This window comes from Felis catus, chromosome C2 (assembly GCF_018350175.1).
Source record: "Felis catus isolate Fca126 chromosome C2, F.catus_Fca126_mat1.0, whole genome shotgun sequence".
Taxonomy (NCBI): Eukaryota; Metazoa; Chordata; class Mammalia; order Carnivora; family Felidae; genus Felis; species Felis catus.
Window position 1 is genome coordinate 5,827,639 of NC_058376.1, and position 139,774 is coordinate 5,967,412.

At 46.6% G+C, this 139,774-nt stretch overlaps 1 protein-coding gene across 1 annotated transcript; it reads right to left on the reverse strand.

The window, feature by feature from the left end:
* Nucleotides 1-58,075: 58,075 nt before the first annotated feature.
* PCP4 (Purkinje cell protein 4) lies at nucleotides 58,076-119,095 on the reverse strand. Its single transcript, XM_006935852.5, has 3 exons — nucleotides 118,944-119,095; nucleotides 91,899-91,950; nucleotides 58,076-58,478 (listed from the first exon to the last, which is right to left on the reverse strand). Exons 1-3 carry the CDS (start codon nucleotides 118,950-118,952, stop codon nucleotides 58,351-58,353), a joined length of 189 nt encoding a protein of 62 aa, XP_006935914.1. The 5' UTR covers nucleotides 118,953-119,095; the 3' UTR covers nucleotides 58,076-58,350.
* Nucleotides 119,096-139,774: the final 20,679 nt, after the last annotated feature.

The window sequence follows — 139,774 nt, forward strand, 5'->3', positions numbered from 1 at the left end:
TTAAGGTAAATGAGGCCATCAGGTGACCCTAACCCAACATGGCCTTGTCCTTGTAGGAGGGAACACATGAACACAGGGACTCAGAAGAAAGAGGATGTGAAAAAAAACATGGCGAAGACAGCCGCCGGGAACAGATCCCCCCCTCTCAGCCTTCTGGCCTCCAGAACTGTGAGACAGAAAAGTCTTGTTGTGTGTTTGCCACAGTGGCCCCGGGAAACTGATGTAAATGTCATCTCCAAAGCCCTCCTCAATTATTTCCATTAATCAGAATGAGTTTTCCGTCCTACGTTTTTAGGGTAAAAATGTATACGAAATCACATCAGCACCCTTGATGTACTCTTTTCTTTTTACCCATAGGGATTATTCTACCAGGCACTGTTCTAAACAATGAAAATGAAGCCATACATTCCCCAGGACACCTCTCTGAGGCAGGATTATTGTCATCACTCGTAGTGTGTGGATGAGGAAACCAAGGCCAAGGGGGGGAAGGAGTGTGTCAATGTCCTTGACCACTGGGTGACCCTGCTTGTCTTAAAACTACTCCCCCCCTCCTCCAACTTCTGGCCTATCAGTTCACCATGGTCTGACAGCTCCAGTCCTGCCCCACACAGATCCCAACATTCAGTTTGGGGGTTTGGGGAGATATAAGACCCTGTCTCACTCAAACCAAAGACCCCCCAGGGGAAGAGCGTGTAATCCAATCAAATTGTGCAATTAAGTTGACAGCACCTGGGTTTCAAACTGAAAATAACACCATCAACACCAATGTTGGGCAGGCCTGGTCTTTGACCTTCTTCCCCAGCAGAGTGAACAGGCAACGTCACAGCCTGAGACCCCAGCTCGGCTCCCTTCCCACTCAGTGAATTACAGAATGGGCTGAGATTTAGGAGAAGCTTCTGCTGGGAGGTAGAACAGAGCCGTGGCCCCCACCCCACATTCAACCCTCTTGTCCTGCCCGCCAACCCACACCTGGTCAGGTGATCTGGGGATGCCCACTCGACCGTAGCTGGTGACTCAGCTCACAGGCTGGGGAAGCTATTCCTCATGTGACAAAACAGAATATGCATGTCTAAGTTGTTTTCCCCTCCCTCCAGATAATTGCTGAAAGGGATGTGTTCAGCATCCATGGGAGTCAGGTGTTTAGAACCTGGGGTTTCTGGATTAACTGCAAAATGTTAACCAACTCACCGTAAGCATTCCTACCTGACGCTCCTCTGGGAACATGAACGCACATATAACAAGGCGTTCGGGGGTTTCCATTCATTAAAATTAATTTCACTGCTAAAATTAAAATGCGGTTGCAGATGGAAAGTGAAAATGTTTGTAGAATAGGCAGGCTGTAAGAATGACTAGGGAAGCAGGAGCTACATGGGAAGTGAGACAACAGAGCAGAAAGAGGTTGGCTGGGGTGTGGGGCCCGAAGCTCGGGGCTGCCCCTCCCCAGGAGTGTCTGTGGCCGCTGGGCAGAACAGGCCTTCTCTCCTCAAGGTGAAGTCCGTCCCAAAGACCTGATTCCTCTCAATCAACACTCAGTAGAGGGTTTGTAAACCTGGTGGTTTAGTTCAGTGCTTCTCAGACTTAGTGCATCAGAATCACCTGAAAGGCTTGGACAAAAACACAGGTTTCCGGCCCAGAGTGTCTGCTTCAGAATGTCTGGGGCGGGGCCCGGGCCTCTGCATTGCTGACGAGGGCCTGGGTGATACTGACATTGTGAGCCAGCCCAACCCTCTTTGAGAACCACTGCTTTGGGTAGTAGAGGCAGAGAGAGGAAGTGGGAACAGTGTTACCTCGGGAGCAGGTCCAGGACACCTGAGAGGGCCCTTGAGGGCAGGTGTGCAAGCGTGCGGGGCATGAAGGCAGAGTCCATTTGTCACTTGTCTGTGAGCAGCCCCTCCCCACACATGCTGAGCCTGGTCTTCCCATAAACCGCCTCCTGGTGCTGCTCAGCTGATGCCCAGTGCATTTACCAGCTGCGCACCTCGGGCACGCGTCCTGACCTCTCTGAGCCTTGCTTTCTTCATTTAACGCAAATGAAATAACCCATGTAAAATACTCAGCCTGGCACATAGGGAACTGTAATAAATGTTAGCATCAATATTATATCACTTATTACTATTTAAAAAAAACTTTTGATGTTTATTTTTGAGAGTGAGTTTGCATGCCAGTGGGGGGAGGGGCAGAGAGAGCAAGAGAGAGAGAGACACAGAATCCGAAGCAGCTCCAGGCTCTGAGTTCAGCACAGAGCCTGACCTGGGGCTGGAACTCTGACCAGTAAGATCATGACCTGAGGTGAAGTCGGACACTTAACTGACTGAGCCCCCCAGGCACTCCTATCGCTTTTTACTGTTAATGAAGAATTGACAAAATGTACCAGCTGCAGCAGCCACAGGTGCCCTTTGACCTCCAGGCCATCACATGCTCCATCAAAAAAGCAGACATACTTCAAGGGACCAAGGGACCAATCTCTGTCTGCCTCAGAGAGCTCTGCCCTTTGAAGAGGTTTTCAGGACTCGCTTCATTATAGAAGCTGGAAACCCCATGTTGGCCCAGGGACCATTAGGCCACCACCAGAAATCCTAACCTTCTGACATTGCTTGTATCAAGGGCCAGGTGGGAGTCTAAGGCTTACTGGAACAGGAGGTAAAAGAAAATACATAAAATTGTAGGGACAATATCTACCATCAATTTTTCCCCTCCGTATTTGTTACGGGTTGAATCGTGTTCCTATATTGAAGTCCTAACACCCAGGACCTTGCAACGTGACCTTATTTGGAAATAAGGTCATTGCAGATATAATTAGTTAAAATGAGGTCATACCAGAGTAGAATGGCCCCAGTGCAATATGACGGGATATCTGGACACAGACATGTACGTACACAGACAGAACGCCATTTGAAGATGAAGGTAGAGGTCCAGGTGATGCTTCTACAAGCCAAGGAACGCCAAAGACTGCCAGCAGCCCCCCAGAAGCTCAGGGAGAGGCTTGAAGAAGATGCCCCTCCATAGCCCTCAGCAGAAGTCAACCCTTGCAGGCACTCTGATTTCAGACTTCAGCCTCCAGGACTGAGAGATGGCACTTCTGTGAGCCTCTGTTACAGCCGCCCCTGGAAACTGATGCATCTACTCAAGAGGAGCAGCCCTTGGCTTTGCTCAGCTCATACTGTCACTGAAGGAAGTGACAGGCAGAGGAGAAACACAGAAAAGACCAGATGTCTCTGCTTGGCAAAGGTGGAAAACATCCAACAGAAAGGTCTGAAAGGAGGAGGAGATGGATGATGCGACGTGCATCCTTCCTGTCCCTCCAAGAAGCTTCAGCAAAACCACTGATCTTCAATGTCTGCAGCATCAGAACTGAGTGAAAATGAGAGAGGGTGTGAGCTGGTGAGGGTCCGTGTGTGGGTGTGTGAATGTCACAGTGTGAGGCTGGTCCTACAGCCATTCCTGGGCACAGCTACACAAGGGCTCTGCTCTTCCCTCATGTGCGTCTGTACAGCTCCCTGTGGGCCTGGCCCTTGTCTGGATACACAAGCGACACAAGTCGATGCCTTAGGTAAGAACTCTGAGCAAAGGGATGGCAAGGAGTTTTAGCAGTGGAATGTTTGTGTTTGGACATGTTGAAGACCCCGTGTACGTCTAGATCCAGGAGGCAGTGGTGTCCCACAGGGTTTGGAGCTAAGAAGTCCAGGCTGGAGATGGGAGTTTGAGACTCTACACCGTAGAGACAACATTGCAAGCCATAGGAGTGGACGGGAGCCTCCTGGAGAAGAAAATGAAGTGATAAGGGAAGAGGTAATGCCTTAGTAGGTGACCGGAAAAGAAGGATCAGAGAGCAAAAGAGAGAATGGTAAATGGAGTGTGAGGAGAACCAGAGCCCTATTCCAATAGGCAAGGGAGAGCTTCCAAATGAAGGAGCAAGAAGAGAGTGAAAACCAGTTTATAAGCTGAGAGGAAACGGAATATCCATTGGAGACAGCAACCCCCACACCACTGGCGAACTTGACTTTCAGTCCAGTGGAGATTGAGAAGCCAGATGACAGTGAGTTGAAATGCAGGTATGGTGTGACTACAATATCTGTGAGGCCCAAATCCTGGGGCTGGGCTGGGCTCACTCTTCCTATCTAAATGAAAAGTGTATCCTTTTTTGAATGATAACATGAAATTGGATCCTAATCAATGGTTCAAAATCTCCACAGATGATTTGAACAGCTTGTTATGGTTTCACCAAGTTTCTACTGTGATCTTCTGTGTTTGGGGCAAAAACACTTCCCACCCTCCTGTTCTTTTTGTCCTATGGCTCTTACTGTGGTTGAGGAAAAAGTCCATATTGAAGCGAAGTCAAGAAACACAAGTTACTATTGCAGGAAGTTTGGATGTGATGGGAGGGGTAGAAATTGACTACAGAGTGATGGATGTCAAGGAAGGGATTTTTTAAAGGTGCTGGAGTCTTCACCTTACACATGGACCCTTAGAAAATATGTAAGTGAATGAGGGAAAGATTGAGGGTGGGCTGAGAGCAGAGGCAGCCCCAGACATCTACAGAACAGGCTGCCCCACAACTCTTGACATGGGCTGGGAATATCAGTCTTCTGTCTGATGGCTGTGGGTACCATGCTGTGTCTATCTGCCATATCTAGATAGATTTACCAACTACAGAATGCAGATGACACTGAATGTGCCCCCCATTCTCCCTTGAGGACCAGAGCCATAGCTCACAGCTGAGATCTTTTCCAAGACTGGCCTTCGTTGGGGAGGGAACTGTCCTGTCCATGGCACCACCCCCTCCCTCATCAGCCAGCCTCCAAGGACTGGTCAGTGCTGGGTACAGACTTAGTGTTGACTTGGGAGGACTCTGATGGAGCCCAGTTCTGGAGTCCCTTGTAAGTCTGGCCGGGCCTTTTGCAATTACATCATCTCCCTCTGCCCAGGTCTTCTTCCCTCCTCCCTTCTGGGTGCTGCTTTCCAGAGCACACCCCTAAAAATTTTCCATCAGACCCACCTGCCGGTGAACTCCTCAGATGCTAAATCATAATATCCCCAACAGGAGGACAACATATTGGCAAATTGGAGTAGAAAGGGATCCTAACATTCATTTGAGAGCCTGTTTTCAAAAGTTTAGGTATAGATAGGAATTGAGAGGATAATGCTAATTTCTTAGGGAATTTTAGAGAAGGAAAACCTGTGTTAGCAATTTGGATGAGCAAGTTATCCATTGTGAAGTAGCTTATTGGTTCAGAGAGTCGGTCATGTGCCAGCTATGTGCTGGGTGCTGGGTGCAGGGTGCCCATGATGAGGCCATGGGATCTTGTCCTCCAGGACTTCACACACCATTGGGCATCACTGACAGAGAAGGTTGGTGGGGGAGTCCAAAATCCTAGTGTCTTCTTCTGTTTGCTTATCCTGCAGACACTTCTGGCCTGTGGTGACACTTCATGAAGGGACACTCTGTGGTCTTTCCTGCAGCTCCCTGTGCAGAGATTTAGCAAGGAACTTGCAAGTTTACTGCTTATGGTTAGTCAATGCAAACATACCACCCATCAACCAGAAGCAACTTAGGTGTCCATTCTGGGGTGGGATGTTCACTGTTACACATAGAAAGGGTGCCAGACCCACAAGCCCACAAGTGGATGCAGTGGGTTCCAGTCTTAGCTCAGCCACAGAGGAGTTATGTCACCAATAGGCTTGGGTAGACGGTTTGCCTCTCTTTGAACTTCTTGTTTCTGACATACAACATGAAGTGCTTGGACTAGAGAATCTCTCCTTTCCTTACTGGTTCTGTGAGATTCTTGTATTGGGGGTTTTAAAGGGTCTTAATTATAAAGGTGTGTCAAATGACTTATGGGTCACCCAGAACTCCCATCAGGACAGAGGTATTCATTCCTCAGCTGCTGGGATTGTTGGTGGCTGAAGGTCTCAGAAGCATCCATGTGATGAGTGCCCTCTCACAGGAAGTCCTGTCCTTCCCCGGGGACAGTTCGCACCCAATGATAGATCAGTGTAGGGTGTCTTGAAGTCCTGGGTCCCTTGCCTCAGGGGGTCAACTAAAGTACTACCCCAGGCCTGAGGCTCCCTGAAGATCACAGAGGTCCAGCCCTTCCCTCTGCCCCATACCTCTCTTTCCCTGGAGCCCACCCAGGGGAAATACCTCTCAGAAACAAAAAGCAGTGTTGAGCAAGCAACAGAAGAGGGAATTGACATAAAGTGGGGTGCAAGATGGCAGGAGCCATGGAGTAGCAAAGGGACACAGCCAGGTGGTGTGCAGGAGCAAGAGAGGCAAAGTCTTGCCCACTGTCACCAAAAAGCAAGACCAGGTGGTGCAAGGTGACGCTGTCCTGCTTGTCTGTGAGAATCTCAGGTGTGATGAGAGCCAACACAGGTGGCCAAGTCACCACCTCATGCTCCCTGGGCTTGCATTCAAGGAATGGAAAGCCAGTCACTTGCCTGACCTTGGAGATAGTAAATATGGGGCCGCCATGTTCCACATGGGTGGCCTGTGCACAGGACTGCCCAGGCCCTCCCCACCCCTTTCTGCTCCTTCCTCTCCCTCATAGGTAATTTCCTCCCTCAGTGAACCCCACAGGAGTTGCAGAGTTTCTGCTTTCTTAGACTGAATTCCCAAACTTCCTATCAGCACAAGCCCCTCTCAGTATTCCTTTCCCACCCACCCATCCCACCAATTATGTGGCCACCACTTAAAAGATTTGGCCAGCTAAAAAGGAGGTTACATTCCAAGGGCTCATGTCAGATATAGCATGTATGTTGTGTGTGCCGGTGTGGTCTGGGGTGCATGTCTGTGTGTGTGTGTCTATATGGTATGATGTGTGTTGTGTGTATCTGTGTGTGATGTGTATTGTGATGTGTGTGTCTGCATTGTGTGGTGTATGTGTATATGTGTGTGGTGGGGGGGGCTTGTGTCTGTGATGTATGTGTGATGTGTGTATCTACATGTGGGATACATGTGTCTGTGTGTGCTGTGTCTATCTCTGTGTGTGATGTATGGATCTGTGTGGTGTGGTGTGTGTGTCTGGGTGTGCGTGTGCATGTGCGTGTGTGTGTGTGTGTGTGTGTGTGTGTGTGATGTGTGTATCTGCATGGGATATGTGGGTACATTTGTGTAGGAGCCAGTCAGGGCTGAGACTGGAAAGGTCAGAGTGACCTTGACCATACAATGTCATGACTTCTTGCTAAAAGTCAGGATTATACCTTCTGGGGCCACAAACGTGTCTGAGCAGAGGAATGTGATCCAATCAATCCAATCAATGCTCCTGAGAACAGCGAGGGCACCAGATGGCAGACGGATGGAAGGGAGAGAAGAGAAGGCCAATGGGATGATGATCCCATCTGAGGTGGGGAGAGCCTGAGCCCAGACATCATATCTGGGATCTGATTGGAGGAGAGGCTATGAGAGACATGTGGGAGGCACATTACAAATAACGAAAACACAACAAAATCCAGGCCTGGGCAGAAGAGGGAAAGAGAGGAGTCTGGAGCATTAGGTAAGTGATACTGATATGAAGCCATGTCCAGTAGAGAACATGGTTTTGTGGTTAGGGTCCTTAACTTTGGTGGACAATGCGGTCAAAGTTTGGACCTTACCTCTAACATCCATTAGATATAAGCTTGGTTACTTACCAATCTCACTGTTTTTTCAGTGATTATCATCACCCACAAAAATGGGAGACACTAACACATCCTATCTCAGGAGACCACTGCAATGATGCACAGTAACTCAAGCAAAGCATGTGGAACAATGCCAGGCACAGGGTAAGCACTCATTACACATTAGCTATGGTAGAGGAAGGGGGCACCAGGGGTCACTTTGAAAATCTGATAAAATCTACATACCCTTTACCCAAAATATGCAAGTAGACATCCTGTGGCCATTCCTGGACTCCAAAAGTACTCATGGATCCAAGCTAAAAATTTCCAATCTCCATGGGGTGCCTGGGTGGCCCAGTCAGTTAAGTGTCTGACTCCAACTCAGGTCATGGTCTCACAGTTTGTGGGATCGAGCCCCGTGTCAGTCTCTGTGCTGGCAGCTCAGAACCTGGAGCCTGCTTTGGATTCTGTGTCTCCCTCTCTCTACGCACCTTCCTGGTTCATGCGTGCTCTCTCTCTCGCTCTCGCTCTCTCTCTCTCTCTCTCTCAAAAATAAAAATTTAAAAAAATTTAAAAATGTTAAAAACAAAGTTCCAACTCCATGCAGATATGGGTCTGAAATTCCAGAGGCAAGTCAAGACCAGAGAAGGGCACTTGAGAACCCCCAACATATTTTACACTAATTTGCGAGCACTGGAGACATCCCCCAGGAAGGAGATGGAACAACGGGCTGCAGTGGAAACTTGGAAGGAAGTGTGCCCTCCACGGGCAAGGGGGGCCTCAGTCAAGGGGTCAGCAAAGTGCAGAAGAAGTGCCCAGTAGCAGAGCTCTGCATACAGTAAATTTTAACCTGGGCCATGACTCAGGAATACAAACCAACATGATGAAAGCTCATATGCAATCATTTCAACTTTCACTGAACTATACTTTGCCATCAAACCTTTCCATCTTATTTAGAGACTGAATTTTTTTCTAGCTTGTTTCCCCAGCTGTTCAATTTAAATTTGTTCCTTTGTGTCATCTCTAAAAATTGTATTTCCCCAACCAAAATCATGGTACACATTTAGAAACGAGATTTTTTATGATTTATGAATTTATTTATGAGAAGTTTTACAAGCATACAAAAATAGCATTTAGTTCTGTATTTTCAGAAAATTGACTTTATTGAAATGAACAAAATTACATAAAACCATAAGGACTCTGGAAAACATCATGCATGTTTGCGGAGGTTTGGGGAGATTCCAGTGTGTACCCCTGGTGGGCAGAGTGTAGCAGCCTGATGCCTATCAGTTTCTTTTCTTTCTTTTTGGCCTCAGTTTCAAAGAACAAAGCAGAGAGAAGGAAGGAAGGAAGGAAGGAAGGAAGGAAGGAAGGAAGGAAGGAAAAGAAGGAAGGAAGGAAGGAAGGAAGGAAGGAAGGAAGGAAGGAAAAGAAGGAAGGAAGGAAGGAAGGAAGGAAGGAAGGAAGGAAGGAAGGAAAGAAGGAAGGAAGGAAAAGAAGGAAGGAAGGAAGGAAGGAAGGAAGGAAGGAAGGAAGGAAAAGAAGGAAGGAAGGAAGGAAAGAAGGAAAGAAAGAACGAAGGAAGGGAAGGAAGGAAGGAAGGAAAAGAAGGAAGGAAGGAAGGAAGGAAGGAAGGAAGGAAAGAAGGAAAGAAAGAACGAAGGAAGGGAAGGAAGGAAGGAAGAGAAGGGGAGGGAAGGAGGGCAAGAGGGAGGACAGGGATACAAAAGGAATACAAAAATGGTGGCAAGTCTTGAAGCACACATGATGCAGAAGGAGTGGGGTAACTGCATCTGTTGACGTGGACCTCTGACTCACTTAGATGTTGAAATTTGTGGGGTTATCTTGCCACCAAAGTTCACGGTAGTTGGTGCCCATGGGTTTTTAGTTTTGTTACCCTAGTTGCTTTGTGTGTTCTTATGGGGAAACCAGGGGGCTTCCAAAGTCATGCCCCCTTCTTTCTCTTTGATGTTTTATTCAATGAACTTGGTAAGGATCATCTGATGATGGAAGTAAGTACCACTGTTAATTAGAAATTTTTCCTGTGACCCTGGTAAGCATCACATTCAAATTTGCAGAAAATCTGGAGTCAGTTGCTGATCACTCTTGGCACAGAGGGGACTGTTAAAAAAAAATCACAGACATTGATGACTGAGGCCCCAGTTTCAATCTAAAGTTAAGAATCAACCCCCACAGTGGAGCCTGTATGTTTGTGTCATGATGTTTCAAACAATGGTAACAGGTGGCCTCCTCCCACCTCAAAAACAGGAACCCTATCATAATCATGTTTTCATCCCCAGAATACAATGTAGTCCCTGACACGAAGATTTTTTTTTAATCTACTAAGTGGAAAAATGATACTTAAGTTCTGAGTCTCATCAACTGAATCTTGTGAAATGCTTTTCTTTACTGCATAAAATCCAGGCTGCCTATATTACTAGGAAATAGGAAAGATGTGTGGAAACAAAGCCCTCTGATGGAATGATTTCTATAATTTATTTCCAGGCACCACTGGCATTGGTGGCACTGGAGGGGATTCTGTAAAGATTCTTCACTTGAAATAGTTACTTCTAGGATATAAGATGGAAATGGGTGTATTTCTGTGTTACAACATCAAAACCATCCTATTTCCCTCCCCCATAATGGCAAATCATGGCTTTACTCTTAAATATTTCATGCCTGACAGCACACAGCTTACATAAAAAACATATTCATTCATTTACTTAGACATTCAATAAATATCTTTTCACCACCTGCCACATACAGGCAGTGAGAATACAGCAGTGAATGATGGTAATACACACCACACAAATATTTTAAAGAGAAGTTATATTCATGAAATAGAACCCAAATGTGACTAATTATCTCACTGATCATGATCTATGCAATATGAAGAGGTCTTCTCATAAATAATATGACAGCATTGTGATGTAATAAAATGTAAATATTTGGCCTTTGGCCCCAGTTCTAGGCACATGGCTCCTGAAACCCTTGGAATCTCCAAGGTGATAAGAGTATCTTTTATGTGTCACAGAGATGACTGTGGCTGGAGGTCCCCCAGTAGCCTAGGGTCCATACAGCAGAAAGACCAAGACATGATTAGAAGGTTGTAACTTTCAGCCCCATCCCACTCCTACCTTAAGAGAAGGGAAAGTATATGGAGGGTGAATTCAATCACCATGGCCAATGAGGTAATCAATCATGCTTATGTAAGAAAGCCTTCATTAAAACCCCTAAATAATGATTCAGAGATCTTCCAAGTGGAGGTGCTAGAAAGGTAAGATGCCCAGAGAGGACACGGCAGCTACAGGTACCCTGCCCCCATACCTTGCTCTTCCATTTGGCTATTTCTGAGTGATATTCTTTATAATAAACTGGTAATGGTAAGAAAGGTGTTTTCCTGAGTTCTGTGAGTCATTCTAGCAAATGATTAAACCTGAAAGGGACAGAGGGTTGTAGGAACCCTGAACTTAGTAGCCAAGAAGTGTAGGTATGGTGTAATAAGAAATAAATTTGGTCTCTTTGCCTCCATTGTTGGCACAGGGTTTCCCAAACCCTTGGAATTTCCTGAGTGATAAAAATATCTTTTTTTTTTAATTCATAACAAGTGCATTTTGATCACACCAGAGTTTATGCTAAAGAGGTGACTTAGTGTGGGGCCCCTTGCTAGCCTATGATGGGCTGGTCTGCAGAAAGACCAAGTGATTTGAGGGTTGGAACTTTCCAACCCACACAGACTTCTGGGAAAGGGGGCTGGGCATTAAACTCTATAAGAACTCTTGAACAACAAGATGATGGGCTGTGGGAAATCAAATAGCTATGTCCTGGGTTAGGGGATTATAGGGAATGCATTGCAAAGCAGAAAACTGCTTTCTGGCCTTGCTGAAAACAGAGGGCCATGCTTCACTTATCTAGTTAATGTATATCTAGGGGTTGAGTCCTGCCTGTGCTCATGAATTCCTAAGACCAAGTTATCTATGGAATATCTTATCTTGTTTTCCACCCTGCTTTCTGTATCTCCTCTTTTGTAGCCTTGGGAACGCCTTAGCTTGTTTTTCTGCATGCTTTCTAGACATTATTACTGGCACATAGCCCACTGACGTTGTACAATGTTTCCTTAAATGTATGCTTAATAAATACAGGAGCTTGGGAGCAACTTAGGGAGAATTCCCTTAGCCTTCCTCTCACCTCTCTTGACTTGCATAAGGTCTTGAGTAATCCTTTGTGCCGTCCTCAGCTTTGTGGGACAAAGCCAAAAGCCAAAGCCACAATGAGTTCCTGGGTGGGTAAGCACATCCACATTGAGGTGCTCGGGGAACAGAAAGGAATGGCAAAACTGGACAGGGCTTCAATCTTCACACAAGCCTCCCATACTTGGCCTGCACATCTCTTCTATTTGGCTGGGCCTGAGTTGCATCCTTTATAATAAACTAATGAATAGAAATAAAGTGGTTTCCTGAGTTCTGTGAGCCCTTCTAGCAAATAACAGACCTAAGTTGGGGGTCATAGGAACCCCCGATTTACAGCTGGTCAGTCAGAAGTGCAGGTGGCTTGGGCTTGGGCTTGATGTCTGAAATGGGGGCAGTCTTGTGGGACTGAACCCTTAACTATGGGGTATGGTCATAACTCTGCACAGTTTAGTGTCAGAACTGAATTGAATTTAGAACACCTGGGTGTTTTTCTCAGAAAACTGACGAATTGCTTGGTATGGAAAAATCCAGAGATCTGGTGTCAGAAGTGCAGTGAGTAAAAATAGTTCAAACATTTTGGACAAATTTGTGTGTACTTATCCCAAGGTTGTGCATTTATAGGCAAAGGAAGAGAAGGTGGCTCTCCATATAACTGAACCTTACATAGGGAATACTACTAGGGGAAATTCTCTGTGCTGAAGTGTATATACTTTAGTGTCTAGGATATTCCAATTCCCCATTAAGATCCTAGAACCTTGCTTTTCTCTGTTTTTCTTTTACTAGGGTACTTAAAGTGTCTTTTTGAGGTTGGTATGCTATGACTTTTCACTAATGGGGAGTACCATTATCTAAGTGAGAATTAAGTAGAAACAGACCCTCAAAACAATATGGTCTAATGTCTATACTTCAGATATGAGGACACTGAGGTTCAGAGTAACTGGGGACTGTCAGCAGTTTACCAAACTAGTTAGTGGCATAACCAGATCTAAGACTCAGGTAGTCTGATTCTCAGTCCAGATGGTCTTATTCAAGACTGTAAGTCTTGGTTAAAAAGAAAAACAGAAAGTAGAGAACCCTCAAGGAATGACTCTCAAAAAAATCGCTATCTTCAGATAAGCTCTATAAGCAGAGTCTAAGACGTCTATCATGTTGATTTTGAGACAAGGCCGGTAGGTCGAGACATGATTCTCATGGTCCAGACTGAAGACTGGAAAATAAATAGGCTATCCTTTTCTTTCTTCAAAACCTTTTCTTTTCGACTTGTCTGATTATACAAAAGAGAACATCTAAGCTCCCCACCCAATCAGTTCTATACAGTTGGAAATCTACTCACCTCATGACAGCCATAATAGTTCTGATCCGCTCAACTGTGACCTAAGAGATTTACCCGCCATCTGTAGGACCTCATTCTTACTTGAAGGACCTAGGAAAGCACTATAAATGTTCAGCTCTTAAACCTAATCTAGGTTTTCATATGGGGTTCCTCTATTGTTAACCAAATAGCAGTAAATGGAAAACAGAGCACTTAACGGTTGGAATAAAACTGGTAAACACCTTTGAGAGACATTTGGATGCTCAGCATATGTAGAGTGCCTTCTGGCTGGTGCAGGTGAAAGAAATAGGAATGGCTTTCTTTAATTTCCTTAATGGATGTGGCAATTTGCTTCTTCTAGTCAAGAATCAGCATAAATTAGCTGCCTTTAACAAGTGCCAGCCGTTGAAATTAATTCTTGGTTACTCTACTTATTTCCTAAATGGAAAATACCTATTAGCATGAATATTCAAACGGCACTGCAGGTCATTAAAACTTCATTTGTTCTACAAACAGAGCACTTGATGACTTTGGAGCCAACTTCTTTTAAGTGGCATCAACAATAGAAACTTCTAGACCTCCAAAGTTAGTCTTTTGAGCTCACAATAAGAGACAGGGTTGTATCCATTTACTGGAGTAGTTATGGTGAGGGGCTGGGAATTCACTATGTCTTTCCTCCCTCGTTTCCCAGAATCACTAGACTTCTGAACTGTCTAATAAATCCCAACTCTGTGATAGCAGTCAGTGGAGCTTGGACCAAATTGTTTGTTTCCTGCGATGTAGTAGAGTGATCACAGAGAGATGCGCTGGGACCGCCAGTGAGTTTCTTGGATTCTGTCGAGATCTTTATAGCTCTAAAAGATGACTTCTGCCAACAGAGGCTCTGTGTTGCCGCAGTCTGGAAGGAAAGTCACTGCCTGCCAGCAAGTACAGAATGTAAAAAGATTAAGAAACATTAAATCCAGAAACCCCTGGAGAAAAGGCACAGATTTCCCAAGTGAGCTGTCAGGCCATAACCACTGATATCTTTTCATATTCCCTTTGACTGATGCCATCTGGCCACCTTGTTCTGGGAGGAGCCTGGCCATGGAAGGTGGGGAGAAAGAGCAAGGGAAGGGGTCTCTGAGGCAGAGAACAAGCATGAGTTAACCACAGTGTACTTTCCCCTCCAACTCAGTAAGAATTTGCCCCATCTTTTATGGCCAATGTATGGACTAATAAAATGCATGTGACTCTATGTGGCCATAGAGGCAGAACCTAGATGTACATGGTCACAAGCCAAGGAGCACCTGAGGCCAGCAGGAACTGAAGGAGGCATAGAAGGACCTTCCCCTAGAGCCTCAAAGGGAGCAGGGCTCTGCTGACACCTTGACTTTGGACTTCTTCTCTGGAACTGACAGGATACATTCCTGCAGTTGTAAGCCACCCAGTTTGAGATAATTTGTCATGGCATCCCCAGGAAACTAGCAGGTGGAGTGAGGAGAAGATGCATTTGATCACAATTGTCTTTCCATAAACTCTTCAGGAAACCTACATACCAGTATTTGACATGAATCCTTGTGAGTCTTGAAAGGTTTTCAGTTTTCAGAAGCTGCATATTAAAATGTGTTCATTTATTTTTTTAATGTTTATTTATTATTTTGAGAGCAAGCGAGCAGGGGAGGGGCAGAGAGAGAGGGAGAGAGAGAGAGTCCCAGGCAGGGTCTGCACTGTCAGCGCAGAACTGACACGGGGCTCAAGCCCACGGGTCATGACCTGAGCAGAAATCAAGAGTCAGACGCTTAACTGACTGAGCCACCCAGACGCCCCTAAAATGTGTTCATTGAAAATACGAAAAAGCTTAGTAGATATTAGCTTTCCAAACATGACAGCCAGCAAAATAACAACAATCCATAGGCATGAAATCCCATGTAAGTGCATGTAGGGGAGACACAGAGTACAGGAGAGAGGCCTGAGGCCTGAGGCCTGGTGGAAACGAAGACAGGAGGCACATGAAACAAAGGTCACCCATTAGCCACTTTTGCATCACACACACACACACACACACACACACACACACTTAATAAAGACAAATTTTTAAATCCATAATAGTGCCTTCTCTTTTCCCCAAGAGCTGAATGTGCCTTATGATTGTTACATAGTTTTTAATGACTCACAAAATCTATGAATCTTTAATAGGCAGTTGATGCACTAAGCCCAGATGCCAGCTCCCTGGGAGACATTTACTGAGGCTGTTGTTGGGTTTTCCTAATTAGATGCTCTGGAGCACAGATCTCCTACTTAGGACATGCCTCTTTTATGTGAAACCAACTACCCCACAAATTCAGTGCAACTGGCACTTTTGTTTATCCACAGACCATCGATGGAAGTTAGCTGAAGTAATTTAAAGAGGCAGTTATGTGCTGCTGGCAAAAAATGAAAAATAAATCAGCATTCCATGGCTCTTAGCTACCCTGGGCCAAAAGTACGTTGGGCTGCAGCAATTTCCTTCAGTTTGAAGTTGATTGTGCATGCTTTTAAATGGCGGCAGGATCCTAGGGAATGGCCTTCTGGTCAAGAGCACTTTGGGGGGAGATTCAGGAGCCCCAAGGGATTTGTGTATCCTGACTCAATGAGTCAGCCTGAGGGAAGGGAGATACAGGGCTGAAGAGAAACTGACCCTCTCGTAGGAAAGGTGGTTTGTGGCCTGGCATTTATTACAGATGTGGCTCCAGGTTATAGGTGTCCCTGAATGGCAAAGATTTTAGGATTTATGCCTTTGGACAGACATGGAACTGCTGGCCAAACGTCGGGCCATCTATACTTATGACCTTGGTGTATTTGAGACAAACCAGGACTCCCAGAACGTGGGAATAGACAACAACCTCATGAGCAAATGGAACATTCTAGAAACCCACACAGCCAAACATTCTGTTGGAATTTTTTTAACACGTGCTACATAACTAAGCAAATCTGAACCTTTGTAAAGATATTGGCCACTGAAAGGAATAGAAATTACCTCATCAGAAGAGATACTTGGGAATAAGCTCACAGACAAGGCTGCAGAAGAACCTGGGGAATCCCGGAACCGGAAGAGTATCTGCAACATAAAAGAATGTCAAGTTGAAAGGGGTGGCTTGATCAAGTAATGTAAGGGAATTAAAGACTATTTCAAGACCGAGGAAGTACCTTTAGACACACTCGTCCTAAATGATTCACCCGTTTGCTTTGGCAAGATCAAGGGGCAAGCATTCCCGCCAACGGCCACAACTTACCGTCTGTTCCATGAAGACTCAGCAAGGGGAATTCGGCAGAGATTCTCAATAGCACCATAACTCCAAAGCGAATTTTCAGTGACCTGCACCATCAGATCCAACATTTGTCCTTCTACTTCTTTGGGAATTCTTTGTCAGCCTTCATGAGTCTTGGAGGCTACTCTGTTTCCCCAAGTTATCTCAACAGAGGCCCTGACCCGCAGAGAATTAGCTTCTCTGTCAAAACACTAGAGATGCTGGGGGATAGGAATGGATGTTAAAAGAGGGAGCAAATGGGACACCTGGGTGGCTCAGTTGATTAAGCGTCCCACTCTTGATTTCAGCTCAGGTCATAATCTCACAGTTTGTGAGTTCCAGCCCCTCATTGGACTCTGTGCTAACAACATGGAACCTGCTTGGGACTCTCTCTCTCTCTCTCTCTCTCAATCAAAATAAAAAAAAGAGGGAGGAAATATTTAACTAAAAAAGTAAAACCGCTTTGTTGTCATTAGAAAGAGGTCATGGTTTCCAACTCTTTAAAGAAACAATGTTTGACAAATTAACTTTGAACTTGACTTTTGAGAGTTAGCACACCATCAATTCAAATGTCATCTACTCTGGTTATGCCAGTCTTCAACAAATGTCTCCACTTAAAGCTTTCTCGGCATTTCAAATATTTTGTTTGCCCCATATAAAAGCTGCTTTAGAACACAAAGGTCATATTTTCAGTGATTTATCTTTTAAAAGAAGGCATGCTGCGTATTTTTTAAATGAAGCGATCCAGAAGAGTCTGTGAGAAAATCTTTAAATGACCAGTTGATGGATGCTGGCTTGGGGAGGACCTCTCCCTAAACTGCCTTGAGGACAACCAGTAGAAAGCTGCCATCTTTGATCACTGCCCGCAGAATTGATTTCGTTTTGCTCCTGTCTTATGATAACCGGACCCCACTTATCATGGGCCCACTATGTGCCTGGAGCTTCCTCTGCCCTCTCTCCAATCTTCACAGAAGCACCAGGAAGTAGATATTGTCTTCTCCTATCAGCAGATTTGGAGACCTTGAATCACATGCTTATTTGTAGATACAAAGCTTGAAATCAGGCTCTTCTGGCTCCTACACCCTGGGCTTGCTGGCCATGGGATCCCTCACGAACTAGAGCCCCTGGGATTGTCTCCACACACTGAAATGACGGTCTGGTAAAGATTTATTCAATTCAGCTCACCTAGCTGGTTGCTGAATATTAACAAATAACAAAAAACTTCAAAAAAGAGCAAAAATTAATTCTTGGCCTTAGGAAAGTGAAAACAGTATAGAAAATTAAGACTTGTGATGGTTAATTTTATGTGTCAACTTGACTGGGGTGCGAGTGCCCAGCATTTAGTCAAACGTTATTCTGGATGTGTCTGTGAGGTTGCATTTGGATGGGATTAACATTTGAATTGGTAAACCTAGTATAGCATTGTCCTTCCCCATGTTGGGGGGGGGGGGGTCTGGTCCAACCAGTTAAAGGACTGGATGGAACAAAAAGACTACATAAATGGGAACTTCTCTCTCTGCCTGACTGCAGCTGGGACACCAACCTCCTGCCTTCAGGCCTGTACCCAGAATAGAACCACACCATCAGCTGTCATGGGTCCCCAGCCTGCCAACTGGAGATCCTGGCCTTGTCAGCCTCCGGAATGACATGAACCAATAGATAGATAGATAGATAGATAGATAGATAGATAGATAATAGATAGATGATAGATAGATAGATAGATAGATAGATAGATGATGGATATACAGATAGATCATAGATGATAGATATATAGACAGATATAGATATATAGGTATAGATATAGATGATACAGACAGCTCTTACTGGTTCTGTTTCCCTGGAGAACCCCAACTCCTATGGGCCTCCTCGATGCCCCTCATGTTGTTTTCTTTATCAGCGGAGTGGGCAGCAATGTCAAGAATCAGCACTGGGAGAATGTGAAAGTAGGCAGAAGGTGGGGTAGTTTGATCTATGAGCTGTGGATTGGTCAAAAGTGGGTTCAAGCCTTGACTCTAGGCTTTGGTTTTCCCATCTGAAAATCCAGGCAATAACAATCATAATAATGATCTCAAAAAACGTAAAAATTAAGTTCGTTTACACCAAGGAGATAACACGTTCAAGGCATTTCATTCCATGCCCAACATGTGTGCACTCAGCATGTGCGTACTTATGGAATGCTAGTTATTTCTGTGGCAGTGAGTGTCAAAGACTCATTCACTGAGCCTCGCAAACTTGAAGATCTTTGCAAGCTTATCGTATAAATACAAATAGCTCTGCAGCGCTGGTGTTTAAGCCATTCTCAGCATAAACTACTCTAACAAACACTAGTTGAGCACCAGAGCAAGGTCCTGTGGCATGGGAAACAGAGTAACAGGCAATGTGGAAAGGAAGTGGATGGGAGAGAGTCAGAATGCAGGGAGGCGGATGTCTGAGACATCCCGCTGCACAATTGCATGCCAGCCAGCCCGTGGACGATTAGTTATTACCTACTATTTTAAAAATCTGGCCAAATCCGTACTCTTAATAATGATGATAATAAAATAACCATAATAACCAATGTTCATCACAAACTCAACACGGTGCTAAGTGGCTCCATATAAACATAATGCTGCTTTGCTTGGGGATATGCTGATTTCTTTCTTGTAAAACTACATTGGCTCATGAGTCAGTCTCGACACAGCGGTGAACATCATTGGGAGTTTTGCTCAAACGGGTTCTGAACAGTCATTTTGGGGAGGAATCCCTGCATTGTATAAATTTTGGTGGATGACAATGCTGGGCGTGCCACACTGACTGCTGCTGAGTGGGCTTCTGACTTCCACTCAACCAACAAGAAGCTCCTGCTTGAACTTCTGCATCTGGGAGGGTGACCCAAAGATGCTGGGATGATGGAGAAAATTGATCATGGTGACTGCCACACAGAGCAGATGTCCTCTGTGGCCTCTGCCCCTAAGGCATCTCAGTACTGGCATTAGGTGTCCAGAAGTGGCCAACAACATCAACATTGACCTCCAGACTGCAGGCCTCTGGACTCTAGCCTGTGGTTGAGTGTACCGTGGTCCCTGCCCTTCTCTGAGCCAGATTCTCCAACCTTCTCTTCAGTCCTGGAAGCTTCCAGTGAATTCCTCTCTGGTTCACCCTAGAGATCTTGACACTTACTGACAAAGTGGCCCTCAACATGGGACATGGACATGGTAATATCTGTGCCAACAATGCCAGAGAGTTTAAACCACATGGACGAGTGTCCCTCCAGTGGCTCAGTGACTAGTCTCCATTTTATATGAGCACCTATATTGTTAACATGTGTTTGTTCATTCCACAGATAATACTCAGAGCCTCCTCTATGCTGGTTGTATAAGGTAGTGTGTCTTTTAACAAAGAAATAAAGGCTTAGATTTATGCAGGTCTTAATCAGTAATTAAAAGATATGCCATATTTCACAGAGCCAGCTTTTTTTCCAAGACAAATTAGAAACTCATTCAAGGACACGGAGGGCTAACTATTAATGATGCAGTTAGATCTTCATTCTAGGTCTTACTTTCCAAAATGTAATTATAATAATTGATCTGAGTGACAAAATAGATGGGTTTGGCTTTACAAGCTAACCATAGGAAAGGGCTTTATCAAGATAAGGGATAATTCATGAAGCCCTGGGTCTCAGTGGTTGTGAAAACATTCAACTACCTTAAAGAACAGTGCTAGCCAGAGAGTATAAAGAAATCCCTGTTCTTTTTAAAGAAATTTATACTTGCTGTGTTTCCCGGCCTGTGTCAGATAGTCATCGGGTATAAGGAAACACTGGAAGCTTCCTTCCATTCCATTCCACTTCTTTTCAGTGAAATTGAGCTGTGGAGTAGACACAGGGCGAATGATATGCAGAGGTGGCCACAGAGAAGGTTCTGGTCCAAGTGCACAAAACACACACGTCATCTTATCAACACACAGCGGCCTTCAGGCTGATGTGGTAGAAATGCAGTCACCCACGTGGTGATAGCCTGGCTCCAGTGTTCTTACTCCCAGAGACTCCCCTTGTGCCCCATGTTGCTCCCCCAGGCCAGACAGCAGCTGGAACATTCACAGAGTCCTTTCTGTGATCCCCACCTGCTGCAATGACACAGCAGAACTAGGGCGTCAACTCTGTCTTGGGGTCTAAAAATAGCCTTTGCAGCTCACCGAAGGAACTATAATTTAATCAAAAAGCCATTTGAGTGACAGAAAGCACAATCCTGAAGGGCCCAAGGAAACACATTTTACACCATAAACAACAGATTTGGAAGAACATAGAATAAAGTAAGAGCCAGTTTTTTCCACCCCTATGGGAGACTTTTTAAATGTCCCCAGACTGGAGAGAAGGAGCACAAGAAAGGGTGCCTGATGTCAGTGGGTGTCCTGAGAAGAGGCTCCATACCCAGACTGGTCTGTCCTATGGAGCCAACTGATGAGGGGAGGGTGTGACAGTTAATGTTATGTGTGAACTTGGCTGAGCCATTGTGCCCAGTTCTGTGGTCAAACATCAGCCTAGAGGCTGCTGTGAAAATATTTTGTAGATATGAACAACACTTAAATAGTAGGCATTGAATAAAACAGATTATAATGTGAGTGAGCCTCTACTAATCAGTTGAAAGCCTTCAGAGTACATATTGGGCTTTTCCAGAGAGGAAGGAAATCAAATCTAAGAGCGGAACATAGAAATCCTGCCTGAGATTTCAGCCTGCTGGGCTTGTGCGACCTGAACTTAGGACTGCAACATCAACTCACCTGAGCTGATGGGCTTTTTGCCCATCTTCAGTAGTTTGTTGCAGGAGAAGAGATAGCTTGGGTAGGCCTAAAAATCTCTGCACAAGACAGAGAGTATGCCTCAGTAATAGCAGGGTCCCCCAGAAAAACAGAATCAATAGGATAAATCGAGATACATAGAAGAAGAGATGTATTATAGGAATTGGCTCATGCAGTTATGGAGGCTAAAACGTCCCACCATCTGCTGTCTGCAAGCTGGGGCACTAGGAAAGTAGGTGGCATAATTCAGTCCAAGGCTGAACCAGATGGGATGGGGGTCACTGGTGTGAGTCCCCAAGTCCAAAGGCCACAGAGCCAGGGAAGTTGATGTACGAGAGCAAGAGAAGATAAGTGTCCCAAGAAAAGACAGAATTTGTCCTTTCTTCCACCCATTTGCTCTATTTGGGCCCTCAGTGGATGGTGTGGTACCCCACCTTAGGGACGGCAGATCTTCTTTACTCAGTCTACTGACTCCAATGCTAATCTCCTTCAGAAACACCCTCACAGACACACCCAGAAATAATGTTTGACCAGCTCTCTGAGCATCCCCTAGCCCAGTCAAGTTGACACAAAACTAACCATCATACCTTCCTTGATGAGAATCAGTCAATCGATGCCAAAGGGGAGGACTAAAACACCTGCCAATGGTTCCGTGTAGAGAGATATTAGCCTTAAAAGGTGTGAGCACACTCCCAAAGCCTGGGTGTTCATGCTTGCCTCTGAATGTATGATGATATAGGCCAGGTGATCGCCAAAACGGAAGTGTTTCACTCGTGTGTTTCTCATAAGAAGGCTTTTCTTGTACAAGTATTTTACAGGGGTCTGTCCAGTACTTCAGTTTGAGAAGCACTCTTGTAATGGAGAAGGTGAAGACCTGAGTCAAAGACAGGTTTTTCAAGCCCAGCCTGGTCAACTGTCTCTTCTCTGGCGAGTTACCTCCCCTCTAGTGATTGTTTTGGAAATCAAACAAACTAAACACAAAATGTGTGCTGCAAATTATGAGTCCATATAGACCTGCAATGTCCACTGTAATCCAATCCCAGCACTGTAGAATTAAATTGTTCTAGAATTTTCCATTGCAATTTGCTGTGAATGTGTGTGTGCGTGTGTATTTTAAAAAGGAGGATGAAACTAAATGTCCAACATTAAAGTCCATCAGTTTGTACAACCTGGTATTACTGTTTTGGAAAAGACAATTCATCAATTTTGGAATCCCAGTGAAGAGTTCAAAACGGTTGCGATGGAGGGCGTGGAGCAGAGAATCTATTATCTTTCTTTTCTCGGTTAAAGAGCTTGATGACTTTCTTATATGGGATCTAGATTCTGGCTGGTGGCCTAGGGCACTGAGCGTGTCATAGCCACTCGGGAGCAAGATGATTACTCTATTAAATTGAGTGCAAAGTCAATCAACTATATATCATCAAAATAAAAATGCAGCTTCTAAATGTAATATAGTTCCCCAATGATATGCTTGTGTTAGAAGCACAGAAAAACCTAATCTAAAATGCCTGGAAGTTTCCTAGCTGGAGGCAGAAAAGAAACACCATGATTTAAGGTAATAAAAGTATTTCAAGGAGTCATTCACAAGAAGGATGTTGAATGTTCTTTCTTCCCCAATCTTCTGAATATTCTAGTCGTTTCTATTAGAGTAGGAACCACGGTCTCTTCACAAGGTCTTTAAACACACTTTCAAAACAAGCTTTGATTAACAGATAATGAGACCATGACAGAATGTGTGTGTGTGTGTGTGTGTGTGTGTGTGTGTGTGTGTGATCATGAGTTTGACCCTCTCGGGAGCCACCTGGAGTCTCTGGAAGATGTTGATGATGCTGGAGCACATAAAGAATGTTGGAATGGCTTACTGAACTTGTTTATAAGTGATTCCAGAAACACAGGTTTCAATGCTTTAACTTGTTTCTAACTTGCGGAGAGAGTGCAGGGCTACCCCTCTTTGCTCTCCGTTCTCAGCTCTGAATGATTCTAGACATTTCAGAAATTCAATCCTACCATCAAAGAGCAAGAATTTGACAACACCGAGAAGGATGTGTCTGCATCTGAAAGAGTGTGTCACTCAATGCTCCATGCCTAGTGCCGGCCTGTAGGGCTTGTTAAATAAAAGGCCGTACTTCTAAACTTGTCCATCATGGTCTGGAGTTGCCATAGGGGTGCCTTTTCCTCTTAGGTTCCTTGGCTGGAACTCTGTAAATTAGACCGACAAAAGACAGATTAACAGGAGAAAAACAGGTAGAAGCTTATTAACACATGTGTACACATGGGGGTACCCAGTGATGAGTAACTCCAAGGGATCATTAAAACTTGGGTGTATATAGGGGCACCTGGGTGGCTCGGTGAAATGTCCAACTCTTGGTTTTGGCTTAGGTCATGGTCTCACAGTTTATGAGTTCAAGCCTCACATCAGGTTCCTCACTGACAGTGTGAGCCTCCTTGGGAATCTCTCTCCCTCTCTCTCTGCCCCTCCCCAGTGCTCTCTCTCTCTCTCGCTCTCTCTCCCTCTCTCTCAAAATAAATAAATAAACTTAAAAGAAAAGAACTTGGGCATATATAGCATGTGCACAAAAGAACAACATATTCTCAGAGAAGTGATAAGACACAGGAGAAAGACTTTGAGCTTCTAAGTGTGGCAAATTCTGGGACAATAAATACATGGAGGAACCAATTGAAAATAGAGCTAGCTAGTAAAGGTCACTGTTGCTATGTAGATTCCTCTGGGGTCATCTCAGGGCTGACAAAGGTCCAGAGTTTTCTCCAGGGATTAACATCCGTCTTTCCTGGTAGTGAGTGGAGCAGGAGACGTCTCTACAAACATGCCCTGTTTTTAGGCAACAGGAGAAGAGCAGGAAGCTTTTCTTATATCTGTTTCTGTCTTCAGTTCAAAATAATCCTTTATGCCAAAGTGTCATATTTGGTGGTGGCAATATTCTGCTGCCTTTCAGTGCTGCATGCCAGGTGTGACTGTTTAGTGACATGCTTGATTTTTTTTTGTAAATATGCTGGCATTTATGTACTAAAATTAAAATCATCCATCATTACAGAAAGATATGTATTAATTCCAAATGATGGTGTTATTGAACAAGGTGCTTTTGGAAGTCCTTTGGTTGGAATTTCTATGATCAATACTATAGGGTGTCACCAGCCTACCAGAAGTTTTCAATGAAGCACCAATCAGGATGTTCAAAGAATCCATTGGTTTCTGCATCATTTGAAGGAGTGCAGCACGGTACACAGGAAGGACTCTGGATTGGGAGAGACTGAAGGCCATTTGGCAGCATAAGTTAATTCATTCACGATGAAACACAGCTCCAGTATCCTGAGGCACTGCACAGGGCCCCAGGAACATTCTAGAAAGAGCAGTTAACGAATCTTGCTCCCAGGGCACTTAGGAATCACTAAGGGAGGTGATGACAAAAGCAAATAAACATGCTTCTCCAGAAGAGGGGATAAATGTTGCAGGCAAATTGCTGTGGGTGCACACGGGAGACAGAGGGGCTCTGGAAGGGCAGTGATGGACCTTAAGGAGAGCTCCTAGTGTTTGATCTGAATCCTGTATATGATTTTAGTCAACAAAGAAAAGAATAAGATATTACAGAATCTAGAGAAGAAGATAATGAAGCAGGGGAACTTGGATGGCTTAGTATGTTAAGCATTGGACTCTTGATTTCAGCTCAGGTCATGATCTCACAGTTTGTGGACTCGAGCCCCAAGTTGGGCTCTGCACTGACAGTGCGGAGCCTGCTTGGGATTTTCTCTCTCTCCCTCTGTCTCTGCCCCTCCCCCTCTCTCAAAATAAATAAATCAATCTAAAAAAAAAGAAGATAAGGCAGCACAGTATAATTGATGAGTTTCTCTTTTTGTTTTGGATATTTAATAGACATTTATTGAGCGCACATAGTGAGTCAAGCACTGTGGGTTCACAAACAGGAAAACATGTTACTGTTGTTTGAAAGGCTCAGTCTCGTGCAGCTTCTTAGCACCAGACATGGGATTTCTTTGCTGTGGGGCTGGCCTGTGCCCTACGAGATCCTCAGCAGCACCCCTGGCCTCTACTCATTAGATGACAGTAGCAGTCTCTGAATAGTCACAACATAAAACATCTCCAGACATCGTCAAATTTCTCTGGGGGCCGGGGGAGAAGCACGAACTTCCCGGTTGAGAACCACTGCTCTGGAGAGGCAAGAGAGACAGCTAGCAGGCGATGCGGTGCCGAGTACGGACGCCCTGATGGGGACCTGAAGGGAGCACAGAGAACACCCCCTCCCATGCCACACAGCCTGCAGGACCACAGCTGGGTGCAGGCAGAAGGACAGCATTATCTGAGTCTTGAAGAGTAGAGATTATGAGAATAAAATTACAAGTCAAAATACTGTTTTCAGGGTACTAATGGTCCAATCATTTGGAGATGTCTGACAGGCACTTGAAATCTGGTCTGTTGCCCACGGGAAAGGTCAGAGACTACAAGGTGAAACCTGGGGAGCACTCGAATAGAAATGAAAGGTGAAGCCCTGGGTTTTAGTGAAATTAGGAGGGAACACCCAGTAACAAGAAAAGAGCATAGTAAGTGGCAAAAGGTATGCTGAGAAAGGACGCCTGGAGGGAAACACCAAAGAAAAGCAGAGAAGGGGCAGTTTTCAACAGTAAAAGCTGCTGTGTGTTTGGGTGCAGGCAAACTGAGGACAAGCCTCTGGGCTGTGTCGCGAGGTCACTAGAGGGGTCTCTGCAGGACCTTACAGGGAGATTTCAGAAACCAGAGCATATGGACCCTAGTGGGAGATGAGGCAGATGTGACCCCTAGCATTGGAGTGGAAGAGGAGGGGGATGGTGGTTTCCAAGAGACATCAGGGCTGAAAACACTAGAGAACTCTAGGAGAGCAGAGACATAAAGCTGTTTGTCGGGTAAAGAGCAGGAGCAAAGAGAGATTCCAGGGAAAGAACGTGCACTTTATGGAGCAGGACCGCAGAGGACTCAGAAACAAGAAAACAAATGGGGACACTTTCTTTTGAAGGAAGACAGCTGGGTTTCTGCCTCAGGGTAAGATGTAGTGGTCACGGCAGGCCAATGCTTCTACTGCAACAACCACAGAAAAGTGAATAAATGACAAAATTATGTTTTTAAAGCATCAGAGAACTGTGGAAGCAAAACGGTGGACATAAGATTCCCACACGACAGAGACACTCTGGGATGGCATGATGATGCCTGCCCACCAGTCCCCCAGGGGGGACTTCCTGTTCTGGGTGGGTGCTGAGGGTCACAGAGAAAGAGAAACAGCAGAGCTCTCAGCAGCACAGGAAGCTTCTGTGACAAACAGGAAGGGAGAGGGGCCTCGGGACATTCTCTCAGTTCCGGAGCCATGCGGGAGACTGGGGAGGCAGGCCACAAACTCTAGACAACAAAGTGAATTCTCCTGAATTCTCTTGATGCTTAAAAAGCAAGGGGTTGGGGCGCCTGGGTGGCTCAGTCGGTTGAGCGTCCGACTTCGGCTCAGGTCATGATCTCATGGTCCGTGAGTTCCAGCCCCGCATCGGGCTCTGTGCTGATGGCTCAGAGCCTGGAGCCTGTTTCAGATTCTGTGTCTCCCTCTCTATCTTGCCCCTCCCCTGTTCATGCTCTGTCTCTCTCTGTCTCAAAAATAAATAAACGTTAAAAAAAATTAAAAAAAAAAAAAAGCAAGGGGTTGCAGGGAGTCTACCTCAAACACAAGGCAGATCTTCCCTCAAGACCTCCGCCAGATGTTGAAAGACATAGGTGGAGGTGCGGTGGTTTAAAATATGTTCACAGATGCTTTGATACCCTTTCCTTTAGTGGAGCTAATTCCCTCTCCTTGAGTGACTAACTCACTTCTAAGCAATAGATGTGGTAGATGTTATGGAGAATGGTTTTTGAGTCCAGGTCTTAAAGACATGTGACCTCCCCCTTCCTCTTTCCATTGAATCACTCATTCTGGTGCAAACCACCTTCCATGTCATAACAACACACAAGTGCCCTCTAGACAGGCCATTGTGGGGAAAATGAGGCCTCTGGTCAACAGCCAGTGAGAAGAAAAGGGTACAGCAGCCAAGTGACTAAGCTTGCAGAAAAATCCTCCAGCCCTGTCCAGTCTTTATCTTGATGGCAGCCCCAGCCAACACCGTTACTGCAATTTCATGAGAGACCCTCAGCCAAATTGCCCAGCTAAGCTGTTCCCAAATTCTTGCCTCATAGAAGCTGAGATAACAATGTTTGTTGTTTTAAGTCTCTACATTCGCAGAAACATGTTTTGCAGAAAGAGATAACTAACACCTATATGAAGTTAAGGAGGTAAATCGAAAACCCCTAAAGGGCAGAATTGAACTTTCTGGTCTTTCAAGGCTGAGATAAAGACTTCTAGGCTCTCAGTCAAAGCCCGAAACAGCAGTGAACCAGATGTAAACCAAGTCTTACTAAAATTGCCACCCAGTGGCCAACTCACTCAATCTTGACTTTATTGAGGTGATCGGTCTCTCATCCTCTCTGCCCAACAAAAGAAAAAACAAGTCTTCTTGGCAGAAGATAACATCAACTGTAGTATCTCCTATTTTTTGTATACAATGTGAATTTAAAAATCAGATATGCAAAGGGGAGGTCGAATGACCAATAATCAGTAGAAAAAACATTCAAAAGAAATAGAAACACAGATAAGCTGCATACTAGAGACAGAAAACAAGGATTTAACCTGATTAATATATTTCTTTAAATGAAGAAAATAGTCATAATATGGACCAAAAGATGGAGAATTTTGCCAAAGAACTTAAGTTCCTCAATAACCAAATTGAACACCTATAATTGAAAGAAGTTGAAGAGAATAGTGGATAAGTTTAAAAGCATACTACTGGACACACAGCGCACAATATTACCACATTGGAAGAAAAGCTAATAGAACCCACCCAAATTGCAGAAAGAAAAAAAAAGTAGTGGGAAAAACAATAACATAGATGACATATGGGATACTCTCACCAAGTCCACCATAACTGTGCTGTGTTCCAAAGAGGAGAAGGAAGAGGGGAAATTGAGCAGAGGACATAGTCAAGGAAATAATGCCTGAGAATTTTCCAGTAGTGAAAAAGGAAGAGACTTACTTCATCTTCTGGAATATTAGCCAAAGATAAGGGAATAGAAGATGAAGCGTAATTCCAATATCCAGGTGTGAGAAGCCGAGAGTGAGGGAGAGCTTATACAACCCTATCTTCTCCTCAGGGCAGGACACAGTTCACCATCAGAGAATGAAGTTTAAGGAGTAAGTTTGAGACTTGAAGAGAATAGATAGATCAGCCACTGTGAGCAATTCTCTGGGGAATTAACTAGAATAAATGGTAAGAAATATCAAGCGGCCAGGGAGCCTCAGCTGTGGTGAGACTAATGAACATTATTGAGCATCCTTCTCCAGTAGCATCTGAAAGTTCAACATCAAGGCTACAAAAACACATGCATGTTCACAGACACACACACACACACACACACACACACTCATATACTTACACACATACACACACATGTGCACACACAAGCATTTGACCAATGTTAAGCAAAATCCACATGAGTGATGAGGAAATTCGAGCAGATCCTGAAACTTACAACATTAGCGAAAGAACAGTTGGAATGGCTGGTCATCTGACCCAGACCAACTGGAGACACTAGGTGAGAGATGGTTGGTTATCTGACCCAGATCAAGTGGGGAAACTAGGTGAGAGATGGCCGGTAGAGTGGGAGAAGCTGGTTTACTAGTTATAGGACTACTGGTTTAATAGAGAGTAAAAGGTCATTCTGAGGGAGACGGTGGGATAGACCAAAGGTCATAGCCATGGTGAAGAATCTGCCCTCCTTAAAGTTGGAAGATCCAGAAAAAGACCCATGAATGACAGTTTATGAAATAAAATGAAAATAAAGATTGTTGATGTCAAAAGGTTGAAAAACGGAAGCCAAAAATTACCTTATTTCTCTTGCTATGAGGAAAGAACGCAGGCCAGCCCCATATACTCTCCCATGTACTTGATCTCCACTCCTGAGTTTGCTGCCTGATGTGGAAATGCAGTGTTTTTTTCTGGGATTTTGAGGAAAGTTCTGATTTTTAAGAAAAGTTTTTTTCTGTAAGCTTCCTTGCTGACATGAAACAGTCTTTTTAAATGTCTGCTCAAACTGTTAAAAATAAAAGTATAGAAATAACATTCTTTGAAAAGTCTCTCTTTTATAAGTGCTTTCCTATTTTCTTTGTGAGCCCCAGCTAAAGATCACCTACACGCTTACAGAATTTGAACTTCTAAAAAAAAAAAATCCACCTGGCTCTTGAAATTCAAGATGGAAAACGTCAGGTCAGCACGTTTCAAAAAAAGAAGCAAGTAAGAACGTCCAACACAACTCGACAGCTCAACTTATCCATTAAACATCATTACTGACAGAAGAAACTTCTGGGGACAACTTGAAAAATGCAACACGGATACTTGAGTAGTGCCCATGGCGCCACAGTCTCCCCTTGACCCACACTTGACAGTTAAACATGCTGCGTGTTTGCCTGATGGCGGTCTATACCTGTGGAGTCAGGGGTGACAATCTGTGCAAACTCAGTGGAGAAGTATTCTGTGGATGCTTGGAAATGTCCAAGTTGGTTGGATGGCACTTGGGGAGTCAGACAATGGAAGGCATGACAGACACCTCTGCAAATGGGGCTTTCTCATTTAATCACACATTCACAGAAACGTCTTCCTCCTCAGAGGAACTTCACTCTGAGACACTCAGAAGTGCCATTTTTTTTTGATGAAACTTAGTTTCTTACCAGCAAGTTTCTTTATTTTTTTAAGAAGGAAAAAATAAACCCTTATTATTCTTAGATGACATGATCATCTATGTGGAAATCCGAAAAGAATCGACAAAAAAAAAATCCTGAGATTATTACATAATTAATTACAGCAAAGTTGCAGGATGCCCATTTAATATATATTAGTCCAGTGATTTCCTGTGAACTAGCATTGAACAAGTGGGATTTGAAATAAATGACCCAATATCGATGCAAGATCGATATAAGGAAAACTACAAAACTCTGATAAATGAAGTCAAAGAAGAACTAAATAAACTGAGAAATAGTCCATGTTCATGGATAAGACCCACTGTCGTCAAGATGCCACTTATTTTTAATTCAACCTATAGATTGAATGAGATGCTCAAGTTGCAGCAAGTTATTTTGTAGACACTGGCAAACCAATTCTTGTGTGTGTGTGTGTGTGTGTGTGTGTGTGTGTGTGTGTAACTTTACTTTTTATTGCTTGATTTGTTAATATTTTGATTTCAGGACTAGAATTTAGTATTCATCACTTACATATAACACCCAATGCTCATCCCAACCAGTACCCTCCTTAATGCCCATTACTCATTTAGCCCACCCCTCCACCCATCTCCCCTAGAGCAACCCTCAGTTTGTTCTCTGTATTTAAGAGTCTCTTATGGTTTGCCTCCCTCTCTTTTTTATCTTATTTTCCAGAAAGTTTCTTTAAAGTGAGTGCATAGAAAGAAGACATCCAGATGGCCAACAGGCACATGAAAAGATGTTCAACGTCGCACCTCATCAGGGAAATACAAATCAAAACCACACTCAGATATCACCTCACGCCAGTCAGAGTGGCCAAAATGAACAAATCAGGAGACTATAGATGCTGGCGAGGATATGGAGAAACAGGAACCCTCTTGCACGCTGGTGGGAATGCAAACTTGTGCAGCTGCTCTGGAAACCAGTGTGGAGGTTCCTCAAAAAATTAACAATAGATCTACCCTATAACCCAGCAAGAGCACTGCTAGGAATGTATCCAAGGGATACAGGAGTGCTGATGCGTAGGGGCACTTGGACCCCAATGTTTATAGCAGCACTCTCAACAATAGCCAAATTATGGAAAAAGCCTAAATATCCATCAACTGATGAATGGATAAAGAAATTGTGGTTTATATACACAATGAAATACTATGTGGCAATGAGAAAGAACAAAATCTGGCCTTTTGTAGCAACGTGGATGGAACTGGAGAGTGTGATGCTAAGTGAAATAAGCCATACAGAGAAAGACAGATACCATATGTTTTCACTCTTATGTGGATCCTGAGAAACTTAACAGAAACCCATGGGGGAGGGGAAGGAAAAAAAAAGGTTAGAGAGGGAGGGAGCCAAAATATCAGAGACTCTTAAAAACTGAGAACAAACTGAGGGTTGATGGGGATGGGAGGGAGGGGGAGGGTGGGTGATGGGTATCGAGGAGGGCACCTGCTGGGATGAGCACTGGGTGTTGTATGGAAACCAATTTGACAATAAATTTCATATTTAAAAAAAGATTTAAAGAGAAAAAATAAAAAAGAAAGTGAGTGCATAGAAGCCCACAGGCACTTTTAAAACCAAGGACAGAGTCTGCAGGCTTACGTAATTTTTAGATACTATTTCTATTTAGTTTTATCCCACCACATGCCATCATGACTCCTCAAGGTCGGAACTTATTTTTTTAAATCTGTTTTTCAGTGTTTATTGAGAGCGCTAAAACCAGGATGAAACTTTTTCCTGAGCTTCATTTCATTTACATGACGCTGGCTTATGCATCCAAGTTTCAAAGACATTCCGCAAGCTTACAGAAGTAGCTCAGAAGTAGAAGTAGAACAATAACTAAGAGAATGCGGCCAGCATTTATCAGCAGGAAGCCTGGCTACCCTTGGATACACTTCTTTTTTAGCACAAGAAGTTCATTTTACAAAATTCACCTTGGATTTGGGACTTGGTGATAAAATGCCTAACAATTCCATTCAACATTTACAAGGAACCACCATACGAGTTTTTCTAACATTTTGCCAAAGTGACTGACACAGGATTATTAGTATTTCAAATAATCGTCTTCCCCTTGATGGGAGATAATTTGTTCTATTTTGTTTTGCCAGTTTAGAGCCTTTGTGTCGAATGACTTCCACAACATTCAAAAGCGGTCATCCTCTCTTTCCCATATTGCAAACTCTCGATGAAATGTGCAAATAAATCCCAAAGAAAACATCATCTAAATTACTGAGACTTTTGCAAGCCACACATTTTTTTTATGTTAGCCTTCCCAAATTAAAAACTTCAATAGCAAACCTGTGAATTAAAACCCAGAGCACAGTAGCTTACTAACAATTCTTTTTTGTTTAAAAAAAAAAAAAAAAAAAAAGGAGGAAAAGGCTGCAAAGCCTGTCACACTACCCTATTGTATCTGGACAAATTGCTTCTATTTTTAGCGATAAGCACTTTACAGTTTCTGTAAGTTCATGCTGCAAAACTAGCTGTGGAGTTAGCTGGGAGAACGGAGTATTGGACCTTACATCTTTACACAGTACAAACTATGTTAATCACATCCTCTTTAAAATCACTATTTCAACGCAATCGCTTACAGTTATGCTCTGGGCCAATCATGTTTGAGGGCTCTGCAGGAGGAAGTTGAACCCCAGGATTCAGGAGGAATTGGAAATAAAGTAGTGAAATACCAATGACATGTCTCCCGTAAAGATTGGTTACATTCCTTGGTGGGCAATTTACAATGCAAACACTGGAGAATAGAATGGACATCCATGTGAATTTTTAGGCGAGCACACCAGCTTTCAAACACACTTTGGACCTTTGGGCTGGTCGTGTCTTGGGCTGAACATGACATTAAGTGTAACTTAGAATTTCTCCTCTGCAGTCTCAGAAACGAAGTCAGACCCATAAAAACAGCCATCGCAGAGTTTCAAAACAGATTCTCTCTGGATGCAAGAAACACCCACAAAGTATTCTGCTGTTACAATGTGTTAGACGCTGCTAATTCCCTTAGGCAGAGTTCATTCAGCAAACTGTCACTGAATGTTTGCAAAGAAGCAAAGTATTGAGCTGTGCTGGTGGCCCCTTCACCCTCTCCCAGGCCTGCTGTGTTGATCCCTTCTCTTTGCATTCTAGAATATTCAGCCACCTTTTGAGGCCCATGCAGGCAGCTCCATTCAAATCACGACTGAGCCAGATTAAGTAATAGTAAAAAAAAAAAAAAATGGCAAGGAACTGTGAATACATCTCTACCAGACGAGATACGACTGTTCCCTGGTGCCGAATCTGGGTGTTTTGACAGCGAGAAAACGCGGATGGCCTGATTGTTGTCCTTAAATAATCAGTAATCTCAGAGTGGACATGAGACAACTGATGAACATCTTTAGAAAAATAGACAAAAGAAGAAGTGTAACACATCACAGTACATGCAACCCGGACAAGGCAGTTCATACAGTGGTAAGTTCACAGCGTAGTACAGAAGTTGATTATCAGGAAAACCATGACTCAGACCTCAGCAAGGATGTAGGAGCCAGAGACCCCTCAGAGGCAGCCAGTGGAACAGCCAGAAGAAATGGAGAAAACAGTACGCCAGCCAGAGGGCCCCACACAGATCCACGCCTGGTTTTCCAGGGCAGGGCCGGCCCAAGGCATGGCATCCAAAGACCATTGCAAGAAGACCTGCCATTCGTGGAGCTTTCTATATGCATCTTAACCTTCCTCTTCCAAGTATTTTGGACAAAGGCCCTAGAAGTGACGCGAGGTGACAGGGAGTGGCCCAGATCCCTCACCTGGGCTCTGCTGTCTCCGTATAGTCTAATGGTGGAAAGGTACCAATACCTTCCCAGATCACAAAAAAGCATCCATCTCTGACTCCAGGGCTGAAGTCCTTTCCCACTGGTCAAGCACGTGCTAGCACTCTCCAGGTTTCTCCACGTGCTCTGTTTTTTGCTCCCAGAGCACAAATGCTCCAGAACGTTTCTGACAGGACGCCCACAACTGTTGGGCTGCCGTATCTTGCATAACAAAGTGGCACATTTAATATTAATAGATTTTCTATTTACATCATTTACTGCTTAATGGCCTACTATAGATAATCTTCAGAACTTTTTAATATATCAGATTAGCTGCAATCCATTGGCTTCTAGCCTGTTCTTTCTGGGAAGCATTTTACAGACTCATTAGTCAATCCGCCAGTCTTTGTGGATACAATGTATTTTCAGAATAGCTCACTTTTCATAAGCAGAAGAAACAAGAAACACCCCCAATAGAAGAGCAGTGCTTAGGGAGACTCTATTCATTCCTGTGACAACTGTAATAAAGGACCACAAACTTTACACAAAGCTGATACACAAGAGAAATGTATTCTCTCACAGTTCTGGAGAAGTCCAAAATCAAGGAGCCAACAGGTCCACACTCCCTCCTGCTGGAGAAGGCTCCAAGGGAGAACCTGTTCCTTGCCTCTTCCAGCTTCTGGTAGTTCCAGACGTTCCTCGGCTTGTGGCTGATTGCTCCACTCTCTGCCTCTGTGGCCACATGGCCTTCTCCTCTTCTGTCTGCAATCTCCCTGCACCTCATTATTTTAAGACACTTGTCATGGGCTTTGGGGCCTAGGCAGATAATCCAATATGATCTCCTCATCTCAAGATTATTCTTACTTACACCTACAAAGACCCCCCTTTCTCTCCCCAAGATCACTTTCACAGGCTCTGTAGATTAGGATTGGGCACATATCTTTTTGGTGACCAACTGTCTCAGTTTTCTTGAGACTGAGGGCTTTCCCAAGATGTGGGACTTTTAATGCCAACATGGAGACCACTCTAACTCTGAGAAGCAGTCTCCAAAAGACTAATCTCTTAGGTGGAGTAAGGCAGTGGTCCTTAAAGTGCCATCCCCAGACCAGCAGCAGCATCACCTGGGAATTTGTTAGAAATGCAAATTCTTGGACCCCACCAAGATGTACTGAATCAGAAACTCCAAGGGTGAGGCTCAGAACTCTGGATTAATAAATGCTCCAGGTGATTCTACATACACTAACATTTGAAAGCCTCTACAGTAATATTTGAGTGCCAGCCAAAAGAGAAATAAAAGATGGGCAAAGAAGAAAAAACCCAACCAAAAGTACTGATGCCCAAGGCCTATAATTGGTCTGGGGTGGAGCTTGAACAATGGTGTTCCTCACAAGCTCCCCAAGTGATTGGAGGACGAGTCAGAGCCAAGAACCTGAGCCACAAGAATCAAAACCAGGGTGAACATAATGAGTGTGTGCGCGAGTGTGGGTTTCAGAGAAGGTTTGCCTCGCTCCTTTGTGCTCCAAGTCACGGAATAAACAAAATTATGCTTTCACTTTGAACTTAAAAAGCATGAAACACTGTATTTCTTTTGTCTAGCTACAGATGGACAACAAAAAGTAATTTCAGGGTAATTTGGGAAACAGAAGTATGTGAATAGTTTAGGTGTAAAAAAAAGGTCCCAAATTAAGACAAAGTAGGATTGAACGTAGAAGAAGAGCAGAGATGCTGGCTTTTCAGCTGAGGTGGGAGGCTGCTTCCCACACTTGATGGCCTGGTGTTCTCCGCCCATATGTATTGAGCCATTACAGCAATATTTTGGCCACCATGTTTCCTGCCTCCACATAATCTAAAACCAAAGGGTTATTTCTCTTACATGTGCCTTGCATGGAACCGGAGCATTTATTTTCGTTAAGTTTATTTATTTAGACAGAGATTGAGATAGCACAAGCAGTGGAGGGGCAGAGAGAGAGAGAGAGAGAGAGAGAGAAAAGGAAAGAGAGAATCCCAAGGAGGTGCCATGTTGCCGGCACAGAGCCCGACATGGGGCTTGAACTCACGGAACCACAAGATCATGACCTGAGCTGAAACCAAGAGTCAGACACTTAACCAACTGAGCTATCCAGGAACCCCAAGCCTGAGCACTTAAAGCCAGGAAGCCGGTGATGGACATTTGAAAGCCAACTGAGAGAAGCCATGGGTATAAATAAGATTATCCTGGAGTCAATGATAGTGTTAGTGTAGCTGTTAGTGCTAATGCATGAGGAAGACCCAGTAGAGAGGACAGAAGAGATCATCAAAAGAAGGGGCAGTGGCAAGAGGGGGAAGCATGGGGTCATCTTCCAAGGTGCAGGGCGAGACTATCACCAGTGATGTGGAAGGACAGAAGTGAGGGCCAGTCCACACATGCCAGTTGGCAAAATGCTTTCGAGAGGTGTAGATAACTTGTAAAAAGAAATTTGGCCATGAGAGGAAAGATAGGAGTCTTAGGAAATATTGGGGTCATGGGATGATTTTGTTTTTAAAGACCTAACCATATCATCTCAGGGAAAAGGGAGACTACGATGAGGGAGAAATTAAGGATTCAAGAAAAGAGGAAAAGGGTGGGCTCCTTTCCTAAGAGACCTGAACGGGTTGATCCCGCACAGGGGCAATGGTGCACCTTTCCAAGGGAATAGGTATGTCTTCGTATATAGGAGAGAGAGGCGAGGTGCAGCTAAGAAATGTTGCCCATGAGGGGAGTGGAGTCAGGGGTTTACGTCGGAATGGCTTCTGTCTGAGAAGTCAGGTGGGAGGCGGGGTCATCTGCTAAGAATTTAAGGAATGGTTGGCAGTTAAGGTGGGTGTTTAAGCAGAGCTCACAGGGTGCACGGCAGCTGCTGTGGGGAAGCAGTGGGGTCAACTATGAAAGAGCAGGTGAGCCCCAGGGAAGATGGGCTGAGGTGAGAGCTCAAGACGGGAGTCTCTGGGTATCACCAAAATCAAGATACAGATTGAAAGTCTATGAAGGGACATAATAACCTGAGTTATACTCCTGGACCTAAAGGAAGGTTATGGTTTATTCTCTGGAGAGACTGAGACAGAGGCAACAAGGCAGCGTACACAGAGCTGAGGTCAAGGAATGGACCGAAGCATGAGAATGAAATAAGTTTACACACTCATTGGGGAGACCCCTGGCCCCTCTCCCTCCTCAGCTGGGAGCACACGGGCTGTAATGCCTGTTGTCTTCTTCCTACACATTCATACTGGGGAGAGTTAAGGATTTCTCTTCAGCTCTGACAATGACCTACACACAGTAATGAAAAGACGCAGCCACATTTCTCTATGTTAGATCCATCAGTCAACAAGCTCTGCCAAGAGATACTTTTTACTGCGCTGCACTTTAAATATGAACTGACAGCCAAGGACCAGCAGACATCTGACAAAAGCATCCAGCAACACAGGAGTTCTCAACCTCTGCACCATTGACATTTGGGGCTGAATAATTCTCTTTTTTTAATGTTTATTTTATTTTTGACAGAGAGAGCACAGGCAGGAGAGGGGCAGAGACAGAGGGGGACAGTTGGCTCTCTGCTGACAGCAGGTAGTCCCATTCGGGGCTCAAACTCACAAATTGTGTGAACATGACCTGAACCAAAGTTGGACGCTTAATCAACTGAGCCACCAAGGCACCCCAGAGGCTGGATAATTCTTTGTCATGGGGTAGGGGGTGGGCATCCTGTGCACTGTAAAATGCTTAGCAACATCCCTGGCTTCTACTCACTAGAGGGGGTAGCACCCTCTCTCCAGCTGTGACAACCGAAAATATCTCCAGATATTGTCAAATATGTCCTGAGAGTAAAATCCTCCTCCTCCTTCTCCTCCTTCTTCTCCTCCTCCTCCCCCTTCTCCTCTTCTTTCTCCTCCTTCCCCTCCTCCTCCTTCTCTGCTCACACCTGCCCTGTTGAGAATCCCTGAGCTAGTATGAAAGGAAAAACAAATTCCAAAACAAATAGGGAAAAAGAAACAAAAATGATGCAAGAGGAATAATCTATCTTGGGGGTGTGGGGTGAGGAAAACTACAATTAATATTCTGATAAATATGGGTAGATACTGTAATAATAAATCAACAGTATAATGTGATTTAAAAAACAATTACATTCAAGAAACAAACAAATAGATCTTGGAAATTGAAAATGTGAGATCAAAATGGAAAGCACAATAGAAGTATTGAAGACAAAATTGAAAGCAAATCTCCCAACTAGTAAGACAAAATGATAAGGAGATGGAAAATAGGAAAGAAAAGTAAAAACAATGAAAGGATTGGTGTAGAAAGCCAACATCCAAACAATAGAGGTTTTAAAAAAAATGAGTTCAGGGAAAAATAGAAGGGAATAAATTTTTTTTTCAATACCCATCACCCATCCTCCCCTCCCTCCCACCCCCCATCAACCCTCAATTTGTTCTGTTTTTTTTTTCAATATATGAAATTTATTGTCAAATTGGTTTCCATACAACACCCAGTGCTCATCCCAACAGGTGCCCTCCTCAATGCCCATCACCCACCCTCCCCTCTCTCCCACCCCCCCTCAACCCTCAGTTTGTTCTCAGTTTTTAAGAGTCTCATGCTTTGGCTCTCTCCCACTCTAACCTCCTTTTTTTTTTTCCTTCCCCTCCCCCACGGGTTTCTGTTAAGTTTCTCAGGATCCACATAAGAGTGAAAACCTATGGTATCTGTCTTTCTCTGTATGGCTTATTTCACTTAGCATCACACTCTCCAGTTCCATCCACGTTGCTACAAAGGGCCATATTTCATTCTTTCTCATTGCCACGTAGTACTCCATTGTGTATATAAACCACAATTTCTTTATCCATTCATCAGTTGATGGACATTTATGCTCTTTCCATAATTTGGCTATTGTTGAGAGTGCTGCTATAAACATTGGGGTACAAGTGCCCCTATGCATCAGCACTCCTGTATCCCTTGGGTAAATTCCTAGCAGTGCTCTAGCTGGGTCATAGAGTAGGTCTATTTTTAATTTTTTGAGGAACCTCCACACTGTTTTCCAGAGCGGCTGCACCAATTTGCATTCCCACCAACAGTGCAAGAGGGTTCCCGTGTCTCCACATCCTCGCCAGCATCTACAGTCTCCTGATTTGTTCATTTTGGCCACTCTGACTGGCGTGAGGTGGTATCTGAGTGTGGTTTTGATTTGTATTTCCCTGATGAGGAGCCACATTGAGTATCTTTTCATGTGCCTGTTGGCCATCCAGATGTCTTCTTTAGAGAAGTGTCTATTCATGTTTTCTGCCCATTTCTTCACTGGGTTATTTGTTTTTTGGGTGTGGAGTTTGGTGAGCTCTTTATAGAGTTTGGATACTAGCCCTTTGTCTGATATGTCATTTGCAAATATCTTTTCCCATTCCGTTGGTTGACTTTTAGTTTTGTTGGTTGTTTCCTTTGCTGTGCAGAAGCTTTTTATCTTCATAAGGTCCCAGTAGTTCATTTTTGCTTTTAATTCCCTTGCCTTTGGGGATATGTCAAGTAAGAAATTGCTACGGCTGAGGACAGAGAGGTCTTTTCCTGCTTTCTCCTCTAGGGTTTTGATGGTTTCCTGTCTCACATTCAGGTCCTTTATCTATTTTGAGTTTATTTTTGTGAATGGTGTGAGAAAGTGGTCTAGTTTCAGTCTTCTACATGTTGCTGTCCACTTCTCCCAGCACCATTTGTTAAAGAGACTGTCTTTTTTCCATTGGATGTTCTTTCCTGCTTTGTCAAAGATTAGTTGGCCATACGTTTGTGGGTCTAGTTCTGGGGTTTCTATTCTATTCCATTGGTCTATGTGTCTGTTTTTGTGCCAGGGAATAAATTATTTTTAAAAAATAATAATTTAGGAAAATTTCCAGAAACTAAAGGAAATGAGGCTTCAGTTGGAAAGTCTGTTTTAAACAACCAGTACAAAAGGATGAAAGGCACTTGTCTCAAAGCACATCACTGTAAATTTTCAGAAAACTGGGATACAGAGAAGAACCTCAAAGCTTCTGGGGCAAATCTTGCCATTTGCAATGACATAGATGGAGCTAGAGTGTATTATGCGAAGCAAAATAAGCCAGTCAGGGAAAGACAAATACCATATGATTTCACTGATGTCTGGAATTTAAGAAACAAAACAAGTGAGCAAAGGAAAAAAAGAGAGAGAAACCAAGAAATAGACACTTAACTACTGAGAACAAACTGAGGGTTACTAGAGGGGAGGGCGATGGGGAAGAGGCATGAAATAAAGGGGATGAAGGAGTGCACTTGTTGTGATGAGCCCTGGGTGTTGTATGGAAGTGATGAATCACACACTGTACACCTGAAACTAATATAACACTTGTACGTTTCCTATACTGGAATTAAAATAAAAGCTTAATAAATAACAAAAAAATTAAGACACAGATAAAAATAGGAAATCAGAATGGTATGTGATTTCTCTTTAGGAACAGTGGAGATGGTAACATAATAAAGAACATCTTTAGAAACCTTAAGAAGCAATACCAAGTGTTGACAAAGATATGAAATTAGCCAAATAGCCCAACACTGCTGGTGGGAATGTGAAACAGCACAGCCTCTTTGGAAAACAGTTTGTCTATTTCTCATCAATCTAACCACAAACCTGCCATGTAACCCAGAAATTCCACACACTCACAGAGAAAGAAATGAAATAGAAACATATGTGCACACAAAGGCTTGTATGCAAATGTTTGTTGCAGAATGACGAATAAAATCCTAAAACTGATACAAACCAAATGTCCATCAACTAGTGAAGAGACAAATTGGAGTACATTTACACTATGGGATACTTTTCAGGCATAAAAGGAATAAAATATCAATACATATAACAATATAGTCTCAAAAACAAGCTAAGTGAAAAAGGACAAACACAGAAGTCTATAAACTGTAGGATTCCATTTATATGAAATTTTGGAAAAGATAAAACTATAGTGACACAAACCAGAGCAGTAGTTGCCTGAGGACTGGCTATAGATGAGTAACTTTTTAGAGTGATAGAACTATTCTATATATTTTTTTTTTAAGTAAGCCTCACACCCAGCACGGATCCCAGTGTGGAGCTTAAACTCACTAACTGTGAGATCAAGACCTGTGCTAAGATCAAGAGTCAGACGCTTCACTGAGACAGCCAGGTACCCTGCTCTACATCTTGATTGTACTTGTGGTTACACAATTACATATAATTACCAAAATCATAAAAATATATACTTTTGAGAAATAAATGTTATTATCTATAAATTATGCATCAGTAAAGCTGGGGGGGGGATGCAATATAAGAAATCAGAAGATAATTATTCACTACCTAAATTTTTATACCTAGCCAAACTGCCATTCAATTGTAAAAGTTAAGAAAAACATATCTTCAAAAATTCAGGATCTCAAAAAAATATACCTTCCAGGTACTCTTTGTTAGTAGGAACCCAAAGATCTGTCCCATCAACATGAAGCAGTTAACCAAGAGAGGGACCTGGGTGGCTCAGGCAGTTAAATGATGGACTCTTGGTTTCAGCGCAGGTCATGATCTCACGGGTCGTGAACTCAAGCCCCATGTCGGGCTCTGCACTGACAGCATGGAGCCTGGTTGGGATTCTGTCTCTCCCTCTCTTTCTGCCCTGCCCCCCAGTTCTCTCTCTTCCTCAAAATAAATAAATAAACATTTAAAAAAAGAAGTTAACCAAGAAAGAGGAACATATGAGAACCAGAAGATGAGAACTTTAATTCAGAAGACAGGTTAAGTGACTGCCTGCAGGATAGATAGACACTCCAGGATGAAAGCTGTGCTGCAGTCCTAATGAAGAAGAGGATGGGGGAAATATGTCAGAAGGAAATGAAGGAAAATCCAGACTATTTGAAGTATTTGAAGATATTGAGGACAGATAAAATTGGGTGGAAAATTTGAGCTTGAAATAGTGGTAAGTACATAAAACCTAAGCAAAAAAAAAGATAATTTTTAACTCTGAGGAAAGCGAATGCAATGGACGGCACATTAAATGACTCAGTTAAGACTGTATTAACACAGACATAATAATGACAATATCAAACCTGGTTAAAACATAATTATATTGAGAAAATAGAAGGGGAAGATTGAGAGGGAGGTAAATGCTTACATTCAATTTAGGAAGTCCATGAAACATCTGAAACTGAAATATTAAGAGTTATGTAAGCATGTTTTAGAAATAGAGAGGTAATGCTCAAAGAAATATCTGAAAACACTCAAAGAGTTTCCTCTGGGAAACAGGACACGGGGATGGAAAGGGTAAGTCAGAGCATTGTTGTTTTTGTTATAAGCCTAGTAGAGCTATGTAACATTTTTGAAAGTGAAATTTAACTAAAAACTACAGACAATGAATCAAGAGAGTGAGGGAATGTGTATCATGAGAAGTGACTGAGATAGGGACGGAAGCTGAAAAGAAAGTGAAGATGAAATGGAGGCAGCTGGAAGGAAAGTAGAGATTAGAGACACGGGTCATGGCATGGATGAAGATCAAAGTCAGTAAATGATGGTAGTCGTAGAGAGGTGGAAGGAATTAATGGAGGTAGCAGAGGGATTCAGCACTCAGATCAGAACATTTTGTTTCAAAAATCATCTCCATAAATTTTCTCTTCCACCATAGGTTAAGTTTCTAAACAGCTAATTTTATTTCTCAAACAAAATGTCCATTTTGTTCTGTCCTATATAATTTCATCAACAGAGCAAGAGTCATAATAGTGAAAGACAGTTATCAAGGCAATGGCTGTTACTGCTCGCGTTTTAAAAAGTCACATGACACTAAACATTTATATGCTGAAGCACTTTTCTGGGAAACCCTTCTATCTGCAGCTGAATGTGCTTATCTTTGAAAACCCTGGTATACTATTCAAAATTAACTAAAAGACTCATGGCAAACATGATTAGGAAAACAAAGCCTAGGGGTGCCTGGGTGGCTCAGTCGGTTAAGCATCCAACTTCTGCCCAGGTCATGATCTCACAGCTCGTTGGTTTGAGCCCTGCATCGGGCTCTGTGCTGACAGCTCAGAGCCTGGAGCCTGCTTTGGATTCTGTGTCTCCCTCTCTATTTCTGCCCCTTCCCTGCTCTCACTCTGTCTCTTTCTCTTAAAAATAAATAAACATTAATTTAAAAAAAAAAGGAAAATAAAGCCTAAAACATGACCTAAATACTGTGATTTAAGAACTAACTTCACAAAAAATCCAAAACCATAAATGCACTAAAATCCCTGAAATCTAGAACACAACCAGTGGTTTTAAAGATGTCTTCAAAATTGAGTTTATCATAGTACATGTCACAGGGTCCATGGCAGGGTTAATGAGACATATAAGATGTAAGAATACTTCGAATAACACCTGGCATGGCATGTGCACTATGGCAGTAGTAATGGCATCAGGATAGTAGTGAAGGTAACTGTGAGTCTGACAGTGTTGGGGATGATGAGGATGGAGATGACGGTAATGGCGATGGTGGTGGCAACCGGCATGATGAGAGGTAGAGGTGCAGTTGCCCAGGCTCACCCTCCACCCACCATGGTGTCTACTCTTTTCTGGCAGATGCCTTCTGCCCCTGTTTCTTTGGTTGGGATTCTCATGTCACATGGTCACATACAATTGTGAGGAAAGCTGGGAAGTGTAAACTGACTGTGTTTCCAGGCCAAGGAGAAGACAGGCTGGTGAGTTACTTGCTGTCTACGCCACGATGGCTGTCTGTAATCTGGCCTGGCCTTAACCTACCTCTCCAGGCTTTCATTCTACCACATCAGTCAAAGCTCCCTGCACTTTCCCCGAATAATAAGAGCTACTATTCTGCCAAACAGGCTTTCCTGCCGCTGTATCATCCCCTCCAAGAATGCCCTTTTCCCTATCCCCACATGTTTAAGTTCTATGCTATCTTCAAGACTCACGCTTCCCCTGACGTAATCTCTTGTTGACATTGACCTCACCCCCTTCCATTCTTCCTCTGTCTGTCTGCCAAAGAACTTGACATTTTATCTTATTTGTGGGCATGTCTATCACCTCCATCAAAAATCAAGCTCCTTGCAGACAGATGGTCATGCCTGAACATTGCGCCTAACCAAAGCAAACCTGCAAGAATGATTTGTGCCTAATTGCATCATTCGCTCTGTGCCCCTGTGGAATTGGTACAGTGCTTCTTACACAGCAGGTGCAAAGTGAACTCGTGCCAACTCACACCCTCAGGTGCCCCACACATTCATGGGCTGGCCTTAAGTCTCCAGCTCCTATAATGAAATCTACTGCCTCTGCAAACACTGAGAGAGAATTCACAGAACTTTTAGCAGCCATGGATATCTCCTGACTCTGCACCAGCCAAGGGCTTGGTGAGAAACATTTTCTCTGACCGCAAAACCAAGCTAGAGAGAAATCTTTCCTCCTGCTTATTTGTTCTTTTCTTTCTTCCCTTCTTGCCTCTCTCCCTTTCTTTGGTTCCCTTCTTCCTTCTCCTTACCCTTCCTCCAGCCTCACTCTTCTCCTAGACTTCATTTTCTTCACAAAACTATTGTTTTCTGCTCTCTATACAAGACAGATCTGGATCAATAACCAGTAATGAAATCCAAAATTGCACAAGCATCTTTTCCCTCTTAGACTTCTGCAAGCCAACAGAAAATTTTCCAGAACAGAAGGGGCAGCAGGGAAAGGAAAGTAGCCCTGATCCCTTCCTCCCCACACGCGGTGAATCCAAGGCCTTCTTGCTTACAAATATGCTGTGTTCTCTATTCAGACGAGGTAGTTTGGATCCACTTCAAACAAGCGGCCAATTGATGTTTTGCAGCTTGATGTAGGTTATGCTAAGCTGCCGACATGCAGTCCTGTGGGCGGCCAAAGCAGAAATAAATGTTCAGTATCCTCTAGCTCAAAAGTCAATCATTGTGCTTGCGGGCCACTCACCAGGCTACACTTGCCAGCTCTTCTTTGGCAAATGAACTTGTCAGCATTTACTTCAATCAACTTGGGACATCTGCATTGTCCTTCCTGCCAGTAGGTTCCATCCAGTTACTGGGCTGGCAGGTAACGACTTTGGCTGCTTCATCGTGTCCATTGAAGTGTCCTTGAACAAGTCACTGTGGAGGAAAGAAGGCTGAGAGACTTTCCAGAGTGAAGGGAAAAGCATTTCTGAGGAAAGGCAGCACCTGAAAAGCATTTGGCTCCAGCCGGGTCAGTCCCCAGGCTTGGGGACATGCAGGGAAGGGTAACAATTGTGTCCCCCAAGGACAAACAGCCAGAGGTCAGTGTAGTAGAGGACATGTCATACAGAGGCAAAGGGACAGGCTTTAAAACTGTCAGTTTAGATGAAAACAGTGCTTCCATCACCAACAAATAACCTTGGGAAATCATTCAAAGGACTCTGTGCCTCTGTTTACTGATCTGAAAGTTGGAGAACTGAGGAAATGCCCCTTGAGTGTTAGCTGCTGTCAGAGACTGGCCAGGTGCCCACTACCTCCATTTCTTTTCTCTCGACAAACTGGAACACCATCTTTCCCAGGCCCCCCCACAGCTAAGGCTGTGCTGTAGTGATTAGCGCTGACCAGTAGAAAGTGGGTAGATTTGTGTGCGCCTCCAGGATCGACAATAAAACAAACTGTGTGTGCTAGGTTGAGTAGTGGTCCCCCAAAAGATATATCCAAGTTCTAGCCCCTGGAACCTGGGAAGGTGACCTCATCTGGGGGAAAAAAAAGGTCTTTACAGGTGCAATTAAGTCAAAGGTCTTGGGTAGGCCCTAAATCAAATGACAGATGTCCTTTTTTTAAATTTGTTTAATGTTTATTTACTTTTTTGAGAGAGAGTGTGTGAGCATGAATGAGGGAGGGACGGAGAGAGAGGGAGACACAGAATCTGAAGCAGACTCCAGACTCTGAGCTGACAGCACAGAGCCCGACACAGGACTCAAACCCACAAACTGCGATATAATGATCTAAGCTGAAGTCAGACAACCAACTGAGCCAGCCAGGCACCCTGACAGGTGCCCCTATAAGAGAAAACAGAGAGAGAGAGAGAGAGAGAGGACACACAGATGCATATAAGAGAGGTCTAAGTGAAGGCAGAGATTGAAGTTGTGTGTCTACAAGCCAAGGAAACTCAAGGATTTCCAGAAGCACAAGACACTAGGAGAGAAGCATGCAACAGATTTTCCTTCAGTGTCTCCAGAAAGAACCATGACTGCCAACACGTTGATTTCTGACTCCAGCTTCCAGAACTGAGAGACAATAAACTTCTGTTGCTTCCAGCCCCCATTTTGTGGCAATTTGCTATGGAAAACCAGCACATGGTGTAATCCCTCAAGCTCTTTCTCTCAGAAGCAAATGAACCAAGACAGCAGAGTCACCCAAGGGATGGACCCTGAGTCCCTGAGTCCCTGAGTCCCTGATCCCAGGGATGGATCCTGGGTGGAGAGCTGCCCAGGGGAGCTACACAATGCTCATCAGACTTCATAGAAGTGAGATACTTCTTGTGCAGTAAACCATTGAGATGTGGGGATGTGTGTTACAGCAGCTAGCATTAACTATCCTGAACGACAGCTATTATTATTATTATAGGATCTAAATTGGGAATCTAGATGAGACAGGAAAGGAAAAGCAACCTGAATAGTAGGAAAGACAGGAAGAAGAGGAGGGAGGCAGTCCACCTCCTCATCTTCAATGGCAAATCAAGTTCTGGATCTTTCTTGTGAATATGGGCCCAGGATAGAATGACTCACACAATAGAAACTCACACAACACCCTGCTAGTCCTACCTTATCCCTAAAACCTACTGGAGTCACTTTCCATTCAGAGACCAAGTCAGACCACTTATTGCAAAGCCAAGTTTTAAAGTCCACATACCCCATGGAGAGACACTGACATGATTTCCTGGGGAGAACTCACAATGAAGATGAGTGTGGCCCCAGACCAGAGGAAGCCAAGAGGCACACCCAGGATTGGTTCAATCCAGGTCAGGCATCTAGTTTAAAGCAAGATAAATATGATGTAATCTGTCTGAAAGAGAACTCCGTTTGTTAGGTTGCCCATTAAGAAAATTGGAAGCTCACAGCCTGGGGCTTAGAAACCACAGGAAAAAGTGGAGGATTGGAACTCAGAAAATCTTGAAGGAACATAGTACAAATGGCCTCATCCCAAACTGAACTGATTTTTTTAAGTTTATTTATTTATTTTGAGAGAGAGCATGAGTGGGAGAGGAACAGAGACAGAGGGAGAATCCCAAGCAGCTTCCACACTGCCAGCACAGAGCCCAATGTCGGCCTCGAACTCATGAACCTGCGAGATCATGACCTGAGCCAAAATCCAGAGTCAGATGTTTAATCTGCTGAGTCCCCCAGGTAACCCCCAAACTGAACTTATTTTAACTGTAATAGTTCTTCATGGTTCTAGAATAGCATAGGTGCTGGGAAAGAGGCTCAGCTCTGCGCAGGCTGTCAACTCAAGCTTCTCTGCAGCCAGGACCACTGAGAGTTTGTGTCCACCAGAGAAGTGCTGTCATGAAGCATCAGAGAGCTTCCTGGGAAGCAATTACCCCTCAGGCAGAGAATCTTGAGATTAGTAAGACTGGACCAAACACAAGGAGTTGCTCTTGAGAAGCAAGTCCCTTCTTGAAAATGGTCTGGAGGGTAAGGGACTTCGACAAAGAACAAGAGAGAGGAACAGAGAGTAAGCAGTGACAAACATCACTGGGGGGAGGGACAGGGGTACACATGTGGAGAACACCATCCCTGTTTAACCTGAGGTGCAGAAGCAGATCCAAAATGTCAGTATATCCCAGAGACCTGAGCACCAAGTCATAACAAATCAATGAAGAAAGTGGCATCCCTGAAGTGACCTGGAGTGCACGTTCAGCTAAGCTGAGGGAGAGTGGATGTGCAATCCCCAAGGAGCCAGAGGGAGGTTTGCATGGCTCAGTTTCCTGTGACCAAGTAGTTGAAGCTGATGCAAGAATGCGTGGGCTTGTTACAGACATGTAACTCCCATTTTAGACTGTCCTCTCTCCCTTTTCCAACTCTCCAATCCAAGAAGCTTCTTCCCACCCAACCCTGCTACAGAGACCCTTTCATTTCTCAAGGCCATGCTCGCTCTCTCATACACATGAGCTCCACATGACATGTTTGTGGGCTGCTCATCCAAAAAGGATGATCTCTTGGCCAGTGTGGCTTTATTTTTTCCTCCTCATCTACTTACATCTTCAATCTCCCGCTGGAAGGGGGCCTTCTGGGGGAAGTAGAGGCCGAGTCTCTCATTTCTGCATCTACGAGACTTGTCCAGAGCCCAACACAAAGCAGACTGGTTACACCATCTCCCTCCATTGTCCTTCTCCCTGGCAGAAAAGTTTTTCCTTCAAGGAAAGGGACAAAACAACTCTTGATGGATGAAAACTAAATCAATTCTTGCCCGTTTTAATCTTAAGAAGCTGATTTCTTAATAAAAAGAGGTTGTGAAAAATAGGATGTAAACAAAACATATGGTCCAGATGCCTTGGAACCTGGAGTGTTAGCTAAAAATGCCCACATGTCTCCCTCACCATATGTCTGGGACTGGCTTCTCCCAGAAGTAAACTTTGAGGCAAAGATTGAAGTGTAAGTGGTTTACTGTGGAGGTTATCTGAGGGCATGGGGAGGGAAGTGAGGACATGACACAGGAAAACACAAAGCCAACAAAGATGCATCGTTGGGCATGTTGCTTGTGTGTGGGGAACAGCCTGGGAGCGATCTCACCCGAGGAGCGAGGGAGCTGGAACAGTTGTCCTCCAACCACCATCAGTCATCGACTGGGGGCTACAATGAGTGGCAGTGACATCTTATCACCTCCAGCTGCCCTGCACGCAGGCTGAGAGAAGTGCCAGTGGAGTCACAGAGGCTGGAAAGAGGAGGCCATTGCGTTAACTGAAATGACCAGTGCTGGGCGAGAACAGATGGGTCTCATGCTCCCAGGCCACCCTGGCCAAGAGAAGTGGACAGATGTCCACTGTCTGAAGAACTTGGGCCATAAACGTGCCCATCTCCATAGGTCAGGCCACAGGATGACTCACGTGGTGTAGACTGTGTGCTGACCCTCTGTATCCATCCTCCCAGGCGGCTATCCCCATGTGCCCTTCCTGGAACTGGAATGTGGACCCACAGTGACCAGAAGGGAAAGGGCAGGGCCTGAGGACGATGGAACGACCAGGTAAGAACACTGTTCCTGACACCAGGAGGGGCCCTGGAATGCTTCGTGCGGACTGTCCCAGGTGAGACACCCTCCTGTTGGAGCCACTATTATTCGGGGTGTTGGTGAAAGTAGCTGGGCTTAACCTGAGGGCCACGCTTCCTCCTCTCCACTCTTCTGAGATCTGGACTAAAATAGCTAGGGAGCAGCCCATATTTATTTCTGATCTTTCTTCCACTGCCACTCCCAGGGAACATGAGCAGGAAGTTGTACAAGCTGGCCAGCAAGGGGTCCCTAGGATGTGGGACAGTGCACTTTCCTGTGTCTGATGGCAAGGCCAGATGGGCTGTATCAGCCCTGTCTGTGGGCTAACCTTGTCTGGAGACAAACCATCCCTGAAGGGCTCTGGGCCGGGGCCTGGCCAGGTGGCCACAGACAAGCCATTCCATTTCTCCGAGCTTTGCTTTGTTTATAAAATTCAGGGGGTGGTTGAGATCCCTACAGCGGTTTGCGGGACTGAACGCTCTTTGATTTATGAGCACAGAGGCACAGAAGGAGCTATAACAAGTGAGTAAGGGCTAGATTGAGAGCCCGCCCATTCACCAGGGAGCTGGAGAACGCCTTTGTCCATTTAGACCCAATCATAAGAGCCAAGCCCAGCCACCCCACAAGCAGCTCCATGGAGGTCCCGCACCTCTGAACGCCCACCTAGGAGGTCATCAAACTAAGCAAGTTGTCTGCCTCACCTACTGTTAATCTACACCGGGATGATGACAGAGATACGCATCTTCCTTTGCTCAGCGCTTGGGGCTGGGAGGATGGGTGCACCGGAGGAACATTCCAGGTGGTACAGGGCCTGCACCTGCTCCGTCTCCGCTCACGGCACTGCAGCGGCAAAACCATTCTTGCGGCCGCTGTGTTCATCAGCTTGGCTCAGGGCCTGGTGCTGCAGAGCCTGCTGGCTTGGGTTGCAAACGAATCACGCGAAAGAGCCTGGGCTATACCTGAACCACGAGGTAATCTGTGGTGACAGCCGATGCTGGCCGCCCCCAAGGCCTGACACCGCTGTGTTGAGTCCAGCTGCAATAGTCTGGCCCCACCAACTGCGGACCCCATAATGCTGCCAGCTCTCTCCCAGCATCAACACCTCCCTGTCTGAGGGGGTCCCACCAAGGAGGCTGCAGTGTGAAGTTGTGCAGCTTCTATCCCCAGAGCCAGGGCCAGTGACACGGTGATCTGCTGCCCATCTCAATGGCCTCACCACTAGGCCATGGTTTTGGACCCGACAGATTTTTTTTCTCAACCCCTCTTAGGTGTCTGCAGTGTCCTTATGGAGAGGGATAAACCGTGGTCTCCCCCGCCCTAGCTGCTCCACAGCTAGGGCGGTAATAGTCAACACACCGGTCACAGCGAAGTGACGAGACCACACCAAGTGTTAAGGCACAGGAAAACACCACCGTATTAGTGTCCCGTTCCTGCTACGAGTTACTGAAAGCAAGTAGCTTAAAACAACACAAATTTACTGTAACAGTTGTAGAGGTCAGAAGTCCAAAATGAGTCTTATGGAGTAAAGTCAAGGATTTGGCTGGGCTGAGTTCCTTCCGGAGGCCCCGGGGAAGCTCTGCTTCCTCACCTTTTCCAGCTTCTGGAGGCTGCCCATACTTCTTGGTTTTCAGCCCTTCCACCGCCTTCCAAGGGCATCTCTCCAACCCCCGTAGCCTTATCTTTTCTGACACGTCCTTCCCATCTTCCTGTGATAAGGACTCCGTGATGACACCGGGCCAGCCAAACCACCAGGGTAACCTCCCCATCTCAAGACCCTTGACTCCATCACATCTGCAAGGTCCATTTTGCCCCGTAATGGAACATAACCACAGGTCTTGGGGACTAGACCGTGGGCATCTTTGGAGGCCATTGTTCTACCTGCCACCAACACTGTCATAATTCAAAGTCAAGAAGACCCCCTAAGGACTTGAGTGGATGAGGGAGGCACCATGGATGTCACTGGAGACTATAGAACCTGAACGGAGCCCTATGCGGATAAGAAATATCATTAGCTATAGGTGCATTGGTATTTAGTGCCTCAAACTGGGTGATGTAGGTGTCAAAGACCACAGGCTTTTAAGTCAGACCTGGGTAAGAATTCCATCTCTTCCCTCACTGGCTGCATAACCTTAGCATTTCTTTATCCTCTTTCAGACTTAGTACATTAACATCTTCATCTGAAAGATGGGTATAATCTTTCTAAGATTGCTAAGATTAAATGAATACGCATGAAGTGCTCAGCATCTTGCTTCAGGCTGACATATGGAAAAGATTTCGTTTCCTCCCTTCCTTGCTGGGAACTTACTATACCCACTTTACAGAGGGGAAGACTGAGGCAGGAAGAAGTTATAGTTCCCACAGGATAACACGGATAGTAGTCACTGAGTTGAGGCCAAATCCTGGCTCCGCTGATCATAGTCCAGGGAGGTCTCCTCTCCCCAGAAGGGTGAGTGGAAAGGAGGGGCTCCATTCTGTATGGAAGGAATGACGTGAGAAAAAGTATAATAGCCAGGATCCTGGATCTGCAGTGTTGAGAACCCTCTTGTCCTTGAAGCCACCACAAGCTTGGGGATTTGTTTGCTTTTTTCAGGAGAGAGGTGGCCTACGAACATGCCTTTGCCTCAGTGCCCATCTGTCCTGAACTCTTTGTATGTCTGTCGCCGTAAAGTGGGATGACAAGAAAATCCATAACAGGCTGGCTTTCTAAGGCCCTCTTCTGAAAGGGAAACGGAAAACCAAAGACTACAGGCTGACTTTGAACTCTGACCAAATCACAATCTTTCTTGGCTGCTCACTGAATGAAAGCACAGGGTTTCTCTACGTCCCTCCGCCCTCGACTGTGTCGGGGGAGACATTTTCTGTACCACACATGCAAAACACTTGGGCTCGGATGTATTCATTAATTCTCAAGGTGAGTATTTACCAAGCAACTAAACTACCCATAAAATGAGTGTTCCTGACCTCACGGAGCTGAGGGGAAGAGGCCAGCCTTGATCAAAGAATCACATAAACAACGTGAGAGATTAAAGCTGCAAAAAGGGCCATTTAGTAACAGGACCTCATGCGTGGGGTGGGGATGGGACAGGAAGGCTTGTGGCGGACACTACAGGACGTCCCCCCAAGCCTGTTTCCTCCACCTCCTGGGCACACGGGTAGACTACGTTCCTGGCTTCCCTAAAACAGGTGTGGCCACGTGCCTGCATCCTGGCCAGTGGAACTGACGTGAGTCACCTGTGGGTCTGGCCCATTACAAACCTTGGCTGCCATCTCCCACGTGGAGAACAGCCGTGACTCAGAACACCTGCATCAGACTCTGCCGTGAGTGAGGAATAAAACTCTATGGGCTGCAGCCTCCAGGATTTGGGGATTCATCTGTCACGGTAGTTAGTTGTATCTCAGCTGTTCCAGGAAGTAGCATGTCAGCTCAGAACTAGATGAGCAGACTCAAAGGAGCTGATGTGGGAGGAGTGCCCCTGCGGAACAGAAACCCCCGGAAAGGGAGGGGACAGGGCGCCATGCGGGGCTTCACAGGTCATGTCAAGGAAATTGGCTTTATCCTGAGAGCACAGTGCAGCCCTGAAAGATTTTAAGTTTGGGGGTGGGAAGGCACGGAAAAGATTACATGATTCAATCTGCGTTCTTAAATGACGGGCTGACACAAAGGAATGCATTAGAAAGAGGAACAAGGGTACAGAGTGGAGAAATCAGAAGGGTGACTGCTGAAATTACCCGGGTGTGGAAAGGCATTGGCTCTCTCCCCACCATGAGTTCTTTCTACCAGTCAACACTTAACCAGTCAGCCAAAGCCGTCCTGTCTGGGGCTGGACACACGCCGTGTGATTGCTTTAAACTCAGGGATTGGTTAAAGGTCCGGGACATGGGTGGCTGTGGCTGCACCAGAGGGGGACGTGCAGTCATGCAGAACCCAGCAGGGAAGGTGCAGACCCCTCCCGGTCTCATCAAACACTGCACTGTGTGGTCTCATCTGTATCTAGGTGTTTCTGCGCTGGAATCCGTTCCACGAGTCAAGGACTCAGGACAAGTGAAGCTTCTAACTGAAGCTCTGCCATTCATTTTATAGGTGGGCTACGAAGTGAGTCTTGAGTTTTGTGGGCTAGAAGAAAGACTCCCAACCAAAGCTCAAAAACCTCTATCAGAGAAGCACTTCTTCATCCTTTGTGAGCAATCGTGACTCATGGGATGGCATCTTTGAAAGCGCTCAAGTGGCCAAGACCCTGCAGAACAGGCACACAGAAATAGCGAGAATGGTTGGCTTCAGGACGGGGTGTGGGTTAAAATCTTCATATTCAGATCAGCTTTACAGGGCAAGGGGCAGAGAGAGAACAAGGTTAGTGGCTCCAGTTTTCACAGTCCCTGGTTGTTTTATTCAGGAAGCCTGATAGGGCCCTGCCAAACCCATCATTATCCCTGCCTCCCAGGGAGGTCACAGAAAGCATAGCAATGTCTCACTCACCCTTAATTCTTATTCAATTAAGCATCTGTTAGCAAAGAACACACTACTTCCAAAAGGGCAATGTGGCACCGAATGGAGTCCACTGCCACGGCCATGAGGGAAGGAGAGCCAACCTCAAAGCAGCAACTGAGAGGAAATAGTGTCAGGCAGTGGCTACAAATTCTAGCCCTGCAGTTAATCAGCAGGGTCGTGAATAAAATCCAATGCGCTATTCAGTCTGATCACATTACAGTCCCTGACGTCTAGGAGAACTGCCCATCCCTGCTTCTGCAAAGGTGGATGTCACGGGCTGAATGCTTGTGTGCCCCCCCCCCCCCACCGAATTCATATGGTGAAGTCCTAGCTCTCAACGTGATGGTATTAGGAGGTGGGACCTTTGGGAGGTAATTGGGTTTAGGTGAGGTCATGACAGTGGGGTCCCCATGGTGGGACCGGTGCCCTTATAAGAAGAAAAGACACCAGAGGTCTCTTTCTCTCCACCATATGAAGACTCAGCAAAAAGGAGGCCATCTGCAAACCGGGAAAAGGGCTCTCACCAGGAACTGAATTAGCTGATACCTTGATCTTGGACTTACTGCCTCCAGGACTGTGAGAATAAATGTCTGCTATTTAAGCTCCCCAGTCTGTGGTATTTAGTTATAGCAGCCTGAGCTAAGACAGTGGACGTTGTAGACTGACCAAGGGACCCCACCTCAATGATCTATGCTTTGAGTTGAATCAAGTGAAATCTCCTAAGCGTGCAATCCATGTGAATCCTCACCTGAAACACAAACCCTAAATAAGCTCCAATCCTAACCTCTTTCCCCTCGCCAATCTTCCCCTTACAATTCTATGTGTCCATGCAGGCTAATCATCAGGGTATACAAAATGTGTTTATTCAAAGGTATGACAAAAAGACTGCAGGACTCGAGACTACATGTCCCAAGAAGATACAATCAGTGGACCCAAAACAGATGACCTGGGAGAACCACACCTCATGAGATGGTCTGTCACTGTCACTGGAGGCTAACCGAACCCCCCAGCCTCCCTCAAAATACAAGAATCAAGTATAAGGAAGACAAGAAAAAAGAAAGAAGCTAAAAACTGGGGGAAAGAAGGCACGAATTATCATTCTTTGCAGATGATAGGACTGCCTACCAGGGAATCCCAAAGAATCCACTGAAAAACCATCAATAAGATGAATAGTTACAGAGTTAAATACACAATGTCAGTAGTTTTCCTAGATAACAGTAAAATCAACTAGAAAATACTTTGGGCAAAGATACTATCTAGAAGGACAACAAAAACCATGAAATATCTGGAAATAGAACAAAAAGACCCATATGAAAAAAACTGTAAAAGTCTCCTGAAAGTCATAAATGCTATGAAGATAATAATATAAAGATGTCAATTCTTTCCCCCACTGTGCCCAGTTTATTTATAAATTTAATGTCATTCCTCTGCCCATGGCATTCTCTTCTTTTCTTGGACATCTTGGATGCTCTATTCTTGGACGTCTGTGACACCTGAATTGTTCTCTGTTTTTAGCTCGTGTGAATGGGTTTCCGCTATTGCTACCAAGTAAGTAACTCAACCTAAGCTACCCTTTGTCTCTCGCGGGCCCATATTTCTTGGCTCTCAAATTCCTCTTGGTGCCCTCCTGTGTCTCTCTCCAAATGGGCTTTTTTGCTACTTCTTGAAAAAAGGGGGGGTGCTTTTTTGTGGAAAGCTTTCTTGCAGACTTACCTGCCACAATACTAGCTTTGACCCCAACTCAACATCTGTTTCTCATTAATTAGCTCAGTACCATGACCATTAGCTCAAACTCACAAGAGAAGGATTCTGATCGGCTGATCCCACTTCTTGGGTCTGGTGCCCATCACTGACCCAACTGGCTGTCACCAAGAGTAGTGGAGTCCTGTGGAACTCTGCATTGGGTTGAGCTAGGAAAAAGGTTGTTGCTGCTGGAAGCAATGATGAACTCTTTACCACATGGCTCTGTCATTATTGACTTTCATATGTTGGACACCTACATTGAGCCAGACACTCAAGTATTTTATTTCTAACATTTTCCCATCCACCTTTCCAAGTACACTTTATCATCACCTTGATGGTCAGGAAAAACGCTGCTTAAATAGGTAACTTGTCTGCAGTCGCTTGGCCAATCTGAAATAGAAGATGAATCCAGTTCCAAGACTCGAGGGTTGGGTCCTGCCTTCTAACCTGCCCAGGTGTGGGTGACATAACCACCTGCCCTGGGCTGGGATGTGGTAATCCAGTAAGCCTCTGCAAAGCTGACCATCCCCTTCTCCTGGGCCTTGCCCAGACCCCTTCCCCACCAGCCAACCCCAACCACCCACCTTATTTAGTGACTCCCATAATCTTTCCCATCATTGCTGGGGTGGCAGCTCGTCGAGGAGACTTGGGTGATTTTCCAAGCCTGGATAAGCTGCCCCTACCTATGCTCTGCCACAGCACAAATCTCTCCGTTTTATCATCTGTTTACCTGGGCTTCCTCCCCACCAGCCTGCCAGCACCTTGACAAGGCACGGCCACAGCCCTGGTGCATACATGTACTAGGAGTCCACTAAATATGTGTGGAATGAAGTTGAATTAATGATGTCCCAGCTTGCTGATACCCTATGTACCCCTGCTTGGACACACCCTGAGGAAGTTCCCTCCTCCCTTCTGGGATGAACACTGCAGCCCATGGGAAGAGAAGGTTCCTCCAAGCCTGGAGCCATAAACCACATCCTCCCCCTGCTCCAGGAAGCCATCGGCTGCACGTACCCAATTCCCATGCAGAGGGGGGCACATTTGGAATCTTCCCCTTGCTGTTAGTTGGAGTTTGACACTTTTATGAATCTACCTGGGAAGTGAAAAATTAACTTCATTCCCATGGCTCAAAGGAACCCAGATGTACCCTATGTATCGGGACCATTTAGGGGTCTCTCCATACATGAGAGCTCTCGCCTCCCCTCTCCTCTTTCTTCACCAATGGGCCATTATTCCTGAGGAGTGCCTCCCATCCCTTTGGAACGTTGGGGAAGAACACTCCTTAGATTCTCCAGCTTCCCATGGAGAGTGCCCTCTAGGGGGAGCATCCTAACTGTACAACCAGACTTGCTTTGAGGTGAATCAGAGCTGGAGGAGACCCGTGCCGGCCATCAGGGCTAGACACGCTTGGTAAGGCGGCCACTCCCTTTATGTGATAATATTCAGAGAACAAGGGGACAGTGGGAGCACAGAAGGACATAAAAGAAATTCAACTGAATTATGTTCCCAACTTTCTTTACCTCCATAAAGAGTACACAGCAGCCCCTAGGACTTCTGTGGCATTTTCCCCTGCTGTCTCGGGAAGCTTGTTCTCAGTCGTCCCCCCCCCCCCCCCGCCCGACCTGCTGTCCTGTTTTCAGTGAGTCCCCGGCTGCCGGGAGCCCCGGGAAGCCCCGGCTGGTTGCCGGCACTGACGTGATCCGATTGGGTACTCATCTAATCAGAAACCTGTTAGAGGAACTCCAGAGCCCAGCCCTGTCTTGTCCCCAACAGCCACAGAGAATTGTCCAGGAGGAGGGATCTCCCCACCAAACACAATAGACACACTTTCGGGTGCATTTTGTGAAGCAGTGCATCTTCCCAAGGATGCCCGTCTTTCTCGGTCCGGACACCCGTGGCAACAAGTGAGCCCTGCCAGAGGCACAGCATGGGCCCCACCCCCAGCCGTCACCATGCCTGCTCCCACCATACTTCACACCCACGCTCCCAGGCACAAGTGTGAGCACATGCAGGCACACAGAGCCCTGTCTCTCCTCTTTCCACCGTTCTGCGTGCTCCAACTCGATCCTTGGTTAAGGAGCTGGCGCAGGGAGACGGGGTGGCCCTCGGTGGTACATCGTGCCTTCCCCGAGCACCCCAGGACGCTGAACATGAGATTCGGCTTCTGTACCAGCTTCCCACCTGGCAAAGCTCCAACGACAGCAAGATTCAGTAGCTCAGGGCTCCTGCCATCTGGGGCCCCAAGGCAAGCATCCAACCCCCTGCTCTTGACCCTGTGGACCATCCTCTCCTCCCCGGCCGGGGAGCCCCTTCAGGGCGTGTGAAACCATTTACTTGCAAGGTCCTCGGGGGAAGATATGTGATAGGAGAGAAGCCAGACAGCTTCTCCAAATTGCAGGTCTTGGGAATGATCCTAGCAAGTAGCACATCACAGGGTGAGGAGCTCCGGGAGGAGGGGGAGACCAGAGGGCCACCTTTCCCCACGGAGCCACACGGGTGCAGAGAGAACGGCCGCAGCGGGGGCGGAAGTGGGGAGCGTCCCCTTTGGAGTTGTGAAACGCACCTGCTGAGCACACCTGAGTGACACACGCCAAATGCTGATGCACCACCCACCCCCTTCTCGTTCTCCCAGGTGAGTCATAATTCCCCTGGGAAGCTGCTGACTCTTTGACACTCCCATCAGAAGAGGAAAACGCACTCTTCAGATGACACAGGTATGGCAAAGAGCGGACGTCTCATTCCCACAGAAAGCCTCCTCACAGAAGCACCGTGTTTCAGCTCCAACTCTTAAGGGATGGAGAACACAGCTGCCCTGCAGTCACCTCTAGCTCTGGGTAACTTCCCAGGTTAATCTAAGGGGAGAGAGGAAGCAGACACTTTAATCACGCTTCGTAACTCCATTTTATTACAACATCAAGGAGAACAGGTGCAGGAGGAACGATACTAGAGATCAACAGAGATGAAGCCACTCACAGCTGCATTGTCTACACCTTCCTATCAGGGAATAAATATCACGGGTCTCTGTACATGCATTGCAGGTCGGGTGTGCATGTGTGTTTCGTGTGCAGATGAATTCTCTCTAGGGTGTTGTTCTTTTAGTTTCTTAGATGATGGTTGAATTCGCTGTCTTCTGGAAGACTAGGAGGGGGCACTCCCGCTAGGACTGGGACCCAGCCTTTTTCTTCTGGAATTTTCTGAACTGAGACTGAATGGCCACCGCCGCGCGTTCTGTCTCTGGCGCATCCATGTCAATGTCAAATTCTTCTTGAACTTTCTTCTGCCCGTCTGTAACAACAGAAAACACAAGCATCAGGCGGTCACCGAGCTGAGAGCCGGAAGGCGGACAGCCGTCCGTCCACCGTGAAGCACACACCCACCACCCCGCCCCCCCCCCCACGCGCGCGACCCCTGGTTTGCAAGGGCTCCTGATCCCCATCAGAGCCCAGAACGGGCTGTTGTCTGGCTGCCCCAACTCTACACCTGCCAGAGACCACAAAACTCAAGAACACAGTCCCAACCTCTCCGACATTTTCTGTACCTGCTCTTCTGCGTCTTGTGGCCGTGTTTTACATAGTGTTAAAAATATTAGCTGTGTTTTTACTGTTTCCTGGTGCCTCACGGAGATACAGTTTTAATAGTGCCACAGATATTGACGCAGTGGACGACTGACGTTCACAAGAGCTCCGGGTGAAAGTCACTGGGTTTCTGTGTGTACTTGCATTGTCAGTGACATTGCTGATTGGATTAGGACTTCTGTCTTCATCATGGCCGCCAACGGATGACCCCATCTGACCTTCACAATTTGGCCAAACTTCCACAGGTTTTACGTTTTGTTCCAAGGAGGTACACTTAGCGGTGTGTTTGCTATGCCAGAAGGCTTTAACTAATTCACACCGTAATGATCACAGAAAATAGGATAGAAGCCAAAGCAAAGTGAACACACAGGCTTTTGTGCTGAACATCAGCTGACTTCTAGCCAAATATAAAAATGAATAAATAAATAAAATCCTCCAGTCATAAAAGGGAAGAATCTTTACAACTCCTTCAATCTGATGAAAGTTAATCATCCCAATTGCCAAGGTAATTTTTAAATCTTTTTTTAATATTTATTTATTTTTGAGAGAGAGAGAAAGAGAGAGAGAGCACAAGTTGGGGAGGGGCAGATAGGAGGACAGAGGATATGAAGCGGGCTCCACACTGACAGCACAGAGCCCGACGTGGGGCTCGAACTCACCAACTGTGAGATCATGACCTGAGCCGAAGTCGGACGCTCAACCGACCAGGTGCCCCAAGGCGTCTTTTTAAAAAATATACAGGCCTAGGGGCGCCTGGTTGGCCCAGTCGATTAAGCGTCCGACTTCGGCTCAGGTCATGATCTCGAGGTCCATGAGTCCAAGCCCCGCGTCGGGCTCTGTGCTGACAGCTCGGAGCCTGGAGCCTGCTTCGGATTCTGTATCTCCCTCTCTCTCTCTGCCCCTCCCCTGCACATGCTCTGTCTCTGTCTCAAAAATAAATAAAACATTATTATATATATATATATAAACAGGCCCTGGGCCCCACTCCAGACTCGGGGTTGCACTAGGAAGAGACCCTGGTGGCAAAACCAAGTCAAGGGAGTCAGTAGCCCTGGGGGAGGACCAGACAGCCCTACTTTATAAAAGGCTCTCAGGTGGTTCTAAGGTGCAGGCAAAGTTGAGACTCAACCACTCTGTCCACAGATGAAGTGCAGAATAAAGCCCTAGAGTTGGCCCGAGGCGGAAATGGGGACACGACCTACCCCACCACACCTCACTGCCACCTGCACTCGTACCTGGAGCCCAGCAGTGTGCTGGGCTCATCCAGCTTGGAACGGGAATGTCAGGGGGTTTGAGGAAGGAGAGAAAGCCCCAGCCAGGTAGCAGGGACAGGGTTCTATTCCTGACTTTGTCACCAGGCAGCCTGAGTTCCTCCATTCACTCACTTCCTCTCTCCGCGACTTTGGATAATAATGTTCAGGCAGCACCCTGACAAAGTGGAGGATATGAGATTCCTTTCAAGTGAACCAGGTTTGTTCCCCCCTGCCTGCTTGTTCTCTCTCTTAGGTGGATGACAGACGGATAGATAGATAGATAGGTAGATAATAGATAGATAATAGATATAGATAGATGATAGATAGATAGATAGATAGATAGATAGATAGATAGATAGATATAGTAGGTAGGTAGGTAGATAGATGATAGATAATACATAGATAAGAATATAAATATACATGAGTTGCCCCTTATTTCAAGTGCATCTGGTTATGTGACATTTCCTTTGCAGACCCTTCAGCAGGTTCCTGTCAATTTTACCAGAGACTAAGCAGTTTCTGCTTAGATCCCTCCAATCTCAACTCTATCTGGGAGGAGAGGCCACTGGCTTTGCAAGCCTTGCCAGACTGATTGGTCTGTGACCTCAATCGGTACAACTGTTTTCCTCGATCCCAGATTGGCTGCCGATGTCCACGACAGCAGGGAATGTGAAGAGCCCCAGTGTCCAGGGAATATTTGGGGGCCATCTTTTTCTAACCCACAAGAGCCTAGATGATACGGAGGCACACATGGGTTTGTCTTGTGCTGCATCGAGTAGCCATTCACATCTCAAAGGGCGTGGTAGGAAATCTACTAAGATTAGGGCCTCTGGGCGGGGCAGGAGTTCCCTGAGGCTCCTGTCAGGACCTTAAACGTGTTCCATTAACATTATCGCATGAGCCGGGGATGGGATAGTGTCTGGCAAACCTGAGCTGTGACCCGCTGCAGCTGACGTGCTCCCAGAAATGGACCCTCTGCACCAACCAGAGCGGTGATAAGACCTTCAGCCCTAGGACTTGTCATAAGACGGCTCAGGTCCCCACATCCTCTTTCTCCTCGAGGATCCCCAGCATCTGGTGTGTGGTGATCACAAAGTGGGAGACCAGCTCTCCTTCAAGGGGACGCGGAAGGCCTTTCGGTCTTAAAACACTGCAACCTGAAGCCTTTGAACGGCCTGACTCATCCGTCCCCTTAACAATAATGAAAACAGCACTATTATTTTTTGGCAAACGACAAAGGAAGGTGTGGAAAATGATGTATATTTAGGAGCTGCACGAGACTGTGGAGATGGGCCATAAAAATAAATTTCACAATCTCATCTGAAACTAATATCTTCAGCCAAAAGTGATTTATACATTCCTCCCTAGTTGGGAAAATATTATAATGTTTAAAGAAGAAAGCATGACTATTTCAGGAATGGTTACTTGGTCGAGTCAAGCATCCCCTGGGGAAGGTCTGATACTCTTACTCCTTCCACCGAGATTTGTAAAGCGGGGGAGGGGGGCCCAGAACGCCGTGGGGAAGGAATAATTAGTTACATTTGGTGCCACAGGGTTCACTGCAAATGATGCAAATGATGCAAATGATCCGTGTGATCCTAAGACTAGGAAGGCCCAGCTCTGAGCGCCCCAGATTCAGCAGGAGCCGAGGGATGGTGGGGGGAGGGCGTCCGGAGGCACCACAGCCCTCAGGGCCACTCCGGGTCTGCAAGCCTCAAGCCCTGGAGAAACCGAGTCACGGAGCTGCTCCAGAAGGTCTCCTTCCCACCCTCCAGATGATGGGGACAGCAACAGGGTACAGGTGGCTGTGTGAGCGCCTCCCTTCCCCATCGCTCGGGGGCGGCACCAGGATCCTATTCTGCTGCTCGAGAGAGGATTTGGTCCACGTCTGCGGGGGAGGTGGAGTCGGGGGGGGGGACAGGAAGTGCCGACACACCCCAGCCCTGCACCCCACATTATGGCTCCTCACACGCAATCACTACCTTGTTCTTTCTCTCCCCCCTGCTCTGTGGTCCCTCGTCCCACGATAGCCTGAGCTCCATGAGGTCAGGGGCTTCATCTGCCTTGTTCCAGAAGCTCACAAGGGCCAGCACATAGTAGGTGTTCAGTTAGTGACCGCTGATTGCAAGTGAGTCTGGTAATGAAGAGGACAGGCCGCTGTCCGGTGCTGCCTCTATCTCAGGACTACACAAGTCGGTCGCCTTCAGCGGTAACCGTCTCCTCTCCACTTCTACCTGAACTCGAAAGGGGGGAGGCTGGGAGGCGCTACGGCAAAGCCTCCAGGGGGCCAGCCTCCAGGGGGCCATCCGTCCACGGATGACTTGTGCACAAGTTGGAAAATGGGGCCACGTTGGAGTGACATGAGGAAGCATCGTTTGTGGGGGGTGGGGGGGCTTGCCGCAGGGAATGGTCGGGGCCTGGGCAGACAGAAGGACTCACAGGCATTCAGGGGTGAGCTCTGGGTGGGCTCTGTGCCTAGAACAGGGCCTGGCATCAGCACCTGGCCAAAGAATAAAGGAAAAGCAGCCTCAGGCAGGCAGTGCCCTCCAGCCTTCTCTGGGCTAAGGCTGACTCCCTCCCAACCCTCAGGTCCTCCTGGTCCCGTGAGGCAGCTGCCGGAAGCAGGGGTCGTGGGTCCAGGTAGAGTGACTTGGGGGTATGTCCCACTGCTCTGTGACTCTCATGAAGCTTCATCGCCTCACTGGGCCTCGGTTTGCCCATCTCCGAAATGGGAGAGGTAAAGTCATCTTTAAAAGCCACTTGCACCCAGCCACCGGTGTTCTGTGCAGGTCAAGGCCACGTTGCAAACTGGCCCAGTGAGTGGTGTTGAGCAGGCCACGCCAGAGCTACAAAGCAGGTGGAGGGGGGTGTGGGCGGTCACACGGCTTTCCAGCCACCAGGCCCTGCACCCGCTCAGACCTTCAGTTGTTGGGACCTCATGAGGAGGCGAAGGGAATGAATGCCTTCCAGCAGGGCCGGCCACGCGGCCATCACGTGCGTCTGAGCGGCGGCGCCGACGCGTCAGGCCCTCCCCAGCCTCTTGGATGGCCGGAGGCGTTTGCTGGGCTTGTCGCCTCACATCCTCGCTCGGCAGCGTAAGGCCCAGAGGCTGTACCGAAAGACAGGTGCAGCCCACACTCAGCTGATTAAACGTAAACCTGCAGTCCCCAGTCTCCGTCGCTAGGGGGCACTGCGGGCGCCCGCCCCGTCTGCTCGGCTTCTCTCTCGGGAGGGACAGTAGATCTAAACGGCAGCTGGCAAACGTGTGCCGTTCTCATCTCCAGGCCACCCTGCAGCCGTTCCCCGGATTCTTCCACGTGTCCCTTCACAAAGACGTGCGCCTGCTCCCCGCTGGGCCGGGTGGGCTCCCTGACATGTTTCTCTAGGATCCCACTGCAGGGAGCAGACCAAAAGGCATGGTGACACCCCACCCCCACCCCCGTCCCTGACAGCGGCTTTCCACCAGCCGGAGTGAGCAGTGTTTCCCCAGAACACTCTGTAACCTGCCCGCTGCTGCATGGTCGTTGTTATTCCCGTGCGTCTGGGGTTCTGGAATCTTATCGTTTCTGTGTGTCCCTCCGTGAAGAAGTTCTGAGGCCGGCCGGGAGAACGGTCAAGAGGTTATTCATACCAATTAGCTGGTTTCATATAAAAAGCTAGTGGTGAGCGAGCAACTCCCCTGGGGAAGGGGAAGGAACCCAACTTTCTGACCGTGTAGCTCACGAGCTCCCCCATAACTGCAACGTCCTGTGAGCCCAGGGGGCCAGGAGCCCCCCGAGCCCTCTGCCAGCTCATTACCCAGCAGCCTTAGTCTCAAAGGTCAGGGTCCTGGGCCACTACTGTCCACTCTGTTATCCACCTCCTCTTCCATCTACCCCCTCTCCAATCCGTGCGTCCACCCGTCTTCTCTCCCCCACTTCCCTCTCAGAGCAAGGAACACAGCGCCAAACAGTCCCAAACAACTGGACTTCTCTCCCTGGGCAGAAACCTCATCACACACCAAGACACGACACGGAGCCCAGCCGACGGCCAGCAACGTGAGCGACCACGCTCCCCCAGGCTCAGGAGCCTCGTGTTTCAGTGCTGCCGTGACCTCCCCTCCCCAGGAAACAACCCAGTGCTATTCAGGTAGACTCTGCACTGCCGCGGATATCTCTTACGCTATTTTCCCGGAATATTGCCTTTTCCCTGCCGACACCGAGATAGGAAGTAGGCCTGCTGTTTTGGATTTTATTATGCCATAAGAGAGACGGTCAGGTAGCCGTTCTTAAGACGTCATTGTAATAAGAGCCACTCTTCAGTGAGCATTAAACGGGTCCTCCCTCATAGATTTAAGTGGGTTTTCTTTTACAGATCATTTGATGGCAAATGTAAAATAGAGAATCATAAATATAAAGGGAAGGAGCTATACCAGTTCAAGACAATCCCGAATGAATATCGCCAAGTCTCTGCTGTTGCCATGAAAGTCTGTTGAAGGGGAAAATGGGTTGACATACTACGATCCCGCTTTTGCGTGCATCTAACTTTTTTTTAAATGTTCATTTGTTTTTGAGACACAGAGAGACAGAGCATGAGCAGGGGAGGGGCAGAGAGAGAGGGAGACACAGAATCCGAAGCAGGCTCCGGGCTCCGAGCCGTCAGCACAGAGCCCGACGTGGGGCTCGAACTCACGCACCGTGAGATCGTGACCCGAGCCGAAGTCGGACGCTTAACCGACTGAGCCCTCCAGGCGGCCCACGTGCATCTATTCTAGTAAATGCAGAACTATCGCTAGCGTAAGTGGTCATCAAGTCAGGGCGACGGCCCATCAGCAGGTGCTTACCCAGCACCTGTGTTAGTCTGCAGGGTTGCTACAAAGTAGCCCAGACCACACAGCTGAGATGAGAGACGTTTGTTCTCGCTCAGTTCTGGAAGCTGGAAGTCCAAGATGAACATGTCAGCAGGCTTGGTTTTTCCTGAGACATCTCTCCTTGGCTGCCTACCGTGTCCTCACATGGTCTGGCGTCTCTTCGCCTTCTTAGAAGGACATGGGTCAGGCAGGGTAAAAAACCGTGTTTTAAAGTAATCACCGTGTTAACGTCCCCATCTCCAAATACAGCGTCATTCTGAGGCACTGGGGGTCAGGGCTTCTGCATATGAATCTGGGGGGACACAACTCAATCTATAACACCAAACCTAACTTTGGGGTCTATAGGTTCTAAAGTAGCTTTGTATTCTTTCCCTTGTCTGGCTTCTGTCTTCTCAAGAGCTGCAGGAAATGTCCACTGTCCCCATTTCACGAAGGGGCAGTGACTATAACGTGCCTCTCCCGAGATCACCTTGTGAGTGCTGGCGAAGGGCTGATTCAGAAGCCCAGTCTCGCTCCACATCTTGTTTTTAATCTGCAGTGTTGGTTACTTTCAGATTCTTAGAGGCCAAGATGACAGCCGTTTGTACCGACCAGTTCATTTTGCTTAGGGGGAAAGAAAATCTTAAATGGTCCAAGTTAAACACATGATGCAGTCAACCAGTTTGCAAAATCTGCTTGTTTAATGGGCAGTCCAGGAGGAATTTACACCGAATATCATCATTCAGCAAAGGGTCTCAAATGCCTAGTGTGGGTCCATCACTGTTCCAGAGGCCGAGAGAAAGAGCAAAGAACCAGCCCCAAACCCTGCCGTCTTGGGGGAAGACAGAAAATAAAAAGGTAAATGCACAAATAAGTAATGGAATTTTATAAATTCCAAGAATACAATGTGTGTGTGTGCATGTGTGTGTGTGTGTGTTACAAGGTCAGGTAAGGCGTCTGGGAAAGACACAGGGTTGGGGGAGGAGGCCTGTCCCCAAAAATAGCCTAAGACCCATCTGCCCGGGAGGGAGGGGCGGCAGGGGCCCTCGGCTGCCAAGAAACAACTCGTTTTGAAGAATTATTCCCCATCCGTGCATTTGCAATCTAAGTCGCAGACGTCAAATAATTAGCATAAATTCTTTAGAAATTATCAGACACGTAGTCATCCAGAGCATAACAGATCTATTCCTGGATCCTGTGACAGCCCAGGATCTGATTAAAAGTTTGAAATTCAGCATCGTTCAAAAATATATCACACTAACCCCCATGCTGGATCAAAAGAACTCTCAAATACATTTGTTCCTGAGTTTATGATGATGTACAGTCATTGCCTAGAGGTACTAGCAATAAGTCGTGAACACAGGGGCTTGCACACGCACACACGCACACTCATTTACGTAGATATAACTCCCCATACTTGAAGGGCTATTTTACAGAAACAAATTACCTCCTAAGTCCTAATCCTGTAGGTCAGAAATTTGCGCATAAGCAGTAAATTGGGATGTAAGTGTCCTGAGTAGGAGTTTGCCTTGATTAAGGAGATGCAGCTCAGAGCCTACTATAAAAGGACCTAGGTTTTAGCACACCATAAAGAAATAACAACCACTTAGCCTAAGTATGCCTTGCAAATGGCGTATTTAATACTAAGGTTTTTAGAATGCCCTACCTTCTTTCAAAATATAATAATAACTTGGAAAGAATTAACATCTGTCCATTGTGTTACCCTTGATGTACTTAAGCTAACTGATCCAGGGCGACTGTGGGCTCCCAGGGCCTCTCAGCGGGCTCTCTGCCCTCTCCCGCACGGGGGCCACCTACCTATTGGTCACGGACAGCCAGGGTGGCTTCCTTCCTAAGGACACAAACCCAGGCCTTCGAGGCAGGGAGAGCAAAGAGACAAGCCAGAAAACCAAGCAAAGATTAGAAACTGTATCCCTCAAGCTTCAAGCTGAATCAAACTCCTACCCAGAGAACAAAGCACCTGGCGTTAGGGAAGGGTAACGTACTCCCCTCCCAAAAATGATAAAGATAAATTTGTACCCCTAGTTCAAACAAATGCTAGCATCAAACATCCATCTTATGAAATAACAATTAAAAAGAAAAAAAAAACAATGACAGCATGTTCTTTCAAAAGCTGGGGGGAAAGCCAGTTCGTCCCGAGTTAGAGCAGCTCCCCCCACGCCGTGGCTGGGCGGGAGCATGGAACCCCAGCAAGCCGGGGCCGGAGCTCTGAGCTCCAAGCCGTTTCTCGTTCCTGCCCACTGGCTCAGGATTTATTGAACAGGGGCCACTGGTGCGGAGAATTGCAATTTTCCAGGTCTTGGCTAAGCAGCGGAGATTAATGAGCAAGGGCAAGGTCAGGCATTAGCAGCAGCCGGAGAGGGGGCTTTCTGCATCTGTTGTGTTCTCACGCGGGATAAACCCCCATTTCCCGCTTCTTCCAACTTTCCACACTACATTAGCACCTTTTTGGTACTTACAGCTTTTTCTCCAAGACCGGGAAATTCTCTCTTGTCCTAAAATAGAGGCATTCGGAAACCCACAGTCTCCATTATTCAAAATGGGCTGTTGTTAATGCAAAGCCTAATTTGGCCGGCTGAAAATGACGGCTTGCTTCTAGATTCTGAGCCCTCGGCTTCAGTTACGCGGCTGCCCCGGCCCCTACCTCCATGCACCCTGCTTATGTAAGATGACTACCCGGCCGGGGCATTTAAGTAATCACATGGGTGCCCGTATGTGCTGCTGAGATCAAATTTTCCCCAAAACCCATTAAGCCTAGGAGGAGCACAAACAAGAAGATATAAATATCATTGAAAACACTAACTTTTCTACTGGAAAGGCAAAATTGTTCCTCGTTGTATTAGTCAGCTGGGCGCGTAACAAAGTAATACAGGCTGGAAGCCTAAACGATACAAATGCATTTGCTCACAACCTGGAGGCTGGAGGTCCGAGACTGAGGTGCCTGCAAGGTTTTGTTCCTCTAAAGCCCCTTTCCTGGGCATGCCGACCGCACCTACTCCCCCTGTCCTCACATGGTCACCCCTCTATGTGGGTCTGTGTCCTGATCTCTTCTTGTAAGAACACCAGTCGTGTTCTTAATCAGTTGTGACCTTAATTCTCTCTTTAAAGATGCTATCTCCAAATACAGTCACGTTCTGAAGTACCAGGGGTCAGGGCTTCATCATATGAATTTGGGGGGTGGGGTGCACCATTTGGGGCATGGGGGGCACCAGCCCATAGCACTAGACAAAATGCCTACATTTTCTAGGGGGGAAAAAATGAAGACAGGCTGATGAGGTGTGATGAGAGAGCTATACCGGGGAGAGCTCAAATTCCAATTCCAACTGATTGAAGAATGTGGTCAGATTGGCCTTGCTGAGGTTCAAATGCTCCCCCCGTGTTTGAAATGGGGACGACGAGGAATTGAGACTTGGTGGCCTCTCAAGATGTTTAGAGGGACAAGGAGAAAGTGTGCACGGGCCTGCTTGGTGATGTATAAAGAACAATTACAAGTGCAAGGCTCCTGCACGCAGACTGGCTCCCCCAATACCCTCTCCTCCCACCCGCTCCCTCCAGCACAGATGCTGAGAAGCTGGAAGAAATCCATTCCCAGATGGCCCGGAAGTAGGATTCCGCCCTCCGCCCCCTCCCCAGGCTTAGGGCCAGGAGGCAGGTGCAATGTGTCAGGATCTGAGAAGGCAGAAGTGAGCCCTGGGGGGGTTGGCAAACAAACACAGAAAGCCCCCCACAGCTGGTAAGCACAGAGGCAGAGGCATCGGGTTTCTCCCGGGCAGCCATAGGGACATCGACTGGCCTGTGTCTACGCCCCAGTGGGGCTTCTGCCGGAAAAACTTGCATGCGGTTGGGTGTTTCTGGACGCACTGTTCTGGCTGTGCATGGGACGGGCTGGGGTCTCTGCCGCTCAGAAATGCTGTAAGGCGCTGATACCCTGTAATAAGCCCCTTCTACTGAATCTACACGAGTGTATTCTATTCTCTGTGCCATCATCTGCTGTGGGCACACCTAGTTCACATGGGGGCAGGGGAAGGATGGGGCGTTCTGTAAGGAAAGGGAGTCACCCCCTGTGTGTTTAGGGATCGGAGAGCAGGCTTTCATTTCATTCGCGTAGGAAACTTTTTAGTGCTTACCAGAGAATCGCCTGAATAAAGTGGGCAAATGAGAGCCCTTTAGGATAACACACGAAGTGTCTCTTTCCTCTCCTGAGCACGTGCGAAGAATGACAATTCCTTCCCAGGAAACAGCAGCTAACTTCCCTAACAGCAACCCCCTCAGAAAAGCCACAGTTTGCCTTCCTTCACATGCTGACAAAGAAAAATGACTTCAGGCAGGTTGGGAGGACGGAGAACAAACGAGCCATCCATCACCTTAGACCAGCCCTCCAAGCAAGCCAGCCAGATAGGTAAGTGCTCGAGAAACTCCGTGAGCAGAAATGTATCGTGGCCGAGTCTGCTCCTGGCCTCCACCTATCCCCTTTTCCTTAGTTCTCAACCCCTGATTTAAAGCTGAGTACATAATTACCCAGAACTAGGTTTCCAGCCTCCTTGCTGTTGGGTGTTAGGTTCTGGCTAATGTGACATGGGTAGGAAAACAGAAATCTCCTTTAGAGAAAGCTGACAGTCTTTGCCCTTTTCTCTTATTCCTATCTGCTTTCTGCTAGCTGGAATGCAGATGCAATGGCTAGTGCTGAAGCAGCCACTTGGGGTCCTGAATTAAGAGTCTTCTGCTGAGAATGGCAAAAAGTAATACAAATGTTTGATGCTCCTTGAAACTGCACTGACTGCCCTCAAGTACATACCTTTTATATGAGATCGAAATAAACTTTATTACTTAAGCTGTTGCTATTTTAGGATTTCAGCTTCTTGTAGATGAACCTTATCTACTTACACATATATTATAAAAGCACATAATCATTTTAATTCATTTCAGGCTGATAACATAAACTCAAATATATATCACCATGCATGGTATGGCTATATTTCCCCTTAACTATATGCTTTTTCTTCTGATGTGTACATCTGTCCAATTTCTGATATGGATAGCCATTCCTTTACAGCACTTAATACTTTTAAAACCTCAGGATTCGGGGGCGCCTGGGTGGCTCAGTCGGTGAAGTGTCCAACTTCAGCTCAGGTCATAATCTCATGGTTCATGAGCTGAAGCCCTGCATCAGGCTCTGCGCTGACAGTGCAGAGCCTGCTTGGAATTCTCTCCCCCTCCCCCACTCATGCTTTCTCTCTCTCTCTCAAAATAAATAAATAAACTTGAAAAACCAAATAAACAAATAAAACCTCAGGATTTTTATAGAAATATGTCTCTATTCGGCAACTTTTGCCAACCATTACTCACAGTCTTTCTTACTTTATGGTTTGTGCCTTCCCCTTCCAGCTTGTGAAAGTATGCAACTTGAAATGCTTGAACACATAGGAAAGTAACGTGAGTTTTCCTTACTCAGGGTTTAGCCGACACCCTTCATTCTGCTCCGGGCCCATTTTTTCGTCTTCCGGAGCTTTGGAATATTAGTGGTTTTTCCTTTCCTTTATATTACCTGGTTTTACCATTTCAGAAGGGTGGGATCTTGTTGGGATCGTTTGCCCCTAGCTGCTACCCTTCCAAGTTTTAAAGGATTAAATTCTGAAGATGTCAGCACCATGGAGAATTTTACAAAGGTCTCCAGGCTTAAAACGAAAGAAAATGCAATCATAATTACAGGACATCTTCAAGAAGCCTCAGAGAAGCAGCTCACCTCATTAATTTAGAAACCTGACTTGAGCGCATTGAGTGTGCTGACTCCCCTCGCCCGTCATTCCAGAGGAGTTGCCCTCGGAGAGAAAGAAGGGGCTAAGCCAGATGGATTGCCTTCCAGACTCAGTGAGGCTCAAAGAGGTCTATGGACCAGACGAGCCCCAGGCTTACGGAGCAGCAGTGAGGACAGAAAGAACATTCCATGCACACCGGAAAGAGACCGACATTGCATTCAGACTTTGGACTGTGGGTCTCTTTTCCTCCCCTTTGCACCACCAGGTGCTGCCTGGTGAGGGATGCCTTCCTCCAGCCGTATGCCAACAGCTGGCTTCAGCCCTGGCAGACGTAGCTCTGTTCTTCCTGGACCCCCACGGGCTGCACTATCTCACTGGACACCTTCCCATCCTGGCTCTCGGCCCTGCGTCTCTAATCTGGGTGGACAGGCGTTCTCCTGCGTGGATTTTCAGGGATTGCAAGCTTCCTTAGATGCACAGGACTCTTGGGCAGATGCGTCCGCTGTGTGTCCAGAATTTGACTTTGGGGGTGACATTCCAGACGGCAGCTCGGAAGGGGGTCTGGGAAGCACAGCCAGAGTCAGGTCCAGTCAAGCCACTTCCCACCGCCACTGCTTAAAGTCTCAAACTTGAGGCTGCCGCCAACCTTGACTCCCCATCTGGTCACACATCATGCACCTCACTTCACTCTGCACCTCTCGTTCACGGCGAGAAGGGGAAAAGCGGGATTAGATGCGACTACTCGTGTCCCCGACTTCCCGTATTTTAAATACCCTTCACACGTCCTGAATGTGACCACGCGTTCCACGTAGGAATACCCTACGCACAGGGATGGCATTTGCACTGGGGTGTGACCCTCTTTTGTAAGTGTGCGTAAACGAAGACGGGCGCTGGGTTCCAGGAAACACCCGTTGTGGATTTAAACTCCTTGCACGCTGGTGTCCTGCCCCCACAAGCCTGTTCTTCCACATTCCTCTATGTATGTTTGACACGTCGCTTCTATTTGCTTTTTTTTAATGACACTTGTCTTAAGAGTTCATGGCCGAGTACTTGCTGATTTGGTGGAAACAGCTTTTCAGAGGTGAGTCACTTTAAGCTTTGGATTTGTTATTCTCCTTACCGGGAAGATGGGTTCACATATTGGTAAAAAGAGAATAAAATCAAATATCCAAGAAGGAATGAGGTTGTGCGGTCTGGACCAAGCAGGTGAACCACATGTGGTACCCAGACTCGGAAGGACTAGCCAACAGGAGAGCTTCGGTTTGAGTTTTAAGCATTGTTTAATAATAATGTTCTGACAACTCATCTCAAGAAGAAATGGAATTAGAAGTGCGTCCCCCGGTAGTGGTGAAGTTCTGAGGCTCCAGGCGTCTCCCCTACTGGTTGAGGTGGGCAAGCGCCTGGGAAAAATTCAGACGTGCACTGTGCTTTGGTCCAACAAGCCATCACCACTGTTTAATCAAGGCTTTTTTTTTTTAATGTTTACTTTTGACAGAGAGAGAGAGAGACAGAGCATGAGCGGGGGAGGGGCAGAGAGAGGGGGAGACACAGAATCCGAAGCAGGCTCGAGGCTCTGAGCTGTCGCACGGAGCCCGATGCGGGGCTCGAACTCACAGACTGTGAAGTCATGACCTGAGCCGAAGTCGGATGTTCAACCAACTGAGCCACCCAGGCACCCCTACTCAAGGCTTTTTATGTGACATTGGGACAGAACAGTCATCAAAGTCCCCTCCCCCCCCCCAAACAGAAGTCCTTTCGGACCAAAAGTAAAGCAGAGTATTTTTATTTCAAGATTTCCAGAAACAGAGAAATTTCCAGTGTCAGGCAACATGATCCAAAGTTACTCAGTTTCTAAAGAGCTTTAAAAAAATAAAAAATAAAAAATAAAAAATAATAAAAAATGAAATTAAAAAAAATCATTTTTCAAAGGACCGGCATTAAAATGACATCCCTTGAAGTACTCTGATTATCGACAGAGGTAATAGAAGCATTTCTGTCTAGATCAAAAATTTAAGCAGTGATAAAATCTCCATTTTTAGTTCCAGTAGCTCAAGGGAACGTTAATGCAGGCTGATATCACGGAACTGATACGGGAAACCAATTTAGGCAGAACATTAGGGGAAAATGCCTAACATCAGTCTGGCCGAGGACGGGAGTGTTCCCCGGAGCTGTGGCATCTGATCTCTCGCTAAAGTCATTGTCAGCTGAGCTGAGGAAATAACACACCAGGGATATATTTTGCCAGCTGTGGACGGCCAGGGTGACCTAACAGGCTGCTCCCATCCCAGATATGGAATTGGCAAGGTTTTATGGTTTTGTTCAACTTTGAGGTCTGTGAACAGAATGAGACTGCACACTTTATCGGCAGGTGGCTGGCCACGTCTTTTGAGACACTATTCTAACCTTCCACCGGCTAATCTCGCTCATAATTTCTAGATCATAGCTCCACTCCTCCACGCATTGCTGTCCTTTAAGGTGTCAGTGGGGGGCACCCTGGGGGGCTCAGTCAGTTGAGTGTCCGACTTCGGCTCACGTCATGATCTCGCAGTCCGTGGGTTCGAGCCCCGCGTCAGGCTCTGTGCTGACAGCTCAGAGCCTGGAGCCCGCTTCGGATCCTGTGTCCCCCCTCTCTCTCTGCCCCACCCCTGCTTGTGCTCTGTCTCTCTCTGTCTTTCAAAAATGAATAAACATTAAAAAAATTTTTTTAAATAAAGTGTCAGTGGGCTGGGTTTATGGAAAATGCCAGTGAGACATTCTTCAACACGTAGCTGCAACTCCATATCCAAGTTGCCAGGATCTGGGGGAATACTCGTCGGCAAGCCCGTGCACGATTCCAGTAATGCGTGGCACTGGGCGGCATTGCCTAAACCCACAAGTGAAATGGTTACAAAGGTTCAAGAGAAAACTGGCATACTTTCTGGCTGCAACACCGCGTACACAATTTAATTTCAGGGGTAGCAGGAAGGCTGACAGCAACTGCTTTATGTGCCCAGGCGTGCCCATCTAGCCCTAGGAAGCCACCCACTTCCTTTGTATTCCTGCGATGAGCGCACTCTTGCTGTCTACACCTGCCCGCACCAGGAGGCTAGTCACTGGTCATGCAGCCTAACTACAAACCCGAACGCACGCCGTGGAAATGTCCCAGGAAACAAGCCCTCTTTGTGTGTTCTGCAGGCAGCCATGTGGAACGGCGGTCGTCCAAATCAAAGAACAAATTCTCCCATTTTGTGCAAATGGTTACATAGTTGCTATCACATGTTCACAGCTGGCGAAAACCCTATTCAGATTCTGCTAGTTGTACTTGCTTTCCCCTCTACTGCCTCTACCAAGAAATAGCATCAGATTTCTCCTTGGGACTCGCAGGCAACATTCCCTCGATGGGTGCAGAAAATAAAATCCAAAGGAGTCAAGCAGCCTCTCGGGTCCCAGAAAGGGACAGCCGTAGGATCATAAAGCGTTAAAACTAGGCAAGAGGCTAGACACGACGACGCTGTCCCACTGTGAGGAATGGGACCCGAAAGGCGTGAAGCCATTCGCCACAGACGAACCACCAGCCAATGGCCGAGCCACAAAGGGCAGGGACAAGAAACGGATCCACTCTTCGCCCGTTCCTTCCCGAGCAAACGGAGACTTGAACGTGGTTTTCTTGCCAGACCGTGCGGCCAAGCAGGTTCACCAGCACTGCAATCGGGGCAACAGCCAAAAAGCAAAGAAAACCCTAAAAACGAGCCGACTAAAACATCAAAATTCTGCGGAGATGGTGGCACGGTCATGGCCAATTCACGGATGAACCCAGCAACACTTCGGTGCTAAACGTGTCTCTATTTTCTCCTGAAGCTCCTATGAAATCATTGAATGCCACTACCTGGCAGGAACATTTAGGGAACTCTTTGTGGCCAGAAAATCAATTATGATCTACAGCGCACATCTTCATGGGCTGTTTCTGATGCCCCAGACCGTTGGCAAAGCGTACCGTAGGGACGCTTGCTTTATGGACTGGTGAGAAATTGCATTTGGGGGAGTGCACCTGAGTTCAAACTGCCTAAAGGTTTATGTTTGCCTTGAAACTCCAAAGCTCTAAAATCTCAGAAAGATCAGAGCCCAGAAGACTCATCGACGCCATTCTGATCAGCACAACTAGCGATTCTGTGCCATGGGTAATGAGTTCTGCCGTGTTCAAAGGTCAATCTTGTTGCACTTAGGTCTGTGAGCTTATTAGGATGGGAGGAGTCTAAAGGGGAAATTACTTTGCTCACATCAGCACCTACCCAGGAAAGCCTCTCTCTGACACCCAAGGACACTTCGCTTTCTAAACGAATGCTGGAGCACAGTTCAATTTTCAATTATCTTCAGGGTCTAGGACAGTGGAATGGTAGAGAGAGAAGAATGTGTTTTAGAAATATTGAAGAGGCCGCTTGCCAAGCACAAAAATGGCATCAAGCTTCCATTTCGCGTTATCGTAAATTACTGGAAGGAGTATCCTCATAAACGTTGTGAAGGAGGCTGTATCTCCGTCTTCTCATTTCCTACTCCTCACCCCCCTTCTGGGTCTGTGGAATCAATGCATCTTTCAGCCAAGTGTTGGTCTACTCAGTTCCACATCCCAACAGGAAAAAGGAAAGTAGCCCCTGGCACAGGATGGCAAGAACTGTTAGGAATCCCAGATTAGGAGCATCAACTACTCAGTTATTTTTTTTTCTGGGGGAGGAAGGGAAATATAATTTTTTTTTTAATTTTACTTGAGAGAGAGAGAGAAACAGCGAGGAAGGGGCAGAGAGAGAGGGAGACAGAGAATCCCAAGAAGGCTCCGAGCTGTCAGCACAGAGCCCGATGTGGGATTGAACTCACAAACTGGGAGATCATGACCCGAGCTGAAGTTGGTCACTTCATTGACTGAGCCATCCAGGTGCCCCGGAAATATATATTTTTTTAATATCTCATTAAATTAAATCTAGTGATATGCAAATAGCCTTCTCAATCACAAGCAACAATCTCTGTTAAAAATAATAATAATAAAGGGGCGTCTGGAGGGCTCAGTTGGTTAAGCGTCCAACTTTGGCTCAGGTCACGATCTCGCGGTTGGTGAGTTCGAGCCCCACGTCAGGCTCTGTGCTAACGGCTCAGAGCCTGGATCCTGCTTCGGATTCTGTGTCTCCCTCTCTCTCTGTCCCTCCCCCACTCACACTCTATATGCCTCTCTCTCTCTCTCAAAAATAAATAAACATTAAAAATTTTTAATAAAACATAATAATAATAAATATGACTTCAAATTAATATTGGAAAAAGCAAAGTTTACAGATAATTACATTTTATTTTATTTTATTTTATTTTATTTTATTTTATTTTATTTTATTTTTAAGTAGACTCCAATGCAGGGCTTGAATTCATGACCCTGAGATCAAGACCTGAGCTGAGGTCAAGAGTCGGATGCTTAACCAACTGAGCCACCCCGGCGCCTCAAATAATTACATTTTAAATTCAACGATCCCATAATATTGGTCACCTTTTTTTCTCTTGAACATTCAAAGGATGGTTTACATTATGAGGCTCAAATCCTCATATCTGTGGGAAATGGCCTTCCCCGACATGCCTGAAGGAACAATCCTCCTGGCCACGTGGGGGAAGAGAAGGAGGAATATCTTGGTTCTGGTTGGCACTTAATTAAAAGGAGGAGATGGTGTTTCTCATATTTCCATATTTCTTAAGCAACTGATCTTGCAGTCACAAGTTTGAAGTTTAATTCAAGGTTCCGAAACTCAGGACTGCAAGAGGGACTAAATGAAAGCGACCTGCAGCCGATCCCTCTCCAGGACAGTGAAAGCACACCTCAGCATTTCCCGTCTGGAATGTTCCCAGGCCAGACCTCCTGGGCAACACCTGGGGTCACTGGCAGCCCCCCTTCTCCCCACTCTGCCTGTGGCTCAGGGCAGCTGGGTGCAGTGGGAGGCAGCTTTTCTGGAAGCCTTCGGTTTGTGGCTTCCAGCCCCAGATCCCTGGAGGTGCCTGACCACGCCCCACCCCTGTTTGGTCTCTGGGGGCTCCAAATCCCAAGAGGCTGAAACCGCGGTCCCTCCCTCCTGCCCTGATAAACCTGACTTTGGGAGGGGGTGACGGTGCCCCCTCTGCGCGTGCACACGCACACACACACACACCAGCCTGGCTGCATTCCTGTTAAGTTCTCCTCCCCAGACTTTGGCCACCTCCCTTTGCTCCTGAATGACACCTGCAGGGGTCTGTGGTATCTTCAACTGACTCCCTGGAAAACACTAAACTTTACAGGACAGCCTAACTGATCTTTCAAAATAGATCTGACATCTTTCCTTCCTTTAAAACTACTAAGCCAACCAATGACACCATACAGTTAAAAGGATAGCATCAATAGCCGGTCTTTCTTGCTTGCTTGTTTTTTGGTTTTTTGCTTTTTCTGAAACCAATCCAGAGTTCGTATGCAAAAGTCCTGCCTGTGTTGTCTGTGTAAAGCTTCGACCACTTACCTTTCCAACTGGGGAAGACTGAAAGGCGAGCAGATGACCCGGCCCCAAGGTTCGGTGAGGAGAGTGCATGGGCAAAGACATAATTTGCTCTCCCTGCTTCCCTGCTTTTCCTGACCATCGTTCTGTGGCTTTGGTTGGGTTCCTCCGACGGGTGGTAGTACAGGCCATCAGAAGACAGAAAGAGAGAGAGCTGGGCATTGATCTCCTTGCCTCCTTCTCTGCCAGGGTTGCCAGATAAAATACTGACTGTCCGGTTAAATTCGGACTTCAGATAAACGATGAAAAAATGTTCAGTCTAACTATGCCCCAAATACTGTGTGGGGCATACTTACACTAAAAAAAAATTTTTTTTTTCTGCTTATCTGACACTGAACTTTAACCGAGCATCTTGTATTTTTATTTTTAAATCTGGCAACCCTACACGTCTGCAAAGTTGTTGCAGCTCAGGTACATCCACCAACAGAAGAACACAGCCCCCATCAGACTGCCTCTTCGGACAGCATCTTCTCTGGATCCCGGTGCCTCCCGTCAGGCTCTGCCACTGCTCGTCTGAGGTTCTAAGTAAACTATTCTGTGTGGCTTTCCCTGAACCCCGCACACATCTTTGCAAACAGCCCCTTCCTAGTTGATGCTCCTCAAGTTACTCAGGGGCGGGGTGCACCCCCCCATTCCCTCCCAGGACCATGGCCCGCGTATTTGTCACTAAGGACTTCTGGCCCCATTGTCCCAGCATTGCTGTTTCAAAATACGCCTTCACCCGTTCTGATCCCAACATACAGCACATGGCAGGTGCTGAGCAACTACTCTGAATGCGCCAAAGAAGCTAGAGTTGACACTGTTTCGCGACATCCCTTTTCTGGTTTGTAAGAACCTCGAGGTCTGCATCCAGAAGAGACTACATTCCTACCAGCGAGAACGGAACACAATCCAGAACTGTGTCTGAAGAAGCAGGGGAGAGGAGAAGCAGCCAACGGGTTAGCGAAGACGAGAGGTTTAGGCATGTGACAGTTAACTACCGTCCCCAAGTTTAACAGCGTAAACACAGGAAGTGTTTATTCTGCCCACCGGGTCCATGGACTCAGCTGGGCACTTCTTGCGTGGAGTCGTCCATGGGGCTGCCGCCAGATGGCCCTGGGGCTGGAGTCCCCTGGAGGACCCTCACTGCACATCTGGCAGTGGGGCTGGGAGAACCCGCACCGTCACTGGCTGGTTGGGCATGTCACCAGGCCACTGCTCCACGTGCCTAGCTCAGGCTTCCTCACGACATGATGCTTTCAGGATACGGGACATCTCACACGCCAACGGGCTTCTCCCACAGCAAGTGTTCCCAGAGAGAAAAAGTGGAAGCTGCCAGTTTCTTAGGGCCTGGGTTCAAACCCCCCCCCCCCATGCATCCCGTCTGCTGCCTGCTGCTGGTCGGAGAGGCCACACGGGCCCGGATGTGAGAGAAGGGGGCTCAGAACTCCCACTCCCTGAGCTAAGACTTCATAGCCATCCTGTACAAAGTACCATGCAAAATCAGAAATCATCCATAATTACAGCCAGTGTACAAAGTGATCCAGGAGTATTCACCAAGTGCATTAAAAAGTAAGGAAAATAGGGGCGCCTGGGTGGCACAGTCGGTTAAGCGTCCGACTTCAGCCAGGTCACGATCTCACGGTCCGGGAGTTCGAGCCCCGCGTCGGGCTCTGGGCTGATGGCTCGGAGCCTGGAGCCTGTTTCCGATTCTGTGTCTCCCTCTCTCTCTCTGCCCCTCCCCCGTTCATGCTCTGTCTCTCTCTGTCCCAAAAATAAATAAACGTTGAAAAAAAAAATTAAAAAAAAATAAAAAGTAAGGAAAATAGGGGTGCCTGGGTGGCTCAGTCGGTTAAGCGTCCAACTTCAGCTCAGGTCGTGATCTCGCGGTCCATGAGTTCGAGCCCCACATCGGGCTCTGTGCTGACGGCTCAGAGCCTGGAGCCTGTTTCCAATTCTGTGCATCCCTCTCTCTCTCTCTGCCCCTCTCCTGCTTGCTCTTTGTATCTGTCTCAAGAAGTAAATAAAAATCAAACTTAATAGATAGATAGATAGATAGATAGATAGATAGATAGATAGAGCCAGAGGGGCCCCCGGGGGGGGTCTCAGTCAGTTAAGCGTCCGACTTCGGCTCAGGTCATGATCTCACAGTTCATGAGTTCGAGCCCCGTGTCGGGCTCTGTGCTGACAGCTCGGACCCTGGATCCTGCTTTGGATTCTGTGTTTCCCTCTCTCTCTGCTCCTCCCCCGCACATGCTCTCTCTCTCTCTCTCCTTCAAAAATAAATAAAAACATTTTTTTAAAGTTTAAAAAAAAAAGAAAGTGCCAGAGAGAAAATGTATTATAAAATGAATGATACATATTTACCGGTTTCAAAGAAAACAGTCTGTATGCCCCCACCCCCCCGAGGCCAGCCTCACAGCCAGGCAACGTGTGTAGGGCCCCTGCGCTCAGCAGGGTGATTTAATGCTCAGCTTGGTAATTTCTGAACAAGGGGCCATGTTTTCATTTTTTTTTTAATTTTTTTTTCAACGTTTTTATTTATTTTTTTGGGACAGAGAGAGACAGAGCATGAACGGGGGAGGGGCAGAGAGAGAGGGAGACACAGAATCGGAAACAGGCTCCAGGCTCTGAGCCATCAGCCCAGAGCCGACGCGGGGCTCGAACTCACGGACCGCGAGATCGTGACCTGGCTGAAGTCGGACGCTTAACGGACTGCGCCACCCAGGCGCCCCGGCCATGTTTTCATTTTTCCCTACACCCTGATGTTGGCGGGTCTCTCCTTCGCCGAGAGTGAGAAAGGAAAGGAGGTAGCAATCCACGAACAACCAGGAATGAGTTCGCTAGGTCTGGTGGTCCAGAGCACAGGGCTGGGTGAGCTGGTGACCAGGACAGCGTTTGCTCTCCCGACTCCTCCAAAAAAGCCAGGGCAAAGCCTCTGCCCTCTGCCACAGTGACTCTGCCCGTCTGCTCCACTAGGTTTTAGCAAAGGGGGAAAAAAAAACACAAAAAAACGTTATCACATTTTTGAAGTAACTTTTAAAAAGAGGATTCAGAGCCAAATCTGTTCTCAGCTTGCCTAAGTTAATGAAAATTGGTTGCTTCCTGAAAACACGGAGGAGCTCGCTAAGGAGGCATAAAAATGGTACTTGGAACAAAATAATGCTGTCTCTTGATTGAACGGTCCAAATGCGGCCAAATTGTCACAATTAATTAGTATTGATCAGAAACGCAGACTCGTTACTGATGCAGAATGCTGGGAGAAACCAATCAATGGCTTGAGTGGAATTTACATAAGTTCACAACAGGCCCCGGGGGCTCTCCCCAAAGCTGTGTTCTAGAATGTTGCAGAGAGCTTTCTTGGGAGGCCCGGGGCAACTTCTGCCCTAGGGTCTGAAGCGACATCTGTGGTGGCCGTAAGGATGCGCAGGGAGGCATGATTAGAAACCCCAAGACTTCCTCTTCCTATGAATGGGAGAGTCAGTCCAGCCTGAGAGGGAATTCAGCTTCTGAAGACACTTCAGCCCACTATCTACCGAGAACACCCTTTCTCAAGAAGGAACATTAGCATTTACACATGCTTCCGTAATCGCAGATGAACTCACAAATACGAAACCTACAAATTTAAACCATCTTATCAGAGAGCGCAGGCTGAGATGCCAGTCGGTTTTCTCTTCTGAAAAGCTGCTCGCTGTGCAAATTAATTCTAGAAGTAAAATTGTGAGGGTTTCACGTGCTTAAAAGAGCAAAATGTTTTCAAGCACTTGAGAAATATTATTTCCATACGAATAATTGATTAGCAGAATATGAAATGTTCCTGTGTCCTAGTTAAGGAGGGGTTCCAAAGAAAGGAAGGATCGCCATCTTCCTGCTTACAAGCTGCTTTGTGGGCTTAAAAAGACCTTAAACAGCAATTCTTTGGGCATAATTTCTACCTTCAGCTTTTCACCAAGGCATATGGGCCTTCTCCGTATGATAGGAAACAGAATTCTATCTTCGGCTGGTCTAAAGTTATCCAATGTTCAATCTCAAAAAGGAGGAAGGAAGGAAGGAGGGGTGGAGGGAGGGAGGGAGGAAAAAAAGTGAAAAATATGGATAAGCCCATAAATTAGCATACTGCTTCAATGTTTTAATTTTAAAAATTAATGTGGCTGTCCCTGTAATGAGTCTGACATCACACATATTTTCCAGAGGCTGGTTAACTAAGTTGATGAGATAACAGTGCTGTGGAGACTATGGTTTCTGGTTTGGCCAGGATGTAAGCCTGTGAACCTCATTCTGTTCCATGGGCTCAGACCCCAACCCACCCTAGTTGCCAGTTGACAACCAAGACCCCAGGTCAGGAGGAATCTCAGGAGCGAGTGTCTGTGGAGACAACCTGGAGTGTCTACACTGCTGGCCAGATAACCAAAATCGTTTTCTTCTGATTGGTGTGACCTTGGACAATTCACCGACGTCACGGGGAGCTCTGCCTGACGCAGCCTCCCTACGCACCTCCCAAGGCTGCCTTGACAGAAGGTCATGCATGAGAGCATTTTAAGCTACGCAAAATATACAGATGTAGAGAATGACAACTAGGCACAGCTACAGATCTCGACTCCTACTGACAATCCTTCAAGCGCGTTTACTCCAAGACAGCGGATTAGAAGCACCATACTTATCCAAGGTATTACCTGCACACTAAAGTTATTATCATGCCCAACCTGAGAGGCAAAAACAAAAAACAAAAAAAAAAAATCGCTCACATAACTAAGATGAACAGAAATAAATTTCCTGTCAGCACTAATCCCTAAAATAACCTTCACACGGAATCGACTGACTTGTTGAACAACATGACCCATTGACCAGGTTTGTGCGGAGACCCTGGTGGTTTAAAGGCCCGGCTTAATAAGCAATTCCGATTTCATTCTGTCTCCCTCTGGATCAATATCAGAAGCAACCTTATGTGTCCATCCCTTCTTCTGGAATACAGATCTTCACAGTGGTGCACGCTGACAGCAAAAGGGGCATATCCCGGTATAATATCTGAAGGCCCTGTTAGTGTTTCTTGTTTGGATTTTGTTTTGTTTTGTTTTTATGCTGGTTGCTTTGAGACCGGAAAAAGAAGGAGAGAAAGGGCCAAGAGGCCCCAGATGGAGCCCAGAGTCATTTGATTTTTTGCCTTGAAAGCTTCATGTGTCCGTGGCATTCGTGGCAGTTTTCACAATATGTCAGCACAGGCGAACTCCGGGCTTCATGCAGCTCCCGGCCTTATTACGCCAGCCGGAGACAGATTTAGAGCTTTCCGGGCTGGTAATCGTTGCACACCTAGAGATTGATAACTTTGGGGAAGTGCTTTTCCCGCAGCCAGGTGCAGGCTGGAAACATTTTAAACAGCATATTTCGGATACATTTTGCTGCTCGACATCCTATTCCCCCCCCCCCTTTTCAGGGAGGCTTAGCAGAAGATGGTAAATTCCCGCCTGAACTCCTATGGGGATTTATACAGAGTTGGCATATTAGATCTCGGTGTGGAGCAGGGCTTCACAAATCCCTGCCTTCCAGATGCCTGCACACGCCAGCCTAGACGCACGCCACGAATCCACACTGAGGGGCCACGGCTTTCTCTCCATCAGCCCTCAACCCTGGTCTATCGCATCTGCCTTCGAAGCAGAACCAGGTCACCTCCCTGCTTTAGGCGGTGGCATGGCGTGATGCCTCTGTAGTCTTTCTAGAAACTGCGTTTATTCCTCTTGCCTTCCATCCAAACTTCCTGTGCACACAAGCAGGATCAGCCAGGCAGCGCCTCCTGCCAGAACTGACGGTCCCTCTCCGGCTCAAGAGAGAGCACTCAGTCACCTCTGTTCCTGGACCCATCCCCCTCCCGGACCCATCCCCCTCCCGGACCCATCCCTCTCCTGGACCCATCCCATCCAATGTAAATGGACTAAATGCTCCAACCAAAAGACATAGGGTATCAGAATGGATAAAAAAAAAAAAAAAAAAAAAAAAAAAAACCAAGACCCATCTATTTGCTTACTACAAGAGACTCATTTTAGACCTGAGGACACCTTCAGAATGAAAGTGAGGGGATGGAGAACTATCTATCATGCTACTGGAAGTCAAAAGAAAGGTGGAGTAGCCATACTTACATCAGACAAACTAGACTTTAAATTAAAGGCTGTAACAAGAGATGAAGAAGGGCATTGTATAATAATTATAGGGTCTATCCACCAGGAAGAGCTAACAATTATAAATGTCTATGTGCCAAATACAGAAGCCCCCAAATATATAAAACAATTAATCACAAACATAAGCAACCTTATCGATAAGAATGTGGTAATTGCAGGGGACTTTAATACTCCACTTACAACACTGGATACATCATCTAGACACAGGATCAATAAAGAAACAAGGGCCCTGAATGATACATTGGATCAGATGGACTTGACAGATATATTTAGAACTCTGCATCCCAAAGCAACAGAATATACTTTCTTCTCAAGTGCATATGGAACATTCTCCAAGATAGATCACATACTGGGTCACAAAACAGCCCTTCATAAGTATACAAGAATTGAGATCATACCATGCATACTTTCAGACCACAATGCTATGAAGCTTGAAATCAACCACAGGAAAAAGTCTGAAAAACCTCTAAAAGCATGGAGGTTAAAGAACACCCTACTAAAGAATGAATGGGTCAACCAGGCAATTAGAGAAGAAATTTAAAAATACATGGAAACAAATGAAGATGAAAAGACAACAATCCAAACGCTTTGGGATGCAGTGAAGGCAGTCCTGAGAGGAAAATACATTGTAATCCAGGCCTATCTCTAGACACAAGAAAAATCCCAAATACAAAATCTAACGGCATACCTAAAGGAAATAGAAGCAGAACAGCAAAGACACCCCAAACCCAGCAGGAGAAGAGAAATAATAAAGAGCAGAACAGAAATAAACAATATAGAATCTTAAAAAACTGTAGAGCAGATCAATGAAACCAAGAGTTAGTTTTTTGAAAAAATAAACAAAATTGATAAACCTCTAGCCAGGCTTCTCAAAAAGAAAAGGGAGATGGCCCAAATAGATGACATCATGAATGAAAATGGAATTATTACAACCAATCCCTCAGAGATACAAGCAATTATCAGGGAGTACTATGAAAAATTATATGCCAACAAACTGGACAACCTGGAAGAAATGGACAAATTCCTAAACACCCACACTCTTCCAAAACTCAATCAGGAGGAAATAGAAAGCTTGAACAGACCCATAACCAGTGAAGAAATTGAATCAGTTATCAAAAATCTCCCAACAAATAAGAGTCCAGGACCAGATGGCTTCCCAGGGAAAGTCTACCAGACATTTAAAGCAGAGATAATACCTATCCTTCTCAAGCTTTTCCAAAAAATTGAAAGGGAAGGAAAACTTCCAGACTCATTCTATGAAGCCAGCATTACTTTGACTCCTAAACCAGACAGAGACCCAGGAAAGAAAGAGAACTACAGGCCAATATCCCTGATGAATATGGATGAAAAAATTCTCAATAAGATGCTAGCAAATCAAATTCAACTGCACATAAAAAGAATTATCCACCATGATCAAGTGGGATTCATTCCTGGGCTGCAGGGCTGGTTCGACATTTGCAAATCAATCAATGTGATACATCACATTAATAAAAGAAAAGAAAAGAACCATATGATCCTGTCAATTGATGCAGAAAAAGCATTTGACAAAATTCAGCATCTTTCTTAATAAAAGCCCTCAAGAAAGTCGGGATAGAAAGAACATACTTAAACATCATAAAAGCCATTTATAAAAAGCCCACAGCTAATATCATCCTCAATGGGGAAAAACTGAGAGCTTTCTCCCTGAGATCAGGAACACGACAGGGATGTCCACTCTCACTGCTGTTGTTTAACATAGTGTTGGAAGTTCTAGCATCAGCAATCAGACAACACAAGGAAATCAAAGGCATCAAAATTAGCAAAGATGAAGTTAAGCTTTCACTTTTTGCAGATGACATGATATTATACATGGAAAATCCAATAGACTCCACCAAAAGTCTGCTAAAACTGATACATGAATTCAGCAAAGTCGCAGGATACAAAATCAATATACAGAAATCAGTTGCATTCTTATACACTAATAATGAAGCAACAGAAAGACAAATAAAGAAACTGATCCCATTCACAGTTGCACCAAGAATCATAAAATACCTAGGAATAAATCTAACCAAAGATGTAAAAGATCTGTATGCTGAAAACTATAGAAAGCTTCTGAAGGAAATTGAAGAAGATATAAAGAAATGGAAAAACATTCCCTGCTCATGGATTGGAACAATAAATACTGTTAAAATGTCAATACTACCCAAAGCTATCTACACATTCAATGCAATCCCAATCAAAATTGCACCAGCATTCTTCTCAAAGCTAGAACAAGCAATCCTAAAATTTATATGGAGCCACAAAAGACCCAGAATAGCCAAAGTAATTTTGAAGAAGACCAAAGCAGGAGGCATCACAATCCCAGACTTTAGTCTCTACTACAAAGCTGTAATCATCAAGACAGCATGGTATTGGCACAAAAACAGACACAGAGACCAATGGAATAGAATAGAGACTCCAGAAGTGGACCCACAAAAGTATGGCCAACTAATCTTTGACAAAGCAGGAAAGAACATTCAATGGAAAAAAGACAGTCTCTTTAACAAATGGTGCTGGGAGAACTGGACAGCAACATGCAGAAGGATGAAACTAGACCACTTTCTCACACCATTCACAAAAATAAACTCAAAATGGATAAAGGACCTGAAGCTGAGACAGAAAACCATCAAAACCCTAGAGGAGAAAGCAGGAAAAAACCTCTCTGACCTCAGCCGCAGTGATTTCTTACTGGACATATCCCCAAAGGCAAGGGAATTAAAAGCAAAAATGAACTATTGGGACCTCACGAAGATAAAAAGTTTCCGCACTGCAAAGGAAACAATCAACAAAACTAAAAGGCAACCAACAGAATGGGAAAAGATATGTGCAAATGACATATCTGACAAAAGGCATCCAAAATCTATAAAGAACTCACCAAACTCCACACCCGAAAAATAAATAATCCAGTGAAGAAATGGGCAGAAAACATGAATAGACACTTCTCTAAAGAAGACACCCACATGGCCAACAGGCACATGAAAAGATGCTCAACGTCGCTCCTCATCAGGGAAATACAAATCAAAACCACACTCAGATACCACCTCACGCCAGTCAGAGTGGCCAAAATGAACAAATCAGGAGACTATAGATGCTGGCGAGGATGTGAAGAAAAGGGAACCCTCTTGCACTGTTGGTGGGAATGCAAACTGGTGCAGCTGCTCTGGAAAACAGTGTGGAGGTTCCTCCAAAAAATTAACAATAGATCTACCCTATGACCCAGCTAGAGCACTGCTAGGAATTTACCCGAGGGATACAGGAGGGCTGATGCATAGGGGCACTTGGACCCCAATGTTTATAGCAGCACTCTCAACAATAGCCAAAGTATGGAAAGAGCCTAAATATCCATCAACTGATGAATGGATAAAGAAATTGTGGTTTATACACACAATGGAGTACTACGTGGTAATGGCAATGAGAAAGAATGAAATATGGCCTTTTGTAGCAATGTGGATGGAACTGGAGAGTGTTATGCTAAGTGAAACAAGCCATACAGAGAAAGACAGATACCATAGGTTTTCACTCTTATGTGGATCCTGAGAAACTTAACAGAAGACCATGGGGGAAGGGATGGAAAAAAAAAAAAGTTAGGGAGGGAGCCAAACCGTAAGAGACTCTTAAAAACTGAGAACAAACTGAGGGTTGATGGGGGGTGGGAGGGAGGGGTGGGTGGGTGATGGGTATTGAAGAGGGCACCTGTTGGGATGAGCACTGGGTGTTGTATGGAAACCAATTTGACAATAAATTTCATATTTAAAAAAAAAAAAAAAAAGAGACGAGAGCACCCAGTACAACATTTGATCTTATTCATTGTTAGCGATCATAGAATCATATCAAAGCAAACTGCACGCTATGTGGTCCTAGCATATCCCCACACCTACTAGAAGTTTCTCAAGCCACAACCCCTTTCCCAAAGAAGGGGCTCACCTACTCAAGCATGGCGCCTGAGATCTTGGCACGGGCACTCACACCTCAAAGAAATTACAACTGCTGTGAGCCCCACAGGTGGTACAAGTGATGCAGAATAAAACGTTCCTTCTGGATATCTACCCAGAGCCTGGATAGGAGGGGAGACGTTCCTGAAGTCAGGTGCACTCACGCCCTCCACCTCCAAAGACAGAACTTTCTGGAAACAAACGTATCACAGCTCACCAAATCAGGAGAAATCCATTCCAGTTTTAGAAATTCAATTTAGCTGGGGTAAGCCTCCAGGCTCTGAACATAAGCTCTGCCAGAGGTTTATTATTCGTAAATCTTTCCTTCAGACTGGAGGCCTCCCAGAGGCCACGCTCCTTCCAGAATTTTTCTACTTTCTATGTCAATAAAAACTTTAACTCTTGGAATCCCTCCGATGACAAGTATCAAGATACAGATTAAGGCACTGAGGAAAACTACTGACTTGAAAAATACCTTTTGCTTGTGTCCAAACTAGTGATTGGAGGTGAATACTCTGGAGTCAGATGGTTTGTGTCTCTATTTGTAAACATGTGTGAGATTACCACAGCCCAGGAATTGTAACTGGAGTGACAAATTATTGTGTCCCTCCAGGAAGAACACTGTGTCAAGGGATAAATGAAGTTCTCGGCCCAAACTAATCAGCCAATGCAGGTAGTTCGTTCATATAAGAAGGAATATCTCTGAACTAACAAGACCCCTTTTTTCTAATACTTTTTAAATGTTTATTTATTTTTGAGAGAGAGAGCACAGCCTCACGTGCAAGTGGGGGAGGGCCAGAGAGCGAGAGGGACAGAGGATCTGAAGCAGGCTCTGAGCTGACAGCAGAGAACCTGATGCGGGGCTCGAACTGGCGAACCGTGAGATCATGACATGAGCTGACGTCGGACATTTAATAACCCAGGCGCCCCAGAACTAACAAGATCCTAACAAATTCATTTTTTAACTAAAAAATATACCCCTCAGAGCGCCTGGGTGGCTCAGTCAATCAAGTGTCCGACTTTCACCTAGGTCATGATCTCATGGTTCATGGGTTCGAGTCCCATGTCAGGCTCTGTGCTGACAGCTCGGAGCCTGAAGCCTGCTTCGGATTCTGTGTCTCCCTCTCTCTGCCCCACCCCTGCTCACGTTCTGTCTCTCTCTCGCTCTCTCAAAAGTAAATAATAAACGTTAAAAAATAAAAATAAAAAATATAACCCTAAAATTTCTGAAAGACCTGTCAGATGTGATGGAAAACATTCGAATTTGCTGGGTTGTGTGTCCAGAGGTTGGCATCCCAGAGACGGAGGAAGAATTCAGGGGCATTCTGAATGTAATGTGGATAAACATCCTTTTTCACATCCACAGCAACAACACCAGCAGTAAAAATAATCTTGGGATACCAAGAATCCAGAGTCCCTGGAGATAATTGAGATAATATTTAATGTCACAAAATTCCAGCAGAGCCGAAAATCTGGAACCCTCTGGAGCTTTAACACGTCTGACTTGTGTCTTCTGTGATCTGGCGATCTGACCAAGAATGTGGAGCCCCTCACTCCTCAATCCTACAGTCTGTTTGGCTTTAAGTGGTAAAATGAAGGCCTAAAGTACGTTTATAATAGTTGCAATGAGAACACTTGTGGACAATAATGAAATTTGGGGATGATCCTTTTGTGTTTAACTACTGCCCACCTCTCGGAACATCTTGGTGGGTCCCTGTTCCTTCAACATATGTGGGCACCTTCATTTGTGTTAATAGGAAATATACATTCAGACAAAAGATCTCACTCCTGTGATGACAGAGTAAAATAATTTGAATTTCAATGGAATGTAATATTAGTTTAAAACAAATTCCAAGATGACATTCTCATGCTATAAATTTAAGAAAATTAAGAAATTTAAGAACTAAGCGTCTTAGATTTTTAGGAAAATGTCTTTTAGACCTCTTCCAGAAGGCTTCACCCCAATCACCACTGGGTTGTTCCTGACTTTTGTCTTGGTTCATTTTTAGAGGCAAAGCACAAATTTAATATTAGGATAAAATACCGTGTGCATATATCATGCATGAGCAGTTTTGTCTGAAATTAAGGGGCAACACGTTAATAATTTGAATTCATAGAGCACTTTGTTCTACAATTATTGAGGAATGTCTAATTCTAAACATCCCATTTCTTACTCGGAAGTGAATGTCCTCTAATATCTAGAATTCTATAAAGGAAAGCTTTATCCACAGCGTCTCGCATTTTTCTTTCCACTAATTTTCATACCTCCAGAAAAGACACATTTAGTTTTCACTAGAAGGGATCAGGTTTTGGCTGAAAGAAATTACATGCCTCAGAATGGAACCTCAGATGGGGTGCCTGGGTGGCTCAGTCAACTGACCGTTAGACTCTTGATTTCAACTCAGGTCATAATCCTGGGGTGGGGGGACTGAGCCCCACGTTGGGCTCCACGCTGAGTGTGGAGTCTGCTTAAGACTCTCTCTCCCTTGGGCGCCTGGGTGGCTCAGTCGAGTATCAGACTCTCGGTTTCAGCTCAGGTCATGATCTTGTTAGTTCGTGAGTTCGAGCCCTGCCCCGGGCTCGGTGCTGGCAGCGAGGAGCCTGCTTGGGATTCTCTCTCTCCCTCTCTCTCTGCCCCTCCCCTGCTCACTCTCTCTTTGTCTCTTTCAAAATAAATCAATAAAAAACTAAAATAAAAATCTCTCTCTCCCTTTCTCTCTGCACCCCCCCCTCCCAAAATAAAATTAATTACTTTTAAAAGAACAATGGCAGGAAGGCATGTCTTCTGTAACAGCTGACAATTCTCTTGGGTGCAAAGCACCGAGCGTGTCCACATGCTTCCCAGCGCCTATGGGTCTGACGCCAGGGTGGAGCCATGGGGCAGAGACAGTGACCAGGAGGGACTGGGCCCCCTTTAGGCCCTGACTCTGCCTTCCCTGCAGACTCCTGGCTCCTCGCGGCTGACACAGGAGCCACAGTAGCTCTCACGGTGTGGACCAGGCGCCCTGGGGGTGCTGCCCTCCTCTGAGGAAGCGCTCACATCAGAATTATTTGTTATAAATACTAATACAATAATGCTTTGTTAAACCGAGTTCTCTCACGAGGGCACAGTGGAATTTTCCTGCGGCCACGTGACCCGACGTCCCGGATGGAACGCGGAGGCAGCTGGCTTCTATTAAGTCAGCCATTAAAGAGGTTTGCAAAAATGGAAAACATTGCCACTCTTTCACTAAAGGGTTTTTTCTGTTTTGGAGAATGCAATTACTCTGTATTTTAAAATGCGACTTGCGTGAACATGTCAGGGGTTTATCGCTTTATTTTTACTGAACTAGTACCTAAACCTTTTTTAAAACGACCTTCCCCTTTTAGTTTCTCCCATGGGAACCGTCGACGGACAAAACCAACAAAAACGACAGCTCTCCGTGGTCTTCCAGACCCGGGATCGCGGGGCGGTGGGGTCCGGGAAGGGATGGCGGCCACTGTGCCACCAACCGGGGAGAGGGGGAGGGGGCCGCCGCCCCCCCCCCCCGGGTCTGCACAGCTCCCCTCCCGCCGCCAGCGGCCCACCCCCCGCGTCACACGGAAAAGACCGGTGCCCCCCCCACCCCCCCGCTGCGATCAGGGCACGCTTGGCCACCAACCCCTCTCCCCATCCACGCAATGCCCTTTCACCCCGGGGCCGGCCCACTGACCTTGCCGCGCCGAGGGACGAACGTTCCGGCACCTGGGTCTCGCTCGGGCCCCAGCGCAGACTCGGGCAGAGGCCGCTGAAAGCCGGCTGGGAGTTTCTGCAGCCGGTACTGAGAGGGGCACCACCCCCCCCCCCGGAGGAGCGGGCACCGGCACAGACCCCTTCCGGCAGGAGGCGGGACCCACGTTCCAGAAACGTGAGTTCATTTGATCATCGACACAAAGTGACGACACCTGGAACCCCACCTCACCGGGGGCACACTCTGGTCCCCATTAGCATGCGTCCTTCCCTTCACCCGATAAAGCTGGGGGGGGGGGCGGGCTAGCACCCGGCGCGCCCCCTCCAAGCCTCAGATCCCGTGCATGTCGATCGCTCCTGCAGATCCAGGCCGGCTGGGGACCGCAGCCCGGCGTGCACGCGCTTTGGCCTCTGCCGCACACTCAGGACCCTCCGGGATCCAGACCTCCCTGGGGCCAGCGCGGAGCTCTGGGTCCTAAGTCCAGGGGGAGGGGGAGGGGGGAGGGGGAGGGGGGGCTGGGACGCGAGGCAGGCTGCAGAGCCTCCCGCCCGGAGCTGAGCGCTTCACACCTTTCCGAGCGCTTATGTCACGTGATCTCATTTTATCCTCACAACAACTCCGACGATTCTCACCAGCCCTAATGAAGAAAGCACAGAACTATATTTGCATTGTAATTATCACGTCGCCCAAAACGGGAGTCCTCCTCTGGGAAGGAAACCGTTTTCTTATCACCGCGTGTAGCTATAGCTTGGTTTTCTTTGCAACAACCGGACCATGGCGCACGCCGTGGGTTGCTCGGATCCGCTCTAACCCGAAGCACAAACACGGCTGGTCAGCTGGTTTGGATAGGAGGCGTTATTACCCACGCGCGCCGCGTGCACGAGGCCGCAGCGGTGGCGAAAGTAAATGTCTAGACTACGCACGTTGGCTTACCATTTTCGCCAGACGTCTTGTCTTTTCCATTGGTTGCCCCAGTGCCTTGTCGCTAAAGGCATAAAAAAAGAGAGAGAAATTGTTATCAGATGTATTCAGGATTATTTTTCATCTCTTCTGGTGCTGCAAATACCTGTTGCATTATATCACATTCTGTGTTACTTTAGCTCAGATGGTTCAAACGTGGTGCTCATGAGACCAGGAAAGGGTCAACCCCAGGAAGGACCTGTTCAAGTTGCACAGACTGCCCCCCCCCCGCCCCCCACGACCCACATCCAAGGAGCACCAGATGGGAAGCTGTTGTCGACTGACCAAAACCTCATCTGGAATATGAGGAGGACGGCCAAGACTTTGGGCCAACCGTCGAGAAGATGAGAATTGTCGTTTTTGCCAGCGATGGCCGTTGTCATTCTAATCACAATGTCCAGGGTCTTACTGTTAAAGAAAAATGTTAATCAACTAAAAAATTATCATGTTTAGTCAGTTTCTCCTACTGTTGAGACACCTTTCCGTCCTTGTTTAAGCCTACCCTGTGCAGTTTCATTTTACCAGGCTGGCCTCTTGGTTAGTCTTAGGTCGCTGGGCAAGATTCTCCGGCCGAGAGGTCTGGGGAGCCATGGGAAATGTACTACACATGTCAACATACCAACACGTTTCTTCAGAGCTTATCCAACTACTGGCTTTAACATCATGCTCAGAGTTGTTGTAGGCCGTGGAGAGAGCAGCATTGTGTCAATCCAATTTTCTGGTCATTCTCAGAAAATGTGCTTCAGGTCGAACAAGATTGAAGAGATGATAAAGTTTCTAACTTTCGGGTGAAGAAAATGAAGCCAGGAAGGGAGCCTGATTTGTCCAAGGTCAGGAGCTAGTAGGTAGCACATTAAGACTACAGACATGGGGCGCCTGGGTGGCTCAGTCGGTTAAGCGGCCGACTTCGGCCCAGGTCATGATCTCGCGGTCCGTGAGTTCGAGCCCCGCGTTGGGCTCTGTGCGGACGGCTCAGAGCCTGGAGCCTGTTTCAGATTCTGTGTCTCCCTCTCTCTGACCCTCCCCTGTTCATGCTTTGTCTCTCTCTGTCTCAAAAATAAAAATAAACGTTAAAAAAAATTAAAAGAAAAAAAAAAAGACTACAGACAGAATTTCCATGCCCAGAGGTTAGCGTCTTGCAGGAATTGTCATTGTTACTAACTATTCAGATAGGATCCTGGAAAGAGAGAGAGGCGGAGTGCTAAACAAGGAGAAAACCACTACAGATGACTCTCACTGAGGGATAAGGATATCCTCAAAATTTATATTTGGGTCGAGGACTCCAGCCTAAAAACAGTACCATGAAAATAATTATCAGCTCCCATTAGCGTTCAATGTTGTCATAAGAAATTCCCAGATCCTTAGTCCACCCTTGATTAACAGTCGAGGGATCATCCGGAAAAATCTTGCTTTCAGGTCCTAATTAGTGTAAATAAATCGGGTGAATGGTAAAGACTCACGTAAACCGAGTGAACCATCCCTACGGACTCCTGATGCCCCGCGCAGATGGTTACTCAGGAGAATGTGGCAAAGCCAAGCGTCCCGGGGCTCGCCCAGCCCGCCACACACCCTATCCCGGTCAATGTGAAGTGCAAATTGCCCACCCAATTCAGGGGTGCTCTGTCCCGTTCTGGGAAGGTAAACCACTTCTCTGTGGCAGGAGGTGGAGGGAATGGCCAAGTTGGAAAGACTGTATACACGTGGGCCCCGTCTTCATGTCTAATGTAGAACACCTTGAGTTTCCAGAATGCTAGACCTGCCGGTGTGTTCTTACGAAGAAAGGCTACACTGCTTAACCAGACATCAACTCTTCTTCAACACACTTCGAGTAGGGCCCGTGCCATGCTGGGCGATGACGCCACGGCATCATCGGCTGAACAGTCAACCAAGAGCGTGCATCATCTCCATTTAAATAAATTACACATTTCTTCAATACAGTAGATTTACCAGTAAAAGGCCCCTTCCTTCTCGCCTGCGCTTGTTTCAACCTCAAGGCGGTGAGGTCCCTTTTCAACCTTTTCAACCTCAAGGCGGTGAGGTGGCTGTCCCGGAGCGAATCGGACCACTCATGCGGAGGATCCAGCTGGCTCTGCGGCAGCTGTTGGCGACTGAACTACTCCAGTGTTTACGCCTTCCATCCCTCCCCGCGTAACCCAGGGAGGGGCCGGGGGGAAAAAGCGACTCTCAGAGAATAAAAGGACAGGGTTGGAGAGCTGAATAAAGTCGAACTAAATGGCATATGGATGCAGAATAGATGCACAGTCAACCCTCACTGTCTTTAAAAACCTTCAACACTGACACCTTTCAAATGTCACAAATACTTCATTCCATCAAAGGTCACATTGTAGAAACCCGAGGAGATCCAACATGAGAGGTGCACAGGGAAGAAAAGGAGTTCATTTTTTCAGGATCTCTAAGAAAGGGGTTTAGTGTCAGGTCTTATATGATGGAGGCAAGGTGAAACTGATGGGCGTCACGAGAGATGATCAGAAAATGATCCTGACAAAAGAGAACTATTCACCGGGAGGATCTCTTTTCAAAATTCTCTGAGACCTTGCAGCATTTCTCGGGGAAGGCTGAGAGCAGCGGAGAACAATCCAAGAGCTCTCCCATTCTGGGGGTCTACGGCGGTCATCACACCCGACTGCTTTATCGCCATGGTTCTTGCTGTCCGCCCCTTGTCACGGCCTTTGGCACAGATGCTCTCATTCGGGTCCCCTCCTGGTCCACTCCAGCCTCCCCCGACCCCCACCGCCACCCTAACAACTTCACATTCATAAAACACTCCTGTCTGGGACCGTCCACCACATCTCGTCCCACCACAGACCCAGAACCTTCTTCCACGCCCTCCTAAGTGTCTGAAGAATAACAGACCCTTCCCTCCTCGGCCATCCGAAATCAGCATCCCTGCCGCTCAAGCCAGCTCTGTGCTCATCTCCTCAGACACAATGGCCTTCTCTCTTCCAACGTATCAAGACAGTGTCTCTGTCATCATCCCCAAGACCTCTTGAAGGGACAGAGGGTCTCGTGTGAGAAAGCTTCCACTGAATTTGCCTTTATGATCACCAATGAGACAACTACTCAGCTTATGAGAACAGACGCATTTTCCTGAAAACTACCTCCCTATATTGCCCTCATTTAACCATTAGGAAATGCTAAAGAGCCGGGGCGCCTGGGTGGCTCAGTCGGTTGAGCGTCTGAATCCGGCTCAGGTCATGATCTCCTGGTTTGTGGGTTCGAGCCCCGTGTCAGGCTCTGTGCCGACGGCTCAGAGACTGGAGCCTGCTTCGGATTCTGTGTCTCCCCCTCTCTCTGCCCCTTCCCCACTCACTCTCTGTCTCTCTGTCTCTCAAAAATGAATAAACATTTAAAAAATTGAAAAAACAAAAGGAAACGCTAAATAGCCATCTAAGGAACCTTCTCCAGTACAGGCTGCTGGTCGGCACAACCGCTGCAGAATCTGCAGAGAAGCAGGGAGAAGATGGGAGGGAATGAGGCAGAACCAGTGCGGGAGAGGACTGTCCTCAACCCTCACACACTTGCCAAGCAACTCACCGGGGTCTCAGAGGGGAAGTGTCCTTCCCCAGGGATGTTAACTAACAAAAAGCTAGCATGTCAGAATTTAATGAAGTCCCAATTAAAAGGAGCCTAAATGAAGACTGGGTGTGTGATAGTTTCTTCTGAAAATCTAGTACGTGCCATGTACCCATAAAAAAGGCAGGATTGGTACTTCAAGGTATAAATTTTGAAGGAATTTTTCTGACAGTCCCACTGCACCAAGGGCTGCAGGGAAATAACATAGAATCTGTCTTCATTTGGTTTCCCAGAAAGCAGAGACTGAGGCAAATGGCATTTGCAATACCCTTTGTTAGAGAGGAAGGAAGGAGAGAAGGCAGACCCATCATAAGCCGGCCATCCAGGTGCGCCTGACCCTGACCTTGCCCCTCTGAGAGGTGTGTGACCCAGCGGACCCAGGGGAGGAAAGGTAAGCCAGTGAGCCCCCAGCTCCTGTCCTTCGCCAGTCCAGACCCACGCCACCAAGTGTCAGTTCCTGGTGCTTCTAGACTGGGCGATGTCTCGAAGCTGGCATCTGCCGGGGGACTGGGAGGAAGCCCCAGAACACGAGATTCAGAGGTGGAGACTCCTGGCATGGCCGGAGCTGCGTGCTGTCGCCTCACACCTCCCTGAAGCCGGTGGAGCCCGCGCTGAGCCGGCCACCCACGGGATCCTCACCGACAGAGCCTAAAGTGACACCTGAGCGGTGTCTGACTCAGCACGTACATTTGTCCGGCTGACTCTTCCAACCAAGTTGCAAACTCACGGACAATCCCTTCATAGGAGATACTCCGCTAGCGGAATTGGCCACGACTACTTTCCAGTAAATAAGTGGCTTTGGATCCATTTCTTCTTGTACTTTGAGCTTAGACTGGAGACTGAGGTACGTCTGATCACATGTAGGCCGCATCTAGGCGTGTGCACACATCACTAATACCCATGTCCTAATGGTGCCAGCTGCAGTAGGAAAGGGGGAGGTGCCCCAACCTTCACACATAGACCCAGAAGCAACCTTATTGCGTGCTCATGGTAAAAATCACCCTTCCTTTGAGAACGAGTGACTGCATTACTCCTCCGTCCTCTATCCTTCCTTGTGAGATCTACAAAATCTTGGTGTTCTTGGAGTAGCCACCATTGGGTAATGTGAGTGAGGCATTCGCATCAGACACAAAATGTAAGGGGGCACCAAAAAAGTCATTAATTAAGACAAACAATTATATAAACACTTATATGTGGGAAAAGGGAAAGAAAGAAAGAAAGAAAGAAAGAAAGAAAGAAAGAAAGAAAGAAAGAAAGAAAGAGGAAAGGGGGAGAGAGAGGGCAAGGAAGGAAGGAAAGGGAGAGAGGGAGAGAGAAAGAGAGAGGGAGAAAGACAGGAGGGAGGAAAGGAGGAAGGAAAAAAGGAAGGAAAGAAAGAAATGGAGAGAGAGAAAGAGAAGAGAGAGAAAGAGAGAGGGAAGGAGGAACGAAAGAAGGAAAAAAGGAAGGAATGAAGGAAGGATGGAAGGAAAGAAGGTAGGAAGGAAGGAAGGAAGGAAGGAAAGAAGGAAGGAAGGAAGGAAGGAAAGAAAGAAATGGAGAGAGAGAAAGAGAAGAGAGAGAAGGAGAGAGGGAAGGAAGGAAAGAAGGAAGGAAGGAAGGAAGGAAGGAAGGAAGGAAGGAAGGAAGGAAGGAAGGAAATGGAGAGAGAAAGAGAAGAGAGAGAAAGAGATAGGGAAGGAGGAACGAAAGAAGAAAAAAGGAAGGAAGGAAGGATGGAAGGAAAGAAATGGAGAGAGAGAAAGAGAAGAGAGAGAGGGAAGGAGGAAAGAGGGAAGGAAAAGAAGGAAGGAAGGAAGGAAGGAAGGAAAGAAGGAAGGAAGGAAGGAGGAAGGAGGGAGGGAGGAAGACAAACTCATAGAAACAGAGTAGAAGGGGGTTGCCAGGGGCTGGGGGGCGCGAATAGGGGGAGGTTGCTAAAAAGGTACAAACTTGCAGTTATAAGATGAACAAAGTCTGAGGATCTAACGTATAACATGGTAACTATTGATAACAGTGTGTTGTAGAATCGAAATTTGCCAAAACAGTAGAACCTAAGGGTTCCCACCAAAAACCAAAGATAAACATGTGAGGTGAGATTTGTGGTCGTTGGTTACCCCAAAGGTGGGAATCTTTCACAATGTGAGCATATACCAATCCATTCATTACATTGTACTCTGTAAGTATGTTACAGTTTTATTTGTCAACACCCCAAGAGAGCTTTAAAAAAAAAAAGACAACATTTTAAGGCAATATTTTAGAAAATCAAAAGACGTATAAAAAGTTTGGATAAACATCAACACTGCACATAAAGACAGGGCCGCCCGTAAGACTGACCCTTCCCTTGGCCTCAGGCTCTGTACGGCTCCACCAGGCACTGGTCACACGTTTCCTCAAAGTAAGTAAAAGATTCAAGAAGTTAAGTCATTTCAAGGATTTAGAAAATTATTCTATTACAGTCTTTGAAAACCTCCATTCTTAGCTTTCTCAGGGGCCACAACTGTAGGTTATGAGCTCAGGCCGTCACGGTATGAGTTTTTATTACACAATTTCCAGAACACAAAGAACACTTTGCCGTGGATACCTATAAAATTGGTATGTTACTCTCCTGTGTCGTAGATGAGACTGAATTTGCAGAACCTCCCTCTTCATCGGTGCAAACTCAGAACGCCGGACAGATTACGTCTACTTAGAAAATCATTCAACCGGAACACACAGTTTCAGTTACAGGATGAAACACGGGTTCCTGTTAAAAGATACTTACTTTTCATTCCAGAAGTTTCAAGAGAAGGAAATGTGAAATGAATTTTTAGCAGGTTAAATTTAGGGTCCAAACGATAGTCCGAGAATATTTTCTGAAGCTACCCTTGTACATGTAAGTGGCTAAATCTGTATTGCATCTGCATTGGCTTGATATTTGGTTTAGTGAGATTTGATTTGACTAGAGGGTCGCCCTTTCCAAAGCCCCCCCCCACCCCGCCCAGGCTTGGGGAATAAAGAGCCTTCTCAAGTATGTGTCCCAGGCCATCCCCAGGGTCCCAGCCACTCTCCACCCCTTCTTCCTCAGTCTCCCCAAGGGACTCATCTATCTTGCCACCAAATATTGGAAAGATTTCTGTGCGTGCATTTGCTTTGGCAACACTGGAGAAAAGACAAAACCCTCTTGGAACGAGGTCCACAGCAGCCTCCGGCTCCCAAAGACGTGACTTCTCAGTCCTATTATCAAGCCATCGGGAAAGAAGTGAAGCTGGTTGTACACGATCCTGACTCCAGCCTCTCGCTGCTGTTGCAGAAGCAAAATACTCCAGCTAAAGGGCTTTGGTCCCTCCCAGGCTAAGAAATAAAAGATCCTTTTCCAAAGCGGATTGTCAATGAGGCACGTTCACCGATATGCAAAGCCACGTGCAGTGAAGTGTGCAGATTCAGGGTCAGACAGAGGCCTGGACTCAACCTGGGGGAGAGACTCGAGTTCCTGGACTGTTTATTTTCTCCGATGAGCCAGGTGCTAGGCTGGGCCCTGAAGGTCCCCAGGAGAAGGGGACACAGTGTCTGACTTTGGCCCACCACCTGGCGGGACAGACAGAGAATAAACCAGTCATCTCAACGAACTGGGGTAAGAGCCTGACTCAAGGGGACTAAAGCCAGGGATGCAGGTGAGGGACCATGATTCACACAGAAGTGAGTGGAGTCAAGGGGGGTTTTCCATATTTTGCTCAGTGTGAGTCATGGCACCCCAACCGGCCGGGCATCCCTGGGGACATCCCTTACTGAAGTCTCTGTCCCTGCCTCTGAGAAGGAAAGATCGCGACTCTGGCTCCTGCCGGCCACGAGTCAGGACCTGGCAGTGAGTAGGCGTGCTCTCCCTGTCCATCAACAACAGCGCGGGCCACAGTGGGCATTACTCAGTGGTATCAACTGGATGGCATCTCTCTATCAAGAGAAGGCAAAGTCCTTGTTTGAAGGCATTTTTTTTTAAAGGACGTTGCTGTCTCTTCCCATCATCTGGCCTCTCTTGGCTTCTGTCTGCCAACTAGTTGTAGAGATTTGGCAAAAGAAGGAAAGAAAAACCCATCTCATTCCCATGCTGCCTCGGAAGCAGGTGCAACTTAACACCATCTATCCCCTGGGGATGCGTTTTCTCCTAAGTAATTTTTCTCCTTGGTGCTGTCCTGCTGTTGTCGATATTCAGATTTCCAATGGTTTCAGGGTTTCTATTGTGCCTGAAATGGTAACATCGTGATGAGCAGCTCCTCAGATGGCTCCCAAGTAGGAAGAAAAACGCAAATCTGTCTGCCTGTGGTGTGGGCTGCACACGGGGACCTTGGCGTTTCGGACAGGTTCTCAGAATCCATGCCCTACACTGGAGAGACATCAAGATGGGGACTGACCCCACAGACCTCAGTGCACCCTTCCCAGCACTTTCTCTGTGTTTTCTCTCAGTCACCGTGTTTATAAAGAAACAAAAAGGCATGTTGCTACAGCTTTTTAAAATTTATTTTAATTTTTTTATTTAAAACAAATTTTTTAATGTTTATTTATCTTTGAGAGAGAGAGAGAGAGAGCAAGCTGGGAAAGGGCAGAGAGAGAGAGGGCGACACAGAATCTGAAACAGGCTCCAGGCTCTGAGCTGTCAGCACAGAGCCCGACGCGGGGCTCGAACCCGTTGACCTCGAGATCATGACCTGAGCTGAAGTCGGATGCTTAACCGACTGAGCCACCCAGGCGCCCCTCCATGGAACGACAGTTAACATTTTATTGACAGAGGTTCATGAGTCTCTTGGATGAAATATCAGACTCTAAATGAACAGTGGAGCAAAATCCATGGCCCCGGCACAGTGAAATGGGCTGGTCGGCCAGAAAGTAGTTGATGATTGCTTGGGGCTGCTACGATCATTGAATGGCTTCTTGGGAACATCAAAGCCACGTCATTAAAAGCCTCCTCCAAATCAAAGTCCCTGAATTTGTCTGAAGAGCAGAAGTGACTTTTATGCCAACATTAGGTGATAAGGACAGAATGGATTTAATTTCTTGCCACTGATATTTTAAATCGCCTACAATTCTCCTAGTAACATTCTGAAAATGGAGCATTAGAAATTCTACTAATTTAGTCCCTAAAGGTATAGGAACGAATGTCAAAAGAGAACTTCGGCTGGAAGGGTTTAAAAAAAAAAAAAAGGCTGGCCAAAAAAAAAAAAAAAGAAAAAGAGAAAAAAAAGCGATGGGATCTTCGAAGACAAGTGAAGTAACCCCCATAATTTTTCAGCCCCTTCTGTGTGCCCGCTCTCACCCAGGAGAGACACAAAGGCCAAAATTCCACCCCAGATGCTATATTCTGCCCCTAGCATTTTCATCCTGACCTTTATGGTAATAGAAATAATTAGCGCTGCTGTGGGTTAGGCAGACCATTTACAAAAGGAGCCTCATTTTTAGGAATTCGTGCGTGGTTTGTCTTATTGAAATGCACTTTATACTTTGTCCTACCGCCACATTTTAAAATTAGTATTTTCCCCCCTTAAGAACCTTCCCTGTGCCAATTTCCTCTTCAAATAACACTGTTATCTATTTGAACGTTTCGGAAAATAAATGTACAAAGAGAAAAGCATAAAACTGCATATAACCCAACTCATCAGGGTAAATCTTTGTTACCATTTCATGAAATGTTCCAGGATATTTCCTTCCCATCTTTTTTTTCTGTGTGGACACGCACAAATATAGTCTCGGTTTTATAAAAATGGCCACACGCCACACATGCAATTTCATACCTGGTATTTGCTAGAACTTTGAGAACAATTGCTATCTAGTGGCTTCTATGTGGGAGACTCTAATTTTGTATATTTAACGATGTATCTTGTGAGTTCATCATGGATGAGCTCATGTCCTATTAAGTTCATTTATAGTAAACGTCTCTAAATTTTCAAGTCCACGTATCTCAAATATGCCAATAAAATCACTTTGCTTTGTTTATTCAGCAAAGCTCAAAAAGAGGCATAAGACTGTGTGGCTGTCAATTCTCTTTGAAAATGAGGGGCATGGAACGTTCTGAATGCTCCTTGAAATTGGGTGGAATTCACCACAGTGTTTGCATTGTTATTTGTTGAACTGTGTGCCCCCAAAATTGAGTATTAACCTCTAGTACCTCAGAAAGTGACCTTATTAGGAGCCCAGGTCCTTACAGAGCTAATCAAGTTCCAATGAGCTCCTTAGGATGGGCCCTAATTCAATATGACTGAGGGCTTTATAAAAACGGGAAATGTGGGGGTGCACGGGTGGCTCAGTCGGTTAAGCATCCGACTTTGGCTCAGGTCACGATCTCAGGGTTCGTGAGTTCGAGCCCCGCGTCGGGCTCTGTGCTGACAGCTCGGAACCTGGAGCCTGCTTCAGATTCTGTGTCTCCCTCTCTCTCTGCCCCTGCCCCACTTATGCTCGCTCTCACTCTTCTCTCTCTCTCTCTCTCTCTCTCTCTCTCTCTCTCTCTCTCTCTCTCAAAATAAATAAACATTTACAATTTTTGAAAAATGGGAAATGTGGACACAGACATGCATAGGGGGAAGATGCAAAGACCAGATGGTCATCTGTAAGCCAAGGAGAGAGCCTGGGGCAGATTCTGACTCACAGCCTCAGAAGGAGCCAATCTTCTGATGCCTTGCCCTTGGACTTCAGCTTCCAGGACTGTGGGACAATACAGTTCTGTTGTCTAAGCCCATGGGAAAGCCCAGATTTCTCCACTTGGGCAGAAAACTAGATGCACACAAAAGAAAGATCTGCCGCTGGCCTTACCCGGGATGCCCCCGAACCCTAGTCACAGAGGAGAGCCAAGGACACCCCAGGCTCCAGTGCCCAGAGCACAGAGGAGGGTGTCCTCCTTCTGTACCACTTGGGGAACCCCCTCTCCTTGGGGTGTGCAATTCTGTAGGCATGGGCTGAATTCTCTCCCGAACCCCCAACCACATGGAGGGAGGATGCTGTCTCTGGGCCAGAAGGAAGATACGTGTCCTCCTAAAACCAGTTGTCCAGCTCAGAGCCCTGGGTTTCCCAGCCACCAGCAGGGATGGGGGGAAGGAGGTATGGGCAGAGCAAAGTGACCGCCCGGGGACCTGAGGCGGCCCTGAGGCACTTTCTTCTTTGCTGTGTGGGAAGGGAGCCTCCCTAGCCCTCTCTCCCAGATGGGCTCGAAGAGGCCCCGTGAGCAGGTGGCAGTGTCCATTTAAGGAACAGGACGGAAACCCATTTATAGACCGGGGCTGCAGCGGCTATGCAGGGGCAAGGACTCCTCTATCACCGGATGTCGTCTCTGCAGCTTGAGACGCGGGCGTGATTTACGAGAACCGGGACTGTCCTCACTCTCTTGATCATTTTCCTACCTTTCTAATGCTCCGGCTACCAGTTATCAAGCACCTGTACAAGCCTATGTGTCATGTGCTGCTCGAGACCGTGTGAATAGCTTGCATCATAAATGGGGAAATTGTTATTTAAGGTGCGATGCTGAAGAATGTAGGTTCTGGAGCTAAGGATGGAAGAAGGCACGGACTCTAAAGGCACACAAAGAACTTTATGGGGCGGCAAAATAGTCGATATCTCAATTATAAGACAGCACTCATGTCAAAACTCAACAAGGATGCAACTAAAAAAGATAACTTTTCGGGGCGCCTGGGTGGTGCAGTCGGTTAAGCGTCCGACTTCAGCCAGGTCACAATCTCACGGTCCGTGAGTTCGAGCCCCGCGTCAGGCTCTGGGCTGATGGCTCGGAGCCTGGAGCCTGTTTGCGATTCTGTGTCTCCCTCTCTCTCTGCCCCTCCCCCGTTCATGCTCTGTCTCTCTCTGTCCCAAAAATAAATAAACATTGAAAAAAAAACTTAAAAAAAAAAAAAGATAACTTTTACTAGATGCAAGTTATACCTTAGTAAACATGACCCAATAAATAAATGGAAAGAAAGAAAGAAAGAAAGAAAGAAAGAAAGAAAGAAAGAAAGAAAGAAAGAAGGAAGGAAGGAAGGAAGGAAGGAAGGAAGGAAGGAAGGAAGGAAGGAAGGAAGAAAGGAAGAAAAGGAAGGAACGTGTCCTGCATTCCTGGAATCAGACTGTCCAGACTCTCCCAGCCAGCCCTGCCACTTAGCAGCTGTGTGACCCTGTGCAGGTCACTTGACTTCTCTGGGCCTCAGTTTCTGCGTCTAAAAAGCCAGGACAACACTATCCCTACTTCATCAGGCCGTGAGAATTACACGTGATACAAATGGTCTCAGTGCATGGATCTGGTCCCTGAAAGGAATCAGATGGCAACATAATGGGAAACCAGGCTCCAAAAGAAGTCTGCCTCTTTCCTTTCTGTTTTGTTCAATTTGCAACAAGCTAAGGAACTAAAGGCACATTGGGCTCAGCAGTTTGGGGACCAGGAGAAGCCCCAGCTCCCACAAGTGGCCAAATGACCCTGCACAAGTGATTTCATTCTTCTCATCTTGGTTCCGTTTCTTCTCCATGAAGGATTAAACTTAAATTAAATTAAATTAAATTATTAAATTAAATTAAATTAAATTAAATTAAACCTATAGCTCATATGGCTATCATGAGAATCTAAAGAGAGAATATTAGGATTTGTGATTATTTTTTTTTATAAAGGAGGTAGTCTCTACCTGTTAGCTAATATTAATTTCAGTCGAAGCTTCCTGGACCTCTATTCCCAGTGTGGATGTGTTTTGTGCGCTGATACAAATGACAGCTTGTATTTTTTCTAGAAAGAGAAGATGCGGGAGGAGGGTAGGGCGGTGACCGAAGAGAGTGGGGAGACCTGAGTGGCCCTGGGGCAGCGTGTGTGCAGCAGACCCGTGTGCAGAGTCCCTGCGTGGCTGAGGTTGGAAAGGAAGCGTGAGCCGATCCCCAGCCCCCTCCACTGACCCCAAGGGTCTGCAAGGGCCAGAACGACCCGTGAATGTGGAGGTCATCATCCACCTTCCACTTCTGAACGACACCCAGAGGAACGCTTCTCCGTCTGCCCCACTCCCTTCTCTGCCCTCCTAAAGTGGGGTCGGTTCCTCAGAATATCCTCGAGATGCAGGTTGTCGGCATAAAGGGCAGATGCTTTCTACGGCCACTGCTGTGACTGACACAAAGGACAACGGTAGGCTCTCAGACAAAGACACAGGTACCCAAACGCTCATGATTTCTCACAGTGTGCACAGAAGATACCAGATCCACGCGGAGCAGAAAAGGACAGAAGAGACTGGCTTTCTCTCCCCATCCCATCCCGGGAGCTACGGCCAGTCAGCCCAATGCCGGGAGAAAGAAGAAAGGTACAACACTGTCAATAAAAGATGAATATAAAGGCAGAAACAGAGATGTGCCCACAAACTAACTCAGTAAAGGACGCATCGACCTTACACAGATGATGAGGGGGAAAAAGCAACAAGGATCGTCATTTTTCTAGAACTAAATGAAACCTCTACCATACCCCTGTGAAAACACGAAGGCTGCCTGTCCCCCCTATAGTCGTGTTATTTTTAGGGCACTTTTATATTTCAAAGGCCAGAGAAGCTGCCATGAGGCCAGAGACCACGTTCCCCCAGATCACAGAGGCCACAGAGAAAGACCTCTTTGCTTCGCTTTCACCCATAACACCAGGACTTCATTCCTGCCTCCTTTCCCCGGGACAACTAGTAGAACGCAATGCTGGGCATCATCAAACGAAGGCCAAAGCGTGGCCAAAGACCGCAGAATGAAAGAGCCACCGTGGGCAGGAGACTCTAACCGGCCAGCCACCCCGGGCACCGAACGGTCACCCACCACGGCCACATGGCTCCACCGTGGTTGAGCCGGTCGTGATTTACCGCCGCGCTCAACTTCCTCATCAGAGCAGGAAAGAGCCTAAGCCACATCCACGGTTGACCAAGAGAGGCCGCAGTTAGGGCTGACTGAAAGATCAGGCTTCCCAGTTTGGCCACGACTCTTCCCTTTTTCCCACCAAGACGGCCGGCTCTGTCCCTGCAAAGCAACAGCGTGACAACCCTCTGAAGCGGGGGGACGGTCACTCCCATTTGATGGATGCACGGCCGGAGACGCTGAGCGAGAGGTTTAGTGACACGGCCGAGGATTGGCAGCCGCTGAGTGGAAGGGGACGGGGCTCGGACGCAGGCAGACGGCACCCCTACTGCCGCAGTTTGCGCGTCTACGGGGGACACCACCGCCTTGGAGGATGGGAGGTCTGCCTCTGATGGCGCCCCTGCCCTCAACAGTACCGGTATTCTGTGCCTCGACCCATCTGGTGGCAGAGTAGGCATCGATGGTGCTTCCTGACCCTCCTGATTGTAGACGTCCACCCACATCACACAAAATTCCGTGGGTGAAAATGCACAGACGGTTTCAGGGGACGGTTGGGGTGAACGCACGTCACAAGGTTGTCGGCCACCCTGGGAACCACCACGCGGTCGGTGTTCAGGCCACTGTGACACCGCACCTGCAGACGCCTTTCCCACACCCGTGACAACGGGGCTTGGGGACAGCCCGATGGCTCTGGCTCAGTAATTCCCTCTGTCCAGGTGTCCTGATTTCTTTTTCACACATTTAACTAGTTTCGCGGACTCCTCTCCGTGCGTTCCTCCTATGGAGGCTGAAGCCCAGTGTCGTGCGCTGACTCCTTGAGATAAAACGCAGATACTAACCTGGCACCGGGTCCTCCTCAGCGCGCTTCTCCCGGGGTGGAGGGAGGCGTGGGGGGGGGGGGGGCTTGAGGCTTCAGAAGCTGGAGACTTTCTTTTTTGGTAATAAAGAAGCAGCCAGCTTTTCTCCCCCACTCAACTAAAACGAAAATAGCTTCAGAACTCGTACAAGTCTGAGGTTGTATACTTCTGGAAGAAACGGGACTGCCTGGTCATAAATCAGCTGTCACGGCCCGAGGAGCGAATTGAGACGGATTAGAAGACCGGATGAAGCTGTCCAGGGCTATTTGATCAGCTGCGCCCCGGGGAGGTGAAAATTCTAGCAATCTCCCCGCTGGAAACAGAATGCACACATGCCCACCAGCAAGCACCGCCTCCCAACTCAGCCTCACGCCCTGCCTCCTTCATGGTGGGTATTCGCTCCCTCTCTCATTTTTAAACCCCTACAAAATCCAGACCCACGTAGTCTGCTGGAAAACCAACTCTGCTGTAATTTACATCGCGGTCCCGCTCCTGGGACAGGGCTGATGGGAATGGCTGAAGCTTGGGCCACCGCGTGGCTTCATATCTGCACATACTGACCCTGGATCCTGCTCCGATGAAAACCCTTTACTTCCCAAGCACGAAATGTTTCTTTAATTGAACAAGCCTCATGCACCTGCTCTCCGTGTCCCTTGACATGCCCCTCCCCCCCCCCCCCCCCCCGGGGAAGAAGCCATGAGGGCCTGAGCAGGCCACCTGAAACATTCATCGGAGTCAACAACCCACCCTTGGCAAAGACGTTTGGAATCGGAATGTGGGGAGTTTTTCATATTGGGGTCATCGTTTAGCATTTATACGGTCTTTGAAAAGCATATGCTTTCCAAGTGCTTTTTAATCAGTTTTATTACTCCCACCTCGCAGCAGACCTGCAGGGTCAGGTCAAAAATCATCTGATTTCTTATGCCAGCATGCGGCTAGGTGGGCTTCCTTAGAGCCAGCCTCAGTGGTCCATCTCCTTCAGAGGGAAGGCCCTCGAGCCACTTGCATCCATGGTCAGGCATGGGCCATTCTGAAAACCTCCTCTCGGTGAGGGAAAAAAAGAATATATCTATCTATCTATAAATATTATCTATATATAAATATACAGATAATATATATAGATAAATATATATATATATATGGCCCCTGACATTGCAAAGGGATTACATGTTTCATTAGTGCGCACACTTTCTCTCTCCGCCCCCCTCTCTCTCCACCAAAAAGCAATCAGGCAGCCCCCAGCCTCAGCCAGAGCCAGCCTCGTGGCCATGTGACCCATGCAGTCATATAGGACCCATGAGTCCGGCTCAGAAAGGCCCCAAGCTTGGTAATGCTCTGTCATCATGGTCTTGAAAATTCTTTTGAAGTATACTTATTTATTTTGAGAGAGAGAGAGAGAGAGAGAGAGAGAGAGAGAGAGAGAGAGAGAGCATGAGCAGGGGAGGGGCAGAGAGAGAAAGGGAGACAGAATCCCAAACAGGCTCTGCACCATCAATGCAGAGCCCGATGCGGGCTTGATGTGGGGCTTGAACCCACAAACTGTGAGATCATGACCTGAGCCGAAACCAAGAGTCAGAATTCTAACCGACTGAGCCACCCAGGAACCCCCGCCTTCCGTCTTGAAATTCTTAATAATGTCTACCATGGAGCCCCACGTTTCTGTCTTCCACCAGGCCCCACCAAGTGTCACTGCCCTGCCCCCGCAGTCCAATCACAGGCTCCCCCAGGACTTTCCAGTGCTTTCTGAGCTACCGGGACCTCAAAAGAGACTTCTCCCAAAGCCGGGTGGGAGCAAACAATTATAGAGGCTGCTACTTGTCTTTAAATCGCCTCATCTCTGAGGGAGATCTGCTAGATTCTTCAGTTCCTTCTTCATCGAAATACAAAAGGGACAGAGGAGCAGAGAGTGGGGTCCCCTGAGGGTGCGGCTTGTAGCTGAAGTTCCGTGAGGCTGCCTTTATGCTTTTGTCATGCAAGAATTCGAAATCCTCATCCAAAACTCAATTGTCTGGGAGCTCTCTCATGAATTTCAGCCAAATCTGACTCTCAGCAAGAACTCAGCCAAAAAAAAAAAAAAAAATGATGGCAGGGGAATTCACTAAACAGCGCCCCCCGAAATGAATCTGCCCCGAAGATGGGAAGGATTAAATCTAGATGGAAAAATAACAATAAACTTGCATGAGGTATTTGGTAGAGGACTTGACTAATTGCTACATCTATTTTAGGAAGTTATCTTCCAGAATAGGTAAAAGAGCCCACATTTCTGAGGTATAGAACATTGCCAGAAATAATATTTGCGATGCGGCACTGTATTATCTCTATCTTTTGACAGGACTTATGCATATGTGAGAACAGAGTTATAAATATAGGGATGAGCCCATGCCTCGAACAAACTCCGAAGAGAAGAAATTATGCCACCAGGGGTCTCCGAGGTGCGACGTGTGCAGTGATATTTCACCCTGGACAAACAGTAATCCTCGCACAGAAGGTAGGCTACAGGCATATCTAAATTCACTTAGGCACTTCTCACAAGTAGAACGTGGAACTTTTAAAATAAAACAACATGCACAACTACACGTGTAATCTTCTTCCAATGTACCGAACAGATTTTACTCACTTAGCACTTTTAAAGGGAGACGTGATAATTTAAATAGAACCCAAATATTCACTGACACATGTATGGGAATTTATATCACTAGGCAAGAGGCATAAATCGACTGTACTATCATTCTAGATACCTATCTGTTCATGGGACTCAGACTGCTAAAGCCCTATGTGGGTCTAAAATTCATGACTTTGAAGACTAACCATCAGCCATGGTGGTTATTTCTCAATCAATATGTATGGAGACCCTACTTCTGGAAGCATGGACTCCACGGGGAAGCTTTCTCTGAACACATCCTTCTCCTCCTTCCTAAGCCTCCACAATGGCTATAGGCTGTACATCCCTGGCAATCAGTGTACACAGTGAAGAGACCTGTAGCCCAGTTAATTTTATGTGATTCTGTCTCCGGGGCTAGCCTCCCAGCCACGCCTTATTCATTCACCCAGCACAACGTACAACACACAATGGAGTCCCCATCCATGTAGGTTGAATGGCATGTGCCGGGGAGAGGAAAAGGGACGACACAAGTCTGTCCTTTCAAGTTTCGTAATCTAGAAGGCGGAAGGAAATGTGACTGACCAAATACGTGATTTCTGATTTACACACGCAGTGGTTTCGACCATAGACAGGGCCCCCATTCTGGGAGGAAAAGTTTTTTTTAAGAGTTTTATCTGGGGGTTCAGAATGTTCTTTCTTACGCAGAGCCAAGGAGAGTAAGGCAAGGTAATAAAGGAGACTGGTGTAAAGTCAATGTCAAGGAAGCTGCCAGGTGAGGCAGAAGAGGATTTGTCAACGGAGACCTCAATGAGGGACTTTTGGGGCAATGGTGCGATGACGTTTACCAGCCACTTCTTGTGTTATTGGGGTTGGGGCGGGGGGGAGGCTCAGAGGGCATACTTGAACCTCTAGAGATCAAGTGGAAGACCTGGGGAGGGAAAGAATGACTTGGTCAAGATCCCTGTAGCTGCTCTTTTTTCACTCAAGACTAATGGAAAAAAAAAAAAATCCAGGACAATATTGTTTCTCATGTATTTCATGCCCAAGTCCTAAATGGAATTGGGGCAGGTGTAAAAGAAATTGGGTTGTGTCCAGGATATGCCAGGAAATGAGAAATGTAATAGGAGGGGAAGTGTGTAAGTGAAACTCACGCTGGCTTTTCCTCAAAAAGCTCTGTGGTTTTGAGCAAAATTCGCCTTTGGGCACTCAGTTCCCTATTTGAAAATGACTCCTTTGAGGGAAATGACAAATACGGTCTCCTTGAATTCTCTGAATTCTAAGCAGAACCATAGAAACGACAGTCTTTCTCTAGGTCAGTGGTTTTGAAACAGGGCGACTACACCCCAAGAAAGGGCAAGGCCACCATGTTCGGCTGCACAGGTTGTGCACAGCACAACCCCAGGGGGCACCACTGGTAGACGGCAGCCAAGAATGGCATCTCTGGGGCTGTAAGGTGCTTAATTCTCACATGCACAGTGAAGAAAACTTTGACATTTCTCTTCACATCTGTTTAGAATCAAAGGTCTATAAGGACGAAATTAGGTTTTATCAATAGCTACTCTCAGGATCGATACTGACATTGTCACTTGGTGAGTAGGGAAGAATGGGGTTCCCGTGACTCTTGGCTTGCTCTCAGAACACCACCACATGCTGCAATGCAGCTCCTTGAGCCCTGGGAGGAGGATTTACAGATTATGTAATCTACTTTTAACTGAACTAATCTCCCCACTAAGTAGGTGAGTGACTTTTAAAAAGTCTCACACAGGGGCACCTGGGTGGCTCAGTCAGTTAAGTATCTGACTCTTCCTCTCCACTCAGATCATGATCTCACATTTTGTGAGATCGAGCCCCACATCCGCCTCTGTGCTGACAGTGCGGAGCCTGCTCAGGATTCTCTCTCTCTCTCTCTCTCTCTCTCTCTCTCTGCCCCTCCTCTGCTCATGCTCACTCTCTATCTCACTCTCTAAAAATAAATCAATTTTTAAAAATGTTGTTAAAAAAAGTGTTGCCTAGTCACACTCCACAATACGGACAAACCTGGAGGACCTTATGCTGAGTATAATCAGCCAGGCACAAAAGGACAGATACTCTGTGATTCCATGTCTATAAGGTCCCTAGAGGAGTCAGATACATAGAGACATTTGATACATAGAGACAGGAAGTAGAAAGGTGGTCACCAGGGATAAGGGGAACAGGAAAGGGGATTTGCTGTTTAATAGGTAATGGAATTTCAGTTTCACAAGATGAAACCGTTATGGAGGTCTATTTTGTAACAAAATAAATAAACCACACTACTGAATTTATACACTTAAAAATGGGTAAGGTGGTCAATTTTATGACATGTGTTTTTTTACCCCACTGAAATTCCTGCATAAAATTTCACAGATTGAAAAGAATACTAACACTGTCAGCAAAAGCAAGAAGAAAACAATAGAAATGTGAACCGATCCTGCTAGATTCGTTCTGGGATATCTTCATGAGCACCAACATGAGCCTCTAAACCACAGCCATCAAGTTAGGCTCACAAGGAAGCCCCGTTACCAGGACTATCTGACCAATTCGTGGCATCGGGGATTTCTCGGTGTATCAAACAGGTGTCGGGAAATGTGAAAAGGAAAAGTCCAGGTACACTGTGCCATTTGGCCAGGCTCAGGGAAAGAAAAGTGCTATTTTTCTAATAATCCCTAATGAAAGAGTGATGTTACTTATAAGGAAATTATATATGTGAGAACCTTCCATTTATATATGTAAGAACCTTCCAGGCGCCTGGCTAGCTCAGTTGGGAGTGCGTGCAACTCTTGATCTTTGGGGTTGTAAGTTCAAGCCCCATGTTGGGTATAGAGATTACTTAAAAATAAAAAAAAAAATCTTTAAAACATTCTTTAAAAATAATTAACAGGCCTAATTTCTTAATAATTTTTAAATAGTGGGACTTAGCCCTTGATGGGCATAAAAGTATATTGACTAAAGAAGAAAATCTTGGCGGAAAAGAGAGAACACACTTTCTTGTCCCATTTTAACTGTCTTGTTTGGGTAAGACAAATGTTAATGAGTATTGCTACCTGCAGGGTCCTCTTTCCAGGCATTGCATAAAATTAAAATAACTAATCACTTTGTTAGAACCTTAGCCAAGCCACAGATGTGGGGGTATGAGGACAGATGACCGTTTCTTTTGTCACGACTCTCCTCCACAGTTTGGGATTGTGATAGCAGAAAAAGCATGATCTCAAGCCAAACCAGGTCCAACCCCAGCTATCAAATAGCTGTCCGGGAGTCATAAACAAATATTTAAAAACTAACACTCAAAAGGCAATCCAGACCATTGGGTGAAGGCTTGAAGTATGGATGATTGAGATATTTCAGTCTTGGCAAAGCCCATGACTTCCTCAAACCAGAGGCAGAAACCTTCCAGGGAAAAGGACTCTCCTGTTCTCTAGTCTAGTTTCCATTGTGGTATGAAAACTGCCTTATTGCAATAATTCTATCAATTCACACTTTTTGGCTTCTTTCCCCTTAGATGTTCTGCAGGCGAATTTTCAATTTGTGGATGATTACCTACCTGCTTTATGATTCCAATTTGTCTTCTTTTTATTTATAAGGTGGCAGTTTTAGAGTAAAATGTAAAATAATGGCATTTAGTGGGTGATTGATTTTTCCACTGGCAATGTTATAAACATGGCCAAGCATTTCCCTTTCAGAGGTGGAACGAGAAGTAATTCAGTGAGATTCTGAGGCATAAATTTCGGGCTATGTGTAAGGCACAAACAATATTCAAGCAGATTGATGCCTGGCATGTGTAACTTACATGGAATTGTTCATGTACAACAGCCCAGAAATGGATGTTGGATTTATAGGTCTGGGCCACCGGTGGGTGTGTCAGGCTTGCGTGGCTTATGGCACAGAACAACGATCTGTAGAACACTCTCACACCCATTCCCAAAGTGCACCTGTACCTGTATCTCATTACTTATACCTCACTTCATTCCGAAGGTGGATGAAGAATGGTAAACAGTTGATACCTGGGGACGATAGGAACGTGGAGTCACAGCCTGTTGGACCGCACGGGGACACGGTCGTACATCTCAGTGCCTAACCTCCCAGGGGAGGACACACAAGCCCATCGCTTTTTGTGTAGGAATGGTCACGTCTTCCTAGCTCGAATATAAACCAACTTAAGATATTTAAATAAGCAATTAGAAATGAAAACATTTGGTTAATTCAGAGAAACATCAATGGCTAGTTTTTAAATAGCAATTAAAAACTTGAATAGACAATGTGCTTCCTGTACACAAAGTATATTTTGCCTTCAACGGTGTGCCAGGATCTGCAGTCTGGACGACTGTGATTCGGCACGAATCTTCCTAAAGATCTGCTCGGGCTCTCTCTTATCCCCCTGTAAGCACAGTCAAATTGGTTTTCTATTTCAGTACAGCCAACAGCTTTGTAGGGCATTCGCGGGCTCTGCCTCTCTGGCTGAAGCTCCTTTTGTTTGAATTTCATAGAGCTTATCTGAAGTGAAATAGTCCCAAGGGAGACGACCCCCAACTGTAGGATATTAGAATTCTCTGTCCCTCCCTCAGCGTCCCTGTTTTCCTTGACATTTTTCCAAATGCCAAGAGTTCTTCCTGTCCGGATTCCCTCCACTTCTCATCGCTTTGCCTGCCGTCAGCGCACTTCTTTTGTGTATCTGACAATGTATCCATTTCCAACTTAAAAGGATTTCAATGGCAAACCCAGGTTTCAAACCGGGAGTAAAAAACAAAAGACAGAACTTTTCTTCTCCAAACGTGTCCGGACCACAAATCTCAACGTTTAGAAAAGAGGGGGTCTGGTCTGTTGGTCACGTTAACTGATACCCCCAAATGTATTTATTCATCCAATAAGGGAACGTTACCAAGTGCCAGACCAGGAGCCAGGTCCGGTGGACAATGTAAAGTTGTTCCTGTCCCCAGGAAGCTCACAGTCTAGGGGGGATAATGCTAATAAATAAAAATGCAACCATAATACTTGCTATGGTCTGGATGTTTGTGTTTTTCAAAATTCATGTGCTGAAATCCTAACCCCCACGGCGAAGGCATGACAAGGTGGGGCCTTTGGGAGTGATCAGGTCACGAGTGGGGGGGCCCCAGTGAATGGGACTTGTGCCCTCACAAAAAGAGACCCCAAGGAGCTCCCTGTCCCTCCTTCCACCATATGAGGACACAGGAGGGAGAAGGCTGTCTATGAACCAAGAAGAGGGTTCTCACCGAATCACACTGGCTCCCTGATCTCGGACTCCCTCCCAGCTTTCAGAACCGTGAGCAATAAATTCCTACGATTTATAAGCTGTTCAATCTGTGATACTTTATTATAGCAGCCTGAACAGACTAAGACAATAACAGCATGAGCTTTAGTGCTGTGTTTTATAAAATTATCAGCCAAATATTATATAAATATGTGCATATGCATCCCCTAAAGTCCTTCTTCCCCCCGCAGTGAGAAGCCCTTTCTAGAAAGCCATTCTAAATTAATGAAAAGCCCCAGGCTTGGGCTCATGATATTGTTCAGGTGTTCAAATGGTACAGGGCACACAGTTCACTGAGGACAGAAGGCCCCCAGATGCAGTGTGAACGCCTTCCACCTATAACAACACCTCTAATGAAGCACTGAGGCAGAAATTATAATTTAAAAAAAAAGTTCAGAGAACATATTCATCATAAATTCAAGGCACTTCCCACAACAAAAACCTGTATTTCCTTTTCATCTTGATCACACTATTCAACTAAACCTTTAATAAAATCAACTGCAAGTCATTGACTCAATTCAAAAGAGAAAAACAGTGAGACTTCTTAACCACACACCATCCGATAATGAGGTGCGGGACCGGGGGAACAAAGTTTATGGCAATCCATAAACCATCAGCCCAGCAAACACATTTCCAGGCTGCATTGGGACCTCTGCCCATGCAAGAAAAGTTGCACTGGGAACCAAAGTTGGACCTGGCGTCTTCCTAGACCTGACATCCCCAGGTAGAGTAGAGAGAGTGCCCATCCCGGTGTGATCCAGAGAAACCAGGGGGATCTTGCTGGATTTTCCCGTGTCTCTGCCACTGACTGGTACTCCCCAAATGAGGTTATACTTATAGAAGAAACAGGATCATCATTTGGCCTGCTGCTGCCAGGCCTTTGGGGCCAGTTGGAAAATCCACATTTTATGCAGTTATGCTTGGAATCTGGGTGTAACTGGTCTACCCTGCACAGTTATCTGCAAGCCTGCTCATCCGTCCTCCGGCATCTGCTCGGTTCACTGTGACATCACAAGAAGCACACGACTATGACAATTTTCACTGTAGTTCTGTTCCCTACTATTTATCTTAGCAATGGGTTGTCCCAGTGGCTGCCTAGGTAAGCCCCAAGTGGCGGCTACTTTCGAAAACAAAAATCCTGTCCTTTCTATGCCCCCCTGCAAGATTCAAGGGAGCATTCCTTCCCCTTGCATATCTCTCTCCAGACAATGTTGTTCACTCTTCTCTTCTTCCTTTAGAAACTTAGTGTGTAGGCAGTAGCTTCTGATTCTGTGCTAAGGACAGGCACGTGGGTCTAAAGATTTGCCCTGAAATGTCCTCAGTGTGTTCCCTCCATGCGTCTGACAGGCACAGTCCTTTTGTGGGTGACGTCTGGATGGAAGAAAGGCTTGAAACTCTGGCCCCAAGTTGCAACATCCCATCCAAGCCGATGCAAGAAAAGAGTGGTGACAGTTAGGATCCTGGATGCTTTCCCAAGGGGGTCTCAGGTCTAATTAATAGCTGTCAACTGATGCATTATGCAATGGGAACCCCCCACACACACACACACACTTCCTCAAAAATAGGGTGATGGTGGGTGTCATTTTTCAAACTGATTCTCCAAAAGTGTGCCTTTATTGCATGAAAATCTTGCTCCTGGCTCTCCTAAATCAGTGCTTTTGAAAAGCAACTTAAGGGGCGCCTGGGTGGCTCCATTGGTTAAGCATCCAACTTCAGCTCAGGTCATGATCTCCTGGTTCGTGGGTTTGAGCCCCGCATCGGGCTCTGTGCTGACAGCTCAGAGCCTGCAGCCTGCTTCAGATTCTGTGTGTGTCTCTCTCTCTCCCCCCCGTGCTCACTCACTCTCACTCTCTCTCAAAAATACACAAACATTAAAAAAAATGAAAAGCAACTTAAAAACGCACACCTGGATGAGAAAATGGGACTGTCGGTGTTATGGGACTCCTATTTGGTGGCTCAACAAAGGCAGTCTCATTCTTCTCCTGTGCGGGGGTCCAGGCGGAGAGAAAAGAGGGTGACTTTGTTAACCTTGACTTTGGTGGTTAGGATTTCTGATCCAGTTAATACACCTTAACCTGCATTTTGACCCCTGCTAAATCATCTCCCGGCCCATCTGACATACTTTAATACTGAAATGTAAATTAGACACCCCCACAAACCACCTCCACTCTCTCAGTGCCCTAAATTTGGACTTGACTCCCCTCGCTGTACTGGAGCTGCTCTTTTCAATCGCCTCGTTCCCCAAGCAATGCATTGCCAGGGGGGACGGAGGAGACACTGGGTCGTGGAGTCACCCAGCTGAAAGCCGGCTCCAGGCTCAGTCCCCGAGTCCCCACCTCTCACGGCCTTCTCCCTAAAGGCTAGAAGACCCCATAGGACCAAGGCCCACCGGGGAGCACTTGGCCCTTTGGGGGCCTCTCCTCCCAGCCCCGCCCCAGCACGGCCCCAGGGGAGCAGCTGTGAGCTCAGGGATTTCCGCAGCGGGCACCAAACGCTGCCAGCTGGAGCCAGCGCTCTTTGCCCACCAGACTCCAGCAAATCCCGAAGTCGGAGGAGAGGCTGACAAAACCCCTGGCTTTGGCCCTCTGCAGCAATCAGTGACACGAGTAAGCAAACGATCATCTGGAATCAACCCCTGCCTGAGAGCTATTAAAACAAGAAGACACACGTAATTCACCAAACCAGGCAAAAGCTCTGGGCTGGGGGGACGTTCAGTTCTCTACCCGGAAAGGAGCGTCTGTTCGACTTTATTAAATGTTTTAAGCAGATTTGAGTTCTAGTGAAAGGACTCACTCCCACTCTCTGAGGGACACACACCTGGAAAGTCAGGGATCAGGCAGAGAGCTGGTCACCCAGCTGGCGGCCAGAGCACCGGGGCTGCACGTAACAGAGGGGGGACTAGGTGCAAGAGGGACAGGAGGGAGAAAGGGAGAAGGAGCTGGAAGGGGTGTCGCGGAAGCAAAGGGGGGCAGAGGAGACGGATGCGCCTCCTGCGGGATTTTAGCAACATTAAAGGAAACCCTTGCAGTTGGCTGTTAACGAGGCTGATGGAATAGGGCGGGGGCGGGGGGCGGCCGCAGAGCTGCCCTAATTTTATGTGCAGCAGAAACGAGGCTGTGACCCTAATCGTGGGCTGAGCTGTGGGACGTGTGCTCTCTCCCGGGGGACCCACGGTGAGGTGAACACCGCTGAGCTGAAGCATTCTGGAAAGCTCATGTGTTCACGACGCCGGCCTTCAGCCTCGGCTGCAGATGGGGTGACAGCCGGAGGGGACCCAGCAGGAGCACCACGACCCCAGAAGAGCCCGGGGGGTGGCTGACTATCGAAGAAGGGCCCCCAGCGCTGTACTGCTTTCTGACTCCTCCTCTGGGAAGCCCACTCTCCACAGCCAGCCATGGCTTCTTGTGAGCACAGGTTGCTGACCCAGGGTGGAAGCTTCTGAAGTCTCCAGGAGGCTGCAAGGCACAGAGGCCTGGTCCTCCTCGCCCTGTCTCTGCTCCAGGCCCCAGCTCCCTTTCCCTCGCCCCCTCCCCACCCTCCTCCGGCTCCTTCTGTGACTCCCGGTGCGCAGAAACCGCCCCCGGCGGTCGGCCGACCAGCAAGGCCGCCCAAGCCCTGCCCTTTGCTAGCCGCCGACTTTGAACCGGCTGACCTTGAACTTCTCTCTGCCTCAGTTTCCTCATCTGTCAATGGGGAATAAATACCAGCACCTACCTCACAGGATTTGAGGGGGCAAATAAGGTAACACCAGTGGAGCGCTAGATGCCAAGCTGGGGGCTGAGAACAGACAAAAGTGAGGTGCACTGGCTTTACTGGAGCCCCCGCCCAGCCTTATCTGGGGCTGAGAGGCTTACAGCCTTCCCATCTTCCTCCACACTTGCCCCCTTCCTCACTCGAGCCCTTGGCTCCATCCCAAACCCCATTCCCAAACCGTCTACGCTTTGCCTCCTCTGTCTTCCTGTCATGTTTATGTCAAAAGTCACCCATCGGAGAGACAAACGCAGTGAAGACGCCTCTTATTTCTGAAGTCGTTAATTTTACTCTAGAATTCCCAAAAAAAGGATCACCCATCTGTCAAAAAAAAAAAAAAGACAGAGAAGATAAAAGTAATTATTTAAGTGCCGACCAAAAGGAAATAAAAACGGACTTGTCTCCACTACTGAGCTGAATTAGAGGGTGGTTTGTACAACCCCAAACCTGCCTCGTTTAAAAGAAAGAGAACGTGATCTTTTTGAAATAAAATGAGCTATCTATAGGTTTGCCCCCAACAAAATACCGTCTCTATAAACATATTCAGAGAAGGGACTTGCAACCAGAAGAAATGTAGCTGTTCTTATGTCAAAGTCTCTCCGGTGCCCGAGCCCCATCCCTACACACAGATTTTTCACGGTTCGAGCGATTTGCCTCTTTTACTGACGCTCTAACTAGCTGCAGATGTAGTTTGTGCGGCCGAGCCGTGCAGTCCTTCCCCCACGTCTCTTCCAAGGCTGACTGTCACCGGCTGGCCCGCCTGCCAGCGTCCTGAAAGCCATCCACCAGAGCAAACACGTGAGGACGGGCGGGAAGCACAGCAAACCTCCGGCGAGGCTGAGACCCTCGGCTTTCTCTCCCGAGGTGTCCAACCCAAAGCACTTTCCAAAGTCACGATTAAATCAGAAGCCAACAAGCCATCCCTTTCTTTCCAAGGCGAATTTTTAAAAAGTTGCAAACTTCACCAACGTCTCTGCATCTGCCACCGCAAACCAGGATAGCAACGGGGGTCAGCCCTCCGAGCAAAGAGTCACAGGGCTGATCGACCACCACCCGGAGACCCTTGGCGTCTCCCGAGACCCACTGTGGCCAGCGCACTGGTCACCCCCGAGTCTCCCTCTCCAAGTACGAGGGCCACTCACCTCGCTCATGTTGCTGTAACGCGGCAGTCGCGGGATCCCTGCGCTCAGCACCGTGCTCAGCACCCGGATCGCTGCTCAGGGGTCGCTCTTCCACCGGTCCTGGCTTTTCTCTTAAAAAGGGCTGCCCGGTGGCATCATGCCTCCCGTAAGCCAATGAGATTCATTCACCTGTCTGCACGCCTCGCAGACATCCGAGAGCACGAGGGGCCACCTAGTGGAGCCAGGTGGGAAGTGAGCTGGGTCTCAGCCCCACATTCTGACAAGGGAAAGAGCTGCTAGATTTGTGCGTGGTTTTTTTTTTCTTTTTTAAAGGTCAAAGTCAGAGGTACAAAGGTCATCACCGGTTTGCCATTGTTTACTAATTCAAGGGTCCAGGATTCAAATACGTTTTCAACGTCAGTGAAAAGAATGTTTGCATCTCAGAGGAAGGGCAGTTCTGGAAACACCAGCCCATGCTCTCTCTCTCTCTCTCTCTCCCCCTCGCTTTCCCAGGAGCTGCGGCTTCCCCTTTGTGGCACAGATCCCAGACTTCCAGGAGAACATTCTCCACTGCTCCCGCCCCAACCCCAAATCTGCCAGGCTGTTCGTATCCCGGGCACCTCCTCTCTTGGCAAGAGGTCATAGCAGCGCTGGGACATCGACTTGGAGAGTCACGCTGTGACAAGAGAGGAAGTCTCCGGCCTTATCTGTGTTGTCATAAACTTCACCAGCATCCGGAGGGAGATGCGGGATGGACCGTGGAATCTGTTAAAGATTTCATTGCTGCAGCCTGTCCAGCCTCTCTGTAAAGAGGTTCAGTCCTTTTGCCTGGACTTGTGAGACCCCGAAGAGCCTTCACGGCACCCAAGTGAAGCCTTGACTTTCACAACCGGGATCGTGGCCAGTGCAGGGAATGAGGTGGGTGCCGCGGCCTGTCTCGTTGGCCCAGGGCTGATCAGGACACCCTCCGGCAACTTGCCAGCTCCAGGTTGGCCCTGGGTTCAAGTGGGATTCTCCGACAGTGACGCCCTGTCATGGCAGATACGCCAAACGATGACTCTTCAAAGGACCTACGGGAGATACGAGCATATCCAAGTGACAGCTACCATGTGGGTAAATACACGAGAAACTGGGCAGTTATTACAGTCCTCAGATGCCCCGCGGGGGCCTCACCCATCACCCCGCATGGGGAGACTCTGCCAATAGCTGTATGATGAACCAACACTGAGCTCGGGCCTGTCTCTGATTCCCTCCATTGTCTTCTCTCTGGCCAACGCCACAGCGGCCTCTCCTTTCACCTCCTTTCTCAGGGCCACCTCGGTGAGTGAGAGAAAAGCCACACATCCCCAGTGGGTACCAGCGAGTACAGGCCACCTGCGGAGGCTGAGGCCGGGAGCCAGGGCTCAGAGCTCTTGCATCTACCGTACGGACGTGAGTGACCACGAACAGAAAGCAGCAAGAAACACAAAACTCCTAAGGCTTGTGGGAGCCAGTCTTCTTAACTTATAGCCACTTTACATGGGAATGTGTCTACAGAAAGTCCCCTTTCAATGGGAAGACAGGTACATTCATTATAATAACTCTTCGTTCACAGAGAAACAGAAATGGGTTATATACAGTAAAACCTTGATTTGCGAGCGTGATTCGTTCTGGAAACACGCTTGTAATCCAAAGCACTTGTATATCAAAGCAAACTTCAAGAACCATTGGCTCAGTTGTGATCACGTGACGTTCAGCGTCACGTGCTACTCATATTGCAAGACATCACCCGCTTATCGAGTTAAAATTTATTAGAACTGTTTGGTCATCTTGCGGAACACTCACAGAACAAGTTACTCACAATCCGAGGTTTTACTGTTTACCTATTTGTCTATCCCAACCACACGAATCTTTGGCGAACAAAGGAGCTGCCTGCCAGCACATTCTGACAGCATCCTCCTCATTCTTTTCCTCCCCCACCCCTCCTTGCCCCCAGTGTCACACGTGGGAGGGCCCAGGCAGGGTGCCTTTAGGGTCCCCCAGTGGTTGAGAGTGGGAGACGGAGGAGGGTGGGTCTGCCGAGGCGCAGCCGACTGCAAGAAGAGGGACGGGGCTCCCTTCTCTGCATGAATGGCAAAACCACGCCTTCCCCAGGGAAAGCCTGTCTGGTTGGGGATTTTGAGCACCCAGTGCTTGGAGGTAGAGAGTGCTACCTCCCAATGATAACCCTGACGAGGGTCCCTTGTGTGGTTTTGTAGGCTATGCTCAGGCAGAGGGGACAAACAGAGGAGACACAGAGGACCAGCCAGTGCTCTGCTGGCCTGGTTGTAGTGCAGACATGAATTTTCTCATAACACAAGTGCACATACGGATTTACAACAGCTTGGGGTTTGGGGAGCAGTGAACGGCTGCTAGTGTTTCCGGGGGAGGGGCCAGAACTGGTGCCCGGGATAGGCTGTGGCTTTGCCAAGGAGAGTATACAATTTGGAACAAATCAGGGGTTATAAAGGGTATGGAAGAGAGGATAGATGGCATTATGGGCTGAATTGTGTTCCCTCCAAAATTCATATATTGAGGTCCTAACTGTCCGGTACCTCAAAATGTGACTGTATTTAGAAATAGAGGAGATAGAGCCTTAAAAGAGGTAAGTAAGCTAAAGTGAGACCATATGGGTGGGCCCTAATCAAATAGGATTGGTGTCCATATAAGAAGAGGAGATTAGGACACAGACCCATCACAGAAGGAAGACCCTGTGAAGACACAGGGAGAAGATAGCCATCTACAAACCAAGGAGAAAGACCTGAGAAGAAACCAACCCTTGGTCTTGGCCTTCCAGCTTCCAGCCTCCAGAATCGTGAGAGAATACGTTTCTGTCGTCGAAACCACCCAGCCTGTGGTACTTTGTGGCAGCCCTAGAAAACTAATACAGATGTCATAGCAAGTGCTGGAGAAGACTTTTAGGGAAAGAATAGAAGGATCTCAAGGGGAGTTAGACCAGTATTTGCCATGTAGCATGCAATTTAACCCTGTGGATTTCCCCGGGGCACCTTTCATAACACAGTTATCTCCAATCAATGGGTCATGGAGCTGTCTGTTTTAAACACAAAGTGAAGTTGAGTGTGGTCATAGAGCAGCCATGGGAAACCAGGACCTGGGGGTTACACATAATGCATCCCAGGGTGCACCCCACACAGTTCTGGTTCCACATTTGCTCAGGGGACAGCTGCCCAGGCATTCGGGCACTGAATGTTCCTTCTATCATTCCCCAGCAGGTAGGCCCTGGGACCACAGCTCTCAGCCCCATCCCTTGTCTTGGGGCAGTGGTGCCCCCACAGACCAGCCATCAGACCAAGGATTGCAAAGAGTCCCTGGACATCATCTTGGAATCCCAAGGGATAAGGCAAGTAAGTAGATCATCTTTAAACTTTTCCAGGTGGTTCCAATAAGCAGTCAAGTTTGAGGATCATTGTTTAGAACAGTGATCACACAACACACACACACACACACACACACACACACACACACACACACACCTCTCACGCACTCCTTCCAAACTTTCACTCCCTCCTGCCTCCTGCCCATCCTCCTCCCTCTACCTCCTTTTAGAATCCATGTGGCCCTCTCACATGACTCACGTTAGCCAAACACTGTATTACATGGTAGATGGAGTCATGAACCAGAGGCTTAGAACTTGAGTCCTTGACTTGAGCGATGGTTTTCCACGCGACCTTGGCAAAGCCTCACCATTCCTCAGTGTCTCATCTCCTCCACTGGTGCTTTCAATCTTAAAAATTAATTTAAGAAATATTAAAATCGTGCATCTGCCAACCTAAGCAAAAATAGAAACAACAGATATATTGAGCTGAGAAATAAATTTTGAAAGAACTTCAGGAGAATTAGACGCATAGCTTCATATATTAGATCTTGGGGAATACTTCAACGTTGCTGAGTTAAGATCCAGACATGGGGCTCTATAATTTATGAAAAAAAACCAGATAATATGGATAGATTATTTTCATCTTCTTGGGAGCGTGATTCTGCCTGAAGGTGCAGACTTGAACCAAGCAATCTTTCAAAATCCTCCTTTAGGGTTATTTATAGGGCCACTGTATATTGATGACCTGGGGCTTTTCATCAGACTTTTATACCAAATGCATCATATATATACAATTTAAGAGGGTGTGGGAGCTTTAAAAAAAAACCCACACCCTGTGTCATTTTCCTGCCTTTGCTTCTCTACTTCCTTGTGAACCACTGCCATGCACAGGTGCAGCACAGGCTTCATCCCTGAACGTGGAAGGCATGGACGGAAGGAGAAGGCGGTCATCCTCCTAGGACAGAGATTTCCTGGCCCAACGTCAGTGGCTGGACCCCTCCCTCCATTCTGCCTTCACTGTCCCCCCAAACAGGAGCCCCCTGCAGTCCCTGGGTGTCTATGCAGCCCCCATCCCTAAGGCTCAGCATTCCCTAGTCCAAAGGGTGGACCCAGTGAGCTCCTGCCTTTGATCCCCAACCTTGCATCCTGCTTCCTTGAATTTTAATCTCCTTTGCAGATTCTAGCCCTCAGCCAACCTCTGGAGGCCACGTGGCCCAGAGCCAGGAAGCCACTCTGGTTATGGCCACAATTGTAGACATGCAATGTAATTCTACAGACCTCTCCAGGAAACATTTGTTTATTCCAATGACTGATTCGGGTGCGTGCTGGCTTGCACAAATCTTGATTCTCCCCTCCTGGACTTTAAGCTTCTGGACAGAGGGTGAGGCCATCCCCTTCTGTTCTCTCTCCCATCCCCTATGTGTGCACGGAGTTAGTTGTCAAAAACACTCCCAAACACAGCACCTGGGTGGCTCAGTCAACTAAGTGTCCAACTCTTGATTTCAGCTCAAGTCATGATCGCAGGGTTCCATGAGTTTGAGAGGCTCAGGTCATGATCTCATAGTTCCATGGGTTCGAGCCCTGAGTCAGAATCCATACTCACAGTGAAAGCCTTCTTGGGATTCTCTCTCTCTCTGTCTCTCTCTTTCTGTCTCTCTAAATAAATAAATAAATAAATAAAAGCCCACTTCCAAACAGGTAAGTTTTCTACTGGCCACTGAGTATGGAAGCTGCTGAATAAAGAAAACTCTTTTCTCTATAAAATGAAAAGATTTACCTTCCAAGGTAAGAAGTTTGTCTTTTAAAAGTGAGAAAACAGGCGCCTGGGTGACTCAGTCGGTTAAGCGTCTGACTTAGGTTTAGGTCATGATCTCACGGTTTGTGGGTTCGAGCCCCACTTCAGGCTCTGTGCTGACAGTGCAGTATTGTTCTCTCTGCTCCTCCCCCACTCATGATCTCTCTCTCTCTCTCTCTCAAAATACATAAACATTTTTTTTTAAATTAAAGGAAAAATAGATTAACAGAAGAGACATTAGGCGGTGGCTTCCCAAGGTTTTAGCAAATAATATTGCACGGCTGCTGTCCTGCCCCGCCCCCTTCATTCCCATCCAGCAAGAGTGTTTCCCCATCTCTTCTGTCACCCTTAACTGGGCACTCTGCATCAGAGCTGTGTACATCTTATTATTTCTTGGAGATATTGGAAATTTGTTACCTTCGGGCACTCCCCCTTCTTCCTTCCCTCCCCCTCCATGGCTCGCACTTTCCTGAAACAACTTGTGTTTACTACATATGCAATTTCCAGCCCACCTTGGCACGCTGTGAGGTCACTTTTTCTTTAAAAGTCACCAGGCAATAGGAGAGAAAAGGGGATAGTGTGGGAGGCAGACACGGACAGGTCAGATCTGGGCACCTGTCTTATCTTCCAGTGTCAAGTGCTACAGGCCCACCGGAAGCCACTATTGTTCTTCAGGTTTAAATTACTCCCTGTTTATGGAGGAAAAGGTCATCTTACAACCTGCAGTCCCTTTTAGCTCAATTAAAGGTCCAAGGCTGTCCTGGGGATAAGTTCTGCCTGGAGAGCTCGCAGAGCCCATGTCACCCTCCTCAGCTCCCTCTTTGATGAAAAGGTCAGCAGTGTTTGCATTCAAAGAGGCCCCCCGCCCCAATCCCGTCTCTGACGCCTGGATCCCTGGCCCATCGCTGAAGGCCATGCCTGTCCTGCTGGTAAGGCTGCCTGCTCCCAGCAGTCACGATGGCTCTCAGAATTGTGCTTTGTTGAGTTTCTATTTTCCCTGCGTGCACTTCCTGCACAGGTGAACTCCTCCAGTTCACGCTTCAGCAACTCTTCCCAAAATTTCAAATCAGTGACTCTGCAGAGCCAGCCCACTTGTCTGGCATTATAGGCTGAATAGCATCCCCCCAAATTCATACCTTGAAGACCTAAACCCGATGCGGCTGTATGTAGAATGGGGTCTTTACCGACACAATTAAAGTTAAATGGAGTCATAAGGGTGGGGCCCCACTCTGATGGGGCTGGCGTTCTTATAAAAAGAGGAGGAGATACTATGGACACACGTGCATGAAGAAAAGCCGTGTGAGGACATGGGGAGTAGGCAGCGTCTATAAGCCAAGGAGAGAGGCCTTTGGAAGAAACCAGCCCTGCTGAAACCTTGATCTTGGGCTTCCAGCCTCCAGGACTGAGAGACATAAATGTGTGTGGTCTTCTGCCATGGTGGCCTGAGCAGACTCAGACATCTGGACCACAGCTGAGGTTCTCTCTAGAGGACACTCTAGTGGAGCCCCCTGGCCTGCACACTCCTAGGATTGGAAGTGCTTGTTCCCAAGGTGCTGGGTGTTGGTGAGGGACTCAGCCCTCGACTCAGTCCTCCCTCGGAGGCTGCTCTCAGCCAAAGGGCCCTGTTTGCTCAGGGTCATCATGTCATTCAGGTGACCACCCACATCCAGTTCTGTCAGCTCCACATCCAACAAATGCCTGGCCCCTTATCTCAACTCAGGACAACTCTACAGGGTCATCCATTCCAGCTCCAAAGCTTCCTGTTGGATCATCTGAGGCATTTGTTCTGTCTGGATCACAGCCTGAATCCCCCTCTCCCCAGTGAGCCATTCCAGAAATAGGTGAGAAAGACAATTAGCAGGACAATGGAAGGAGAAGGCTGTTGCTGGGGAAGTCAAGGCCATAGAGAAAAATAAGGCAAGGCCGAGAGTGATTAACCAGGAAATGAAGGCTGAGTGTGGAACCCAGGGCTTCTCGAGCAGCAAACAGAAATTCTCATGTCCTATGACTGTGGGCAGAAAAAGAGGAACACGCCCAAGACTAACTACAGTGTAGCCAAATGCCAGAGAAAGCAAGTTCTCTTAATCTATGCCAAAGTCAGGGTCTATGGGAGGGAAAAAGATCCTGAGTCGTGGGTAGATGCATGCAAATATCTTGAGCCCCCAGGTCCCTCTGATCACTCTGGGACTACAGCACTGGCCTCCTCCTCCCTGTTGAAGGCTGGTGTTCTTGGTACTTGAAGATGGTACAGAGGCTTCTGTCTTGCAAGACAGCACATGCCTATGCCAGGCCTTCCCCACCTCCCTTCCTGACTGCCAGACTCATAACCAGAGTTAAATCACTATATAAGCTGGCACAAGTGTTGAGCCTGGTAAGGGAAGAACCCAAAGGAGCTTGGGGCTTGGCCAACACGTACTGGCAGAAGCCATGATGAAAATGCATATGCGGCTGGGTTCTGAGTGTTAGATGGAGGCAGAAAGCCAGAGGTGGGGACAAGAGAAAGTTTGTTGAGATGGGAAAACTCTCCTATGATGGAACACTCATCATTCAGCCAAGACCCCAAGAGATGATTCCAACAAGCTGCTCGAATGGCTTTGGAACCTTGCAGGAAGTGGTGGTTCACACTGAGTGAGGTAGAAATGCCAGAACTGCTAGGGAAAAAAAAAAAAAGAGGAAGAGAGGATCAAAAGGCTCAGTGATGAGGGCATGCTAGGGGTATATGCTATCATACCATATAACTTTGGATAAATATGCAGTGAGGGCTTTGCCTTTACCGAGGCAATAAGAAATGTGCTTCCAACAGCACTGAGTAGCTCAGTGGTATCTATCCTACTCAGGCCAGGACTGCTGCAAGGGCCAATACAGAACCAGGCTTCCTGATGGCAACAGGGATGATAGGATCCAGAAATAATGGAGGCCAAGTGGCAACAGTCAACCATTGAAAGCAGGTGGATGCAATAATCAAGATGAGTGGAAGGGTCTGAGAGCAGCCAGTGGGCTTGACTCACAGAGCGCTATGTTGATAGATGTTAATAGAACATAGCATCCGTAGACACAGCATATAAATGTACCACAAAGGGCCTTTCTCAGTCTATACTAGTGCTTCTCAGAGGAGGAGCAAGGGGACAGCCCCCCCCCCCCCCCAGGGGACGCTGGCAATGTCTGCAGACATTTTGTGGTGTCGCAACTGGGAGGAAACATTTGTGAGATCAGGTCAGGGGGAGTCTTATGACACTTAATGTGTAGAGACCAGGGTTGTTGATAAATTTCCTATGATATTCTCAACAGTCTCCCACAACAAAGAATCATCTGGGGCAACATGTGCTGAGCATGAAAAACCCTAATCAAGGTAAACATGTCTGTACGAGGATCTATACAAATCTGTACAAGGATCCCCAGGTGAGTGATCAAGAGGCTGAGGGCAAGCATCCCAATAACAAGTCAAGATTCCTTGCCCAGTTTTCAATCTGAGCCAGTTCACAGACTCAGAAGCAGTCAACCGAAAAGGGGGCCAGGTCTCCAGGGAAAAGGACCCACCCACATCATAGCCATAGTGAGTAGTGTTAACTTTCCCAGTTATTCCTCAGAAGGACCCATGACCATTTTCTTGAGTAACTATAAAATAAAAAAGAGAATACCCTAAAATTTAGAGGACTGTTGAATACAGGGTCCAAGTGGAAACTGGGAACTCAAAGCATTAGCCTGTCTGTTAGCGTATAAGGGAGCTGAGTGTAAACGGTGTCCTGGAACAGGTGCAACACAGAGTGGGTCCACTGGAAATAGACATATTTGGCAATGGGCAGAATCTCCACAATGGACCCATGGCTTGTGGTGTAAGAGCTCTCACTGTGGGGACAGCCAAGTGAAATCTCTGAAACCACCCCACCCCAGCCAAAATGATCATAAAAAAAAACAGCATCATATTCCAACAGAATAGCAGAGATCAGTGCCACCCTTCAAGACCAAAAGGAGACTGGAGTGTTGGTTTCCAACTTATCTTTATTTAGTTCACCAGTCTGATCTCTACAGAAGCCAGACAGACCCTGGAAGACGTCAGTAGAGTTGCACAATCCCAACCAAATAGCAGCCCAAAGTGCAACTGCTGTGCCAGACATGGTATCTCTCCCAGAGGAGACTAATGTGGCCTCAGGTATGCGGTATGTGGTCACTGATCTGGCAAGTGTGTTGTCTTCCTTCTTTATTAAGAAGGAGAACTGGTGCACCTACATGGCTCACTTGGTTAAGTGTCCAGCTCTTGGCTGTGGCTTAAGTCATGATCTGAAGGTTCATGAGTTCAAGCCTTGCATTGGGCTCTGCATTGACAGGATGGAGCCTGCTTGGGATTCTCTCTCTCTGCCCTCCCCTCCTCCCACGCCTGCACACTCTCTCAAAATAAGTAAATAAACTTAAAAAAAAATAAAAGGAAGATTAGAAGGTATGAGACCCCTGATATGACACCATCCCTCAAGGAGATCAGCCAACCCTTTGGTTGCAAGCTGACATCTTTAGACCCCTACCCTGGAAGGGACAGTAATTCACCTGAACTGGAATGGGCATATATTCTGGTGTATTTCCTTTGCTGCCCACAGGCCTCTATCTATCCAATTCTAGCACCACTGTCTGGAGGTTTAAAGAGAATTTAATCCACCAATACAGAATATTGCATAACATTACCTTGGACAGTGTTGCATTTCATGTCAGCCAAGGTTTGATAGAGGGCTAGAGTGTGTATACCATGGAAGTCTGAAAAACACAATGAGGGCACTGCTTTCACCAGGGGGCACCAGGGAGACCAAGGTTTGCAAGACTGGATGGCAGAGAAGAGGTTGCTGTAGTGAGAGAGCTGCAGAAGGTTCCCTGGTGCCTTGGACTGAATACTGATCTTTGCAAAAAATACCCTCTGAAACCAAAGTGGAGGAAACTTCCCAATGCTGGGGAAAGAGCCCCTGGACGATTCCTGGAGGTGCCACAGAACTGGAAATCATTCCTGTTCCCACCAGCCAAAATGGAGTGACCTTGAAATACACAGGCCTTGCCTTAGAAGTAGGGTTAAATTAGTTCCTGAATAAAGGCTGTTCTTGGCTCGCCACAACAGAGCCTAACACCAAGCCTCAAAAGACTCAAAGTGACCCTCAGTTCACTTAATTACATGCCAGGAAAACAACCCATCACTCTTTAAAGGACTACAGTAAAATTAGCACCCCACAATATGACATTCGTAATGTCGAGGATCCAAAAATGACCAGGCATGCAAGAAAAGCAGGAAAATACTATTGCTCATTTCATAGACACAACTGCAGAGATGGCATTGTAGACTCTCTTTCATACTCTCTTCTCTTTCAGTGCAGAGCCCAATGCAAGGCTTGAACTCACGAACCTTCAGATCATGACTCAAGCCCCATTCTACGATTCTATATCTGGGATTCTGCAAACCACATTTCAAGTTGGCCAGCCATTCCCTTCCAGAATCCACCAAGAGAGAGCGTGGATGGTCAGGATTCTGCAAGCCTGGAGGTGGAAGGACAGGTGTGTTCCTTCCTGTTCCCTTCTTGCTCCTTCTGTTTGATCCCTGTTCCCATTGGTGGCCGTGCTTCTTCACCTCAAGACTGGCAATTCCTCCAGACTTGATCTAGTTAGTGGTTTTCCCCACATCTGCAGAATCAGTCTCCCTACACTCCCCACAGAGACACTGCACCAGCAGAACGGCACCTGCTTGACAGAGGTCTGAACTTCAACTCCCTGAGGTCCTTCCGCTAAGCTTCTAAATTTTAATAATCCCAGATTCTTCTTCCCTTTGTTCACCAGCCCCCAGGTTGATAGCTGCCTTCAAGGGACACCTCTATGACAACACAGAATTCTCTTTTTGTCTCTTTGGTCAGCCATTCAGCAACTGTATGCCTCATTATCAACTGTTATACAAACGCTTGTCTGGGTGAAAACCAGTGTGGTTCCTGCCTCCTGATGACCCCACCTGTGTAGCCCCTGATGCAGGTGACTTATTACACTTAGTTCCCACAAAACTGAGTAAGGTAGGCAATTTTATTAACCTCATTTTTTTCAAAGCACATGCAGTTCAGAGAAGTTAGTCATTTCCCCAGAATCCCAAAGTTAGTAACTGTGAAGTCTTACCTTTAGAAATAAGCAGTCTGACTCCAAAATTTGTGTGCTTGAAAATACCATGGAAAAATTCCTGCATAGAAGCACATATGATAATATGCTTGGACTCATTGATATCAAAGGAAATGTCCATTCAAGGGCTATTGGGGGATTGGTAGGATTCATAAATATCACAGTGGCAGTTTATGATTACAAGAGCATCCCAGAGAAGGCAATGTGGGTCATATTGGAGGCAATGAGCCTCACATCTCAGTGTCTATGTGAGAATCTCCAAGTGATCTTGGAAATAAAAATGCCAGGGACATGGGTAATTTAGCTGTTGTTACCCACAATATTAACCTCCAATTCCCTGAATTCAGACAATCCAACTATTTTCCCTCAAGAAAAATTTGTATGGTCATCAAAATTTAAAATTTGATCATGGTTTTTCTTCTTGGATGTATTAACACAGTGGATACCGCTAATCTTGTTCTCTCCTGCCCCTTAATAGAATCTTTCTTGTACTAGGAGTTATATTGCATACAAAAGCAAGACAAAGACATGGTGTGTGTGTGTGTGTGTGTGTGTGTGTGTGTGTGTGTGTGTGATGTGGAAGCTGGGGAAAGGGGAGACAGTAAGTAAACAACCATAATATATTCCCAGTGGCATCTTCTCCTACACCAACTTGTACAGCATTTAAGTGGGTCATGAAAGAAGAATTATATATGGTCATCACTATCTGGACCTAATGCATATGTCAATAGAATGCTGGGAAATTGTGCTAATATCTTTCAAAATGAACGCAAAAATGAGGTCCAAAATTAATCTGCAAAACCTTCATGTCATTTTGGTTCTTTCCAGACTATAAAATATTAGCATAAAAAGTGGTAAGTTCATTCCATTTAATATGAATACTTGCTTTAAATAATTCCAAATACTAAATCATGCTGAAGAACTTATTACCAACATTGTAAAATTAGGAAAAATCTCAGTCAATTAAACGCAGGAAACTAAAAGTCTTTAGAAAAATTTAATTCCCTAATTAAACAGCTGAGGGGTGGGAGCAGCAAGTAGAATGTTCCACCAGAGCAGCCTCAGAGTTACTGGCCTCGTAAATGAGATAGTTTGACGAAAGCATCATTGTGGTGACTGAAGCTTAAGAATGCATAAACGCCATTAGACACTTGCATCCCCAAAGGCAAGGCCATTTTCATCATATAGAGAAACTGACCAGAAAAAGCCTTCTGAAAAGGCTTCCGAAAAATGGTTTCCTCTTCTGAAAAAAAATAGTTTCTGCAACCACATACCTGCAAGTCAAAAACATTTTGGGTAATAACATTCCATTCAGTGGCCCAATTTTGGCCTGAACAGTCTAAGGGCCAGAATGCCATCTACAGCAACATCCTTACCCAGAACATTACAGTGTAGACAAGTTCACTGCCCACTCCCACGTAAACACATACCCCTTAATTGTAACAGCAATGCCTTTAATAAGATCCATGGACAGAAGTAATTCTTTAGGGTCCTATGAGCCCTTTGATCTCTAGTGCCATGGAAAAATACCTAGAACTACGTGAGGTATTTCAACTATTGAAAAAGCAGCCAGAAACTTGTGAAAATACCAGCCTAGGGAGTAGAGATATAGGGAATTAGGTGAATAGCTACAGGAAGGGGTTTCGCCCCCTGGGAGAAGGGAGGGGGCCCACCAGCGCCTCCGTGGCAGGCCAGTGGTACTCACCGTATGTAGTCTGGCATGGGAGGACCAAGGACTGGAGAAGATAGGAGAGAGTGGAGCCAAGACACAGGAAGGGAGGAGCCAGTGGAAGTTCCCCTAGAGGTCACCCAAAGAATTGCTGAGTGCAGGAGACAGAGAAGCCCAGAGCCAAGGGATAGAAAGGGCCTGAGATTATGAGTAAGTGAATCATGTTCCAAATGAGAAGAGTTAGGCAGGGCCAGCTAGGTCAGCATCCTGGAGTCAGGAGGCCAGACTGCATCTCGAGGTACAGAAAGGAGGAAATTATGGGCATAAAGAATTCTTATAGGTGAAAACTGGGTTGAATCAACAGGTTAACAAAGAGGGAATCCATGGGTACTAGTATCAGTTGACCGAGCACCAACTCAACATACATCTGCCAGGAATGCATCTTCTGTTACTAGCCATTGTACTTTTCCAGTTGAATGCATGGTGTGGTTAGTCTACCGGACCAGGATATCACTGGGCTCACTCACCTCAGGAAGTGCAGAGTACAGTTCCCAGAGCAGAAAAAAAAAAGGAAGTACTTCTCTCAGTCTGGACCCAGAGGCATGAGCAACAAGGAGGTTTTACCTGATTGCATTAGTCCCTGCCTCCCTTCAACAGTGCCTAAATTTTGTTCACCTTATCCATCTGTGAAAGGGCGTTGGCTTGAGGCTTCAGAAGAAGTGAGACTTTTTGCAGTGATGAGGGACCGAGGAAAGTTGCTGGATGAAATGTGGTATAAGTCTGTCCCTCTCTGGAGTAAAGGCCTGAGGGCTATAAACAGATGAAACTCCACCGTCTCCTGTGTGCTTGTCAAAGATCAACAAGCTTGACACCAGAAGTGGTAAAGACAAATTTTATTCAGTCATAATTATTCCAATAGAGAAGAGGGTCCAGCATGAACTGAACTCAACTTCCTGGACAAAAATCAAGGGACTTTGTAAAGGCCTGGATGTGCTAATAGAAAGGCACTAAGGGGTATTAAGTGGCGTTGGTCCATGTGATTAGGCCACTTGGATTTGTTCATTGGTGCTTATTCACAGAGAAACAAACTTCACGTCTTTAGGAGAGAGGGCAGTGGTACAGGTTAGAGCATGGCATCCACTGACGTTAGGCCCTCACCCTCCCACAGGGACTGAGAGCAAGGAGCAAGCAATGAGTTATGTCCTTGAATGTTGCTCCAGAACAGCTTTGGGGCCCTTGAGAATATAGCTCTATGTGGTAGATTTATATTCCAAGGGGCAGAGAAAGAATTTATAATGGCAAGCTTTCTAAAGTAGCAGCTCTGTGAGGAGATTCAGAGGGCTATCTCCCTATCCCCAGGTTTTGGAAGCATTGAGCTCCCCCAGACAGGACTTAAGGGAGGGCAGTCATCATCCTAGAGACACAGCCTTGAGCTGTTAGAAACTATGCTAGTGTTTGCTTAAGTCTCTTAGTGTGGGGTGGGAGGTGAAATCATCTGTGCTGAGAGTCTTCAGATTTTATAAGCCAAGGTTGAAGCCTAGTCATAAAGAGGGCTCAGAGGGCCTAACTAGAGTTTGGTCAAGAGAGCATCTTTGTCAAGCTGTATCATTATCTCTTTGAGCCTCACCATCCTCTCCATGAAGCCACATTGTCTTCTCCATGAGTCACACTGTCTTCTCCATGAACTTCACCATCATCTCCAGAGCCTCACCATCTTCTCCCTGAATTGTCTTAGTGAGATCCTGGAGGACGCTTATGACCACAGTGGACCCATGTGGATAATCCAGGAGAATCTTCCCACCTCAAAACCATTAACTTAATCACACCTGCAAAGTCCCTTTTGCCCTGCAAGGTAATATATTCACATGTCCCATGAATTAAGATGCAGACATATTTGTGGAAGTCATTATTCTGCTGGCCTCCCTGCCCACATCCCACAACTCAGAAATGAAAGTGTGAGGATTACTACAACAGCAGCTACAGTGCCTAGAGCTGAGAGGGCATCTGCACAGATGTGTGTGTGTCAGGGTTTCTGGATGGACAGATCCACCATCACAGTCTGCCTCTCTGTGTCTCTCTTACACACACACTCTCTGCCATCCTGAAGCTCTGGACCATGGGAAATCCCAACTCTATTCAACAAGCCATCCTCTCGCCCCCTGAGGTGTGAGCAAAGATAAATGAGTGAACGGGGTTCAGACACGAATCATCCAGATGGAGGCCTGGGGTACAGCCACGGGCTCTGCAGGAGCTGGGTTACAGTCCAAAACACCAGAAGTTACCTAGAATGCTGATAGGTCACCCGGACAGTTGATGCTGGCAAAAAAATTCCAAGAAATTCTCAGATCTCCAAGAATTTCCCCAAGTGCCTGATGAGCTGAGAATCTGATTCCCATTGTATAATAGGCACATTTCATTCAAAAAAAAAATGAAGTGTATTCTTTTTCCACAATGATGGGATATAATACTTGTAATTACAAAAATAAGAGTGGCATAAATGTCTACTGTTGTCATGGCTCCTTTCAGCATCTGAGGATGGGATTTATTCACACATAATTCTGTTAATCAATGTTGGAGCTATTATTTCCAAGTAGCTTGGTAACTTTGATGAAGATAAAGCCTTCAAGATAATTAAGCTGGAATACTTAAGCAGTGCCGATCCAAGCACAAGGAAAATAGCCACTCTTATTGCCCACAAAACATCCACGGGATGAAAAGGATTCGGGCGCAATGGTTATTTGATGTAGAAAGCACCCATGTTCTTACTTCAAGATGAAGTCCAATTATAATAAAGTATTTCCATTTTATGAAAATTAGCTACACAATAAATAGGTGAATATTGGATACATTTCCAGATGAACAACAAGACCAATTTCAAAGAAGGATTTCAAAGGGGTAAAAATGTTTTTAAGTACGGAAACCAGGAAATTTTCCTTTGGAAATTGTTTAGTTAATAACAGCTGCCAGTTTCACAGGTAATTTGCCTTTTTCATTATGGAAAATTCACCTTGAACAATGGAAGCTAAGTTTTTCTACTCTAAAAATATTAACCTCCCGTGGAGTCAAATTGATGAGTGTCTTCTCATTTGCATGAAAGATAACTTTATTTTCTGACGAGAGAGTCTGAAGAATGGTTCATCTTCCACATTCTATCATGTGTGCACAAGTTAGAGCAGGTACAGTTCTCTTGCTTAGGCTTATCTTAGTTTCAAAACCAGCAGCCACTTCCAACTGGTGTCAGCCAAAGAGAAGGATTGATTGCAGGGAGGTGGGCTGTGTCCTAGAATCCAAGGACAAGAAGGCAGGTGATCAAGAAGGAGGCTGGACTTGGGACCTGGAGAGTCCCTGGAGGGAGGGATTTAGGAAACCAGCAGGTATTGATGATTGGCTTCTACCTTCTTTCCTCACTAACTGGCCTTCCCAGGTACTCAAGGTCACATATGAATAGAAGATGGCCGCCCACAAGCCCAAGTTCACATGTGTGGTTTCTGCTGCACAGGGTTTCTGTGTGTACACGTGGCCAGATTTCCCAGAAATTAACCCAGCTTAGCTAGGTGCCCACCCCTGGATGGCTTGACTATGTCCAGGAAAAAAAATCATGGCCCCAGCGGCTGGCCCTGACACTGGCAGTCTCAGATTTTTTTTGTCTGAAGAAACCTGGCATTCATTTGGGCCACGCTGCTAAAGAGGAAGCAGTTGACATTGCAGCATAATGACTGGTCATTGTTCAGGACCTCCGCACACTTTGCAGCTTACTTAGTCCCCTCGTTCCATCTAGTAAATGCCAAAAGGGCCCCCTCCCCAGTCACTGTGACACTAAACCAGTAAGTGCCTCCTCAGAATACAGTGTTGCATCCTGTTGAAAAACCCCGAATTTCAGTCCAAGCATTTTGAAACACACATGTGTGGGTCCTGTCCTAGCCCCAGAGCAAGGTGGAAACACACAAGCTATTTAGAATAAGATGGCTGGCTCTGCCAGCCTACCAGCCACGCGGCCTGAAGCAAATACCTTAATCTCCCTCACCCGTGGCTCTTCACCATCCAAAGCTTGAATTAACCGATACCTCCCCCTTAGATCTATTGTGAGGATTAGGTGAAATTGGGTATTAGGTTGAACCATAAGAAATGTCCAGTTTTATAGGTCAAACACTTGAATAATCTGCAATTTCATAGGGTTTCAACCAACATTTCAGGGCTGTAGCACAGCGCTTGGCACATAATAAGAGTCAATAAATGGTAAATATGAATCCTACAAGGATGCAAATTAAACTTGGATGATGCAAAATGCACTAAAAAAAATAACTTCTAGGTAAGAACATTGTGTCCCACCCCCTGACCTTGGGCAGAACGTAGCACGTGCCGTTAACTAAGGTATAAACAATGGTGGGAAGAAAAATCCTTTGGGGAAATTTTAAACGCTATCTGTGACAGCTCATGACAATTGGAAGGGCAAAAAGGAGGTATCATCCCAGTGGAGACTGAGAGTATGGTGGCCAGCTGTCCTCTGCTTATGGAAAATACTGGAGAAAGCTATTATCTGTGATGACTCATCAGTCTTCCTCAGGAAGGCAAAACAAAGCTTTCTTCTCCTCCCCAGCAAGCAGGAATCAGGGCTTGGAATGGTAGCTGAAGGGGTTATGGGCTTGGACATGGATTTCATTTTTAATTATTCCAGGCTTACCTTTTGCATAATTTTGCATAAAAGAAAGAACTTTTATTTCAAGCTCCCCAAGTCCCTAACCTGTCACTTGCATGCAGATGCCACCCTCTGGCCCTCCAACTGGCCACGGGTCAGGAAAGCACAGAAGCATTAACTGACTGCGTACAGCATGAGAATTTTCCTTGGCACTTTCCACTGGCAGTTAACTTTTAATTAAAAGGCAAAAAAGACATTAATTATCAGTTAACAAATTTCAATCTCTATTCAGACAAGGGAATTAATGTGTTTAAAAAAGGCCTCAATAATTATTTCTTGCAGTTTAGAAAGGGTGATGATAAAAGTATACCTCTGCCTCCACTCTTCTTTTCTGGTTTCAAGAAACTTGATGAAAGGGCAGCCATACCCAACACCTGTTTGCCAGGGCTCTAGATTTAGGGGCCATGTTATTCTAAATAACTTCAGGAGGAAGGGCACCTAAGCCCAGCAGAAAAGGAAGCTGTGGGCAAGCTGGTCACCTTTGGAAGTTGGGTCCCGCCTGAGATCCCCTTCCAGACTGTTCTCTCCGGAAGCTTGTGCCTGCTTTGCCCCTGACACAGCCTGGGTCTCCAAATGCAGGTAGGAATGACTTGTACTGCTCACCTCCAAGTCAAGATGGATTTTCTGTTCAGTCAAAAAGCTCAAAGGAAAACATTTCCAGGTGGGAAAGCAGGACAGTTCTCCTCTCTCAGGACCCGATAGTCATGTTGGCAGAACTTCCCAGTGGAGAACAACGGCTTTCCACTGCTCTTGTTGAGTTGTTTATACCTTGTGACTTCTCCCCCCAAAAACCTTCTTCTAAGAAAGCCTCCCACTTTTTTCCAGAATGGCCATTTTCTTTCCTTCCTTTCTTGGAAGGGAAATTGAACTAGTAACTCTTACTTGATAAGAGTAAGTAAGTCAGCCACTGGGAATGGAAAGTAGAAGGGGGTCAAAGGCTCTCAGCTCCTCAGATTAAATAGTGCTCCCAGATAGCGATGCCAGATGGGCAACATGCTGGGAGGCCATCAGCCCCATGAATAAATTAAAACCTGAGTCAAATATAGCTAAAACATTTTTTTTCATTTGATAGACCCTAATGCAGGTTGCTTTTTAGCTCCTCTGTCAGACCACAAGCACATATTGAGGTCACAGGACCAAGGGCTCCCCTGGGCTCACACATTGTAGACCAAAGGGCTGAGGAGAAAGCTTTGCAAAGGTGAAGCAAAAGACAGTGCTGACCCACTGTGGTCAAAGACACTGTAACTCCCCCCACCTACCCACCCATCCCTATCTCTCGGCCTTCCCTGCCACTCTCCCAATCTCTTTTTCTCTCTAGCTCCCAAACATCCTGGTGCTCAATCCCCTAAGAAGGTGGATTTGGGAACATCCAAACCCAAACACAGATTCCCTCTCCCACTCAGTGGGACCACACCATGGGACATACAACTTACCTTCCGCCCCCAACCCTGACACACATAGCAAGTGTGAACAAAAACTTTATTAATTCAGGCAGGACTAGAGCAGGAGAGGAAGGAAGGAAGGAAGGAAGGAAGGAAGGAAGGAAGGAAGGAAGGAAGGAAGGAAGGAAGGAAGGGGAAAAGGAGGGAGGACAGGAGGGAAGGGATGAAAAGAAGAAGAAAAGAAGAGAGAACAGAAGGAGTCTCCTTATGCACTGATATACTGTACTTCCAAGATATACCATCCAGTGAAAATTGTGCTGCCCTTCGTCTAAGGAGGAGAGTAAAACTGTATACGTATATGCCACCCAGGCTCCCTCCAGCACTCTCCCCGACCCCCTGACAGCACCTCCTCCTGGCTGATGGGCAAGAAGGCTAGTCAGTGCACTTCACAGGGCAGCTTTTAGGCTGACGGGGCAGAAGAGAGCATAAAATGGACATTGAGGGCAAGTAGAGGATCATAGCACAGGGCAGGTGGGAGATGGAATGGGTGGAAATATCTCATTGTTTTGAATTTCAAGTCTTGCAAATATATTTCCTATTTTAAAAAATTAATATAAAGTAAAATTTAAATATCCAAATAAGTCAATCATTGGGACACCACAGGACCCAAGATGAGAGAAACAACAGTGTGCCCTGTGAATATACCCTTCAGCCCCACTGGTCCATGAAATTGAAAGAGAAGAGGGGGATCTCTTCGTGCTCCAGACTGGAATCAAAAAATTCAAATAGAATCAAAAACAATAACAAAAGCAAAGCATAATACATAGAATTTAGCGGGGGCTTTGGTCTAATTTTATTATATCCTCCAATAACTTGCAAGCCTATGAATTGAGAACATAGACACTGTTCCAGTCATTGGGAAAGATTTGGAGGTAAACAATCTCATTAGAATAGTGTCCTCCTTCCTGCAGACGAAGACAAACCCATTCACAGCCAGCAAGGAGGCTCCTGTAATGGAAGCTGGCCCTGGGAAGAAGCCAAACACTCCTGGGCACAATAATACCAGGGTTTATTGCTTTGCAAGGGGGCAACAACAAGGTCATGTTATAGAAGCAACATCCCTCTCATTGGGTGAGACCAACTGCCTTGTCTCCAAGAAGTAATAACGCTCACCTTGGCAAGGTGTGCCTGCTTTGCAGGTGAGCTAGGGAAGGCAGTCAGCTGGCCGTCTGGCTGATAATGGGGTTGAACTATAGGTGGGGTGTCTGCTTTCCTGTACATCCCTAGGAACAGTGCTGACCCCTCCACCTGGAGCCTCAGCAGCAGCAGGAGTCCCCATCAGCATCCAGCCCAACCTGGAGGTGCTCGGAATTCAAAACTCATGAAGGAACCCCACTGGATAAACACCAGTCCTCCTAAGAGAAGGGGAGTAGTCCTTCACTATCAACCTGTCTCTTCAGTGAAGAAGCTATATGCTTTCATCTCCATCCAGGATGGGTTCAGAAAAGCAACAAATTGTGGGGTACTCGAGAAAAAGATCGTGAAAGTCCCAAGACTTCATTGGGATGTGATGTGAAGGTTGAGAGCCTCTCATCGCCATCACAGAGCCCCTTTATAAAATTAACAAGTGCTTCCCAAGTCAAATGGAAATGAGAAAAATATACAAGGTTCCTGAACCTTGAATAAATGTATTGTTTTGCAAAAACTGACTGTTCTAACTTAAATGTGCATTTCCCTTCTATTGTCCATGCTTAAAACATAACTTCATAAAAACTTTATCATCTTAGGGGCGCCTGGGTGGCGCAGTCGGTTAAGCGTCCGACTTC

Coding starts and splice junctions, on each gene's coding strand:
- PCP4 (XM_006935852.5), bottom strand. Junction 58,479..91,898: donor CAAGACGTCTGGCGAAAATG/GTAAGCCAACGT, acceptor CTGTTGTTACAG/ACGGGCAGAAGAAAGTTCAA.